At 39.8% G+C, this 144,179-nt stretch overlaps 1 protein-coding gene across 1 annotated transcript; it reads right to left on the reverse strand.

The window, feature by feature from the left end:
• Positions 1-16,443: 16,443 nt before the first annotated feature.
• RSPO3 (R-spondin 3) lies at positions 16,444-102,264 on the reverse strand. Its single transcript, XM_081094214.1, has 5 exons — positions 101,661-102,264; positions 67,433-67,624; positions 65,713-65,859; positions 60,746-60,943; positions 16,444-18,431 (listed from the first exon to the last, which is right to left on the reverse strand). The coding sequence occupies exons 1-5, from the start codon at positions 101,755-101,757 to the stop codon at positions 18,244-18,246; spliced, it is 822 nt and encodes a 273-aa protein (XP_080950340.1). The 5' UTR covers positions 101,758-102,264; the 3' UTR covers positions 16,444-18,243.
• Between the last annotated feature and the right edge of the window lie 41,915 nt (positions 102,265-144,179).

Below are 144,179 nucleotides of genomic sequence, written 5' to 3' on the forward strand. Positions count from 1 at the left end.
GGGCACATCCCCAGTAGCGGGTGTTCAGGAGGCAGCTGATCGATGTTTCTCTCTCATTGATGTTTCTAACTCTCTATCCCTCTCCCTTCCTCTCTGTAAAAAATCAACAAAATATATTTAAAAAAACGAGGAAAATGAAGCTCAGCTGAAATCAGAAAGAGGATGAGAGAATAAGATAAATTGAAGGCTCAAGAATTAGAGTTCTTAATGAGATTGAAGAACATTGTTTGTGTACCTATAGGTAGAGGGAGAAGAAAATTAAGGAGATTTAACAGAAAATTTAGAAAATCACTGCAGAGTGTGGTGATCCAGAAATTATAAATCCAGACCTGGAAGAATTCTGGATGTTGTATGGTTCAGGGTGTCCATATAGAGATACAAAGACAATGAGGTTGGAATATTGGAAATACTGTCTGCACAGACTTGGCAGTTATCCAAGATGTAGTAGAAATAATGGTGAAAATCTGACCTTATGCTTGATCTGCTCAAGTCTTTGAGAAGCATGCGGGAAGTAAGTAAGGAGTCAGAAAGAATTTGGCAGTGGCATGTGAGGATCAAGCATGACGATGCCAGATGTCTGAATTTTAAGAAGTTAAGGTTTAAAAACAGTGATAGAAAATCTCATTCTTTTGGGTCTTCTTCCTTCACGCACCTTCCTTGTATCCTCCATCATCCACCCCAAATTGTATTATTTCCTTGTTTAATCTGTGTTCCTTACAAGTCTGAATTATCCACTCCTTATTTTCATCTCTCCCTTCCCCACACCTAGAATCCAACATATTACCAAACCCTCTGTAAATTGAGCTCTCCATTTCCTTGCTTTAGCTGAAATTTAAATAATTCTGTCAAAGTCAGGAATGGACTGGAGAGAGGCATTGGTGTTTGATTAGCCAAAGGAATCTTCCCCCCTCCTGTGAAAATTCCACTTCATGGTCTGGGCCTCACTGGCCTCACATTTCCCCACAGAGCTCAGAGGTGAACTTGAGGGAACATGAGTAAACTGAAGAAATTCTAGCCCGGGCATCAGACACCCAGATTAGCTTGTTCCCAGGGCCTGACCTTGAGGTGGAAGTGGCAGCCTTCGGGGGAAGACAAGCTGTCCCCAGCACCATTGCTTCATTCACTCCTTTAGGCATCTGATCAGACTCAGCTCCTATTAAGCTTGTGGTCGACTAAAACATGTCTAAGAATTGATTCCCCCCACCCCCACGCCAGTGGCTATTAATTCCCTTGTTTTTTTGTAGTTTGTTGTATTTTAATGCTTTCTTAGCTTATTGATTTTGTCATTTTGGTCCTAGCCTATCGTTCCTATCTGTTTGGCTATTTTACAATTTTTATGTTCTCATCCCAAGTATCACTTATTTCTCTCAGCATTGTCTTTTTTTTTTTTTCAGTCTTAGATAAGCATGCTTTCTTTAGCTTCTTCTTAGCTATTGAGTGAAGTAACAGTACAGAATGAAGGACAAAGGCTTTGGTGAACTATTCTAAAACCTATAGTTTGGCATAGATCATTTTATCAACTTATCTGGGGTTGCTCAGCTAGATTTGAAGCTTCTTCTCTCAATCTTATTTATGAAAATATCCAGAGAAACTCTGTCAAACCCTTTGTTAAATTCAAGATACAGGCCCCACCGGTGTGGCTAGTGGTTGAGCGTGGATCTATGAACCAGGAGATCACGGTTTGATTCCCAGTCAGGGCACGTGCTCGGGTTGCAGGCTCCATCCCCAGTAGGGGGCGTGCAGGAGGCAGCTGATCAGTAATTCTCATCATTGATGTTTCTACCTCTCTCTCCCTTCCTCTCTCTGAAATCAATGAAAACATTTAAGAAATTTCAAAATATAGTTCATGAAGTTTTTCTAAATTATTACTTTAAAAAAATCTGTAAAATCCAAGCTCCCAAACCAAAGAAACATGGCAGGAAAATGTGATTTGCTAGGAGAGCCTGATGTCTAGAGCTGTGGTGATCCCAGGTGCTTGTATAGTCTCCTCTGACGGTGAAGTCTGGGCTTCTTGCTTCTACGTCAATAGCCTCCTATTTAGAATTTTGTCAGATAGAAATGCACAGCTTTATTGTAGTCTTCAGGCTCTGCATTTGTTCCTCAGGGCAGGTTCTGTTATTTAGGCAAAAAACCCCAAATATTTAGAAAATAAAATAATTCTTAAAAATGAACAGTTTTGAGGAAGCAAACATAATTGATGGCTTTCAGAAAAAGATGTATAATCTATATAAGAAAATTGCTTAATTTTCTGATCCTTTTATACCAAATTTTATGATTTAGAATTTGGCTGGAAAGCAAGTATTTCTCTTTTTATTATTTAGAAGGAACTGTGGAAATACATGATTTTTACTGGTTTTCTGAGTTTCTATCAGGCAGAAAGCTAGCATTCTATGTTTATCATTAGATCTATACTTGCAGGCATTACATTATGCCTCTGGTTTTAGATATCAAATAAGGTAATGAAGACTCTTTAGCCCAATTTTTACTAAATATGCTAAGCACAAGATGCTTCCTATCAGCAACTGAACACATTCATAAAACATCTAATTTTTAATTGAATAGCTGAACCCATGCCAATATGTGAAAGGCAGTTATAAATTGTAACAAAATATAATGGGTTTCATCAAACAGGATTGCATAGAGTGGGCTGCGGCTGCATGTATTTGAAAAAAGTAAAGCAAATATGGAGCAAAAAATTTATGTTTCATTTAAAATATACTTAGGTCTAAGTTTTTCTTAGTGAAATTTTTCTACGCAGTAGTGATAAGTTGACTTGAAGAGCTTTTCTTCTTGTCAGTGGTGCAAACATAATTTAATTGAGAAGAGATAACATATCTTTAATTGATAATATTGTTATACTCTAAATTAAATGTATGATTTTTATATTTTATTATAATTTATATTTTACATAGAAAAAAAACCTCTTTTTAATTTCATTTGTAACTAATTTATCAGGTAGCATACAAAAACATAAAAAATTAATATACAGGCAATATTCCCTAAAAGTTGAGGAATTGTGGTAGATTTTAAAGAGGGCAGTAATATAGATTAATTTGGGGTAGAAAAACAGAATAAGTTGAAATGACATTACCAAATGCATTTTTACAGAAGAAAAGACAGTCAAATAAAGAAGGAAAAATAATTATCTTGCTGAGAATCATGATGTGCTATGGAGATTCGAGAGAGAGTGGAAGTTGTTTTGGGAGAAACAGTTTATAATGGAAACACGGTTTAAATTGCTATTTGTCTACCGTGCTTAACACCATATCCTAGTATTTAGCTGCCTTTTAGTTTCATTATACGTTAGCACAATGCTACTCCTTGTGTGTTAAGCTGGCACATCTCTGTTTCTCCTTTGCTGTACAGGTTACGGTGCTCTGGCCTGATCTCTTCCTTCATAAAGACGACCCAAGCAAAGCAAACCTTGACCCTGTGTGGTTCTCTTTCTCATCCACTGAGAGAAGAAGCTTCTCTTTCGTGTTACTATGGTTGCATTACCCACATTCGGCACCTGCAATTCCCTACCTCCCCTCTGCCCTCAACACACTGAGATCCTCTTCGCAACTTTTTTGAAACAAGTTCTGAAGGATGACCACGTTGCCAAATCCTAGGAACATTTCTGTGTTCCCACTTTCTTTGTTCCTTAGTTATTTACCTCTCAGCTTGACTTTCTCCATTTTCCTCCGTGAATTCCCTTTTCTCCAGTTACTCTTTTTTGCTAAATGTGTTCAATCTTTTTTCTTTTCTTTTACTGCAGTGGTCTAGTTCCCCCAGGCCCACTGGCTCCGGCTCTCTGATTTATTTGTTAGATGATTATTCCTACCTTGATCGTCTCTGCATTTCATACGTTTCAATCAGGGACAGATCTATATTTCAGACTCCCATGAGTTCATCTCCATGGAGTGTCTCCCACATTTCAAAATCAACGAAGCAAACCTTGGTCTCAGGCTTGCCGTGGTCGACTTTTTGGTGGCGCCATGCTCTCCTCAGAATCGGCAAGACCAATGTGGGACTCGTGCCACTCATCCTTTTCCTCCTAATGGTCACCCCGCTTTGTGGCTACTACCTCCATGACCTCTGGTGTCAACGCCGTCCTCTCCTTCACCTTCTCTCCGCGTTCATTCAGGCTCTATTGATTTTGCCGTTGAGTAACATAACGTTATACCCATGTACTTAAAAATGCTGCTCCTCTGAGTCTCCTTCCCTTCACTCTTTCTTTTTAAATTAATCTTTATTGTTGAAAGTATTACAGATCTTCCCCCCCCCTCCCCCATTGACCTCTTTTCCTTCACTCTTTAAAATGTTCGTCCTTTCCTTGTCACCAAAGGCACCTTCGAGAGGCAGACAGAGTCATTTCATTGCCCGCCTTAAAACCTTTCACAGACTCACCACTGTTTTCAGGACAAAGTCCAAAGATGTCACATGGCATATAAGACCATTTGTCATCTGTTCCCTCTCCACACGCCTCCCAAATCTCTCACCATAAAACACAAAAGCTACTCAGAGTTCCTGAAACAGCATATGCTCTTTTATTTCAGACTTTCCGCTTGGACAGGGATGCCCTTGCTCCTCTCCTACTGGTTTCACTGGCCAAGAATTACTCATCCTTGAGGGATTCACCGCGTACCCTCTCCTGGCCATGCTCCTAAGGCTCAGATCTGGGCTCGTTCCTTTTGGACCCTACGCTACCAGGCATACACTTAGGTAAAACATGTGACTAGCACTTGGGTATCGTATGGGTTTCTTCCACTAGGGAGATTCAGAGATAAGGATTTTGTCTTCTGTATTTGTATCAACAGTATCCGGCATGTTGCCTGGCGAACAGTAGATAAATACTCATTGATTAAATTGAATATTACAGGAAGATTAATTATTGAGAGATATATGTGTTACATACCTCTGTGTGGATATATATGTGTTTGTATATATGTGTGTATATTATATACAAATATCTAAAACAAAGCATATGTAAGATCTGATAATGATAGCAACAATTTGCAGAGCATCCACCATGTGTCTGGCATGCCATATACTCTGTTACCTTTAATCCTCACAACTCTGTACAGTCTATAAGAATATATTCCTTCTAAACAAGAGGATACTGAGAACCAAAAACTTCTTTTTAGAAGATTGCACAATTAGTCAGTGGTGGAGGGATTTAAATGTTAAGTCCCGTGCCCTAAGCCTGTGCTCTTCCCATTAACTTGTACTCAATAAGGCAACCCCCGACTTAGTTCCCAGGGTTCTCCAGTGAGGCCTCCAGCTACTCATCCGGATTATTTCTTCTGATTGGGATTGTTTCACGATACAGTCAAATGGGGGTCTGTTTATTGGGAGAGAAACAGGAGCCAGGAGTCCAAGAATAGGGATTTCGGGGGGACTGACAAAGGGATTTGCATAAAGGTGACACAGTATATGGCATGCCAGACACATGGTGGACCCTCCCCTCATATTTTGCCTCCCTTTCTATGGAGTTCTGAAGTATCTATTTTTGGCTGAATATGTTTTATTTTATCATTTAGAACCTTGAAATATGAAAAGAAAATGTTCTTTTTGAAACTTGTAATATGAGTGAATTTTTTGTTGTTGGATGAATCTTTGTTGAAAGAGAGGAAATGATTAGTCATCAAATCTGAGGATGATACTTTTACATTTATTTCGACTTGTAGCCTAGGTAAATTTGACCTGCCTCCAACCTTTGTAATATTTCCAACCTTTGCAATATCCGATGAACATTTTAAATTTATAAATTAGAAGATTCTTCATGCAGCCTGGCTACAACTGGCATTTTGGTTAATCAGAAAAAGGAAAAAGGCCTAACCAATGGACACGGACAACGGGGGGGGGGGGGGGGGGGGGGGGCGAGGGCATGAGCGGGGGGGGGGGTAAAAGGTACACATATGTAACATCTTAATCAATAAAAAATATAAAAAAAAAAAGAAAAAGAAAAAAGAGAGAATGTAATGAAATCATTGTTATTTTCAAAAGAGAACCCTCTCCTTTTTTTTTTTTTTTTTTAAGGAAAATTGAGTTCCCCATTTTGCTTATACAGTTAGGCCACATGTGAGAAATGTAAAAAATATGTGAAATGAGGAGTAGACTGTTAGCCGATGAGACTGTATCTCAGATCACATCTCAGCAGTTTTCCACTGCCCAAAACTACTCCCTATGAAAAAAACTAATTTTTAATTTTTTAAATTCCCATCCAAGGCCATGCTTATCAATTTTAGAGGAAGAGGAAGGGAGGGAGGGAGGGAGGGAGAGAAACATTGATCAGTTGCCTCCCATACTCGCCCTGACCAGGGATGGAACACAAAACCTAGGTATGTACCCTGAACAACTGAACCACAACCTTTTTGGTGTACAGGATGATGCTCCAACCAACTGAGACACCTGGCCAGGGCAATAAGTACACTTTTAAAAAAGCACTTATATGGAATTAAACATCTTTACCTACTTAATCTGACTAGATAAGAAATAATTTATTAGCTCATTACTAATGATCAGGTTTGTTTCATTAAAAAACCCCACAAAATTTATAAACTGGGAGCAGGAAATAACTGAAAGGATATAAGTTTGGAATAATGTAGCTGATTGTTATCATTATTTACTATACATTAAGCATAAAGATTTTTTACTCACAAGTGACTTAAGTTTCTACTGCTGTTGTTTCTTTGGCATTGGACATACAATGCTTACTATGTTACCTACCAAAATTTTACGAGAGTATTACATAGAATAAGCAAAGTGACTCCTAGGCTAGTAGCTCTGTCACAGTTTTCTAGGAGACTCAAGCATTCCGTGTAATTATTTTGCACAGGAAGAGAGCCTGACCATTTGCTGCAGGCTCTCTATAAATATTAATTGAATGTGATCACTACACACAAGTTGGTTGCATGAGAAGCACAGAAAACATAGACCTGTTGCTTGTAATTGCAATGAGCAATAACAATTACATGCAATAATTACTATAATATTCCCTTACACTGGAAGTGTTGTGCAACTCCTAGTACATCACACCGGAGAGTTTAGTTTCCCAAGGCAAAAAGAAGGCAGTTTATCATCTACCAGTATTAATAATAATTAGAGCTAAATATGAACCGTTTTCATACCTAGATGAAGGGGCGTAGTAACAATGTGTATTCTCCTAGTTTCAAATACATAGTAGCAAACAAGAGCATGAAAACAATGAGAGTAGCCAATTTGTGAAAAGACATTAGGTACAGTCTTATATTCTTTGGGATTTTAAAGTAAAATCAGAACATCTTTGGCTTGTGTTTGGTTAATAACGGAAAGCATTTCCTAAATTTTAAAAAATGAAATTCCTGCTTTGTTCACGGAACGAAGAAAAGTTAGCACTCTCTCTCATCCCACCCCATCCAAAGCGTTGCCTCCAGATGTTATTTCGTATTTATTTTGCAATGTTTATTATGACAGTCCGAGCTGTTTATGTTTTAAAGATACATTGGTCAGTTTATTTATAGAGAGACAGCTTCTTGAAATGAAGACAGTTTACTTTGGGCGTGTGGGTTCAGGCGGCACAGCGCTGCAAAGGGTGCGCCTGGTTTTCTCCAGCGAGTTAGTTCTCTGTCATGTCTTTCATTATGAGGACCTTGTTTTTCTTTGTTTTCTCTTTCTTTTTCTTCTAATCCTGTAAGGTTTTACAGGGCTTATCCTGTGAGGAAGGGCTGAGCTCCCGGAGCTGTTCATCTGATAAGAAATGAAAGAAACAGGGCCGAAAGGGTGACTGAGCCCGGGGGCATTTGCTCACAAAACCCGGAGCCTGTGGAAGGCGGGAGGAGATGCTCACAGGCCCCCAGGACAGACAGCGCTTGGTTTTGTTCTGAGAGAATCGCTGGTACTTCTCAAACCAGGCTGAGTCTTCGCTAGGGGACCAGGGACCGTGTTTGTGCGTAGGGCTCGATGAAGGTTCTGGAAGCCATGGGTACTGAAAGGTGCTGTTATCCCTTTCCTTTACGTTTACACAATAAAACCGTATTAAACTGTGAAGCCAGGATGAGAAAGTTCACACAGTTGGCAGTTTCCTCACTGTGACTGCTTCAGTGCCACTTAGTCATATGGAATAGCATTTTTCGTTTTCAAAATTATTTTGGAATATAATGACCTTCCTTCCCCCGCCCCCCCCCCCCCCCCCCCGGCCCCAATAAATTGTTTAGCCTTACCTCTGCTTTTCTCGAGTCCCCTCAGAAGGTGCTTTGTCTTTCTAGGGGGACACCCAGCACTGAGTCTGGGGGAGTGCAGGCAGTGGAGGCAGGCATTGCAAAATGGAAGCAGGGAGTGCAGAGCGGTGACGGCTGAGGAAGCCCTGAGGACAGCTTTGCCCTAGGCGGTGGCGGTGGCGTCCTTAGAAACGCAGCGCCTTCCTTGGAAGCCTCTTTTTGCAAATTAGAATATCTGAGGGATTCCACGTGTAACTATCTTCTCCTACTTCAGTGTTATTTTTCTCTCCACACCGAAAGAAGCAGCCTGGGACTCAATCCGTTTTCTGAAGTGTCCTTCTCAGTCCACTTCTAAGGATTGAGTGCTGTACGGTGTTTCAAGTAGCTAACACAACAGCAAATAGGACAAAATGCTCTTTGTCTTTGAGGAGCTGAAACCATCTTCTACCTGGCTACATCTCCAACTGAAATGCTACGCAAAGGTATCTATTTTTTCAGTCTTTTGAGGCACTGCTTGGGTAGTAGGTCAAAAGCTTAGTTTTCCTACCTAGTTCAGTAGCCCAGTCATGATTGTTTTTAGAAATAAAGACATTGTTTTTTCTTCAAACTGATGATCAAATCGCTGTATCTCTTGACCAAGTTAGACTTCTGTATTTTCTCATTTTCTGTTATTTTTGGTATCAAAACATAAAATTATACAACTACAAAAACAATAGGTTTTCTTATCATTTTTGCAGAGTAGAAAACCTACCGTTTTCCATGGATGCCACAGTTGGTTCAGCAATCATAACGAACGCAAAGCCTGTAACCTCTCCCTAGAGACTTTATATACAATTTTAGGGAAAACATTTACATAGCCTATACATATGAAAATACTAAGTCTCATTGGGTAGGTTACGGACACATGGTTGCTAATTAGCTATACAATCAGAATGGCAGAATCTTTGGTTTCATTATTTAGTTAAATGACAGCTCATTAATGGATGATGTTATTGTCTAAATGTGTCCTCTCACCTCCAAGTCATAGGTTGAAAACCTAATGTCCAATCTGATGGTGGAAGAGGGTGAGACCTTTGGGAGGTACTTAGGCCGTGAAGATGGAGTCCTCAGATTTGGGAGTAGGGCACTCACAAAAGGGGCTCCAGAGAGCTTCCTAGCCCCTTCCACCAAGTAAGGACACAGCGAGAGGTGCCATCAATGAAGTAGAAAGTGAGCCCTCACTAGATACCAAATGTACCAGCACCTTGATCTTAATCTTCCAGCTTCCAGCGTGTTATCTATAAGCTACCCAGTTTCTGATATTTTATTCTAACAGCCGCAAATGGACTCAAATAGATAGGAAGTTCTTCTACTGATTGATTTCCTAGTCATTTCCCAAAGGGACTACATCAAACCTGAAACCAGTGATGCTTTTCTATAGTAATTTTACCTTTAAGTTTATTGATTTTTAATTATTCTTTGCTTGCCAATTTAGCCTGTATTCATTTATTATGTAATTGACTATTTGTTGTTCGGGGATGGAAGGGTGGAGGCAAGGAAACTGATTTTGGTCCTGAATTTCAAATTGGTTAGGCATGTAGGAATGCCTATTCCCCAACAATTTATTTTGATGATTATGAAAAGGATAATTTTCATAATAAATCTGGAAAGGCTGGAGACCTAGAACAGCATATTCAAATGATCTCTTCTTTTGTATAAATAAATAGCATTTTGAATTTGATTGGATCATATGGAAATACAAATTAAGCTGTATTCTCTTGACCCTTTCACATGTTGCATATTAAGCCCTGCTTTAAGAACTCTACAGTCAACAAGCGGAAATATTGGTTTACCACAATAATTCATACTCCCCCCCCCCCCCTACCCTAAAAACTCCCAACGTTTAAAAGGAGAGTAGAATGGCAATCAGGAAAGCTAGAATTCATTTGCATGAAAATGACTCACTTTCCTAAACTGACTCTGCTTGTCTCTGTCTTTTTTGGAATCATGAATTATTCTCACTGCTGGTTTGGATAAACGAAAATCAACTTTCCTGTAGCGTTTAATGTGTTCCTAAAGTGAGTCATAACCATTTTTTACAATGGGGAAAAAAAATCAGTAAGGGCAAATTTAGTGATAAATGGGACCTGCTTCTAAATAATTACCACATGAGGAAAATCCCTTCGATGTTAACTACCAAGTGTTTTTCTTTTCTCTAGTTTCCTTTTGTTTTATCACCCTACTACTTTAAGTGTAAATAGCATTTTCCCTTAGTTTTACATTAAAAGTAGGGGAACTTACTAAATTATTTCTTCTCCAACTTACTCCTAGATTAATTTCTAAATCATTAGGTAGTTTTGTCTCTGCTCAAATTAGCCAACTAAAGAACATAAACAAGCAAAGTACAGGACCGAAGCAAGGAAGAGGCCAGAGGCCAGACTGACATTGCCACCACGGAGGGCCTAAGGCCCCAGGCTAGAGCATGGCTCTTGTTTTTTGTTTTTTTTTTTTGTATAGCATTGTAGAGGAGAGGCAGTACATGGACCTGGTTGTCACTGACTCGCTGTAAAGCTGAAAGTAAGATGTCGCAATCCTTTTAGGGATCATAAGTTTTCTTTTCTTCCTTTTCTTTTTTTTTTAAACTTGGAGTTGGCTGAGCTATTGCAGAACTACCTCTTGGGAAGCTGGGCCCCACCAGGAGTGTGCATGACCTGGGGAGAGAGAGCATGTTTGTTAGTATCAACTGACTCAAAAATGTCTGTGGTATAGTATCAATATTTAGAGGAAGCTTATGTTACTGTCTTTGGGCACCGCAAAATTTATAAAGTGAAGTGGTGCTTCCTGCTCCACCATTGACTTAGTCCCAATGGCAGCAGCAACAGAAAAATACGCCGGTGGGAACGGCTGCATGCTGCATTCTCAAATATGTGCGTGCAGGAATTGGTGCCTCTGTTAACTCCTTCCAGGGAAGGACATGGATCATTTCCTCTGAGAATAAAGTCTCCAGTGAGTCAACGTGTGAGCAATGGCAAAAGGAGAGGAAATCTGTTGCTGTAGTTAGTAAATGGCTAGCAATAATAGTAGCTTATGTTTACTGTGCTTTACAATTCCAAGCACCTATAAATGCATTATATCATTTCAGATTTTATTATAAACATAGATGACTCTGTAAATGTTAATTATTCAATTGGTTGAAAAAAATGACTCTTGCTTAAAATCTATTTGTGATGAAAATTCTATAGGGATAATTCAATAATACATCAGTTAAAACTTAATTAGCAGAAAACATTGATAATTAAAATGATTACTCAGCTTTGTTTAAAAATATTTCTAATATACATTTTCTAATTCTCTGTTTTTAAAAGTAATACTTAGTCTTTGGTAGATGATTTAGTATCTTGGAATGTCTAAACATCATTTGAACAATATTTTCCATTTCACACACCTATCGATATGGAAGTGTAAGAATATTTTTCCAACTTTTTTTTATCAGATTGTTTTATGGTCATATAATTCTGTATTTTGAAATGACAGTATTACCAATTTTCCAGCTAATGGAATATTCCTACTGGTAGAGATGTTCTTTACAACTGTATTTTTATGAATAGAAGAAAAGTGGTTATTATTTTTTGCTTGTCTTCTTTTCCTTTCTTTCATTTTTTCTTTACCTGTTTAGATGATGGGTATGTTACTCCTTGAATTACCTGAGAGGCAGAATGGGCAAGAAAAGGTATGTGATGATTAAAATACTGATGTTGAATATCTGAAGGAGGTGAGAGAAAGTGAGGCATGTTTGAACGAAGTTGTTTAGGCAGTTCTGATAGAAAAGATTTGTTGATGTTTCTTCCTGCAGCAATACAATTCTGAACAGAGACTCAGGGAAAAGATGATAGTGCGGGAAAATATCCGGCTCACGCCGGAAGAGAACTGAATTGAGAGCCAGTCTGCAGTTACAAAGGTAAGAATAATACAGAACTCTTTCCAGGAGCCATACCTTTTGTCTCTTTCTGTCTGATTTTGGTCTTTTTCTGATGGCACATAAATCTCATTTCTCCTTTTTCCTCCAAGCACACTTGCCTTCTCCCATCCCATTCACTGCCCCACTAGCCAGCCCACAGGTCATCTGGAGCGCACACACACACACACACACTCAGTCACTTGTGGGTTAAGATTCAGAGGTGAGTATTATCCTGGGTTGAGAGCTCTGTGATTTGACTTTACAGTCTTCTCCTTCATGAAGTCTGGTTCAGATCATAGGAAAGTACTTCCATAATGTGTGTCATGGACATTGTTGGAACTAATCATAAATATGGTTTTAAGGAATATGATATAGGGAAGGAGTGTGGGCTTTGGAGTCATGAAGAGCTGGGAGTAACTTCCGTGCTCGCTGAATGCTAGCTGTGCGACTTTGGATATTTTTATGTGCCTCATTTTCCTCATGTTTAAAACAAGAATGTCAATAACTCTCTCAGTGGGCCTTTGTGATAATTACATAATATAACTTAGTCAATAGTAAGTGGCTAGCAGAAAAGAGATATAGACAATTTTTTGTTACTTTTTCTAGTAAATCTAGAACTATAATAAAAACAGTAATACATACTAAGTTAGTGAGATAAAGTATTATTGCTTGGAATGGGACAAATCTCATTTGATTTAACCACCAGCTTTATTTAACCTTATTATTGCAGAAGAAGATGGATTTATATTGGCTTCCAGATGATTCTATTTGTATTATAATTGAGAAAGAGTCTACTGGGTTCCTCTGCTATTAAAGTATATCCATGGGATCCTTGAAATTATTACACTTGCATGGATATTAACATGTATTACTAATCAAGAAATAAAATTAATTTCTATGTGTTACTTGTGGAAATAGTTATTGCTTTCCATTGGTATTTATATACTGTATAGTTATTATTATAATGAGTGATTAACCTTTTAGTTCTCAAAATAACCTTGCAAGATTGGCATTTCCGTTTCTTTTTTGAAATGGGGAATAGAAGCTCTGAGAGTCCACACAACTCTCCCAAAGTCACACAAGATATAACCAGTCAAATAACAGAAATGGGCTATTAACACGGGCTGTCTAATTTTAGCTACGGTGACTTTCCTACCTTCTTTTTCTCTCCCTTTGTGGGAATCCTCCTCTGTTCCTGGCATGAGCCATATTTATGTATTTCTTCTTTTCTTCTCAGTGTTATTCATGGCAATATTTAAAAACTGTTAGTGTAGATAACGTTTAATTTAATAACATCAGAGTAGTGGAATTTAATCTGTATACTTTGAGAGCCTACACGTTTCTAAGTGTAGAAAAGCAAGTTGGGAAACCCAAAGGACATGCTGTTAATAAGGACTAGTTAGGGCTATCACCTTGAACTAACAGAAGTGTCCCATCCTCCCCTAACTGGGACTAGAGAGGTCATCTCCAGCCTACCACTTCTATGATGTGTTTAAGAAATGGGGACCAAGAGCAGTAAGTGATTTGCCAGTGGTTAGCACCTGGGACTAGAACCTAAATCTGCTGATAGAACAGAGACCTCCCCTTAGTTATAAAGCAGAGTTTGGAGACCAGAGCAAGAGTGTGGATCAGACATAGACAGATTCTTGTTGCTTTACTCTCTCAATTCTCTTTGTGCCAAGAATTTACCAGCCATCTGTTACCATTAACAGCTTACCAGATCTTAGAGACAGAATCAGAGCAGAAAGTTAATGCCTTCTGTGACCAGAAGTTGATCACAAGTTTTTGCTCAAAGCTGAGTAGGCCGCTAGTATAAAGGTCATAACTATTCCATGTGCCTACAGATCTATTAAAGATGAATTGAGAATTGCAGTTAAAATTGATGCTACTTTTCTCTGCAGTTATATTTCACCCAATCTATATATATAAAAGCCTAAGTGACCGAACTACCAAACGACCGGTGGCTATGATGCACACTGACCGCCAGGGGGCAGACCCTCCATGCAGGAGCTGCCCCATGGTGGTCAGTGTGCTCCCACAGTGGAAGTGCTGCTCACCTGACCGACCTGTGGCCCACCAGCTGGGTGGCAGCCACTCACTCCCTCAGTAGTCCTGCAGGTCCAATCTCCAGAGAACGGGCCAGGCACCAACGGATTGGTGCCACTGGCACAATCCTGACAGCGCTACTGGCCTCCTGGAAGTTGGCCTCGGGCACCATGGTTGCTTCCCCTCCCTAGATGCTCCGCAAGGAAGAAATGATATAAAAGCGGCTGCCAGGTGGCTCCGGACAATCGGCGTGAACATCAGCGGAACAGAACCGGATATCAGGCTGTCAAGGGCATCCTACTGCCTGCCTGGAGAGCTGATTACGTCCTGGCCCCCTTCACACCCCTCGGGACTGGCGCCAGATGCAGGACTCATGGCTGGCGAGTGCTGCGAGCCTCTCTCCATCAGGACTGACTGGGTGCGAGCCCACGGCAGGCACAGCAGAGCCAGGATGAGCAGAAGTGGCAGGCAGCAGTGCCAGTGGCGTTGGACTGCTAGTTTTGGCTCAATCCCCACAGACCACGCTGAGGGATCCCATCGGTGCACGAATCCATGCACCAAGCCGCTAGTGTATAAATATTAATGTTAGTTTTTATTTCACTTTCCTTTGTAATACTCCTGCTTTTAAGTACTGCATCAAGGATTTAGATGGTGTGCCATTATCTGGAGGACTGCAGGGTAAAAGTCTTGTCAAAACATATGAGAAGACATGATAGCCACGTGCCACATTTTGGGGTCCTGGTTTATTTAACCCCTTCCCAGCACTGCAAATACAGGCATGGACTTTCCCAGTAATTGCTTATTGAAATAACGAAGACAAGGACAAACATAAATAGATACACAAAAATAATTTGGCCACTTATGCTTGACTAGATAAGATTGAGAACAAAGATGGTGTTTGAAACCAAGCAAAAATTCTAGAACAGGGGAATATACTTCCACCTATCCTAGCTCTGTAGGAACGGTTTTTGGTTATCCCTGGAAACATAAGTTGTAGTTGAAGATAGAATTATATTTATACATTGGGACTAGATCTACTTAGTTGAAATACTTTTCTCTCGTGGACAAAAAAAATCACCAGAGTAAGAAACAGGAATACATCATTCAAGTTGTTTGTATTTTGGAAGAGCAAAAGAGAAGTGGAAATGAAAGTAAGCCCATCAGTCCACATGATAGTGCAGTTGGTGGGGAAAGAGTGACCAGTGAGAGGCAGCCAGAAGCCCAGTTCATTGCAAATTCTTCAGAAAGCAGTGATCTCTGGGGGGCTAGGAAGCATGGTGGACAGAGCAGCTGTGCTGTTGGGGTCCAGCCCCAGCAGGTCCAGGGGTTCCCAAAGGTGTGGACGGAGTCGGCGAAGAAGGAAGGACACGGAGGCAGCGTTCAGGTGATCATCATAGCCGGGTTCTGTTTTTTTTCTCCTATTACATTTATACCATTTGATCCTATAAGCATGCCTCTATAATCACATCATGTTATGTTTTGGGTAACGTTCTACAGTTCCTTGTTTCTTATCTGACCTTTTTACCAGAAATCCTGTCTCTATCTAGTTCTGTTGATTTTAATCTAATCTAGGTTAATCTCTGTGTTCCATTACAAGAGCTATTCCAAGGTCACTGCTCTACTGATAGGCTACAAGGAAGTGACTGAAGGAGATTCTCCTACCCAGTAAAGGTTATGTCCTCCCAGCCTCGCTGCTTGCCTTCCCTGGGACTGCCCTGTGTCGGTGGATCTCCAGGGGTATAGGCTTTGGTGCTTTCCCTGGTGGGCAGACCCCTGGGGATGTGGGCCCAACAAGTCCCAAATTTATTGCCAACAGTCTTAGTCCAAGTCCTTCATAAGTAGTACATGGTATTTCTGTAACACTAGGGGGATTTGCTGATTTATTCTCTTCCTTAGTCCTGTTAACTCTGGGGAAAAATCCTCACCTGGGGAAACAACCTTTCTTGGGGAGGTCGTCCTGTTTAAAGCACATAGCGCTAAGAGGGGGAGCAAACACATGTCATATACGCCAGGTCCCTTGAAACATAAGCTGTGCAGATGTTTCTTCCCTGCAGCGACTTCCCTGCAGTGTCAAGCAGCAAGGGTGGTCCGGCTTCTGGCACTGTGCCTCCTTCCATTACAACAGGAAGGGTAAGGCGGGTCATAGGATTCTGTGCTGCACACTGCGGTGCCCCTTCCTGCCCTAGGCTGGCTGTGTCCTCTGTGAGGCCTTCAGCTAAGGTGACTTCTGTTATGCCCAGATTTCAAGATCCCCCAAGACAGACCACTAGGGAGCCGAGTCCGATGCAAAAGCATAGAGTCTTTTATTCAAGCCCGGGACTTGGTCCCCTCCCCCCCCCCCCCCCCCCCCGCCACCTCCATTACTGGATGTAAGAGAGAGCCCCGAGTCCCAAGGGAACAAAGACTTTATAGGGCTTGGGGTCGGGGGGTGGGGAGGGTGGGGGCACACTCTGACCACTGATTTGGCCGATTCCGGTTGGTTGAGTGAGGGCTGGGGGCTAGTGACGCAAGGGCAGGGTGCAGCTAGGGTCTGGTGGCTAGCATACTCTTGGCCTTGGGCTAGTTTCCCCTCTTTCCCATTGGCTGAGATAAGGGCAGGCTGAGTAACTGATACATTCAGCGGCTTTTTCTTGGAAGAGGGGATAAGGACACAGCTATCAGTCCTGTTCTGTCCTTTCAACTTCAATCCCCAAAAGAGGCCCAGAGACTGAGAAAATATGGAGAAGAAAAGGTCAAATGTCCACGATGCAGGAGAAACCAACATGCAAGAAAAGATGCGAATGTCTAAGCAATAAAGCAGTGCAATAATTTAGGAAGGCCTTTACATCTATAACCAGAATTTGTTGATTAAAATAAGAAAATAAATATAAATTGAATAAATATCTCCTAATGCCCTATAAATAAATCTCCATTGGCTCATGTCCAAAGATGGATTAAAAAAAAAAAAAAGCAAATGAAATGTAATATGTTCTGACTTACATAGGATGTAGAATTATCTTTTCTAATTCACGAGACTGTAAGAGAAACAACTTTTCAATAAAACAAAATGAACCAAACTTTAAAAACTATCAACAAATATATTTATTGTGGTGGCTTTCCCCTCTACTAGATACACCTTGTTAGAAAGTAGCATCCTTCTTAGTTCAGGTGGACCATTAAGCAGGTAATAAAATGGTTTCTCCCTCATTGAGAAAGAAAACACATAACTTTGCAAACATGTTATATTCTCCTTGCTCTAGTTTTTGTGTTCTATGAATCAGAATCTTCTAATAAGTATGATTTTGCTTTTGGAAGTAAGTTACAGGTACATGTTTACAGACTTATATAACCCAAGGGGTAGCAGAGGCTGAACCACACAGTGCTGACATAGACTGGAGGCCTGTTCCGGGGAATCACAACCCTTCACAGTTTTGGAAAGCACAAAAGTCATCTCCAACTCTATGGTTTCTTCCACATTTTGCTTTTCTCCAGTCCCAGACAGTATATTTAACTCTAGGTGCACTCTATTGCCGGACAGGACGAGGGCAATAGAACTGATCTTAATGTGGTGATAGTTCTTAGGATTCCAAATGCCAGGCCCTAGCATCGGAGCACTCTCTAGAATCTCCTGGACAGACAACACTGTCCTTGGAAAGATGTGTCTCTCCCCTGATCTCTTATTTGTTTTGAAGGGATACTGTGTCTTTGAATTTGCAGAACTATCTTTTCCTTCTTAAAATAATAGCTTGAAAAAATATTTTTTGTAATAGGGAAAAGATGTTGCTTTTCCAGATGTCATCATTAGGTTGTTAGAACTTATAGCCTATTGAGGATTATGTACAAACGTTCTTGTCTCTTAAAAATGTGCAGAAGCAAGTACGAAAACCACTCGAAAGCATCCCTTCTCTGGGCTCTGATGTTGGTAATTATGCTTGTGTGAAGATAAAACAACTGTTTGGAATGTTGTTTGGACCGAGCAGTAACTGACACATTGTCCGTTTGTGATCCTAATGGCTAGAGCACCTATCCTGGTGCTCCCCTGTCCTGGGCATCGGGTGGAGATAGCAGCATCACGAATCTACGACAATCTCATGGGACCCTCTAATGCACAGTGCTGACGGATACCGATTTCTGTTGTTTATCTTGGACCTTTCTCTTCTTCTGCTGCTGTTTATTTTCTCTTTGTTCTGGGGTTTCTCTGCTGGGTTCCAGACCTTTGTTATCAGGCACTGCATCCTTATTTTCTTCTTTATTAAGTTTTTTTCTTTTCCTCTCCCTTCCTTTTTTTCCTGAAATGAAAGGATACGCCTTTAAAAAATACATTCAATTATGTTCTATTTGGTTATTCTAAGTTTTTTAAAAAGAGTTGATTTTTTTCTTGGGTTGCATACTGTACTCATAGATGCCAAATATCTACTATTTAATCATTCACTCAACTACTCTTTCTTAAGTCCATATTATATTTCAAGCAATATAAACATGAAGCACATACAAAACATAATGAAGCAATTAGTAGATAATAGTTCTGAACTCTAGAGGATTTTTATTGTTATAAGTTTGGTAATATTTTACTTGATAGGTATTTATGGATATTTAATAGAAAGTTTGAAGATTTCTTGCCACATAAGAAATTTATCAGTGAGTATATATTATCTGGCTCCTATTAAGGCACTATTTTATATTCAAAAATTTCTAAGTAGCATTTACATATTTGCAATCTGTCAATATCTGCATGCCATCTACTAGAACTAATTTATATAACAAATAAGCAAGAAATAGTTCATGAAGAATATCAGGATAACTTTAACATGAATATTTGTATGTTGATCTTCATTTCCAGGGGCAGTGGTGACTATAATACCAATAACCCTATAGTAGAAGCCAAAAGGGCAGGGACATTGTGTATCATTCAATCAAGTGAGCCGATAATTATTGTATATTTATTGGCTTCCGTGGAGGTCTCTGACATTAAGCTGGGATTGAGGCAAAGATTTTATGTCAGGTTCACACCATGAGGCATTTTACAAGGTGGAATCAACATGACTTTAAAGCTTTTTATGTGGAAAGGCATATTGTGAGGTAGACTGGAGCTTGGGTAAAGAACTGAATTTCTGTTGGCATTGAAGAACGGCTGAACATTTTAGAAGAGAATAATATAATTAAAGTGCATGAGCCTGGCATAAAATAGGATCGATTGTTTTTATTTATTTCCAAATAGTGAATTAACTGGATGTTTTACTGCCATGTAAACATTTTACATATTCAGTCAACAATGTAAAATAATTTCTGAGAGCATGATTTTAGGAGCATCCATTAATACATAAATCCCAATGAGAAATTACTAATTCAATTATCATCGTAAATGAAAATTAGGAACCAACTATTCCTTGATGTAGAACAAATTCTGATAACTCATGTTCCCACCTACTAAGCCATGTAAAATTTGATATTAGTCTCTGTCTACAAAAAGCTACTTTAGACAAAGGTATTTTGGGGAACTTATTTGCATGAGAGAACCAAAATATTTTCATGTCCTGAAATAGGCTGCAAATATTGAATTCAGTGGTTTGGCTTTCCTTTCCTTGAGTTCTGGTTTCAGAATCCCAGGGAGCAATATTATTAATAGTGCATATGTGTACTCAGCCAATACAGTCTCCTTGGATTAATGATTTTATGCCACAACTCGCTTTGTCTGAGACTATATTTACAAAAGCTTCCAGTTACTTTATGAAAACCTGCCTTGTTAGGCTCAACGTAACACACCTCCAAATTCTGGACTGTAAAAGAACAGTTCATGGAAATGGGAATTCAGACCACTGTACAGAAAATATCAAATTGTTTTGGATATGTAAAGATGAACAAAAAGTATTGGAGTTGACTGTGAGGCCTGGTGCACTAATTCCATTCTTCTTTTCGCTTAAAAGAATACGTCTGGATTGATAAGACTCTGTGGAAGAAATCCATGTTTTGTTTTGTCTTGTTTTTTCCCCCATACTGGCTTTAAATACTACTCATTGGAAGTGTTGACTTGCATTTGGTAACTAAACAGAGAAAAATGAAGAGTAAATTTACCGTACTGAATATGTAGCATAGTTTAATTTTCAGAAAGCCTCACAAATTGAAAGAATGAAATGCTGGTTCTCATGGTATGTGCTTGGTTTTCAGAAGGACATGGCTACAGAGGTTAGATTACATAAGATTTCCATTTTGAGGAGCATTTTGGAGGTGTTCAAGTTCAACTCTAAAAAAATTGTCAGTGGAAATCATTCCAAAGTTTCATAAAAACTACTGACCCCAAACAAAATGTTACTTTTATGGAAATCATCCAAAAGTTCAGTGTTTGACGTTGTTCTCTTGATGATGGTCCAACATCTTACAGCTGTGATCCCAACCATAATGTTTTGAACACATAACTAATATATTGTTTTTTTCCTGGTCACAGATTGATTTATATGTTTTTTAGCCACTTGTGACAACATACTCAACTTACAGTGCATTTCTGCTTATTAGCAAACTGATATGATTATTTCTTAAGACAGGCAGAAACATTTTTGGAAGTAGCTTGTATTATAGTTTTATAATCCAGGGAAGAGCTATTTAGTCTGGGCGGTGAGTGAAAGGGGAGGCTGTAGTAAAGTAACAGGAAACTAGCACATTGTACATTGTTGTTGCCCAACAGAGAGCTATTGCACAATAGAAAAATGGGATTATTATTTTTTACAGGCCATGTGTTCGTGGTTGGAAACACTAACTACCCTTTTGCATAAATAATATATTTTCCTCTTGTCTAAGAAATAAAATAGAAATGCAGAAGAGTCGCTGTAGTCCATTAAAAATCATGTGCGATTTGGAAAATTTTGCAAGGTTTTCATTAGAGAGGCCTCCTTTTTCTCTTCTGGTGACTTTCCCTTGATGTGGTCAATAGTTATTTTTATATTTTGGGGGGTCATTTTGCAAACTAAGCATTCCAGTTATCACAATCTTACATGTATGTGTTTGTATTTTCATTCATTGATTATGGGTGTGTGTGTCATGCATGGGTGTGTGTGTCAGAATTGGGCTGTAGATGGTTCTTATGATTAAAAGAATGTTGATCTTCCCTTACTGTTCCAGCTAAAAGAGTGGTGTTTGGGTAGAAAACATCAAAAGGGAAATTTCCTTTAGTAATCAAGTACAATTTGAGCTCCTACAGGGAAGCACTATGGGGTCATGTTGTAGACCACTGTCTTTAGGGTCAGAATAACATGGTGCTCAAATTCTAGGCCTGCCACTACCTGTTGTTTGACTTTTGGCACTCACATTGTTGATATCTCTCAGAATTAATTGCCTGATATTTAAAATGTAGATAATCATTAATACTTGCTAAACTTTGTAAGGATTACACAAGATGCTTGCAAAGCACTTAGCATAGTGCCTGGCACACATTAATCACAGGAGAAGTGAAAGCGAATGTCATTAACTCATTCCACAAACATGAATTAAACCTTGACTCCATGCTAGAAATCGTGCTAAAACATGGAGATACAAGAGAGATAGGGAGACAGACACAATACTGAGAGTCACAAGCTAATACTGAAATAGAGGTATGCACAAGATCCTTTTGGGAGCACAGAAAGGAGAGCACTGAACTCTGCCAATGGAGATGGAGAAAGACTCCCCCGATGGGGTGATGTTGGAGCTGAGCCTTAAAGAATGAGTGAGCGCTTCCCAGGATGATGAGGGAAGAAGGTCTGAGGGGCAGAGTCAGCAGCATGAAGGCACGCAAGGGCATGGTGAATCTGGAAAACTGAAAGTAGCCTTCCTTGGTTTGATCATGGTTTATATATAGGATATTACCCAGAGAAACTGGAACGATATACAGGGCGTGATTGCCATATTGGGAGTTTGTCCTGAGGACCAGTGGTTCTGAAAACTGGGCAAGGGAAAGTATCAGAACCTGAGAGCAGGGCAGAGTTGCAGTGTTTCTGTGACTAGTTTAAAAGGCCAACAAGATGTTTTGAGATATAACTTTATTTCCTATTTCATAAATACTTCGTAAGTAGTAAGAATCCATACAGGAGTATAGGCAGTGACTGGTATTCAGACGATATAGCTACATATTATCTAAGATTTTGTTGCAAACCAGAACCACATAATTGAATAGGTGACTGACATTTTGGGGATTCTAAAATTAATGTTTCATTAATACAAAAATAGAGTCATTATGTAAGCACTTCCTAGGGCCTTTTGCAGACCAGGTTTCCAAGCATAGATGACTTTTAAAAACGCAGAGTTTTAGGCCTCACCCTTGGAGATTATGATCCAGTAGTTCTAATGATGGGTCCAGGAACCTATAGCTAACGACAGGTTCACCCCCATTCGATTCTGATGTGCAGCACATTTAAGAACCATAGCTGGAGATCAACAGATGGTCCAATTTTCTTTAATATATATGCTCAAAATTTATTTCACATCACATAATTTCTTATTTAATTTCTTATATATTTTCCCAATGGATAGCAAATATTTTTGGCTTATTGTTGCTACTAATATTTTAAAATATATTTTTATTGATTTCAGAGAGGAAGGGAGAGGGAGATAGAAACATCAACAATGAGAATCACCGACTGGCTGCCTCCTGCACACCCTACACTGGGAATTGAACCGGGGCCTCCTCGTTCATAGGTCAACACTCAACCACTCAGCCACGCCAGTCAGGCATGTTGTTACTAATTCTTAAGGCAGGTTTTCTGGTTAGGTACATTGGACATAGGTACCTAGATACAAAATAAACATTAGTTGCTAATTGTCTTTAGAAAACCTGTTCAAGTAGAAATATGAACTAGAAAGCATAAAGATGTAAAGGGAACAAAGAGAGAAGAAAATGATGAGTTATTTTTCCTAAGTTTTGTATTGCATATTTAAGTTCCAAATGAAAATGGAAACCATAGAAAATGCTCAATTACCCCTTTAAATGTAACAAGGTTATGCACAAAAAGGTTACTTCCATATAATCAAAAATAGAACTGATTCATTGAAAATTACTTAAAAATAAATATCAGCCCATGATTTTCTGGATAGAAACATCTGTCTTGTGAGTAGGTCTTTAGAAAAGCTACCGCTTAGTGAAATTCTTAAAAGACACCACTAAGGGGAGCCATTGAGCTTTAAGTAGGTTCGGCGGCAAGACAAACCTATTTTTTCTCAAAAAGCTAAAAATGTATCCCACACTCTATTCCGAGAACTAAATATCACTAAATTTAAAACTCAACCCAATTAAATAATTATCCCATTCAAATTTAAAATTTTGCTAGGCCTTTTGCTTTATTGGGTATGGAATAAAATTGTTGGACACCCATGGCTTTATACACTTCAAAAAAGGCACACATGGTGTGAAAATGCAGTTAATGTGATGATTTTTTAATGTAGAGTTGTACCGGATTTTTATGTATAGAGAATGAAAATTCCAACTTTTGTTCTTTTTAGTTAATTTTCAAAGGCAGGGGAATTGCTACATTATAACTACTTCAGCAAATATGATCTATTGTATAGATGATATACATTTAAAGGCATTTGAATTGTGGATTATATATAAACAGAAGGGCTTGACAATGGTGAAGAACATAGTTGAAAGTCAGCAAGGCTAATTCCTTCTCAGCTACATTATTACCAAATGGAACTGATTTGAGAAATGCATTCAAATCTTTTGTCTTTCGTTTGCATGTTTCTTTTAATAAAATAGAAATACTTATTTCCTGGCTATTATTTTAACCTAGAAATTTATAACAGCATGATGGAAAATTAAATAATAGATAACTTTAAAATGGGCACTTAATTTATCTAAATTGAAATGTAAAGCTACCTGAAAGTATCTACTCCATAATTTTAATACATGAATTAATTCAATTGCATTTCTATTTAACTTCCAAGATGTTTCTGACTAATTATTCACAGAGAAATAATTTGACACACCATTACACACTCTACTAGATGTTCTTAATTTGGGAAAATTACCTTCAACCCATTTTTGCAAAGTTGGTTGTGATCATTAAGACATATTAAGATGGAAATAGCATTTTGCCACCAATTGAAAAGAGCCAGTTTAAGAGATGCATTCTATTTGTGTCACATGCTTTGGGGAATTCTGAACTAAGACTGTCCTGATGTGAGACAATGTGAGTAAATTTTAGGAAGTGAAACGATAGACCCAAGCTTCTTAACATGCACTCAGGGTCCTTGCCTGGTGACATCCATTTCCATAGCCTCACACTGCTCTTCCTAGTGGCCCCTGCACGCCACTCACCACAACCCACAATATTTACTGGCCCCAGATATTTTATACATCACCCTGAAAATGCCTTCTTTATTGCTTGCTCTCACCCTGATCTTTTTCTACATGAGGTTATATATAATTCTATTTTCTTTGCTCCAAAAACTTCCCATTAGTAACCTGTTGCAATTTAATCAAGATGTGATGACTTGGAGAGCTGCTTTTAAAAATAGGAAGAGTAATGATAACAAACATTTAACGAATACTTATATGTATCAGGCATATTTCTAAGCAAGAGCACCGTGTCTACAATCTCTATTGTAACCCTCTTTAACAGGTGAGGAAAATGAGGGCTCTTAACCCCTGTACTCTTCTGCTCCCACATGATGTCTCCGCAGAGCACAGTGTGACATGGGGTCCTTGTTTTATTTCACACTGAAGCTACTGAGGAAAAAAAAGTGTCCAGGTGTGAATTTATTAAACGGATGTTTTATAAAAATTAAGGTGAAGAACATATTTACCCTCTTGAAATTTGAATTTTCTGAGCAGCGAGTCACCCATCAGAGTCTAATGGCATTTTGTGTCAGCACCATTCAGTTACCTCATTCTCTACTCTCTTCATTTTTTTTTTTTATTGCCACAAGTATATTTATTTTTCTGTATTTTCACCCTTCCCCAAACATGTAGAGGTAAGATACAATAGATATGTAATTTGAAATTATTTATATGGCATATCTAATTTACAAACTTTATTTTACATTTAAACTAGCACCATTACATTTTGAAATCCTAATAAAATTATCAGAGATTTTTATATTTTCTTACACGTAAGACAAAAAAGGAGAAAAAAAATACTGTATGACTTTCAAATGTAAAATTCCTCTGAGGTTTGAATGCAGTCCTATCGATTCATTTTACAGTAAACCTCCTAAATATCAATAATCACATTTAAAAAATCTATATTTCCATAATCTGGATTAGCATAATAAACTGTTTTTGCCAAATAAAATACTTTCCTTGTAAATTGATTATGTCAATAGGCCTTTATAGATTTTTTTTTCCCCTTTGGTTGTTCCAATAATTTCACTCCACACTAAAGACTAAGTCAGATGTCTTAACAGAAGTTTCCATAGCCTTATCATCCCAGGGAACTCCATTGCACCTCATTGCTCCTGCTGCCCAGGAATCTAGCCTGGACTCCTTGTGTTCAAATGGGACTTTAGAGTTTGAAAGAAACTGTTAAAGATATTGAATATTGCATACTAGAATGCCTTTCTTTTGGAAATTAGTAATAAAAGGATACTTAAAAGTGCAATGAGGAAAAGTGCCTAGAAATTTACTATTTGCAATATTTACAATGTACTCATTATAAAAGTAAAGGTTATTCTGTATTTCATTTTATAATATTTTTAAAAACATACAACATTACAATTTGTATTACATAACTATTTTAAGTTTAGTATTCTTAGTTACCGCTGTTTAAAAAAATTAGCTGTCAACGCTGCTACAATGTGCTATGAAAACAAAGTTTAGCCTGGCTAGCATGGCTCAGTCGTTGAACGTCAACCTATGAACCAGGAGGTCACGGTTCAGTTCCTGGTCAGGGCACATGCCCGGGTTGCAGGCTTGATCCCCAGTGTGGGGCGTGCAGGAGGGAGCCAATCAATGAGTCTCTCTCATCATTGATGTTTCTATTTCCTTCTTCCTCTCCCTTTCTCTCTGAAATCAATAAAAATATTTTTTAAAAAGTTTAGTATTCCTTTATGTAGACTTACTGTATTTCTCTTGGATCAACCACCTTTTGATGAAAAGTCCATTTGAAATTAGCCATTTCAGTGTTTTAGTTTTCAGTGCAAAATCTTTAATTTGACTTTGAAATTCCATCCACCACACTAGGCTAGATTACAAAACTCTCAGAAACCAAATCGCACACATTCATTTACATGTTGAAAATTTCTGGATCTAAGCACGTTCGTATAATGTGTTTGGAACTAGATCTTTGGTCTTAGGCAATTGTATCCATTGGATAAGCGTGTAAATATTCTGATTTTTAATTGTTGTCAAAGGGTGTGCTGATGGATTTCATCTATTGAATCCAGTCAAATTTTGTTTATTACTCTTGCCATAAAATTCATGACTCGTTTGTAAAATGAATATTACTGCTCCCTTAAGAAAAGATGACTCTCTCTATATTTTGATTGTCTTGTATACAGTTTATGAACTTATAATAAGGAAACTTCTGTGATACTGCTTATCTACATTTTGGACAGTTGTGTGGCTGGTTCATCTGTTTCAAAAACCATTGGGGCCTGCCTGTCAAGTGTTCTCCCTGAAATTTTGCGTTTAGCCCAGTCTTCTCAAAGCATGAATGACTATATTAAAATGGAAATGATGTGTTTATCTTTTTTGGAACTTATACTCTACCTTGTCCCTTCCTCACTGCCTGCCCTGACTCATGCTGGCTGCTACCTTATATCTCAAGGTGGAGAACATGTGTGAATAGATGAAATGTTTATGTCAAATATTTCTTTCATACCATCCTTTAAAAATCTACTTCAGTAATATAAATATTTTTAAAAAAACAGTTAAATAACCTCTTTGAAAAATCCTATCATACATATAGTGGCAAACTTAAAGTATGTAAGTAGCATCATGGATAGGTTTTTCTATGAAATTATTTTAAAGCAGAATACACAATTGTCAGTGATTTCTTTAAGAAGTCTGAAAAAACTGTTTAATATTTCATTATAATTGTTTTAAAAACTTTTCACACTCTTTGTGATAAATTAGTTTGCCTAATTTTGTGTCAATTTAAAATTAAATGTAACAACTTTATTTAATATATCACTAGTCAAATAAATTGAAAGTACTGCCTAAAGTATAGATTGCTTTGAAAATCTGAGTCTTAAAAGTATTTGTTTCCAGTGAATTTTTACTTTCTTACTCTAAATCTGACTTGAAAATCATTACCTCAGCCCTAATAGCACATATTAAAGTTAACATAACAAAGAATGCTTAAATTTATTAACTTACCAAATCCATTTACCTTAGAAAACACCCAACCTCACTTGTATCAATATTTGATTCTGAAAGTTAATGATATTGTTTGATTTTTTCTTTTGCTTCTTTACATTTTTCTTTCACTAGAGAGCACAGTGGTAGCTTTTTCTATGCAGAGCTTAGAATAACACCAGTATTTGAATTTTCCCCTTTTTTCTTTAGTTAGATATGGAGGCTCACAGTCAGTCTCTCATATTTGAAATGCATGTTATGGAATCTGTTTATGGTAAACATCCACCAGACGACCCTCATGTCCCCCCCCCCCTTTTTTTTTCCAAGAGAAAGAGACTCACTAAGCCAAAAGCACTGTCTTCATCTTTGATGAAATATAGCTTTCCAATTAACAGGAAAGTCCTTCATTTCAAAAGGCTGAACAGAATGCTACTTGAAAATTCATTCCAGCTGGTTAACTTGAAGAACTGAAAGAATTCCAAAGAAAGAATATTCTCTTGGCATTTATCATTTGATTTTCATTTGGATAAATTTCTGTTTGCTCCAAGAACTTGTCTCAGAATTTTGTTCTTCTGAGACAGAAAAAGAAGTGTTGATAGCCATGTTTGACTGTGCTATACTTCCTCCCTTACCCAAATTGTCTACTTGGTTGTATTGACAAGGAAGGGGTGGCCTCATACTTGATGACACATGTGCAGTGATTGATTATACAAGAAATGTTGATATTATTCTGATCTCTTTCATCATTTTATACACTCGTTGCCTCTGCTGTCTAATTCTCATTCTACCATAGCCCACTCTTCTTTGAAGCTTTTTTACTATTCTGTGCGGGGAGGGCGCGGGAGGAATGTAACTCTAATCAGGAATTACATCACAGGGAGAAAAACAAATTCCAAGTCTCTTACTGTGCACGACGCCATGATATTTTTAGTATAGATGCCACACACTTTTATATAGCTATAATTTCACATTTTCAGCTATTTATTGATTGCCTATGTCAAGCTAATATTTTTATGCAGCTTTATTACATTCTCAAATGTTTTCAATTTGTTTCAGTGTTATCTTATTTGTTACCAACTCTATCTCAAATTATGGATTTTTTTTAACTAGTTTGGAAAACAGGAAAACCTCACTTAACCTCTACTATATTATAATTTGTAAAAAATAAGTTTCATTCATAATATAAATAAGATCCTATGGAAGATAATGCAAACTTTAAGATACTTTTTCTCCCTCTCTCTTTGTTGCTGCAAATATCTGTTCTTAGTTAGAAATACTTTCCACATGCATTTTCATAACCAGCAAGATAGCTCCCTGTAATTATAGTGCTTCATCAATAGTGGTTGCCTAAACTTGAATGGAACACAACTGATTTAATTATTTTAACTTTTTTTGGCAGTTGAAAGTTTAATAATCTAGAAATATCAACCCTATCATTAAGCAAGATTAGTAATATTTTACTGTTTCTCATTTTACAGTTTTCACTGTGCTTTTTTAAAATTATTGTATTGGTGTGGGTTATTGTAGAGGAGAGTTGAGAGAATAGACACATGTGCAACAAATGTGTATGTATGTTTGTGTATGTCTATATAAATATTTATGAACATATTTATTTATAGGTCCCTTCCCACCACAGATGGAAATGTTCTATTTTCCTGATGGATTGAAAAATGTCAATTCAAAGACCAAGAGCCTGTTTTCTAATTGAATTTTCAATGTGTATGAAAGGATATTCAATGTATTTATGAGTCCTTCAGAAATTTGAGCCCTTAAAGCAAAGAGATTTTGCTAGCTTATATGACTTTTAACTTGTTCTTATCGAACATGTTTTTCCATTTGTTAAGGCATGCAGCTTCTCTATTTTTGTTCCTTGAAAACTTTCAAAATGTTGTGGGGGCAAACAGAACATGGTCCTCTAATAAGCATCTGATTAATGGAGAAGAAATCAAAGAATTACTTTTATTCTTTGGTCACTCAACCTTTTATAGGTGGATTTTCCCAACTGACATTCTCATTAGAGCCCCAATTTGCCTCCTCTTTCTTTGCTAACTCATTAATTTCCTTCCATGGTTTTGATTGGGTCCCTAAGTATATCGTAATGTATTATCTACTGAATTTTCATTTATATCCAGGCCCTTTTGCAAATTGTCAGGTGATATTAAACCATGTTCTTATTTTTTGTAATATTAGGAAGAGCAATGTAGTAATAACTTCATATATGATAAACTTGTCTTTATAGAATCTCAAAATTAATTTGGATTTCCTTTAAAAATATTAAAAGAGAAAAATACAACTCATAGGACAGGTTATTTTTGGGTGGAGTGGGTTCCTGGTTCATTTTGTGCACAGAGAACCTCAGAACTTATGAAACCCACGTACCTGATCAGCACTGATGGCATTGCTCTGGGCCGGCCCATGTGACTCAGTGGTTGAGCATCAACCTACGAACCAGGAGGTCATGTTTTGATTTCCGGTCAGGGCATATGCCCAGGTTTTGGGTTTGATCCCCCATGTGGGGCATGTAGGAGGCAGCCAATCAATGATTCTCTCTCATCATCGATGTTTCTCTCTCTCCCTCCCCCTTCCTCTCTTAAATAAACTCAATAAAAATTTTTTTTTTTAAAAGAAAGACCCCCCCCCCCACAAAGAAAGTGGTAGTTTTGCCTTTCTCTTTGGCAAGACCCTGTATATACTAGCTACCCAATAAATACTTGTTGAAGAAATTAAATGAAACATAAATAATGCTCTCCTTTCTTTATTTCATACCTGTCCTTCTATTGGAGGAAGAGTTGGGGAAGGACAGGCATAGTGAGAGAGGCTTTGGGTGTTATCCTCACATTTGCAAGTGTGCTGTGATTACGCAGTATTTCAAACAACTTGTCTTAATGACTCCCATTGTTATTATGGCGCCCTCAGCCAAATAGCCACTTCCTTTCCAATATCAGCTTCAAGTGGCTACAGCCCACTCCGCAGGACTTCATCATGGTCTCAGGGAAATAATTTTGACTTGCCATGTTGTAGAAGGTCATCTTTGGGACCAAACCAAAGGTGAACGAATAGATTGTTCTCAGATTGCTTCAAGAAGAGAGTTTAGAAAGTCCAGGTTGCAAGAGAGAGGTTACAGGGCATTCTACTCTTTTATTTTTAGAAGAAATTGTAATTCTAGATCAGTTTGGGGGATTTGAAGGCTCTAAAAGTTTCACTGAGGTGCAAACAGTGGCCTAACAAAATGTTTCTGAGACTGGAAAACAAGAGGTGGTCAGGGAGGGGCAGAAAGGGGAATGGAAGAGGAGAGGAAGGGATTTGGGATGATTGTAAAAAGTCTAATGATGTCAAATAACCTTTTCTTCCTTAAACTCCCTTTTATAACAGGAGTAAATGATGCTTTATCTGGTGGAGTTGGGGATTTAGTCTTCTTTTAAAATGATGAAATATGACCCTGGCTTCCCTTGGCCCAACTTGGGGCGTTTGAAGTGGCACCATAGTCTCAGGAGCCCGATTTCCCATTTTTGAATGGCTGTGGCTTTTGTTGTAATCTGTTGAATTTTGCTTTCAGTGGAATTCCACCAAAATGAAGGGCCCCTGGTTACTATGATGAAACATCTAATTTAAGAGGGTGTGGCAAGGGCAGAGATGGCATGTGTAATACAATTAATGGGGAGAGAAAATCCCAGAAAAGACTGAAGCAAAGGAGCTGAACTTTAAAGAAATTGTGATAATTCCTAAAGGAATGAACCCTGGCTTGATCAATCTCTATGGAAATGAATAATTATCGCTCCATTGAGTATTTAAGAATCAAATAAGATGGTCTTGGAAATTAAAAAAAAACTAAATACATTTTTAAAAAAGATTTAAAGAGATTGTTTTTGATAACTCATGTTTTTGGATTTTATTTTCTGAGCAAAGTGGATAATCTTCCTGTGTGCCTGAAGACCGCATTAAGGTAGAAGAAGGAATATTTGTGATCCATGACTTTATATAAGCTCTTCCCTTATTTCTAGGGAATTTTTAGGAAAGGGGGAAGTGGTCCGGAGGTGATTAAAAATACTGAGAATTAAAAATACTTAAGGAAATCATGAGAATTTCTAATTGGCAGTTCTGTCTCTGCTGTGCTGGGGTGGGGTGGGGTGGGGGTGGGGGTGGGGGTTGGGGCGAACAGGAAGGAGAATCCTTCTTTCTCCATTATGCCTTGGCCATTTGTTACCCAGCACATTTTGGGGCCCTGCAAACTGTTGGTATTTCTCAGCCGCAGAGGCCTTGAGGAGTTTAGCACATGTGTCTCCTGGCAGCCTTCCCTGGGTAGGAACAGGTCTGGGTGTGGGTATATTCATCTGCCCCAACGAAAATAATACCAGTGATTTCTAAAACACAATGAATATTTCAGAAATCCCTGAATGATCTAATACAGGGGTCCTCAAACTACAGCCCGCGGGCCACATGCAAATACAAATATTGTATTTGTTCCCATTTTGTTTTTTTACTTCAAAATAAGATATGTGCAGTGTGCATAGGAATTTGTTCATAGTTTTTTTTTTTTTAAACTATAGTCCCACCCTCCAATGGTCTGAGGGACAGTGAACTGGCCCCCTGTTTAAAAAGTTTGAGGACCCCTGATCTAATAGATGATTTTCACTGCTACTTTGCTACTTACAACACATGGTAAGCAGTTGTATTCTTTATGTGCTCTAATCTATTTAACATTTTTATGTGTATATGAACGCTTAACATATTTTACTGTACTAGTTAAATATTTTGAAAAGTACTCTTTGCTTATATACATCCTTTAAGCTCCTTTTTGAAGGTGATATCTCCATGAAGTCTTCCCCTGTCATTCTCTAACAGATTCTGAAGTTAGAAAGATCTGAGTCTTGGCTAAACCACTGGTTATTGTCTCTCCTTGGGGGTGGTTACATAAACTCGTAAGAACTCATTTAAAAAAAAATGTGTGCTTAAAAAATATGTGTGACATTAAATTAAATGTCAACAGTCTGAAATGGGTAACAGAAAACGTGCGTGTTAGACGTGGTTGTATTACTTAACAGCAACGTGACCTTCAGCGAAGCCCTTTCTGTGCTTTATTAACTGGGATGGGTGATTCCTGTTATTTCCACCGTGTGGGGTAGGGTGAGGAACAAATGATATATAAGGACTTAGAAAATGCAAAGAACTGATGATGACGATGGTCCCAAGGAAAACATAAAATAGTTGAGTGAAAAATGTCACTTTTGAAAATAGAACAGCTTTAATCTGACTGGGGTAAAATCTCAGGCGTACTTGCTTCCTTTAAGACTTTTGGTGAAAGAACTTAACGCACTCAAATCCATCTACTTTAGTAAGATTTTGAAAATTTCACCTCTTACACATCTCTAATGTATTATTCCCGTCTCTATCTCATTTAGTCCAAATGACAATCATCTCTAGATTTTTTGCAAAAAAACAGATCACACTTTTTGTTTGCTTCCTGTTGTTTTTCACCTTCCTGGTGGGTTACCTTCTAATAGTGCAGAGGGCTGGTCTGTTGTTCCTTTTGGACACACTGTCTCTCTTTTAAATATGTTTTTATTGATTTTTAGAGAGGAAAGAAGAGGGATAGAGGGACAGAAATGTCAATGAGAAAGAAAACATCATTGATCAGCTGCTTCCTGCACACCCCCTATCCGGGATGGAGTTCACAACCCCAGCGCATGCCCTGACTGGGAATGGAACCAAGGCTCTCTTGGCTCCAGGGTCGACGCTCAACCACTGAGCCACACCAGCCGGGCTGGTGTCTTCTTTTTAAATCTCTCCAGTGCCAGTTCTCCCACAATTCGGATAACATAGTTTAGAAGGCCCCTCAGAATCTGGCTCCAGCCTATTTTATAAAGCATTATCTCTCCCTAATATTTGTGCACGTGACATGTCTCACTATTATTTGATCACATCATGTGCTTCTTGCTTTTGTGCATGGTGCTGCTCAATGGAAAAATTCTACGTGGACTACAACAGGCAATAACAATTTACCTCCTCTGTTTCAGAACACCTTACATGCCCATTACTTTTTTTCAGCCATACGTATTTGTGTATCTTCCTTGTCATTTTCACTTCTAGCATTTAGCACAGTTCCTGATAACATAGCTGTTATTCAATACACAAAATTGAATGAGAGGATGAAAAGGCAGAATGCTGAATACCAGAATCATGCAAAGCACCGTGAGTGGTGATAACACAAGGTTTAAACAACAAAATAGTTTAATGACAATTTTACACATAAAAACACATTTTCCCCTCCTCCTCCTCCTCCTCCTCCTCCTCCTCCTCCTCCTCCTCCTCCTCCTCCTCCTCTTCCTCCTCCTCCTCTTTTTAAATCCTCACCCAAGGCTATTCTTCCATTGATTTTTAGATAGAGTGGAAGAGAGAGGGAAAGACAGAGAGAAATACCGATGTGAGGAAAACACATAGATTGGTTGCCTCCTGCACGCACCCCAACCAGGGCCCCAGTGGGGAGGAGCCTGCCACCAAGGTACATGCCCTTGACCAGAATCAAACAGGGGCCCTTCGGTCTGTAGGCCGACGCTCTATCCACTGAGTCAAATCGGCCAAGGCGAATAACACATTTTCTAGTTGGACATCAATTTATTCTCTGAGATTACTTTTCTTTTGTCACAATTGTAGTGCTTTGCTTCTTTATGCTGCTCTCAGTAAAGGAAGCTCTGCTTTTGGCGGTGATGTGATCCAGTAAATAAACTGCTCTATATGAGGCAGGGTGTCATGACATCACCCCAGCTGGGAGCAGTGAGGATACAAGGCTTACTCACAGCATCATCGCATCCAGCTTCCAATTTCTAGGCCTCAGTTTGTCCTCTGATTAATATGCACAACACACGCATGCACGCATTAGGGATGATAAATTTATTCATATTTTTCTACAGTTTGTTTATAAGAAAAATTAACTTTCCCTTTTAAATCTGTAAATGATGGGGGGAAACAGAGAGAGTAATGAAAGAACTGGGCAGACTTAGCTGAATCTGTCAACAATTTCTCATAGAAGAAATCATCAGCGTGAGCGTCCAGTTCATAAAAATGAGCAATGCCAGTTAATATTTGTCCTTGGCTTAGTGATCCTTCGCCTAGGGTCCATAAAGAGAAGAATATGATGTGAATTGGGGACTCTTCAAATGTCTAAGAAGCATGACCCATTTTTCTGGAAGAGTTCCACGGTAGGCAAACTAATAGCTTCTCAAAAAATGACAATGTCCTAATCCTGTGACTATCTTACTTTACATGACAAAGAGAATTAAGGTTGCAGATGAAATTCAAGTTGCTCCTCAGCTGACTCTGAGAGAGAGAGAGATTACCTGCGATTATCCAGGCGGGCTCAGTCTACTTCTAGAGTCCTTAAATGTGGAAGGGGAGGCAGAAGGGTCAGAGAGATGTTATGTGAACGGATTCCACCTGCCATTTGTGGCTTTGAAGACAGAGGGAGGGACCACGAGCCAAGGAATGTTGGCAGACTCTACAAGCTGGAAAAGGCAAGGAACTGGATTCTCCCCTGGAGCCTCCGGAAAGAAACAGTCCTGCAAACACCTTGATTTTAGCTTGATTAGGCCTGTGTTGGACTTCTGAACTATGGAACTATGACATGAAAATTATGTTTTAAGATACTACATTTTTTTTGTAATTTATAACAGCAATAGAGCACTAATACAAGCTCAAACCTTGTAATGGTTTTTTCATATTTCAGTTCATAAACATATGCCAAAAACAGTCTTGAAGACCAGTGTGCCAATGTTCAAATGCTCTATGTAACTGGAATAGGTCATCCTGGTTATGAAAAACACCTCACTTGTCTACACAGAATTTTGGAATATAAACACCTTCATTTCCTTTCTAGAAACTTTACTCCAGGACATTTGGAGAAATTAAATTTATTGGTGCAAAATAATAGATCAAAAGCAGCCAAAGTGTCATAAAGACCCACATTTTAATTTTTTAAGGTTCATAACTCTACTATTTACTCAATTTCTATGAGAACCAAATTTTTGCTTTGTTTTAAAAAAATGATCTGATTCATTATTAGCCAAATTTTGAAACAAGGTGTATCCACCCCCTCTTACTTGTAGATAATATGGTGGAGACGCTCTCAGTGTTAATTTGTGAACAAGAATTCCTATTAAGCAGATATTCATCTGGACTATATCATCTGCAAGATCAGCTTTGAGAGAAATGAGAGAATGTGAAAACGGAGATTCTTTGAGAATGAACGTATGCCTTTCTCCATGCGCCCATATCAGTGTGGTTACAGAACTTTGGGGAATTTATTCCAATGTTTTCTGTACTCTCGGTGTTCATTGCTTCAGTTCTTCCTATCAGAACCTCCCGAGGTCAGAAAGTTTTGCCCTTTTCAGAGACTTTTTTCAGCTGGTGAAGGCTTCTGGGCTAACCAGAAATCAAAATGGGATGCTGCATTATGTCAGAACTGCATGTTTAGTCTGCTTTCTTAGAAATAATCAAGAAAAGTTATATGTGAAAAGACACAGATGCTCCTTTCTCAGAAAGAGTTTCATTCTTTTGAAGTATAAAATGAGAAAGTCGAGTTGAAATCTAGAACAATATGTATTTTGTATACCTACATAGATTTTATTGATTTCATGTATGAAAGTTCACAAAATATGAACATCTTTTGGAAAATGCCTAAGATTATGTACCTATAGCATATATTTACATATATTACTACTACATTATATGTTATATGTAATACAAGGCAGTAAATGTTCATTATGTTGATGCTGACTCTTAGCCAGACTGTGCTTCTTTGAAAATTCCTAGGAGCTTGATATTTACTATTTATCCTGACTTATAACTGATCATAGTTGTAGCAAAGACTATATTGATGAGACTCCCAATTATTTTAGAAAAATCTTTGACACTAAGTTGCCCCAAATGTAATCATTTTATTTTTTAATTTCTATGATTATGTGAAAAAAGGCTTAAATGAAACCTGCTTTAAGAAATATATTCCATATAATGAACAACATAAACTGATGAGCAAAAATAGAACCAGAGTCACTGAAGCGTTGAAAAGACTGTCCAACCTATGAGGGAAGGTGGGGGGTGAGAGGGTAAGACATCAACCAAAGGACTTGTATGCATGCATATGAGCATAACAAATGGACACAGACTGGGGTCGGGGGGGGCACGTTCTGGGGGGTGGGGATGGCTGGGGAGAGATCAATGGGGGGAAAAAGGAGACATGCAATACTTTAAACAATAAAGAATTAAAAAATAAAAATAAAATCATAAAGTAAAAATATATATATTCCATTATGAATTTTGTAATTAAGAAGCTTATGTGTATATCTGAGAGCACCTTGAGTTGTCTGTGACATTTATAGTTGTTGTGTAGCCCAAATTATACAAAATATCTCTGCTTGTCAACTACAATATGATCTGTTTAAAAATATATAGAGTGGAATATAATTACTTAACATTTTGATAACTATAAAGACTCTCTCATAGGATGCATTGCCCTAGAAAGTCAGCTAAATAAATATCTATTAATATTCAATGAATGCCAGTTTCATTTCACACTTCATTTCTATTGCAGTAATGAGTCAAAGAAGGACTATATCCAACAGGTTATGAGACTAATAGTAGCATACTAAAATTTATTTCACCATTCTGTTTATTTTTTTTGGGGGGGGGGAAGGTAACAACAAAACCCCATTAACAAAAACAATACTTTAAGACCATCATTTGGCTCTCTCTGACTCCCTTCCCTGGACAGCACTTACAGTTGATTTTTGAGGAAAAACAAACACAGATAAAAAAAAAAAATTGACTTCTTGTGACTTTTTCTCAGTTCACATTAAAGTTTTTTTTTTCCCAATTCTTGTTTCACCACTTTAGTTGTTCACCCAGCTTTGTTTATTTGTTCCTATAGCTTGTGACATATGAAGTTCACACCCGATCACTGATTCTGATAGAATATAGAATTAAGTTCTTATGGCTGTACTAAATTCCACATACTACTGACACGGAACATTTGGTGCCAACCTCACATTGACTTCATGTTACATTTGCACTCATGTCTTCTTTCTGACAGGGCACTCTCTACCTTCAGCTACCTCAGGGGCAAACACGCAGCCCTGCCATCTGTATGACCAGCTGGGTTCAAGGAGGCAGAACCTCACAGTTGGCAGCAACCAGATGAATGTCTCTTCTGTGCAGCGGTGATAGAGTTCTCACTGGTGAGCATCTGATACAAAGTGGTAGCTTGAAAGGCTGGGGATTCGCATTTATGACACTTAAGCAGATTTTAGGCTCATTGGCTTATTCCCAAGAATTGGGTAACATGTTATAGTTTTTAATGATTTGTTGGTTATTTGTTATTCTTTTAAATTCCCAAAGAATGAGAAAAATATCCAGTGGGAACACTGACGTGAGCAATAGACTTAACAGTCACTTTCATAAGCCATCAGCCGTGGCACATCACATTAAAAACCCCAAAGGCAGGCCAATCTTGTGTCAAAGTTCTCCGCAGTCAGAGAAAGGCTCTCCCATTAAGGAAGGACCAAGTCCAAAAGAAGTCTTGCTTAGCCCTAGCTGGGTTGGTTCAGTGGATAGAGCCTCGGCTTGAGGACCAGAGGGTCCTGGGTTCAATTCTGGTCGAGGGCACATACCTTGGTTATAGGCTCCTCCCCAGCCCGGGCCCTGGTCGGACTTGTGCAGGAGGCAACCAATCTATGTGTTTCTCTCACATTGGTTTTTCTCTTTGTCTTTCCCTCTCTCTTCCTGAAAATCAATGGAAAAATATCCTTGGGCAAGGATCAACAACAACAACAACAAAGAAGTCTTGCTTAAAATATAAGGTTTGAGAATCTTAGTAAGTGGAGGAGGTGGGGGAGAGAAGGTAGTGTTTATTAGAGATAAAACTGTGCTGTCACAAGGAATCATAGGGATTATCACGAGCATACTAATTCAGCCATAAGACATTCATTTTTTCAACAGCTGTCACCTGAGTTAAATGAAGATGAGTTTTAACTTTTATTGTTTGAAGTTAAATAAATATGTTCACCCTGGAGTAGAATATTTCTTCTTTAAACTGCATCTTGAGGTTTTTTTCATTGTCCAAACTCTGGATTATCATAAATTCATTTAAAATTACTTTCTGGTGACTCCTAACATAAAGTACCTGCCACTCTCCCCCCCCCCACCCCCCACCCCGCCCCCAGAACTTAAAATACACTGTGCTCTTTTAAAAATGTATTCTTTTTATCTGTTTGACTGTATCAATAATAGTCAGAAAAAATAACTGACCAAACAAGTGGGGTTTTAGGACCCAAAGAAAATCATGGTAAGAAGTGATATTTTAGGTCTATTCACACAAAAAAAGGAAATTAAGTTCCTTGACATTGGAGCGCCAATCCCCTTTGTAAAAGGCTTGTACTTCAGCTTCCTTTTCTGCTTAGTCATTGCTTTAACTCCCACTCTGAGATTGATTGCATGACCCTTGGAGATGAGTGATCTTCCACTTACTCTCCGCCAATGCAATCTGGACAACCTCAGGGTTGGTGAGGCTCCTCTTGGGTGGTTTTCATTTGTTTTAAGAACATTAAAGTATCTCATAAATCTATATTTATTATATTGGTGAGTAATCTTCTGTAATTAAATATGAAATGCTGAAGACAATGTTAAGGTAACAGTGGGGTCACAAACCTCTTTTTATGGTGGTTTCATGGCTACAAAAATACTCTGGAATTTGCTTTTGCATTTATCTCTGCATCTGCTTAACATTACAAAACATCCAGCAGCATATCATTTTCAGACGGGCACTTCATAAGTGTTTTAAAATAATAGTGTGTGTTTTTTTATGATAGATACATAATGCTCATAATAAAACAATTTAAGATGAATCTTAGAATGTGGTTAACAATATCCTTATTCAATATAATGTGTTCTTGCTTACCAGTATTAGAAAATTTGGTGAACTAGTCTTAAAGAATACAGTCTTTAAGGATATCCAGATTTTGATACTAGCTCTATTCTTACTAGTTTTTAGACAGACCAGTAAAGAGATGAAGAAGTTGGGCTGAGTAATAAAAACAAATCGGCTATAAGCCCACAAATTTGGAACCTATGTTTGAGAAGGCGCTATGGTAAGTATGCTAAAATTGACCTTTGCAATATCATCAGGGAGAAGGATTTTTAAGTAGATTTAAAATTGAAACAAAGTTGTTTTTAGAGGTATTTTAAGTTATCCAAAAGTATAAAGTTTTCCAGCAATTTATATCATTTATGAAAAAAAGTGTTACCAGGCAATATTGTTTGAAAACTGAAACAGTCACCTAACCAATATGTACTTGGCACCTTAACCAAATGCAATTGAAGAAAGTAATAGGATTTGTATGTCTTTCTAATATATTCTATATTCTGTAATTCAGACTAGCAGAGCTCTTACTTCTTTGAATTTTCTGGGTTTCAATATTAAAAAAGATGCATTCTCCCACCCCCAACACAACAAAATCTAAACACTGCGCTTTTGGATTTTATCTTCAGAGAGGAACTGTATTTTCTAAGTTAGATAAACAAACAAAACAAAACAAGTGGCCATACCGGAAGCTAAGAGACATTAAGGGCCAAATATAGGAATAAAACTACACATCAATAAATATATACTGGGAAAATGTATAAGTTAGAGAACAAATAGATTCTAGGTCTAGAACATAAAGAGAATGATGAAGAGAGCATTGAGTGACTTCAGTAAAACTGGAAAAACCAACCTTTTTTTCCATATAAAATTAGAGGCCCAGTGCACGCATTCATGTACATTAAAAGAAAATTAATTAGAAGAAATATTTTAATATCGCTATTCATCCTTCCTCTATAATAGAAGTGTCAACCAAATTCACCATCAACAATAATAGATTGAAACACATGTGTGCGATTGGCACCAATGAGAGCTTTATATGTATCGTGCATGTGCAAGTCAACTTAGTCTTTTATAGATATAGAATAAACTTGCTTAATTAGACCTGCTTTCTGATGTAGCTAAACTTTTTCTAACCCAATGAAGCTCCCCAACTTCTCTTTCAGGTAATTGTCAGCAACACAGCAGTAAATATCAACACGAAGCAGATTATTATTATAGATCACGCAGGGAGAACAAAGGGTAAAATATTTCATTGGAGCAGTGTTTGACTATATTCTGTGCAGTGAGAAAACGTGAAATCATTTTCAATGTCCACCATTTCTTACTTCTTTTCAGTCGGGTCAAGTTACTAAGCCATTTTCAGGCTAATGAAAAGAAAATAGGATTCCACTGAGTCTCCTATCTACCTACTGCAGGACTTCTGTGAGGATCAAATGAGATGAAGCACGAGAAAATGCTTCACAGACATTTGGTTAAAGTGTAAAATGTTTGCACCTGACTATAAAGCAAGTTGTGTTCCTGGGCTGAAGATACTGCAAGGAGGCTAGTAGTCGCTAGGGAGAGGAAGCTGGGCATTGCTACGTGATGTCATTACTGGGTGCCCACAGCTACGGTTTCCAGGCTGGGCTGGGCTATGGGCCACATTTTGCTGCATGGGGTCTCGGCAGTGTTGGCTGTGATTTGGTGGGGTGTTGCTCTGGGGTGGTGGTTGGGCCTGTGTCCCATTTGAAGGAAGCCAAGTGTTGCTTTCTGGGCGCCAGGTCCGCAGTGCCGTTTCTCTGTGTGCATCACGGCAGCTCCTGCATTGAGCATCTGCCCCCTGGTGGTCAGTGCACATCATGGTGACAGCTCAGACGGTCGGACACTTAGCATATTAGCCTTTTATATATATATAGATGTGCTATAAAATCTATTCACTAGAAAGTTTTAAAATTGAATACATTTTCATGCATTTAAGTCAGAGATACAAATGTAAGAAGTTTAAGTGTTCCTCATGCACATGATTTTATGACAGGTTCAGAAAATTAAGGTGAAGCTGCCCAAAGATAGAAAGCTTCTCCATAAATCTAAACACTACTCCTGCCAGACATCCTGCAAAACTGGCTTAGGAAAATTTTACTGTGCACTTCAAATGGGAACCTATTGAATAACTGAGGATGAATACAAATGGGTCATGAAACAGTCTTTGTTTTTTTAAAAAAAGTGTTGGTGATTATATTCCCAGTTCGCTGACTCCATGGGTATTATTTTTAATTGCTGTGTGGTACAACATATTTACTTTTTGAGGAAGATGTTCCATTCTATCAGTCCTAGAGAATATGGTGGCAGTGAGGACAACCTGAACAGTGACACCGGATTTCTTAACATCCCACATGTCATTTGCTCTCTTCACACCTTTTGCTCTGTCCCTGATGGGAGCATATCCCCTATTCTAAAATGAGGCTAAATTTAGTGTTTGTAAAATGCACAGGCAATGCCAAAATGACAGCCACCAATTTTCTGTTTCCAATAGAACATCCTTGAATTTGGAAAAAAAAATAATTATGTTTCAAGTGGCTTTAGAAGGCTTAATCGACTACTAGTTGGTTTTACCACATCTTAATTCTAAAAATCTGTATATAATTTAAAGGAAACATATCCATGTGTTTCTGACTAACTTGCCATTAAGCTTATTTTGTGAGCTCAATTTCATGCCTAAAAAATATTTAAAAGCCTCTTTAAATTTTCAAGCCTTTGCTAAGAGCAAGGTATTGCAAACACACTGTTAGAAACAGGCTGGCCTTTGACATCCCAAACTAAAGGCTGTCAATAGGTATCTAATAATATTACTCCAGGAAATAGATGCTCCCATCTTCTTGAAAACAAATAGCCTCTGTTTGCCACCTTGGAGGGGCATGCTGTACATTTATAATGTCAGAAAGAAACTCGTATTCCGTGAGCAGTTTCCCTTGTTTCTCAGTTAGGATATTCGAGGAGGGATTTTGCACCGTTGCCTTAGCTGCATCTCCCGTGCCTTCAGCAGATGTCCACAGCGACTGAGAGCAGCATGTGATTTTTTCCATATAGCCGTGAGTTCCCAGAGAACAAACCCAAAGTCACGCTGCATCTGCTCCGTTCGCACACGCACACGCACATTGTGTGCTCTCTTGGAACCCCATCCACGTGCAGCTTGCTTCAGGCTTGGAAGCCTCTCGGGGCTGGAACTTCGCTCCATGTCTGGCGTAGCCGCTGGTGCACATGACGCTTAGGAGGCCATCTATACAGTACTTCATAAATCGAGTCGAAAAGCCGAGCCTTTGAAATACATCTTTTTTTTTTTTAGTGAATTTCATCTTTATGTTTTCAATGTTATTTTCTGGTAGTTGGAAGGGGCATTCATGTTCACGACCTCTTAAAAAGCCAAACAAGGCTCTTTATTGGGATCCATATCCAAAGACAACCCTGTGAAAACTGCACAAAGCACTTAGAGCCTGAAGGTCACTGACTGCATTGACCGACAGTGTGTCTGTTTGGACAGGGTGATGGCGGCGAACATAGCCACTTACCACACTGGAATATGATGTTGACAATTTGTGAAAAACCATTTGGCTTTAAAACAGCCTTGAAATTGGAGGAAAAAGGAGGTGTCATTGGCCAATTTGCTCACTGAGTTCAAGTTTGTTCTTTGAAGATCAGAATGGTTATTAAAATACAAAGAAAGACTTACAGCGGTTCTCAACCCGTGGGTCGTGACCCCTGTGGGGGTCGAACGACCCTTTCACAGGGGTCGCCTAAGACCATCGGAAAACACGTATATAATTACATATTGTTTTTGTGACTGATCACTATGCTTTAATTATGTTCAATTTGTAACAATGAAATTGGGGGTCACCACAACATGAGGAACTGTATTAAAGGGTCGCCACATTAGGAAGGTTGAGAACCACTGACTTAGCAGATTTGGTGGTAGGAAGAGAACATTCTCAACTTCATCAGCAACAACAATGACAATAACAAGAAATAATGGTGAATGCCAACCACATGTGTAGTGGGTATAATTAGAAAAGGTCAGACAAATAGAAATGAATGGTCATGTGGCAAAGTGTTGAAAGAAACAGCATGGGAAGAAGGCTGGACTAATAGACAAAAGACCCAGGTTCTAGTCCTGGTTACTCACACTCGATGCCTCAGTTTCCTCATTTTTAAAATGGAGTTGGTAACAGCAATGCCCAGATGCCCAGAATATTTAAAGGATTACACGAGATAAATATGCAACTTGCCACACTTTAGCCAAACCATATTTGGAAAGAATTGATGTCAATGGATATGGTTATTGACGTTGAGTAAGGACATACAACCCAAGCAAATTATTTTCCTGTCTTTTGGCTTTTTGTAAGATGATTTTGGGTCCCCTAGAAAACCATTTTTACTTCTTCAATAACTAGAAGTTACCATAATCTTCAACTTAATCATCTTATGAGGTTCCAAAAATAATACATCTATGTAACTAAACTACCGTGTCCTAACTCCTTAGTGTCCAGAGGTGAATAAATCCCCTTCCAGTTGTATACTATTTAGTGGGAATCCATGGAATGTTAAAATTTAAACCAACTCATGATTTGGGTACTATATTTTAAAATTTTCTGATTATAACAGCCATACATGCTTAACAGTTTAGTTTTAGACTGTGAGATCAATAGTTAAGAGCATATTAAAGATTCATAAGCCTCCTTTCTAGAGAAATCTAGGCTTGTAAAAGAGGCATTTTAATTTAAAGGGATAGATTTTCCTGGCAATCCCATGTTTAATATGATGAATTGAAAATACTTTTATGTTTCCTATGAAACTGTGGTGTTTGCAGTTCGAGGACTCTGGATCACATATTGGTGGTTTTATTATTTTCATTACTCCAAATACATATATTTAAGCCCTTTGGGTCTTAAACTAACTTATTTTTTTTAAATTTAGTATTGCACACACATTTTTAGTTAAGCAATAAACATCTGTCATCTGCCATTTATTAATATTAATTATAAATGGTCAGTGACTCATGGGATCCAAGTATAGCAGCTGAGATTTTTCTAAATCTGACCTCCTTAGAGTTTATATAAAAAGTGCTCAGAGCACTTCTCCTAAGCTCCTAGCCAAGTTAAGGCTGGTTTGCAGCATAGTATTTCAGATTATGCATTTAGCAATCAAAAAAGGAGACAGAAATCCTGAAAAAAAGCGTTGCGTCAGGTATTAGGTGGGACAAAATAACAATGAACAATGTTCTTCAAAATTACATGGTGTCATACACTAAACATAACTACAAGTTAAAGGTTATCTGTACAGTGTATGTATTAGAAATGTTACAAAATTTTGTGTCTCTTTTCCATAGAGTTGCTGCTACAGATGACAAGTGTTGAAGCGACATTTCCATAAATGAGTATAAGTGAATACAAATTTGAGGAGAAAACCGAGAAAGGAACAAAGCCCAGCACGTTAATGCATCCCCAGAGAACTAGTGTTCATAGCTCCTTCGTTCTTGTCACCCTGAACATCCCTCAGCTACAGCACAATATACACGATGACACCTGACAAAAACTCTGGATGATGCCTTAGGGGGCACACGGACACATCTCTTGAGATTCAAGCAATGTTGTTAAGAAAAACATATTGTACTTTACTGTAGTAAAGGGTTTACAGGAATATTAAGTTCAGGTCTTATCTGAATCTAATTGGGAAACATAAAAGAGATTTTATAAACCATCTTCTTTTTAAAAGATATGTTTTTATTGATTTTTTTGTTTTTAGGGAGAGAGAGGAAGGAAGATGGAGAAAGAGAGAGAAACATCTATCACACACCCCCTACTGGGGACTGAGCCCTTGAACGGGAATCAAACCTGGGGGCCTCTTGGTGCATGGGTTGACATTCAACCACTGAGCCACACTGGCTGGGCTAATCCATCTTCTTTAATGTTTTCATATAGAGTACTCTAGCTCAGAGCTATTGGTGAGTTAGGCCTTACTTTAATACAAGCACTTATATTTTTAAAATTATTTTGAAGTGCGGTAAAATGCACATAATATAAAACTTACCACTTTAATCACATGTAAGTGCATAAATCATCAGAATTAGGTACATTCACACTGTTGTGCAACCATCAGCACTATCCATCTCCTCAAATATTTTTGTCTCGCAAAACTGAAACTCTGTACCTATTAAATAAGTCCCAATTCCCTCCTCCCCTCAGCTTCTGGCAACCACTATTCTATTGTCTATCTCTAATGAATTTGACTACTCTATGTAACTCATATAACTGTAGTCATACAGCATTTGCCTTTTGGTGACTGGCTTAGCTCATTTAGCATCACATTTTTAGGGTTTATCCATGTTATAACATGTGACACATATTTTTTTTTTTCCTTTACAAAGCTGAATAATATTCCATAGCATATATACACATTTTGTTCCTTCATTTACCTAGATAAACAAATGTTCTCAATGGACACTTGGGTTGCATCCTCCTTTTGGCTATTGTTAATAATGCTGCTGTGAATGTGGGTATACAAATATCTTTTTGAGACCATTTTGCTTTCAATCATTTTGGGTATATTACTAGATGTGGAATTGGTGGATTATATGGTAATTATATTTTTAATTCTTTGCAGAAACATCGTGCTGTTTTCCACAGCGGCTCTACCATTATACATTCCCAACAATCATGCACAAAGGTTCCAATTTCTCCCCAACAACTTCTATTTTTACCTATTTTATATATTAGGCTCTGCATAAGATTTCAATAAAGAAAAGGGTTCTGCTACTAAAACTCATTTAAAAATGACTTTTCTAATCCACTCTTCTCATCTTGTAAGCATCTGTAGATAGCCCAGTAATGTATTACCAGGAGCAAAGCAAGACTCAGGTAATGCCCATTAAAAAGGCTGCTCTTGTCTCCATAAGAAATCTCTTGCCTGTCTTCTTTTCTGGTCTCCCTTTTTTGGTGCCCTTACCAGATCACCTTTTCAGGTAGAACTCTCTTCGCTTAAAGCTCAACCTGCTTTCCAGAATACCTGGCCCTACACCACAGGAGCAAACTCACTGAGAAAGACCTAGTTCTTTGAAGGGAGACAGTCTCTCTTCCATTGCAGCATCAAAGGGTTGCTTAAGCAGGTGGCTCCCTTCGCTGTTTAAAAATAGGGGTGAAAAGAAGGGATTCAAAGGAGGAGAAAGCCGCTAAAGTTAGCATGGTGATGCATTATTAAATATCTGTGCAGTTCCACAAATAGAATTAGCAACATAACCATACTTGTTAATGGAAGGTGATTAAACAATAGTACAGGAAATATTGTGTCCATAAAGCAGCATAATATCGTGGAAACTGCAATGCACCAGGATTGGGACAAGGTCACTTAGGCAAAGTCATTTTATCTCCTTAGGTATTGGTGTCATTTATTACCAAAAAAAAAAAAAACCCCAAAAAACAAACCAAAAAAACACACAAAATAGGGATGGGTGAACTATGCATCTGTAAGATCCCTTTTGACGCTCTCATTTTGATGTTTCATGTGTTGCTATTGCTATACAAGAAATATAAGATTAGTCCTAATACACATCTCCTCTTAATTACATTGGCAGAGGCAAAAAGATACAAGGCAAGATATCTTTTATGTATGGATCATCATATTTACACATAAAATTGCTTAATAGAAAAATTGGAAAAGCATATAAATAGCTATCCTATAGAAATCCAAGTAACTAATATATTATTAGCCTTACTGGTAGGCAGGAAAATGCCAGTAACAAAACAATAGGGTGCTATTGCTAATTCATCAGATTGGCAAGAGTTTAAAAACTGGTAACATCCAGTTCTGGCAAATATATAAGAAAGCAGGCAATTCTGATACACCACAAATGTGAACTGTCAAAACTTTTTTGGAAAGTAATCTGACAGAATACATTAATATTTAAAATGTGCATGTCCTTTTATTTATCCACCCAGTGTTTGGGACTCCATTTTATATTAAATCTCACAATTGCTGGATGCTTACCATGTGCCAGACACAAGTCAAAGAGTTTTATACACACGCAGCAACTCCTCACTACATAACTCCTCACAGTAACTGTTGTCATCCCCAGGAAAACAGGGCATGCAAAGGCCAGTCATTTGCTTAAATTCATAGAACTCGTTAAAAGCACCAGTGAGATTTAAAAACAGGTATGTGGTTCCAGAGCCTGTATTCTAAATACTATGCAATATCAACTCTTTTACCTCTGACAGAAAGTGACTGCATCAGCTTATGAACATTATAGAGACTTTTACTAGAGTAATAAGAACAAAGCCAGGAGAAAAGTTACCATCCAGGTTTGTCGTTATTGATACTAAAAATAATGCTTTCATAAAAACGAAACAAAGAAACGAACAGCTAGCCGGGGGGGTTGAACTGAGATGGCTCTGCCTTTCAAACGATTTCAGTACGTCTTTACTTCACCAAACTGATGCTGCAAGGATTAAACATGAAAACAAACAAACACAAACAAACAAACAAACAAAACACAAAAACACAAAAAGAAACAATGAGGCTACGAGCAGATAATTCTGTGAAAATTGAGGAAACCTGCAGGCATGGCAGGAAAAGATGACAAGGCAAGATCCACAGTAGGAAGAGGGACACACGGGCTGAGAGAAATTACACATAAAAACTCCCTTCTCCTGAACATTTCAAAGCAGAATTTGACACACTAAATGTGAATCCACCATAATTCTTGTGAAATACTTAGTAAACTGTATTTCAGTTATTGGAACAAACAAATTTGAAACAAAACCAAATTATTTTATGATTTTGGTGTTGCATGGAAAGCAGGTATGTGTTATATCAGATGTTTACAGTGAGTATTTACTATTCTAAGGGATATTTCACTATCACATGTCCATAGTCCATAAAAATAATTAGCAAATTAGCATTCTACTAATTACCTTATGGAAAACTCGGTTATTATTTCTGTAAATAGAGTAATAAGATTGAAATAAATCAGATGGTAATTGCTGATCCTTTGCAATTAATTAGATGTTAACTGCCGATTCTAAGTGTGCATACATGTCTATGTCTGTCTTATTTTTGGAATCAGCAATTATTCATATTTCCCAAGTGTGAATTTGGTATGTTGACATTTTCTTGCCAAAAAAATGTGACATTTTATAAAACGTCAGTAAAAAATAAGTGGCACTGTGCTTCTAAACTTCTAGATTTCATGTGATGCAAAACTAAAAGGAATATCTCATTTAAAATGCACGTGTTTTGCATTGAGATAGAAAATGTAATTGGACTCTGTTCAGAACCTCTTTCCTAAATCCGATTCTTAGCAAAAATAAGAAAAGCAGGCTTTTCCAGCAGAAACAACAAATAAACAAAACAACCCTTTACAAGGCAAATTTCTCAATTATGGCAGCCTGGGCTCACAGAGGCTAGAGTTATGACCGGGTGGTGTATACACAGTATAAACATCAGAGTTCAGTAATTAGGTTTGAGTTAATTTTAACGTTCCAGTGGCCGGGTTCATAATCAAGCAAAAGTTCATTACCCACACTGGTACATTTCACACGGAACACGCAGCAGCTAGAAATGGAAATGGACATGCCTTTACTTAAGCTTGCACAAATCAATCCCAGAAGCCACTCACATGAGCAGTGGTTATTTTCCTATTCATTTCAGAGCCAGTTTACTCACATAAAAATGTTTCTAGCAAACCACAGAAATCAGGGGGAAAACACACAGATTAAAACCTCATTAGCATTAAGCTAGACAGGCCTCTCTAGTCTAATATAGATGGAGAAAACTTTAGTTATTCCTCCTCACTTAAATGTTTTTCCATGTATAATATAGGGTAGGATTACGTTATAAAAAAGTATAAGCTTCTGTGTTTTGTAAAATTTGAATTTTTTTTTTTTAGAAGGTCATTTTTTGCAACTGCTGTTTGTCAGCCTAGCCCCCTTGTTTCTACAAAGGCTTGCCACTCAAAGTGGCCCATCTGTTCCTTGCTTATAATAATGGGCATGCAATACAGGCAGACCAATCACACTAGCGCAGTCCTCCTGCCTCAGTGATTCCTTCAAGGGTGGACATGTGATTCCAACAGAGTCCATTTGAATCCATTCATGAGATTGGGTGAGTGAACACTGAAAGAGAGAGAGAACCATTCTTTTGGATTGAGAGCAATGTGGATGTAGACTTAGGGCTGCCTAGAGCCGGCTTTCCCCTGAGTTTAGGGGAAGAGCTCTCTGCAGCAGGAAGAAGCAGGCCAATAAACAATGAGAAACAGAGGCAGGATGAGTTGAAATGGTGAGAAAGAGCCAAGTGATATTGTTTAAGCCCTCAGAGCAAGCGGTGCCTAAAGCCAATAGTTTGCTTTTGGTTTAAGGTAATTTGAAATCTGTCATTTTCAACTAAAATGTCTGATGAATACAAAGGGGGGTTAATGGTGAGCTTCGTGAAAAGGGGTTATCAATGGGGGATAAGTACTGATATGTTGTTTCTCTGTTCAAGCAATAATTACATGTATTTGAAAAGAAAACTAAAAGACAAATAAAAATTCTAAAAACAAGCACCTGGCCGGTGTGGCTAAGGAGTAGAGTGTCGATCTATGAACCAAGGAGGTCACAGTTGAATTCCCAGTCAGAACGAATGCCAGGTTGCCAGCTAGCTCAACAGGGTTAGGGGGTGGGGGGGAGGGGGGGCAGGGGGAAGGGTTCAGAAAAAAGGCAGCTGATCAATGATTGCCTCTCATTGTTGATGTTTATATCTCTCTCTCCTCCCTTCCTCTCTGAAATCAATAAAAATATATTTTAAAAAATTATTAAAAAAAAAGCATTTCCATTTAGGACATGAAAAGTGAGGTGCTGTAGACAACAGTTAAAAGGAGTAGGACTCTCTTACTTCTAAAGTACTGTTTCTTCCTTTCTAAAAATACACTCCATGTTCATGAAGTTGTTGTGTAAGAGATTATTTCTATTGTATTTTCCAATTTGTAAAGGGCAGAAGAGGAATCTATAATAATAAAAGCATAAATATCAGACCAGACATCCTTCCAGACGTCCTTCCAGGCGAAGCCGGGATTGCAAGGGAAGCCCGGGTCCTGGATGCCTGCGAGCTGCTGGAGGGAAGCCTGGGTCCCGGGTGCCAGAGGAAAGCCGGTGCCGGCAGCCGGGGGAAGGAAGGCCTACTCTTGCACAAATTTCATGCATCGGGCCTCTAGTAATAAATAAAAGGCCAGGCCACGATACCTTCATACACTTCACAAATAGCTACTAAAGCACCAGTCATGTGCTAGACACTCTTAGGTGTCTAGGATATCAAATGAGCAAAAGAGGCAAACAAAAACAAAGTCTCTGCCACTCTGAATCTTATATTTCAGATGTTGGCGTTGTGGTTTATGTCAGTCCATGGTCACGAGCATCGATGATTGGCGCACTTGTAACATATACCTGTGTGGATCATTTTTATCTTCGCAGTTTGCTCCAGGAGGAGCTGAGGTCTTCATTAGAGTTTGCTAAGACATTTACAAAAACATTTGTTTATGCTGGCAAAAATGAAATGTCTCTGTATACTTTCTGTTTTGGTCTCGAGGTGAATATATGTATTTTGTGTGTGTGTGTGTGTGTGTGTGTGTGTGTGTGACCACCATGTTGATGTACTGATGTACGTTTTCAAGATGGTTAAGTAGGGTTAAAGATACAGCTTGTGGCTGTGGAACAGAGCTGAGTTAACGGGCTCTTCGGAGAAATGACCCCAAGACCTTGGCTTCCTTTGCAGCCTGTTCTAGCCAGCTGAGATCCCTGCCAATTAGGAGGGTTCCCTAGAGAGAGGCTGGGAGAGCATCAGCATAAATTTAAATTTTGGACCCCCAAGTATAGTTTCCAAAAGGGCCTTCTTGTCCTTTGCTAATTACAAAGTAAACATTTCTCCAGCAAAAAGACACTTCCTCCTTTCATGCGCCTGTCCTCTTTCCTACCTCCCTAACACAGTCACTCCTTGAAACCGCTGCTGTTGCTGAAACCTCTTTGGCAGAGAAGACAGCACACATTTGAAGGCACAAAAGAATGATTCTTTCCATAGATCATTATCGTGTTCTCCTTTTATCTACTCCAGCAACTTCTTCACAGGAGCGTTACAGACCAACTGTGCAGATTGGTACGGCCTGGCAAAAAAGGACTGGACACCTTGTCCTTAGGCCTCCCAAGAGGTGTGACCAGACAAACGCAACCAGGTTACAATTAAATTCTGTGATGTCACTGAAGCAAACACATTCTCAAACTTGTTTACGTTAAAATATATTTAGCACCACAAACGGAAATGAACACTCAAATGGTGTAATCCTTACACATTGCTGTCAAAGCAGACCCCACATAGAATGAGGTATATTTTTTACTGATGGACTAATCCAAACATAAAATTTCTAACACAGTGTCTGGCACCAATAGGCTATTATTATTAACATGGACAGAATGGGTATAAACAGCAAATTCGTCAAAACCTCTTAATCTACCATGTTTCTGTTCTTTTCCACATGTATTTCTCTTTCCATCTAACCTTCAATTCAGTCCCTTCTACCGTTTGTTTATTTTCACTACACACACACACACACACACACACACACACACCCCTTCCCTTCTCATTATGTGTTCATTGTTTTATTATTTTATTATTATTTTTTTACCTTTTTAATGAATGTATTGGGGTGATATTGGCTAATAAAATTACATAGGTTTCATGCCCTAACCGGTTTGGCTCAGTGGATAGAGCTTCGGCCTGCGGACTCAAGGGTCCCAGGTTCGATTCCGGTCAAAGGCATGTACCTTGGTGGCAGGCACATACCCAGTAGGGAGTGTGAAGGAGGCAACTCATCAATGTTTCTCTCTCATCGATGTTTCCAACTCTCTATCCCTCTCCCTTCCTCCCTGTAAAAAAACCAATAAAATATATTTAAAAAATAAAAATAATAAAATTACATAGGTTTCAGCTGTACAATTCTACAGTACATCATCTGTACATTGTATTGTGTGTTCACCACCCCAAGTCAAGTCTCTTGCATTGCATTTATCCCCCCAGACCCTCTTCAAGAGGAACGGTTTTTCCTCTCCCTTTTTAAACCTTGTAGAACCCCTAGCCACTTTGATCATGATAGAAACATAGTCCACATTCCTTCCTCAGCCAGCCAACCACATGAGAGAGAGCCCAGAGGGAACTGCACAGGTTATAATTAAATTCTGTGATATCACTTCAGCTTCAATTGCTCATTCACATTTATTGTTATTGTTGTTTTGAGCCTCTAGGTTTTGGGATCATTTGTTATACAGCAAAGGCTCACTGAACTTCACTTCACGCACAGAATCTAAACAGTGGCAAAATCATTGTTTGCTCAGGGGCTGAAGAATGCTTTGTGTACTACAGCTACTATTGTATTTAATAAACTGACCCACATGTGTTACGTCAAAAAACATTAGAAATTTATAAACATCACAAAAAATATTTTGTCTGGATAAATTATGATAAAGATGGTTTTAGAATAGGGCTTCTGAGGTACATATCAACACAACAGAGAGAACTATAAATGATTATTCTGTCACCATAGCAAGGAACGGACCGCATGGATAATGGTAACACGAGTATTTCCCACCATAAATTTTGACCACCGTGAATGATGTCCACCAAATCTTAGGTAGCCTACAAAAAATGGGGTAATATGAATTCGGTAGCCTATCTAATAATAGACAAATAGGGTAATTAACCGTACCTCCGACATGCTTCCCATTGGCTAATCAGGGCGATATGCAAATTAACTGCCAACCAAGATGGCGGACGGCAGCCAGACAGCTGAAGCGAACATGAGGCTTGCTTGCTCCAGTGATGGAGGAAGCCAAGGTTCCCCACCTGCCGCTGCAGGCCTCTGAGCTGCACTCTAAGAAACAATGTTGCAATTATAGAAGCTAAACAATCCCCAGAAACCTGCTTTCAGCCAGCTGGGCCTCAGAGCTGGAGCTGTAATAGTGTTTCAAGTATAGAAGCCAAACAAACCCAAATACCTGCTTTCAGCAGCCGAGGTCTCAGAGCTGGAGCCGAGCCTCAGAACTAAAGCTGGCTCTCAGCTCCAGTGGCTGCCATAGAAGGTAAATAAATCCCAGAATAAAAAAGAAAAAGAAAAAAAGGAGAGGTTGGGAGCTTCAGTCGCTCGCCAGCCTGAAAACAGCCATCATCCCCTCATCCAGGCTGGCCAGGCACCCCAGTGGGACCCCCACCCTGATCCAGGACACCCTTCAGGGCAAACCAGGCAGCCCCCACCCGTGCACCAGGCCTCTATCCTATATAGTAAAAGCGTAATATGCAAACTGACCCTAACAGCAGAAAGACTGGGAATGACTGGTCACTATGACACACACTGACCACCAGGGGGAAGACGCTCAATGCAGGAGGTTCCCTCTGGTGGTCAGTGAGCTCCCACATGGAGGAGCTCTGCTCAGCCACAAGCCAGGCTGATGGCTGCCAGTACAGCGGTGGTGGTGGGAGCCTCTCCTGCCTCCTCAGCAGCGCTAAGGATGTCCGACTGCAGTTTAGGCCTGCTCCCCGCTGGCAAGTGGACATCCCCCGAGGGCTGTCGGGCTGCCAGAGGGATGTCTGATTGCCATCTTAGGCCCAATCCCATGGGGAGCAGGCCTAAGTCAGCAAGTGGTCATCCCCTGAGGGGTCCCAGACTGCGAGAGGGCACAGGCCGGGCTGAGGGACCCCTACCCCGAGTGCACAAATTTTTGTGCACCGGGCCTCTAGTTCATTATAAAGAGATAACTGATGGTGGAATTTTTTAAAATGTTATAGTACCTAGGGTTGCAAGGCATGAAACAAAAAGTTTCTTATTTTTAGCTGAGTTTTTTCTTTAAGATTGACACAATTAAGAACATACAAGGGGATTGCAAAGTAGCCTTTAGGAGGAGGTACATACGTTTATATTAGGGCACATCTCTCTGAGAGCAAAAGGTGTTATTTACTGCAAGAGACTACCTTTCTTGGAGGTTTTAACATAGCTGAACATTTTCATGTGACACTGAAATATTTTGAATTAAAATAACATTAATTTTTTAATAAAATTGGTTTATTATTTTTATAGTAACTTGTGTGTGTGGGGGGGGGGAGGGGGCGGGATTTCCCTGCTGTTCTACCATCTCGTCCTTATTACCAAAGCTTCAGAGCATGTGCAGGTTTTTGTTGGTGGCAACAGGCCCTCCCCAGAATCTGAACAAACCCCTTGGGGTAGGAACTGACTAGAACCTAAGGAGGGATATCAAAGACAGATTGTTGAGTTTCTCCTCCTTGTCACCAGCAGATAATTTTTGTTGTGTAGGGCTGTCCTGTGCATGTAGGGTATTTAGCAGCATCCCAGACTTTACCATTACATGCTGATAGCATTCCCTTCCTCCAGGTTGTGATCATCAGAAATGTCCCCTCGGGAGCAAAATCATGCAGGTTGAGGACCACAATCTCTAATGCCATTATCGTCTCAGCTCTGCACTTTTTCACATGTTCTCTGACGTATGGCAAAGAGCTAGTCCACCGATTGGGTGTAGGGAGGAGTAGACAGGGCCCACCCTCCAGTGCTTAAACAGGACGAGCCACCGGCCAGCTGGTCTTCCTCCATGGAGCACAGGTGGGGAGAGGACATCATGCACATACTCTAAGCCAGTTGGCCTCCTGCAATTTTGAGCTAACCAATCCATTGATTGGGATTTTGAAAACTGTTCAGAAAATATTGGCTAAATATACTGTTTTGAATTTGAAAAAAATATTTAATATAAATACTTCTTGTAGAAAACGCAACCATTCACCACTGGAATCATTGTTATAAAGCTTTTAGGAAGAAAACTAATAAACTGAGGAGGATACCTAGGAACCAAGCAGACTCACTTTTTCTTTGCTTGATTTTTTTAAAAACTGTTTTGGCTGCAATTTTAAATATAGTGCTCATGATAAACACAATGCATATAAAATAGTGGTATTTGAAGTAGTAATAGCGATTTATAAGTTAACATATAACACGTTTCTTTTGTGTAAAACCTATTAGATTTTGCTACGTTACCTTTAATTTGGGAAACGCACATAAGGCAACCTGCAATATGTTCAAATAATGCAATAATCCCCACACTGTTTCTTCCCTGGAAATGTCTCTGGATATTTTATTTATTCTTGTTTTAATGGATTCCTGTTCTCTCTCTCTGGTGGGAAGGATGGTGTTTCTTTTTGACACCAAGAAAGTAGAAGCAACCCTATTTCTTCTGTGACTTACTCTTCTCCTCCATTTCTATCATGCATTGCATGCAATGAATTAGTATGCTCTCCATGCAATTAGGCAAGGAACAAAATTTCTTTCATTCTTTTCTAATTGCCTGAAAACCCCATATCTATAGGAAATTTCTTCAGTCAGTTAAAGGATGTGCAAATTAATAAAGATGTTTGGTGTTCTTATGCCCACCCCTACATATACACAAAAATTATCCTTTTGCCTCAAATATAGGCACACGTATATTGCATTGTCCTGTTTCACTTCCCTTTATCTATCTAAGATGGTTACACCAAGTAAATCAAAGGAGTCAATAAGTATAAGTTGACAACCATTGAAAGTGCATCTTCTCCTTATTTATTTCTATCTATATATATAAAAGCCCAGCAACCAGAACAGCAGAACAACCAGAACAACCAGAATGACTGGTGGCTATGGTGCACACTGCGGCAGCCAACCAGCCTCATCTGGGCCCAAACAGGCTCCCCATTCCTGGCCAACCCAGCCCCCAATCGGTCCCTAACAACCAAATTGGGAGTGGGGCCAGCTGACCAACCACCCATAGGCCCTCTCCCCCGCTGGCCCGGCCCAATGGTTCCCCATTGGAGCAGGCCAGATAGACCCCACCCATGCACAAATTCATGCACTGGGTCTCTAGTTTTAATATATTGTTTTAATGCATATATGATAGTCTATATGTGTTAGACTTTATAATCTCTTAAAATATGTTATATATCTTTGACATTTTAGATATATAATTTAATTGAGATAGCTCAAGCTAGAAACTATTGCAATGGTTATAACTTATTAAAGCTGGTAATGATGGAAAAGTTAAAGGTAGCATGTCAGGTAAAGGAAAATAATCTTAAAGGGTACAAACAAAAAAGTACATCAGATAAAAATTCAGATTTGGGGCTAGAGATATTACATTTTCCTTCATAGATTCATTTACTATGACCATTTTAAGCATGAGAAAAATATTAGTAAAGAAAAATGTGTATGTGTGTATTATTCACAAACAATTTTTCAAATATATATGTATATGCATCTCACAACTAGAATAATCCATCCTGTTACTGAAACCTAGTTCCTTCTATTCAGTCTCTTTGTGTGCATTTTGAAAAGTCATTTCTGGATCTTATCATTCTTCCCTGGAGACCTTGCCTTTGGCAATCATGGCCCAACAGAAAAATCCTGAACACATGCTCCACACCTTTTCCAAAAATGGCTTATCTACCTCTGTCTATTGTTAACCTCTTAGGTGGGGATGATAGATGTAAGTTTAAATTCAAGATTTTCAGGCTAAATTTATTTTAAAGAGTCTTATCTATTAGCTTACTCCCCAGAAATGCTCCAGTCATGAATTGAAAAGATCTTCTTTTATGAATCTATAAGCATTTAAGAGTGGTAGGAGAAATCATGTCTTTATCACTTTATTGTGTTTATTCTCTACACTAATAAAAGACAAATATGCTAACTGACCATACCTTTGCTATGCCCACCAGCCAATCAGAAGAGTACGCGAATTAACCAAACAAAGATGGCTGTTAAATTTCATACTGTAGGTGGGGCGGAACAGCGCAATCCGCCCCCCCACCCGCCGCCATCTGGGACTCCTGTGTGTGACCCGGGGTGGCGGGGCGGGGTGGTGCCATAGGCCGCTCGTCCCACCGCCATCCGAGCCTGCCATCTGCGACCCGTGGAGGCAGGACAGGCACCGCAGGATCGGGCCTGCCATTTGCCACCTGGGGAGCGGCCCAAGCCAGCAGGTGGTTATCTCCTGAGAGGTCCCAGACTGTAAGAGGACACAGGTCGGCTGAGGGACACTCCCCACTCCGGCCAGTGCACAAATTTTTGTGCACTGGGCCTCTAGTATATATATATATATCTATATATATATATATAATCTCAGAGCCTAAGTGAGAGTACTCTGGGTAATATTATTTTGATGTGGTATAGTGGTCTACCTAGAGTTCATAAAGACTTTTCTATTTGGTTTCTCCATGTTCAATAGGATATTTGATAAGTTACCATTAAAACAATATAAGATAAATGTTAGATTAGAGAAGTAATGAATTAAGAAATAACTTGTTTCCTTTCTATCTTAAACTTTTAGGCTATTGAGAAAAATATTTGACAGACATAAAAAGATGTATGAAGATTAATAAAATTGGAACTGAATCTGGTATTTAATCCCACATGCTATCCATATTTCCTACTTGGTTGTTTGTGCATTATGAAATTTGAAAAGTAATAAACACATACATTTTTATGGTTGTATAAAGTTCCTCTGTAATATGAAATGTTACCATATACTATCAGAGGGAAGAAAAAAAGATCAGAAAAGAAACTTTTAAGCCAAGCTTATAGCACAGGTTACCATTTTTAAACTTCTTGTGACATTATTTGTCTTATCCATTCTTAGTTTTAAAGACTGACATTTTTAATGTTAATGTTTTAAGTCAACTGCCAGAAAAATATATTAGAAGACCACATTCTCAAGTAAAGAAATAAAATGCAATTAGTACCATAATTTACTTTTTCTATTAGATAAGATTTTTTTTTCACTTATATTTGAAAAGACAAGTATACTAAATACTTATTAGCAGTGTAGAATCTTTGTGGAAAGCCTAGTATGAGTGAAGACCACTTGTAAGTCATTAAATTTCAAGAAAATTTAGTAAACATAAGTAAATGTACAGCTATGGGAGCTTAACAACAAGTAGAGTGATGAAATATTTGATTTCCAAATTCAACTTTTAAAATCTAAGATGTTTTAAATTAATTGGTAACTAATGCCAGAAAGACCTTTTTCACTAGCCAACTTTCATTCCTTAAACCTAATTTTAATCAAAACCTAATTTTAATCTTACAAATTTGCAAAAGCTTGAAGATCCCGTTAAAATAATTCATGTCTTCAATAATTTTATCATATTAACTACTTGATTACTAATGACAACAATAGCTTTATACATTATGATGATTGCTGGTGCATTTGGGATAGTGAAAGACATTGCAAAGTACACGTGACCCAAGTTCTGCCTTAGATGAGCAATATTCAGGTTTGCTCAGCACCCTTCTCTGTGTTCCCATTGGACTTGTTCACACACATATAATCTTCCCTAATATAGGATATTGTGATTATCTGTTTAAACATCTTAACCCTCCGTAGGATTCTGAGTGAACCTTCAGGATAGAAATTTTACCCTATTCAGTTGTAAATCTCCAGGGCTTAAAATTGTGTATGGCCATAAAGTAAAAATTCAATAAAATGATCTCGAATGAATGAATGAATGAATGAAATAAGAAATAAGTTCAATTACAGAGGCAGCTAAACTATTTTTAATTGACACTTAATTGAGGGATGATTTAATGACTTACCAGATAACTACCAATCTATATATATAAAAGCCCAAGCGACCATTAGGACTGAACAACCCAACAACTGGTCTACTGATCACTAGGACGCACACTGATCACCAGGGGGCAGACGCTCAATGCAGGAGCTGCCTCCTGGTGGTCAGTGAGCTCCCACAATGGGAGTGCTGCTCAGCTGACAGACCTGTCCCTGCGGCCCACCAGCCCGGCAGCAGCCACTCACTCCCTCAGTCGTCCTGCAGGTCCAATCTCCCAAGAACAGGCCAGGCACCGACAGACTGGCGCCACCGGCAAGATCCGACAGCATCCGTGGCCTCCAACACCATGGCTACTTTCCCTTTCTAGATGCTCCGCAAGGAAGAAAGACATAAAAGCAGCCTGACAACCGGCATGAATGTCAACGGGAGGGATCTGGATCCCAGGTTGGCAAAGGCATCCCACTGCCCGCCTGGAGGGTGGATTGGGTCCTGGCTCCCCTCCGCCCCCCTGTGGATGGTGCCAGATGCAGGGCTCATGGCTGGTGAGTGCAAGCCTCTCCCAATCAGGACTGACTGGGCATGAGCCTGTGGCAGGCACAGGGGGCCAGGATGAGCGGGAGTGGCAGGCAGGAGTGTCAGGTGGCATTGAACTGCCAATTTGGCCCAATCCTCCAGGCCACAATGAGGGACCCCACCCATGCATGAATTTATACATGAATTTATACATCGGGCCTCTAGTAGTTATATAAAGCTATGTAACATACTGGTAGACACTGGTGCTGAAGACATTAGTGAGGAAGATGAAAAAAATTAAACTTTAAAGGCCAATATGTATTTAATCACCTTAAAACATCATATGAAATGGTATACTTCTCCTTGGTAGTCGTAAGACTTCAGAAGAAGCTCTGACACAGAGTTATTGAACACTGATCATTAAGATTCTGTAATCTGTTATATAAAGTTAGCGGACTATGAATAAAATCTGGAGGGTAACATGTCATTAAAGTTGGTATTATATTTATAAAATATGGCTTGGTCTTTACCTCAAATGTAAAGTCAATATTAAAAACATATATACATTTAGCTCGGTTGGGGTGGCTCAGTGGTTGAGCGTCAGTCCATGAACCAGGAGGTCAGGGTTCCATTCCCGGTCAAGGCACATGCCCAGATTTCAGGCTCAATCCCCAACAGGAGGCAGCCGATCGACGTTTCTCTCTCATAGATGTTTCTAGCTCTCTATCTCTCTCCCTCCCTCTCTCTAAAATCAATAAAAAAATATTTTTAAAAAACATATATTTAAATATTTTAGAAATCCTAAGTAATCTTGAAACTATGTTAGCTAGAAAAGCTTACATCCTAACTGTACTTCTTTGGTTTGGAGGCAACGAACAAAGGAATATGTTTATTTTCTGGTGTCTCTTCACCATGATCTTATACCGCATGGTATTATACCTTGTGGTTATGAGGCTCCCCAAAATTTTCTAGGCAGCAGGCAGGTGGAGTAGAAGAAAGAGAATCTATGCCTCCTCCTAAATAGGCCTAAATTCCCATGATGCAGCCTTCTTCATCAGGACTCAGTGAGCCATACCTCTATAGCAGTTTATAGTTCTGCCATCAGCTCCATGTTAAAAAAAAAATACACATCTATATTCTGTAATTTACAGCCCACACTTTCTTTGGTTAGTACACATCTGAGGGCTTTAGAGATGTATGGTAATACTAAATGTGTCCTAAGAAATAAAGTGAAATTTCCATCAAATTATGAAGATGCAAACAAGCATTTCTTTTAGTACCTCGTTCTCCCTTCTGACACTTCTTTCTTTGCACTGTACACTTTCTCGTCTCACTGGTCGGGGGACACAGGTTACCCTTCGCTGATGGATGCTGTGTGATTTCTCGGACCCGGGTTTCAGTCCCTCTTTTGAAGCCACATGTTTTCCCCTTCTTCGTGCATGGACTCCAAGCACTCCACTCACTGGCCTCACAGTGCACTGCAACAGAACAGCGGAAACAGCGTCAGCTGGCGCACAAATATTCCCACGATTGTTAAATAAACAAAAAGGTTTGCTGCCATCAATACATGCCCAAACTCTGAGCAGAAATCCTTCAGAACAGAGTTGGGCAAGATGACAAAGATAGAACAAAGAGCAAGGGGGAGGCAGGAATAGACTGTTTTCAGTTTTTTAGTACACATATTACCAGGTAAATTCATTCTTGCATTAGGTTTTCTGTTCACTTTAGATTTGATTAACCAGCAACTAATACAATTACTCATAATTAGCCAGTGTTTTACAAGTTCTGAGTACTGGGCAATTATTGATTGATCCTGATCATAACTTGATAGAATAGTCATTCTTATGCATTCGAGGATTCTCAAACAGTAGCGAATAACAGAATCCCCAGGAGGGCTAACACAGAATTCTGGACCCCACCCCATGTTTCTGATTCAGCTGTCTGGGATGGGGCCTGAGAATTTGCATTTCTAACAATACATGCAATACTGATTTGCAAGTACTGAGAACTCACTTTGAGAACTTCTGTGCTACATAGAGAACGGTAAAGCGAAAAATGAACCTGGGTCCTTAGCCTACAATCCACTACCTGTTCTACTTCATTGCTCTTGAGTATTTAAATATTATTATTTATTAATGGTCTAGAGCAGGGGTCCTCAAACTACGGCCCGCGGGCCACATGCGGCCCGCTAAAAGCATTTATCCGGCCCGCTGGGTGTTTTTGTCGCCGCTGCCTGTTGCTGAATTTGTTCATAGTTTTTTTTTTAAACTATAGCCCGGCCCTCCAACGGTCTGAGGGACAGTAAACTGGCCCCCTGTTTAAAAAGTTTGAGGACCCCTGGTCTAGAGGCCCAGTGCATGAATTCGTGCACGGGTGGGGTCCAGCCGGCCTGGCCTCAATCAGCAGATTGGGGCCAGGCTTGTTGGGAGGAGGAGATAGCAGAAGGTTGGCTGGCCAGCCCCACCCGATTGGTGTGGGGGGGCTGATTGGGGGCAGAGCTGTGGGGCAGGGGCCGTGGCCGATCAGGGAGTGGGGCCATGGGAGGTTGACCTCTGGCCCTGCCCCCTGATCTGGCTTTTTATATATATAGATATGGTTCAGGCATGGAGACATCTATTCTAAGTGAATTCTGGGTCAATTTCAGCTGATAGACTGCTTCTAAAATTAACTTGAGTGATTCCTAAGATCAACTGATGTACTTTCTCTAAACCTTTTTTTTTTTTTCATAGAGGTGTTCCTTTTTCTGTATGTATTAATCTCTTCCTTTCAATCATGCCTTTTCAAGGTCAGACTTTTGCATTTCTAATGAAAATAAATATCTGCAAGGTGCTATTCTTATATTTATGTCTATGAAACTTCCTAACTTACAATAACGGTAACAGCTTGCAACAGTAGCTCTTTCAGATGATATGACTCCCTTTCCACAAAAACAAGTTTCCAAAAAATTTTCTTACTGCTTTCCGATTTAAAGCATCCTTACTTTAAGACAGATGCTATATTTCATACATTCTCAAGAAAAAGAACCTAAATGTTTTAGAAATTTAAATCCATTTGCCATACATTTTCCACATGCTTTTTCGGTCACTTTCAGATATCGGAATGTAACACAGAGTTAAATGGAAATGACTAGATAAGCAAATTTAAGTTTCTATGAACTCAAGTGAACTTTATTGCACCACTTTCAAAATAGTCTTCATGCTCAGTTATACCATTATTAGAGCAACCAAGTCACTTAATGATACCATAACTCTTGCCAGTTAAGGAAATATCTTCCACCCCCATATTAATCACTAAAAAGCAGTGGATCTTGAACACAACAAATAAAAAGACCTCCAAGAAAGCACATGGAAAAATAAAAATCTAAGTTTATGAGCTATCACTCTGTCTACTATTCATTTAATACCAGAACTAAGAGGATGAACTGAGAAAAAAAATTACATGATGTGCAAGTGAACAGAACTTTGGTGCTTTGTCACAATGGCAAAGGTGGTCTAGGCAAATGTATACCCAGACTTCCGAAAAACGTTTTAAAAATTACAGCATAGCTAGCTGTGAGTCCTCCGTCAGGTGATGAATGATTCTAACAATGAAATTCTAGTAATGATATCGCTCTCATTCTTGCTGGCTAACTATGTGGTTCCACAGAGACCATAGCAAGGGTACGTTCTTGCTACTCACTCTTTGGAGCTGAATATCTTCCCCCTTTCACTACTTAAACAGCTTCCCGAGAGAAGCAATAAGGATGACAGAATGGAATGACAGTTCAGAAAGGAAGCAAATATCTGGAGTCCAAAGTAGAAGAAGTACATTCCCCTATAAATTTGGGGTCAGTGGATAGTTGTGCTTCATTGGACCTGCCAACCATGGTAATGGGTATGTTGGTAAGTCTTTTGACCCAGCTCCATATCAGGGTGGTGTTTTCTGTTTATGACCTTTCCTGTCAATTGAAAATCTGGGTAAGAAACAAGTCATATAGTGTAGATTTTAGCAAAGAGAGAAAACATTCTTTAACCTGTTGGGTGAACACTAGGGAGCCAGAGTCAAGGTCATCGTGACAGCACCGACAATAACTCACTTGTGTCCTTAGGATCATCATTTCAGCTCTCCGAGGCCTAGTTTTTATATTTGTTAAAGGAATAGGCTTTAATGGCCCTTTGTGATAATCAAGCAGGTCATCATTTTTCATGAAATTCTCGGGAAGCCCATGGGCCTGGCCTGCGTAGTGCTGGTAGGCTAGACACCACGTGATGGGAGACATCCCATAGGGAGCAGGCAACAAGAGCCAGCCCTGAACCAAAGCTGCTGATTTGTGCTACTAGTGTGTCCCAAGTCGTGTATACCTGTTCAGCGAACCAGATTCATGAAATGCCTTTTAGGCTGCTCACCCATATTCTAAATGATGGAATTTCTTTAATTTTATTGTGTTTAAGAAATAGTCTTGTCTTAATGGTAGTATAAATGGCCAGTCAGCTTTAAAGGCTAATCCAATAGCTCCAGGTGTTAAATGCTCTCTCTGATAAGAAAGCATTGATCTATTTAAAATAAATAGCCTTTTAAGGACTGAATGCTATACTTTCAGCAACTAAGAAAATCCAAACAGGTGCCCCGCCCCTTTCCCTGGGTGGAGAAATACTACAAACTCTTTGCAGCTCATCCTGTTTGAATATTCTACAGAATTGTTTCCTATCTTTTCTCACAGTTTGGAATTTATTACCTCTAGTCATCAACCCTTGGTACCTACAAATAGATAAAGCACCTTATTTCTAAGGTGGTGTGTGTGTGTGTGTGTGTGTGTGTGTGTGTATGTGTGTGCGTGCGTGCGCGCGCACGTGTATGTGTTTTATTGACTAGAGGGGGAAAAAGGCAAACTAAAATGAGTCATGAACTGTTTCGGGACTGTTGTTTTCCAGATGCTTCTGAAGTTATCTTAACAATATCATCCATCTATTTCACTCTGCCAAAAATTGTGCTTAGACAGAAGTGTTCCGCGTGGACCTGAAATGGTTAAACCCCATGTTAGGGTTATTACCCCAGCGCTTTAGATTCTAATGGATCGGACTGTGGGGACCCAGGGGGAGTCCTGCAGACGACTATCTTGTACGGAATGAGGAGGACATTTGTGTGCATGTGCCAACATCAGCGCAGCATCAAAGGTTCCTGCAGCTTTTGCCCAGGGGACTTGGAGATTTCGTACGCTGTTTTCCCATTTGGTGTAGCATCTGCTCCCCAAGTGTTCATCAAACTTGTAGCTGTAGTAGCTGCACAGCATTTAAAAGAAGGAAAATAGAGCCTGACAGTGATCTGTTATTTAGACAAACAACTTGTCTGAGGGACCTCCCCCCCGAGGAAACTCGGCCTGCAATTAATCAGACCCGGGGACTGTCTCCTCTGTCAGTTTGAGTAAGTCCAAAAATCTCTCCTCTTTTCTGAATACCTGCATAGCAGGACATTTCAGCAAGGCAGTGTGAAAGGAAAGGGTAAGAATTTTAACTGTATCAGCTCCAGTTCTCTAGGTGTTTGATCTACCCACTGAGCATGTTTTTCTCCCCTTGGAGAGTCACTTAGGTCACTGACTGAGATTAGACCTAGGTGTTTTGCCACGTTTTGCCCTAAGGTGGGAATTTAGTTCAAGGCCAATATATACACTGAGTGGCCAGATTATTATGACCGGCCAGATTATTATGACCACCCCATCAGTACTTCATTGACACTTCCAAAAATACTGAATATTGAAAACTTCCTAAGCAAATACTCTCAAGGTTTTATATTATTATTATTATTTGCATAACTAATTCACTTCATTGTACTGATGGGGTGGTCATAATAATCTGGCCAGTCATAATAATCTGGCCACTCACCGTGTGTGTGTGTGTATCTATCTATCTATCTATCTATCTATCTATCTATCTATCTATCATCTATCTATCTATCTATCTATCATCTATCTATCTATATATCACTATAAGTAAAACTTCATTAAAGAATGATACAAAGTAATGATAAGAATAGTTGAAACAGTTATTAACAGTCCCTAAGATATAATGGAGCTCCCATGGGATGTTAAATTGTTCTATAATACAGCTGGGAAAAGCTATGGAAACACAATTAAGATGGAAAGATGGAGAGAGCCTTGTAGAGACAGTCCCTCAGGTTCTTGTGAAATAGGACGACGAGAAGCATGTCCATGGAAACTGAATTGTCATCTAAGATGTTTCTCATCTTTTGAAATCATAGAGTTCCTCCTCACCAATACTGACGCACTCCATGGTGTGGTTGTTGGCTTCCAACCCTTCTGGACAATTGCCAAGGCACTTCCCAAGGTGTAAGTAAAACCCACTTTTACACTTTGTGCAGAAATTTTTGTTGAAACAAGTATCACAGTCAGCTTTGCACTCTGAAAGAGAAAGAAAAAGAGGAAAATTTTTTTATTATCTTGACTTAACTATTGTTGGTCCAGTTCTGTATGCTTACAACATAGGCACATGTGACTTTTATGTCAAACAAACATGTAGGGCTCAAAATTATTTTGCCAAACTAAAATAAGGACTCCCCCACAGTCATTTCGTTGATGTACATCAGTCACTGGTTTTAGAATCGTTGTACTGATTGCCTTAGAAAAAAGTTTTTGGCCGTAAGTCCACTGCCAAGAATGTTTATTAGAGCAAATATCTATTTATAATAAATAATAGTGAAATGTTTCATCAGAACTGTAATAAAACATACTAGGATATTGCCTTTGTGCTGATCTTGAAGTCCATTCATTCAAACAAGTACTTGATTGCCCAATATGTGCCAATCACTATTCTAGGTATTTATTGACAGCAGTGCACAAAAATGAGACAAGGCCCAGACTTCACAAAGTTACATTCAAGGAGAAGAGACACAATAAAAAAATAACAATAGTTGCCTCTTCTATGGTGATACTACAAGTCAGACACTGCTACCAGAATATTGCAATATTAAGTTATTTTATCCTTATAATACCTAATGGGGTGGCCCCTATTATGATTCCCATTTTACAGATAAGAAAACTGAGACACACAAGGTTGTGTAACTAGCCTAGGACCACAGAGCAGATTTGTTTGTAAAACCAGGCAGTCTGGTTCCAGAGTAATAAATGTTCTGGAAAAAATTAACAACAAAAGTAGGAAAAAGATATGAAAAATTACTGATAAAAGGAAGGGGTTGATTATTTTGATATGATGGTCATGAAATGCCTCTCTAAGAAGGTGACACATGAGTAGAATCTTGGGTATAAAGAGAGAACCAGCCAAACAAGGTGTGGGCAAAAGTGCTTTGCAAACTGCCAGCACAGTGAGTGTAGAACAGTAATTGCAAAAGCTTTGAGGTGGGAAGATCCTGTAAGAAGGCCAGTGAGGTTAGTGAAAGTGTTTGAGAGGTAGTCGTAGATGAGGTTGGAGAGGTAGGCAGGGCTACATGTGGTGTAGGATAGAGGAGTGATATTCCCTAATTTACATTTTAAACCATTACTTGGTCTACAGTGTGGAGAGTAGGTTTTTCAGCTGCAGATGAGAGGTGACGTGATATTTCCAACATTTATTGCCAACTGATAAATGTTTCAGTATCTATACTGGAATCCTTCCTGAAGTGAAAAATAGCTGAATTGATTCTTTAAGTCATTAAATATTTAGATTTTGTAAATATAATGGGAACTCAAATGGCATTGATGCTTGCACCGTTTTTCCATAGGTTCAATGATTTATACCTTAGGAATGAAACAATGAAAAAGAGAAAAAAACAACAACAACACAAAACTTGAGTGTTTTTTATAAGTGGTGAAAATTGTCCTGCCCTGAGGGTGAAGTCCAAGTAGGATTTAGCCTAATTAATCAGGTAAAATATTATCATTTACTTAACACTGAATATCACAAATATTCTAGAGGCCATTTCATATCTGGAAAGTCCCCATGGATGAGATAAAAACATAATTTTGTGTAGGCACTTACTTGTACACTTATTTATATCTGGATATCGAGTTCCATAATATCCACTTGGACATGAAGAGAGACACACTCCAATCTGCTTCATGCCAATTCTTTCCAGAACAAAAAATAGTCTGGGCTTACATGACAAACATCCATTGTAATCTGAACACGTTGCACAGCCTCCTTGGCAGCCTTGACTGACGTTAGGATGCACTGGAGGGCAAATGTAGAAAGACAAAAACAAAGGTTAAATTGTAAATATAGAAGCTCAATGACATTCTCTGGGTACATTTTCTTTCATTAGCTTTCAATTTGGTGGTAAGGGGTGAATGAGTTGGGATTTCCCGCCCCCCCCCCCTCTTTTTTCTGCTCTACTATTTCCTTTTAATACATACATTGTTCCTGATTTAAAAGTTCTTAAAATTTGAGCATTTGAAATAGAAGACTATATTGCCTCATAGATGTATATGAAAATATCCAAGTGAACCACCACCCTGGCCAATTGGAGATGGTAATTTTGTGCACATTCATTGAAATCAATACGCATTAGTTTTGCTTTTCATTTCTGTGGTGGATGATAAGCACGTCTCTAATTTCTTCAAGCAAGGATGACAACAGAGACTGGGGCTTAACTTGAGCAAGGACACTGTGTTCTAGGGTATCTTTTTTCAGCTATGGTTTGTCCGGGTACACAATTTTACTCTTTGATCCAATGCCAATTGATTCTAAAACTATGTAGCTATTTGGGCGCCCTACCTCCCAATGCTTTCCCAAAATATTTCCTCTCACATGAATTTAATGTTTATCAGTTCACATTGATAAAAAGGTGAAATTATGATGTTTAGTTTACCAGTACTTCCACGTGAATCATATGTGAGTACTTGCCATAATTTATGTTCAACATTTTATCCATTGGGAGAGAAGTCTTATAGTTTTTGCACCCTCATCTGTCATTTACTCAAGGGAATTATTTACTTGGTAAGGACATAACCAGTCCATACTAAGGACTACTTCTACACATATCCCTGAGAATTCCAAGGTTTCCAAGAGTCACTTATTTGTGTGGTAAGACTATTCATTAACCAATCTGAACAAATATAAACCAACGTTTGGAAGAGTCATGTTTACTTGAAATCCTCACAACTTTAAACCTTACAACTAACTAGTCATCAACGCCTATGTGCAAGCTGATGGAAAACTGCTAACTAAGGTGAATCTCTCATCTAGCAGGTGTTTGGGATGACTTCTTCCCCTAACGCATTCTCTATTTAAATGCACTATTAATAGCCTTATTGTCCTTTCAGGAGTCCAGAAGGGCAAAATCCTGACCATTATGAGAAGCAAAGGTTGGTACATAAGTGTGTAAAGCAAGCATGTCAAACTCGCAGCCTGTGGGCCACATTGGACCACAAGGAATATTTTTGTGGCCCAACCAATATAAATAAGAAATGTTTTAATAAAAATTTTGTAACTTAATTTTTACAATATCCTGTTACACATAATCCTATATATTAAAGAGCTAATATGCTCATTAGACCAGATGGTGAAATGACCTTCCAGAACGACCAGTGGGCAGGGCCGCGGGGCTTCAGGGCCACGAGGCAGCCGGGGTTGGGAGGGCTGAGCCCTTTGCACGAATTTTGCGCATTGGGCCTCTAATTATTAATAATGAACTTCAACGTTCGCTAATGACTGATTACTATAATGTTGCATTCATTTCCCTTATGTGCAGGCGCACCATTTCTCTCCACTAATACTAGCAGTGAATATTTTAGCAGCCGATGGCCACGTCATTAGTCTTGGACTGACTTGTTTGGTGTGCGCAACAGGAAATATTTTGCTTTCGGAGAACAAGAAAAATAGGTTTATTTGCATTATGCTTCTTAATTTGTGCAGTTATTCAGTGTCTGGTAAGTTAATGTTTAAGAAACAATATTAATGTTTATTAAAATATTCTATTATTTTATGTTAATGATTACTCATTTATTTCAGCCCTTTGTATTCAGCATGTCTCTATTGAAATAAACCCATGTTTCTATGAAAATTGAAGTTTTTGTTTTTTTGCGGCCCACATAAACTTAAACCTTGTTTATTTGGCCCTTGTTAGCCTTTGAGTTTGACACGCTTGGTGTAAAGGCATCCCCATGTATTTCCGACTCTTCTGTTGGTGGTGGGAGGGATAGGCTCTGATGGACCATGCCTTTCTTGAGTCTGTTTCACAGTGACGTTTGATTATTGCTAAGTTCTTTACCACAAAAGCAAATCCCACCAGGCTGACTGAGAAGGGGCACCCATGAGCCCGCTCAGCCTTCCCACAGGGTGCACGGGTTAGCTACAGAGAGGCCACTCAGTTGACCAGCATCCTCTGCCTGGAGGGAACCATCCCTGAATCAGCCACAGGAACCACAAGCAGCTCTTTCTCATTCCAAGATGTTTTGTAAATAAACTGAGGAAACGTGTGGGGGAAGGGAAGTCTGCTTTTCCTGTACTTGCTCCTCTGTGGGGTGGGGTGGACATAGAAAGTGGCACAGGAGGTTTAGGCATTATAGGGCCTGGGGGACTTGTAAGTGAAGACTGCTTTCTAAGTAACAGGGTAATTTTTCATGCCAGTAACTCGGCATTGGAGACTTACAGAAAATGTGTACACATTTTAAGCGGGAAAAGACCCTAAAGTGAAGAGAGCTCCGTGTGTTCTGAGTCTACTGACTCAGTTGAAGAAATAAGAGATGTAGATAAAAAATAAAACCCGTGAAACCGTTTCCTAAAAACTCTACAGAAAAATGGACCTCAGGAACTCAGTTGGAAAGAAAATCATTCCAGCCCAGGGCACTGAGCGACTCTGAGCTTACATGGAGATGGCTTGGATTGGTCCTCACCAATCTGTCCCTGTCTCTGAAACGCAGCTGCTCAAAGGAGACACAATAGACTCTTGAGCACCTTGAAATGTTGATCTATTATAATGTAACTTTAAAGGAATCAACCATGAAAATAAACACGACTCACATGTTCAGAGCCTCAAAAAACGTTAAAATAAATTTCATTTAAAAAACTGAGTTTTGGATGTTTGGAAACTTCTCCAGGAGAGAGCTGTATGGGTCCCACAATTGGTAACAGTTTGCACCCAAATTATGAGGGTGCACAATTCCCTCATTAAAACTTTTACTGATTAATAAGCACAGTCGACTCACACACTGTGCTACTATCACTCTCTTTGCTTTTTAAACACATATTTCATTTGTAGCCAAAAAATTTTAACAAAATACCTTTTTGAAAAAGTAAAGACATGACTGTCTTAACTAGCAAAGAAAATTCTTGTTTGTTTGTTCTTAATCAGGGCGTTTTGAATATGGGCAGGTACAATTTGAAAGCAAACTTTATTGTTTCAGGAAGGTTTAAGTATTATGTTGTGGGAAGTGAGAAGAATTGAGACTATGAAGTTCATATTCTAAGATTCTAGATTTTTTTTTACAGTTGAGTAGCATAGTGATTGCTTTCTTCAAAGCTGGATAAAGATCACTCAAATTATACAGTCGGTCTTACACAACAGGACACAAATTTCTCAAACTTCATCGTAAGGCAAGAGTTTTTACTTTTTATATGGAAACCACAGAAAACTTTGGTCTGGATTGACTGTAACAACCCTTTCAGCCTTAAAATCTCATGATCCTAAGACAGAAAATAGAATTCCGCCTTGTCATGCTTCTTCTTTGTTCTATTTTAATAATAACGCCATTTTGCATTTCCAAATCACTTTTTCAAACAATGTTTTTGTACTATTATTTTATATAACAATGGAGGTGTTGTTGGTGGGTAGGCTTCATAGACTATCTAATGTTCATACTTAATGTTAGAAAAGGAGCTGAAGGTATCAATATGGAAGTGGCCATGGTGGGACTGGAGGAGGGAACACCACAATGACCACATCAAGGAGGAGACTGGCATGAGTTCAATGCAACTGATGCTTAAGCAGTGGTGAATGGAAGCATGAGGAATATCAAGGAGATTGGAAGCACAGGGTAGATCTAGATTATGAAACCCTTTGTGGGCCAAGGTACTTATTCTGTGGATAAGGAGAATTTCAATCTGGTGAATGATACAATCACATTTATATGAGAAAAGTGATTTTCCCTGAAAGCATGGCAGGCATGGAAACTAGGAGTCTAAGGTAAAAGACTGATGATAGCTTAAAATCTAGCAGGGGCAATGGAATGTGGTGAGGGAGAGATGCATATTTCCAAGGACATTTTGGAGGTAAAGTCAATTAAATATGGTGACCAACAGAATGTGGACTGAATAAGAAAGAGGATTTGAGAAGGTGTGTTTTGAGTTCCAGCCAGTGACTAGAAAGGAAAGTATGGCTGGAGGAGTAAAAAGCCTTCAGTTGGAGGTTTGGAGCAAGGTACATAGAACAAAAAGGTCTACAAATATAAACATGGCTTGGGATCATTGATTTTGCAGGTTTTATAAGATATACAGAAAGCAATGTTCAATAGATTTTGTTTTATTGGGTGGTAGTTGCTTGAGATGTACCTGTGAGTCTCTGGTGGTAGCTTCTTAATTAGAGAAGACATATTGAAAGGGGAGGTGCTGAAGGATGGCAAAGGAAGCAAATAGAGCCCCAGATAAGGGATATTTTGTAAAAGAAAAGGGATCTATCAGCTAATTTAAATAATACTTTGTATGTCCGTACCACTTTTGCTTCCAAAGAAAGTCTAAATAACTGTGGCAACTGCTGTTTGTAATGGTAGGAGCTACACCAATTATTTGTTTTGAAACCCAAAACTAGAATTCAAAGAAATGTTGTAAGCTACTGAATAAATAGTGAGTTTAGATCAAAAGTTAGAACCTAGATCTTTGATATCTCATACCAATCTCTGTCTATATAAGTAAACTTTAGATGTGAGTAATTATAAGTGGAAAAAATGGGCAGAATTCACAGGAATTTTAAAATGGGAACTTCTGACTACAGATGTGCCAAATACCTGGTAAAATGAGTGTCTGTCCCCAAAACTGGGAAAGAGGAAAGTATTTTCCTTAACTTGCATATGAAGGTGAAGTATGAAAAGAGTATATATTAATGCATAACAAACACATTTTCAGTGTCTGAACTTTCGATACTCTGAGTAACTTCAGTTTTTTTCCCATCTGATAAGATTTCCTACTATTTTCTCTATTTAATACTCTTGTGATGCATGACTAATGCAACACTTCCTAAAGGCTATTGGCACGTGTGGTAATTCACTTTTTTGATAAAATATCCATAACACAGAGCTTTAAACTGTATTAGAGCATTTGGTAAATACACAATGTTTAGGTAATTTCAATGTTTATGATCTACCAAACCAATGGCAGCATTGGAATCAATGCTCTGTTTCTGTAACAGTTGAAGTGAAAGCCTCAAGGGTTTGCTTTATTTTAATCTCTTCCTAAAGCCTAACTGCAAATGTACTAACATCTACTGCAAATCGCTCTGTGGAAGAGATCCATTATTGCATGCTGCCAATGGCCTCCGATGGCCATTTATGTGTGGCTAGAACATTTCCAGAAGTACGAAATTTAATAAACGTTAGGCTTATAAAAGTACGTTTGACTAAGTTTAAAAGAAAAGCTAAAAACATGAAATTAAATTGTTGATTTTATAATTCAGATAATGGAAAATTAGTAAATTAGATAAAACTTACTTTTAAGGAAGAAGGAGGAGGAGAAGAAGGAGGAGAAAGATAAGGAGAAGGAGGAGGAGGAGGAGGAGGAGAAGAAGAAGGAGAAGAAGAAGAAGAAGAAGAAGAAGAAGAAGAAGAAGAAGAAGAAGAAGAAGAAGAAGAAGAAACAATAATACACAAAGTTACTTTAAAGTATTCTCGCCTTCACAGTATTTACTGCCTACTCTCCTGTATGCAGTGGCCTTAACAGACAGGGTAGGAAGAGGAGACCAGTGAAACTCTATAATCAAAGTTATTTTTACATCTGTCCTTTCCTCCATGTCTTCTCCTTTTACAAGGACATTCACATTGACTGAAGGCTTTTGGAAGGCAGGGGTCTGGTCAGCCTTGATAATTTCTTCATAATTTTCTTCGATAAGCCCCGGCTGCTTATTGACTAGGTCTCAACAAATAATTTTTTATTACTGAATGGCTGAGGGTAATAAATTTTAAAAATAAGGCATTTGTGTTTTCTGCTTATTTTCTTAAAATACATTTTTATTTATTTCAGAGAGGAAGGGAGAGGGAGAGAGAGATAGAAACATCGATGATGAGAGAGAATCATTGATCAGCTGCATGTTGCACACCCCACACTGGAGACCGAGCCTGCAACCTGGGCATGTTCCCTGAGCAGGAATCAAACCTCGAACTCCTGGTTCATAGGTTGCTGCTCAATCACTGAACCACACTAGCAGGGCTATTTGTGTTTTTTAAATAATAAAGATGTCAAAGCAGTAAATATTTAACAAAAAGTATCTAAAGAAGCATTTGTGAGTTATGCCTATGAACATTTGGTAAAAAATCAAGTTTCAAATCACATACACTTTAAGGATGCTTAAATATGAAATACATTTTTCAAAATAAAATAATGAAAGCTTTTCTAAGTTCTTCAATTAGAGATTCACCTGGAGAAAATGTAGACTTTTTCTCTTGCTTAAGTTAGGATAGCACATTTCTATCATACTTTGGGGCTTGATTGTTGCAGAATCGTTTTTAAGTTTAATGTAATGTTATGGTTACAGAAAGAGATGTTTCATGATTCCTATGGAATTTTTGGCAATATTAACTTTAAGAAAAACATAATGTTAAAAATTTGAATTACTTGGCAGTCTCTTTCAAATTCTGAATCAACCCCAGAAGACATTGAGAGCCAATGTTTCTTATTTGCTCATAAGTTAAAGCATTCAAGCGGTACTGACAATGGCTATATCTCCACAGCTATTTGGGCAATTTGGGAGTATTAAGTATAAACAATATAATATCAAAAGCTGTTTGAATGAATATAATTGCTTATTGGCATATGATACTTCTTTACATTGTCAAACAATAATATCTGGATCTATCATAGTTCTTTATCATAATTTGTGGCTAATAATTCGTTGAAACCACCACATGTTTATATATACAAACATAAATGTTGTTACTTTTGAAATACTGTGTATCATCTAATGGCTTAAATGTATTTATATACCAATGTTTTAATCATTAAATTAATTAAAATTCACTTATGCTACTTAAGTATAGATATGTATGCATGTGTACATAAGTACATATATACATATATATGTATTCAGACAGAGGACACATACATGTTCTTTTTGGTTTTTTATTAAAATCAAGAGTGAAGACACTAATTGACCTGAAGCAGTTAGGATGATAGAATCAGCCACATCTTTTGTCCCAGTAAATCAACCTTGAATACTCGAAAGTTTGTGCCACACCAATGGTTTCACAAAATTCCTAACAGTCTCCGAGAGGAATGTGTCCACCGGTTCTGAATACAGCCCATTTAGGGCTCCACCGTTATTATGTGGGGAAACATACTGTTTTTAATGGAAACTATTTCTTTCAGAACTTGGAAAATCTTTCTCTTTCTCTTACTGAATAATAATTTCCTGAAGGGAGTCTAATATTTATATCCTATAAATACTTTAAATAAAACCACAGCAATGAAACAGACCTAACATTAGGTAGCACTTAGCTAGACTTTCCACTAAAATCAAGCCAGCTCAACATATTAAGAAAATGGCTAGCAAATGATGGCAGATATAGAATTCCTAAAATCTAAAATAGGATGACTATTTGGTAGCTAGATGCCAACTTAGTGGCTGATGGCTGTGCTTTGTGTATCCACAGACTAAAGAATCAGGACTAGAAACAAAAGATAGACTAAAGTGGGCATTGCACACACAATGTGGAGACTATGATTAAGGTTTTCAGCAAAAATTTCTGATAACTCACTATGTGCCCAACACTACTCAGGATGCAGAACATGCAGGACTGAACAAGTCATCTGGTTCCTTCCCTCATGACATTAATCGGCTAATAAGCAAATAAATAAATAATTGATGAAATATTGTGGAGTGGTGAAGGAAATAAACAGGTGGATAGGTCAGAGAGTAGCTCTGGGGAGCTATTTTAAATATGGTGGTCAGGGAAGGCCCCTTTGAGAAGGTTACTCTTTAGCTGAGACCAAGAGAATAAAAAGAAATCAGCCACGAACACTTGAGAAAGGTTATTACAGGTGAGCATCACGAAGTGCAAACATTTTAAGGCTTTGGGAAAGAACTGGCCTGAGGAGCATCCCAAGGGGAACCAATAAGACCACAGCGCTGAGAGTGGAATGAGATGAGGTTAGAAAAGAAGGTTAGAGCCTCGTGGACCAAAGTAAATAGCTGCTATTCTATACCAAGTGCATTTGGATTCTGTATTGCTAATATCAGAAGGAAAGGCAAGAACACATTTTGTCTGATATGTTTATTCATTTTAATTTTTGTTAGATTTATGATACTAGTACATGGAACAGAACCAGCATCTTATATTCCATGAAAATATGTTCTCTTATTAATTTTTATATTAGAGGAGAATGTTCTAACTAGCCATAACTTGGGAATTTATGTTCAGATCATAATCTTTGAAGAGACTGTGCGTTGATCTACATGTTCTTTGCTCTTGGGAACACTTCATTTCTTCTTTGTTCCTCCCATCTCCTTCTAGCAGTAATTTTAGTTTGTCCTGGGGTTTTAAATTCACATTCCCTGTTACTGGAGTGTGTGTGTGAGTGGGGTCAGGGGGTGGGGAAAGGGGTGGCGGTGGTGAGGAGGAACAGGAAAGTTATGAAATATATAAGAGGTCATAAGAATGAATAAAGAGAGTAAGAAGTAAAACCCTTTGCAATCGTGTATACAATCTTTTTTTTTGTTATTTTTTCTGAATTCATGCCATTAGAGACACATATTAACACCGTCTAAATAATTTAGAATAACACTATAATTTCTCTTCTGATATAACCTTCCTTTTAGACTCTCAATATCATGTTCTTTTTTCCATTAAACAAGTTAATAACCTAAGGGCTAATTCCAAAGTTGATTCTTCAAAAGTATTGGAAACCATATTCGTTTTCCTATGACCTACCAGATAGCTAGAGTTGATTCTGTTGCTGAAACTGCAACAAAAAGCATTTGTAGAACCAAACATAGTGGGGTTTTTTTTCCTAACCACAAGTAGAAATTCTATCATAAAGTTAATGCACTCTGCCACGGGTGTAAAATGTAAGGCACTGAATCAGCATCCCAGCTGTTGCTAAGGGAGGGAAGGCTTCCCCTTCTCCAAGTGGCCATGTTCCCAAATGGAGGTGAATAGAGGACAAGAGGGTGTGGATAGGGGTGATGGAGACCCAGATTCTGTAGAGAGCCAGGACCTGTTGATGAGTTAGTGGGTGGTAATAACAGCATTTTTCATGAGACAGATCCAACAGTGTTCATCCAACAGTGGGAATCATTATGTGCTCTGGTCTGGCCGAGAGAGCCATTCCATTTTTTTTTTTTTTTTTGAGGAGAGAATTAATTAGAAATCAACATAAACAGAAAATGTGATAGTTGAATGGCAATGAATCTGCATGGGTGTGATTCTGTAACTACTAAGTTCACATTCTTGAATGAAACAAACTTCAGTTTGTGCTAAAAACAAACTCCACTTTGTTATATTATGAATAAACTTGGATCTTCTTGCCACATAGCATGCTAAAGTAGAATATCTGATGGCTGAAGTCTTAGCATAAGCAAACAGCAGGCAAGGGACTTGTGGTATTTTAACAGGCACAAGAAGATGTGCAAATAGTGGGTATACCATTAAATAAGTCCAGCTTTATGTGTCACATCTAAACTCCTGAGCTGAAAAATAAGTGGATTTTTCTACCAGATTTACAAAACTGCTGAGAGAACAGGAGGTGCTGACATGCACCTTCGTGGGTGTGATGCATTTTTTTGTCCTATGTGCACGCTCCCTGGATTGCCACCTTATTCGGAAATGGGCTCTGCACACTTCCCAGAGGAGCACAGGGACTGGGGGGTGGAGAACTGACTTTGGGCTTATACAGAGTTCTGACATTTACTAGCCGCAAAACCAAAATTTATCTCTTCACCCAGCTTTTCATTTAAACAATTAAATTATGCAACATCAAGACACTGTGCTTGGCCGAAACCGGTTTGGCTCAGTGGATAGAGCGTCGGCCTGCGGACTGAGAGGTCCCAGGTTCGATTCCGGTCAAGGGCATGTACCTGGGTTGCAGGCATATCCCCAGTGGGAGATGTGCAGGAGGCAGCTGATCGATGTTTCTCTCTCATCGATGTTTCTAACTCTCTATCTCTCTCCCTTCCTCTCTGTAAAAAAATCAATAAAATATATTTAAAAAAAAAAAAAAAAAAGACACTGTGCTTGTTAGTGAGCATCCAAAGCTGAATAAAACCAATAATCAGTGTCCAAGAGTTCAGGGCCTGATTATTTCCTTAGACAAAAGTTGCTTACCTCTCTGAGCCTAGGCCTCCTCATCTGTAACACGGGAATTATCTACTTGGTAGATACTAGTACTGGGACGGGAAGGGAAATTAAGTGAGATCATATGTAAGAGCCTAGACTTCTCACAGGCACTTAATACAATCACTAGGCATAAGAGATTTTGTTTTACCCAAGAAGTACCTTAAGCCATTTCTACTCATTAGAGGTAGCTGGGAGCTTTAGTCAATAATAACTCTGTCAGAAACCTCCAAGCAAGGAGGCTGGAGAGAGGACAGATGCTGGTGCTTCTTCGGACACAGGCGATCTGGGGAACTTCAGGGAACCAGGGACACTCTAAGAGTCATGGGTGGGGGGCTATATTTTAAGGACTGCAGACGCAGATTTTAATGGGTATCAATGGCACTCTCACACAAGAAGTCCTCTGGGACTCTACACTGAAGACCGAAAGTCGTAAGGCAAGCTATGGAAATAAGACCAGAATGGCATATAGCACCCGAAGGTCTATGCCAGTGGTTCTAAAACCTTACTGTGTGCAAAAATGACCTGGAGTAATTTTCATAATGCCAGCTGCGTTATAAGAAGTAACCCCGAGTGAATGTGAGGCAGGTGATACAAGTACCACATTGTGCGTGCCACATCACTGCCATATTCACAAATAAGTATTTATTCAGTGATTACTGGAAATACTCTTCTAGGGACTGAGAGACAAAATGTGGTCTCTGACCAAGAAGCCTACAATACAGTTAGTAATCTTTTTATATCCCAATGGCCACATCGACTAGAAATTTAGTGCAACAGAAATGAACAGGCAGGGGCAATTACTGATGGTTGAGGTATCTGAAGACTATGGAGGGCGTTTAGGAACAGTTACAAGACTTGAAATTAAAGAATAACTTAGACAAATGGAAAGACGGAAAGAGAGAGAATGTTATGATCAAAAGCAATTATGTAAAAGCATAAAGATGATTTAGGAGAATGGTGAACACAACTGTGGAGTTTAAAAGGATCTTAGAGCTCTTCCTTCTCTCTTAAATTTCAGATGAGTACACCGAGGTCCCTGTAGTTAATCAGCTTGCAGCTGATAGAGCCATAAGCCTTTGGAACTTCAGAGGGATTTAGTTCCAACATCTTCCCCGGAACAGTCTATTTAATAATGTCTAATCTGATGACATTTGGGTGCAGCCAATATAATTATCTTACAGCACCTCCTTATATTGAACGTTTTGAAATATCTTCCCATATTGAACATAAATCCGTCTTTCAGGAAGTCCTACTACCATAGAGACTCCAATACATTTTCTCTCTTTTCCTTAACATAGTTTGTCAAACGATATTTGGTGCTTTAGGAAAGGTAAAGACCTAGGAGTTCAAGTACGGCGAGAGGCTATGGACAAGGTAAAGGCAGTGTGGTAAATAGTATGTACAAGACATTGGCAGGAAGGAAACAGCTAACCACCTGGGCACCCCTACTTGGAAGACCTGAAATTTGACCTGGATTTTGAAAAATAAGGGGAAAGTGGGTGGGGGTTTGCATTTAACCTTCTGCGCAATTGGGAGGAACTGTTTACGGACAAGTTAGTGGCATGCTCTAATCTGGTTTCAAGATCTGATGGTGGAGAGAAGAAGCAGCAAAGGAGAGGCTACGCCTTGAGAGAGTCCCTGGGATGTGATGCTCTATACCAGACGTTGTTGTGAGCTGAATAAGGAGAGCATTGCTGGGATGGAAAGAGGGCATGGATTTTAAAGCTTTTCAAGAAGGAGGATAAACAGGATTTGAAAATCAGTTTTAAGTGGGCAAACAAAGGAGTAGTAAGCGTTGATGTGGTGGTTTCTAACTTGGGAAGCCAGGCACAAAATAATGTAATTAACGGAGAAAAGGAGATTTGGATATCAAACTAGAAGGAGAGTTGATATCTAAAGAAAGGGAGAAAAGCAGGTAAAAATTGAGAGAGGAAGAAAAGCAGATAAAAATGATTATTTTGAGGTCCTGGGGACTTGGACTTCTCTCATTTCCATTTTGTATAAAAAACACATAGCTCAGGACTAGGCACATTAACAGTTCATAATAAATCATAAAGAACAAATAAACCCCCTTTGTTTTATCTTAAAAAAAAAACACATATCAAAACTCCTCAAAACAAAAAATGAGGTTTATGAAGTTTGGGTGCCTTGACTGGGTGCCTTCAGCTAGCATTAGTGGCACTCTTTAGGGTTGGTTTTTTGTTTGTTTGTTTGTTTGCTTGACTGAAATGTAAAATTGATGGAGAGAAATAGGGGAGAAAAGACTAAGCAAAAACATATGAAGCCACTTAAGAAGTTTACTGTGAAGATAACAAGGCAACATCACTGCTTTGAAAGGTGATGAAATTTTAGGAAAAGTTGTTTGTGTGTTCAGAAAACACAAGAGTTCAGAAAACAAAGTCTCGGGGTAAGGGGGATGCTTTCAGCCATCCTACCTGAGCATACACGAATTAAGATATGGAATCTAAGGGTTTTACCAAAGCCAAAGAGAGCTAGAACGGAGTAGCTAAGCTTCATTCCTTAAAGCAGCCACATTCCCTCATGTTTTCCATTGTCTGAGCTCACTCCCCAGTGTTGAGTTCTGGCTGAGTGGTCATTGTGGAGACAGGACCTGGAAAGTTAGTCATGAAAATTGCCCAAAGTAGGAGTAGAGACACCTGACAGTAATTTCTCTCATTTTCTGTCTTCCCCACAGGATAAAACAAATTTTCCTGCAACCCATTATAAATGATCATTCTCCATGGAGACTACAGAGCCAAAGCCTTTTGTTACAAAAAGATCCAACATGGCTCATTTTCCATCATAACCCTATCAGCATGTTGCCTTGGACACTCTGCCTCACCAAAATCTCACCAGTCAATTTTAATTAGGGAGCTTATTCGAGGATCTTAATTCAAAAATAATGATTACAGACAATGATATTACAAAATGAGAAATTTTTTTCTTAATCATTTTACAAAATAATGTATCACTATGAGTCTCTTTTTATAAATTATTTTTAGCTTATTAGTACTATTAGGAGAGCCAAGAACTTAAAATTTTATTCTTAGATTTGAAAACATTTTTGTTCATTCTCTAAAATAGCTTATCTGGCACCCTCTCCTCTCCTTCCCCCTGTGATGGGCTCACAATTAGGTATTCCAATGGGAAAGGACCTTAAAGATCCACCAATTCACCTGTCAGCCAGTAAAAATAACATCACCTGAACAAAGATCTCCCCTACTCTACATGCCTTTAATGGCAAACCCAAAGAAATTAAACCAATAGTAGGAACTTCACAGGAGATAAATGGGATAGTGGCAATGCAGGGAAGGCCATGGGCTTCTAGTAAAAAACAAATAAACAAACAAAAACCCAAATATTCAGTGCCTTCGGCCGTTCCAATCTGTCTCTTGCTTCAACAGTGTTTGGACGGAATAGACCCAGGGACACTCCTTCTTCCAGCCTCCAGCCTCTCTCCTGCCTCTTATCAGTCGCCACCTTCAGGACCACCTCCGGGACCAGCCGACACCCCGGGCTTCTTCCTACCTTAACTACTTATTGCCAAACAACCATGAGCTCCCAAATTCATTAGAATTATTCCACTCATGTGAAGGCTGTGCTCAACCGCCTGGCCAGCCTGCCTCTGTGGGCCTCCCACACCTACCTCTCTCTGGGCTTCTATTTCCACCAACAACGTGGCTCTTGAGGGCGGGGCCGCTTCTTCCACGAGTTGGCGGAGAAGAAGACGAGGGCACTGAGTGTCTCTTAAAGATGTAAAACCAGCGCGGTGGCCGCATTCTCTTCCAGGACGTGCTAAAGCCTCCCCACGGTGAGTCGGCAAAACTCAGGGTGCCATGGAAGCCGCCCTGGCCTTGGAGAGGACCCTGAACCAGGCCCTTGTGGAGCTGCAGGCCCTTGTGGAGCTGTCTGCCCTGGGTTCTGCCTGCGCAAACACTCAGCTCTGGGACTTCCTGCAGAACCACTTCCGGGGAGAGGAGGTGAAACTCATCAAGGAGATGGGTAACACCTGTCTCACCTCCACAGGCTGCCAGCCTCCAGGGTGGGCTGGGGAGTATCCTTTCGAAAGGCTCGCCCTCAAGCACCTTTGGAGCCCAGAGGCCTTTGAGGGGCCCCTCTGCATTCCCCTGGTGTCTGGCTTTTGCCTGAGCCTCTGCCAGAAACTACTAGCCAATCTTTTAACCACCCTGAAGCCCTCTCCCATGCATTGGACCAAATGAAACAATAAAGCTTTTCGCAGCAAAAAAGCAAGAAAACAAAACAAAACAAAAAAACAAATATTCCCCTATAATAGAAACTTGAGGCTGAATTCTGCCACTTACTAGTTTTGTGATACTATACGTGTCACTTAGTGTCTTTGAGCTTTATCTGTAAAATTGAGAATGGTAAAACTTGTTCTACACATTTCACAAGGGTATTGAAAAAATAAAATATATAAAAACATAATGATATATTATCTAATCTAATAAAATAGAAACATGCAAATTGACTGCACCTCTGCTATGCCCCAAGCCATGCCCACCAGCCAATCAGAACAACTATATGCAAATTAACCCAACCAAGATGGCGGGCAGGCAGCCACAGAGCTGGAGCAAGCAGGAGGCTTGGTTTCCCCGGTGATGGAGGAAGCCAAGCTTCCTGCCTGCCCTGGCCGGCTGTGGCCTCCGCTCAAGGCAACAAAGTTTCAATTATAGAAGATAAATAAATCCCAGATACTTGCTTCCAGCCAGCCTTCACTGGGAGCTTGGGTGGCTGGGGGCCGTGGCTAGCCTGCAAACAGACATCAACCCCTCACCCAGGATGGCCACACCCTCATGGGGTGAGGGTTCCTGTTGGGGGCCTTGGCCAGTCTGAAAACAGCCATCAGCCCCTCACCCAGGCTGGCCAGGCACCCCAGTGGGGACCCCCACCCTGAAGGGGCTGTGGCCAGCCTGCAAACAGCCATCAGCCACTCACCCAGGCTGGCCAGGCACCTCAGCGGGACCCCCACCCTGATCCAGGACACCCTTCAGGGCAAACCAGCCAGCCCCCACCCATGCACCAGGCCTCTATCCTATATAATAAAAGGGTAATATGCAAATTGACCCTAACAGCAGAATGACTGGGAATGACTGGTCACTATGACACACACTGACCACCAGGGGGCAGACGCTCAATACAGGAGCTGCCCCCTGGTGGTCAGTGCGCTCCCACAGGGGGAGCTCTGCTCAGACACAAGCCAGGCTGACGGCTGCCAGTTCAGCGGTGGTGGTGGGAGCCTCTCCCACCTCCTCAGCAGCACTAAGGATGTCCAACTGCAGCTTAGGCCTGCTTCCCACTGGCAAGTGGACATCCCCCGAGGGCTCCCGGGCTGCCAGAGGGATGTCTGACTGACAGCTTAGGCCCAATCCCCCGGGGAGCAGGCCTAAGCCAATGGGTGGTCATCCCCCGAGGGGTCCCAGACTGCGAGAAGGCACAGGCCAGGCTGAGGGACCCCCCCGAATGCACAAATTTTTGTGTACTGGGCCTCTAGTTTTTAACAATGAGCATAATTATATCTCACCAACTCAGTGCCAGATTTGAACCTAATCATTTGTATTTGATGAGAGTATGGGTAACTGTTTTTTTGTTTTGTTTTGTTTTTATTGTGCCCTAACATGCATCATGTTCTTTTGGGTAATAGGTTATAGTAACTTTTTAAGATTTGGATCTCATAGAGTAAGGAAATTAAGAGACTGTGAAATAAATCTTCATCAGTGGACAGATAATTCTCTTTGAAATGAGCATTGATTAAATAAGAGGTCAGATTGCCAGAAGACCCACAGGTCACTTCTCTGGAATGCTGGTCCTGAACCATTCATTTGTTCTGTGGTGCCCAGTGTGGCAGAATGGCCACAGGAGTTGTTTCTACTCTTTGCTCCACTACAAAGTGGTGACTTCAATCAAGTAACTTCTCTGGATCTCTTTTTTCCTCTAACATAATATGAGAGGATCATGCTGTATGCGTTATTCCCCAACATCTTACTATGAAAACACGTTGAACACCTAATCCACATGCGTTCTTTCTCTAATATTTTCTACTCACTATGTGCCACCATCCAGTTATTAAAGCCAGAAATTTAGGAGCCTCCTCACCCCCATCTCCAACCACCCTTTCCTAGGGACTCTCCCTCCTTAATTAACAGCGCTAAACTTCCATTTCCTACCAGGACTAATGCTACCATAGAGTGACCTTTAAAAAACAATAGCTATGATCTAATCAGGCTCCTGCTTTAAAAACAGTTTAAAGGCTTCTCATTGCACTTCGCAAGTAACCACGTCTGTCAATGGGCCTGGTTTACTCTCTCACCCTCACTTTTTGTCTAAGGAACCACTAGCAGTTCACTCTGCGCTGCAGACAGAGAACTCTCCACGTTTAACCCTCCTCTGGCTTTCTCCTTTAGGAGTCTTATTGAAAAGCAGGGTGTAATGGGGAAAGCAGTGCTTTAGGTCAGAAGATCTGGGTATTCACTTAGTTCCATCATGTCTGCCTACGTCATTTTGATCTGTTCCTTGGGTGATCTGAGCCTCCGTTTCTTCATTTATAAAATAGTGATCAATGTATCATGAGATTGTTGTAAGGGTTACCTGAGCTGGCACATAAAAATACCTGATGCTTACCTTTCTTTACTCAAAACCCTTCACAAGTTAGCAACAATATATAGAAAAGAACAGGATCATGTTATTTTCAAAACGCTGAAGTCTGGCAACTGACATCTTGAAAGCTATCAATTGATGTTAGGAAAGGCCATCAACAGACTTCCATAAGAAATTCAAATAACTTGTTGATATGTGTTTGCCAAATTGGTGCTTTAAGTAGATGGGAGTGTATGGTCCATGTAGTGGTCAAGGGTTTAGCATAAAAGAACGAACTCAAGGACACAGACAACAGTGTGGTGATTGTGGGGGTCGGGTGGAGGTGGAAGAAGAGATTATAGGGGGGATAAATGGTAATGGAAAAAAATAAAGAAAAAAAAGATTTGAAAGTGCTTGGGAGAGATGGACAAAAAATGCACTATTTTTAAACATAAAATATTTTAATGTTTGTTTGGTGAAAGTAATTCCACTTAATGAACTAGTGTAAAAGATCAACTTTAGAAATTAGTCAATGTGCTAAAAATGGAAATTAGCTCAGCCAAACTATGCCACTCCATTACAAGCTTTACCTAACAATGCCAACTACGTTTACAGTGCGCATAGCATACTTCCTATGATTGTCACAAACGTCATGCTAACTGATGACTCCGGTTCACTGGTCATAAATTTTCAGACAAGAAAATACTGGGAGGTCCAATAAATTCCAGTGTTTCCAGTCGATCTTCCTTCCACCTTCCGGCTTCATCCCCAGACTGTCTGGCATCTTTGTTTTCCAGAGAATAATCGGGTGTGCATTAGTCTCATTTGTAAACTAATTAATTTTTGAATTCTATTTAAACAAGTCTTGAAAAATGTTATACAGCTTTTAAAGAGTATCTAACCGTTTTACTTTTTCTTGAGCCAAATATCTAATTCTGGCTCCTTATTTTCTTTCCTGAACCACTGTGACACGTTACAAGGATAGGTTTCATGAGTGTTTTGCTCACTTTTGTAATCCCAGCACATACTACATGTTCAATAAACAGCTGTTGAATGAACACATTTATGTTGTTTTAATTAGGGCTACATTTAGTTTCCATTTTTCCTAAGACTTTTCCCCTCAATGGAACTTACTTTTCACTTGTAAGCTTCCTGAAGACTTACATGAGACTACAAAGAGAAACTTATGCTTTTTAATTCAAGTCCTAACTCCAACTTCTTGAACTGTTGACAACTACCTAAGGTTAGGGCAAGCTACAAGAAGGAAAAGGAAAAGCTCTTTGATCTTACTGTGGGGGGGAAGGGGGGGCCTTTAAGATCAGTCTCCTTTCAAGTAAATAAAAGATTTTAGTCCCGTTTTATAGTGGATGCAACTGAACCACAGACTAAATGATTTGTCTAAATCATATAGCAGAGTATTAATTAGAAATCAATTCACCTGCCTCCTACAGGGAGATTTCTTTATAGTCCAAATTCCAGAAGACCTAGATTCTAAAAAGGCAATTAGAAAGGCGTTATTCTCCTGCCATGACGTTTATGAAGTTTCCCTTTCATCCCCCTTAAATCTTTTTTTATTTTCTTTGCTGAATCATGAACAAATACAGGACTCAGGTGGGATTCAACTGGAGACTCGGCGGTGAATGATTGTCATTGTATATTTGAAGCAGAAGTAAAATCCCATTATAGATATTTTAACCTCTTTAGTGTGACAATGATAACTAAAGGATGCACACCTGTTCTAGTCCAGAATCACAGCAATCATTAATACTGTAGAGTTAAGTAGGAATTCTGTCAGTGGAGTCTCTGATGCTTTAAATCACTTAGCCGTACGATCCCCTAGTATAGAATAAGCAGCGTAAAAACGTCAAGCACACTGAAAAACACACAAGTGAAACACGGTGAGCTTCTAGCCCTTGACACTGGAGAAGCAGCCTATTTTTTTTTTAATACATTTTATTGATTTTTTACAGAGAGGAAGGGAGAGGGATAGAGAGTTAGAAACATCGATGAGAGAAAAACATCAATCAGCTGCCTCCTGCACATCCCCCACTAGGTATGCGCCTGCAACCAAGATACATGCCCTTGACCGGAATCGAACCTGGGACACTTGAGTCTAAAGGCCGATGCTCTATCCACTGAGCCAAACTGGTTAGGGCAAAGCAGCCTATTTTAATAAATGACATTTGATATTAGCATTAGAGCTCAGCCATCATCTCTTTTAATGGTTCTTGAATAAGGAGATAAAAACCAGACTTTACATCACATAGGATCTCAGATATATTACCTCATTTGGTGGGAATATGGAGAGATAGCTATGAACTGCATTTGAAATGCATGGTAATAAAAAGATCTGTAATTGCTTCTCACCATTTTTTGTTTTTGTTTTGTTTTGTTTTGTTTGCTTTTTATTGACTTCAGAGAGGAAAGGAGAGGGAGAGAGAGATAGAAACACCAATGATGAGAGAGCATCATTGATCAGCTGCCTCCCTCCTGGGGCCTGCAACCCGGGCATGTGCCCTGACCAGGAATCGAACCGTGACCTCCTGATTCATAGATTGATACTCAACCACTGAACCACACTGGCCAGACTCTTCTAGCCGTTTTTAAACCACTACAACGCCAGGAGCAAACTTATGCTATTTGCAATTTAAAGAAACTCATTCCCCCTACATTCTGTGCACATTAAAACATGTCAGCTCTGTAGCGGTAACTTAAAATACTATCGTGCAGTTCAAATTACATGCAGTTCAATGTAATTCTTGTCTTGATTCTTTCCCCCTTAGTCTTTTTTTCAGTGTACAGCATGGAATCTGTGCATCAGAGAGCATAAGGCCTGCTGTTGCAAACATTAGTAAGAGCTATCATTTATGAACCGTTACTTACACGTTGTTTAATCTCTAATGGAAGGATTTCTCTAAATATTTATACCAGAACAGTTGTCAGAATGAATTCTGCAAAATTGCTGGCATACTCCCAGGAGCAGGGGGCTGGTGTGTGTGTGAGGGGAGGGGAGATGGCTGGTCCCTGGTCATATCATATTGAGCAGCAACAGAATTTTAGGGAGCAGCTTGCTGGAATATCAAGGATTTGCATGAACAAAAAGGTACTTCAGTGTGAGGACCAGTTCAAGGAAAGTATCTGAACAGCCACTTTCGTTTATTGCTCTTATAAAAATGACTCTCCAATTTCCTCAGGTTTAAAGGGATCATTTAGGCTTCAGAGACCTAGTAAATAAATTGTCGCTGAGGAAAGAAGCCTGTTGAAGAAGTGTGAATGAGCACCGAACGCATTCTGTGCAGTGGTCCTCAAGGTGCTCAGGAGACAGAAATACCTTGTTCCTTCCATGAGCTGCGGAGGGAGAGTCAGCCTGCAAGAGTGGGAAAGGAGAGGGCTGAAATCTGCCAAGATAAAGGCAACAGTGTTTTAGAAATTAGCTGGGCTATCTGTGTGTTTGTTTTTTCTTTGGAAGATTCTAAAATTACCACTGTTCAATTCGTCTGAGTAGTGGTTTAGAATTTGGGGAGTGGACGAGGAAGTGAGTTTGGGCTAGGAAGGGTGGAGAAAATATCCTGCCCTGGAAAATCTTGGCAATTTTCATTTGAAATGTGTTATTTGATGAATGATAGCACTTCTGCCCCACAGCCAGTGATTTAAGTAGTTTGGTTAAAAAGTATTACATAAAGTTTCCTGGGATTGTAAACTCTCCACGTATAGTGCGGGCAATATATTAAGTTCAGGGGCAAATCGTTTACAATGAATTCCTGCAATGTGAGATGTCCACATGGGTGCTGAAAATGATAGCGGTAACCTAAAATGGGTTGGAGCGCCTGAAACTCCCCTTTATTCTTTCAGAAATTAGGTATTATTGAGGGATGGGCATGGAATGCCCACAAGTATGAAAACACACATGAGTCAGGGCTGGGTCCTGGCTCAGTGCCGAGTGGATGGCACATGCTATTGACTGTGCTAGGGACCAGGATGCATCCACCTGGTCCTGCCGTAAGCCTACCTGGCTTCCAAGGGAATCCCACTGATCTGCGTTAAAGGGTTGGATCTAGCCTGGCAGCTGTATCTCAGTGGTTGAGCATTGACCCAGTACCCAGAGGCCACCAGTTCGATTCCAGTTCAGGGCACATACTAAGGCTGCGGGCTCGATCCCCTGTGGGGGTGTGCAGGAGGCAGCCGATTGACGATGGTTCTGTCTCATCAATATTTCTATCTCTCTATCCCTCTCCCTTCCTCTCTCTCTAAAAAATATCAATAAAAACATTTTCTAAAAAAAGATTGGATCAACATCAAGCGCTAGACAAACTGGAAAGTTGGATGGACGGCTTAGAAATGTGCTATAGGAAAGAGAGACTGTCTCTTTTAAATTGCATTGGTCTTTGTGGAGGGGGCTGAGTTTCCATTTTGGAGATGGCATGAAATGAGTGGGCGAATTGAGGGCAGAGGGGCTGATGACACCACCTTTGGGCTTTATTTCTTGTTACCAAAAAGTAGTGAGGTTCTTTTAGACTTAGATCAACAAATTGGTCATAGCTTGGAAAGCAAGACTGAGTTCTGTAAAAAACAAATACTTAGCTGCTCATTTATGTGCTCATTTAGTTTATGGCCAAGCAGCATTTGCCTATATCTTTTGTATTTCAAGGCAGAAACTACATGCCATCAAAAGGTAGTGAAATAAGTAAACACAGGTAGCATTTGCTGCTACATGTCCAAAAATTAGGATTCTTCTATTCTTAGATTATCTCACGGTCAAACTCAAGACCAAAGAAAATCAAACATTTCCATTAGATTGGGAATATATTGACAGCAGGTCATTATAATTCTTTGGTGTGCACAAGGTCATGGTTTATTTTCCAGTATTACCTGGAGATTTCCAGTTGCTAGAGAAAGCTGGCCAGAAAGTGAATCTGACTGCCTGCCTGTCAGTGGATTTAAAATAAGCAGTATCACCTATCCACATGCTTAAAAAGATCTAGTAGTCTAAGGCAGTGAGTTTCAACCTTTTCACCTCATGGAACACATAAACTAATTATTAAAATTCTTTAGCACACCAAATATATATATATATATATATATATATATATATAATTTTTCAGTATGATAAAAAAAACTAGGTGTCATTTTGATTCACTTACATCAGAGGGCTATTGTGTTGGCTGCTGTCATTTTTTAAATTTGACAATGCAAGGGAAAAGAGGTTAGTGCCCCTGACTAAATAGTCAGGTATTGCATGTTTTAAAAATTCTTGTGGCACACCAGTGTGCCTCTTGTAGCACACTGGTTGAAAATCGCTGGGCTAAGGTCATAGGAGTACTGAAATATGCTGAAGTCATCCTGAGTCATAAAGGAATGTGAAACTTACCACATTAACAATATGATCAGTGGGAGATCTGTGTCCTTGTTCCATTGAAAATCCATCACATGAAGTGACAGAGTCTCTATTTTGGGTACTTGAGGCAATGCCAATAATTTTAAAGGCAAACTTTCACTTAGGTTATTAAGTATATTTATGCTAACTTAATATTTGCCTGTAGAAAGATTTAAAATTAGAGCATTGCTTAGTTATTGATCATTTCTACTTAGTTCCTTGTGGTACCATGTTTCAGCATGGTATTCTTTTCAGTATAAGAAATCGTAAGTTTATTGTTGGCCTTTTCCTAGCTCTAGAGATTTTAGAATTCCAGTCCTGGTGTATTATACTACTATGTTATTTCCAAGGGTTAATTCAGTAATACTATATGTACATTGACCTTAGGATGTTTATAAGAGTCCCTTCCCTTCCCTTTCCATCCTAATCAGACACCTCTTTTACAAAGACAACTAAATTCCTTGGGTTCTTTTTATCTACTCAGGAAGGGAGGGGGAGAACTTGGAATGATGACAGCAGGAGTTCTGTATGTGTGTTTGTACTCAAGCAGGCAGACAAGGTGGTTTATATGGTGATGGTGACATGAACTGTGTATGGATACCAGTGGCATATTTCCATCTCTTGCGTGCTTAGGGTGAATAACCTATTGAAGGGAAAAAAAAATTGGTGGAAAGCATTGTTTTCTGGTACATTTTCTGCTCCTTATAACTCATGATTGTTCCCAATCCTCAGGGACAAGTAACTAGGTCTGACCACGTAGCAATGGCTCAAGTGTGCTGTGATGACCCTCCTCCTGAGGAGCCTGGCTTTCCTCAATCTAATTACTTTTGGCAAGTGTGGTTATTGGGATTTGGCCTGGTGACTCACTAGAACCCAAATTCTCCCAACAAGCCCCTTTAACAAGCAAAATTAAGTTTGACAGGAAGCCTAGACTTCCACATCACTATCCATGGAGCTTTCTCTGGTTTGTGACAAGGTTTGAAAATCCTTCCTAGACTAGAAAAAATAATAAACAAGATTTAATGAAGATAACCACCCAACGAAGAGCACATTAGGAGAGAAAAAATCAGTAAGTTCATGAATAAACAACCTACTACAAAACTTAACCCATTAAGATAGACTTAAAACTGTTACTTATAGTAGTTTTACAATCACCAGTAGTCAATTTAAAGTTGGTCAGGGATTGTAGAAACTATTAAACAATGGGATGTTTATTTATTATTAGGCAGTTCTCTAACCATTACATTTTCCTAAAAACAAAGAGGACTCTAGGGTACATGACCAGTCAGCAGGTATGACATAAAAACATTTGCTTATTAAGTAGCTTTGAAAACCCTTTGTGGTATGGCTGATACCCCATCTTTTATCCTATTTACTGCCTCACTCACCCATGGTACATAAAGTTCAGCAGCAAGCACACTCAGCCCAGATTACACCTCCCCCAGCAGCTGTATTCTTACTCAATGAAGTCCATATCTGTTCAACTCACTACGGTGCCCTACTGTGTGCCTTGGCTCTCTTTTCTTGGACTCTTTGGCTGAGACAATTTTCTATCAGCTGGTCTTGTCTGCGCTAGGCAGTGTCACAAATTTAACATTACTCTATTGATAAACAATATGGGACTATCTAACTGCTTTATATTTTAAACTATTACCTGTTCAAATGACATATATCTCATTTCTTATCACACTACGTATAGGCTTTTTCATCTATCTAACCCTCATGAATGGGCACTGTTTTCAACAGTTGCTCAGCAGTGATAGCCATTCTCAAATTAAGGATCCAACAGGACTATTTTTAAAAACATATATGTCCAGGCCCCAGCCCCACATTTGGTTGCTCCATGTAGTCTGGCATTGATTTGTCTTTTTTTTTAAAAAGATCCCCAGGTGATTTTCATTTGAAATCAGGATTGAAAATTACTGTACAAAGGCCCATAAAACAAAAATTCAGAGTGGAGGTTACGGTTAATGCTTATGGTAAAAGTAATATAAATAACAGATTTTATGAAGCACCATAAAGATAACTTTTCTGGATAACAAAAGCTAGTCAGTGAAATATCTATTGTGGTTGTAAATTACATAGACAGATTTTGATATTTAACTGAAAAATTATAGACTGTACCCACATCCTCATGCCTAAGTTAATCTTATCTTGGACATCCACACCGTAGATGGGAAGAATAATCTCAGAGCATTTCATATAAACTGTGCTAGCCTATTGTCCTAATGAAAAAAAAAATCAGCAACTTTTTATGTTTAAAATCATTAATAGGGCAGGTTTCAAGAAAGAGAGGAGAGGGTAAAGAAGAGAAAGAGCTATGGGAGAGAATATCAGAATACCAGAAGCAAACTCTATAGTAAATGTTTGAAAAAATTTGCGGTTTGTCAAATGAGGAGGAAGAAATAATGAGCAAAGGGTGAGTAAGGGAAAGAAAAAGTAAGGTGAGGTTTGAGAAAATGCTTCCATGATTGCTTCCATACCAATCCCAAGAGCTGAGGCGATGAGAAGAAATCCGGGGAGCACTTGGGCTTTAGAGTCAGCTGGGCTGGAATCCCAGGTCCACTACATCTTCATTGACTGATCTGGAGCAACTAACATGGGACATTGGCACCTTCCTTACAGGGTGAGTGTGAGGACTAAATGAGATAATATTTGCAAAAAAAAACATCAAGTTCAGGGTCGGGCCCTCACAGATAGTTAGAACACAGCAGCTATTTAAGTAATAGCCATTATCACAGCACTCGTTTCAAAAAGTAAATATAAATGTATTCTATGCAGATAAAATGTATATTACAGTGGCTCTGAGAACTAGAAAGCTATAGCTTGCTATGAAGCATTTACACACACTTTGGCACAACATTTTTCTTCTTTCTTCTCAGCAAAATGTGACTGATACGCCTCTCCTGACATGACAGCCTTTGTGGAGATGACTGTGTTCATATCTGTGAGGCCCTTTTGCATGAGTGGAGAACATAGTAATGAGAAACTAGCTGTTCTTTTTCTTACCAGCTTATCAAGCATATGTTAAGAAAACAGTGTTCTAAAACAAGCAGCTCACAAATTCTGTTATTTTATATTGTGTGGTGGTGGTTTGTGTTATGTGGTTATAAAATGGGGGCTGCTTTACCACTTACTCTCAGGAATGTGCTTTGTATCGGGGTATAATTATAAATATGCTTACCAGCTAGTTTTCTGAGGACAATTTTTGGGAGTGAATAGAGTGCATTGCATGATTGTGTATTCATTTGAGAAATGGGTTTTAAGGTAACTGAATCCAATCCCATGCTCATGCCAAGGTCTCAGAAGAGAACTATGAGAATAGACAGACTAGGAAATATAACCTGCTTCTGATACCGAAGGTTCAAAGTGACTAGGAGAGGAAAGAGAGGGTGTGGAGTGGAGTGGTTACTAGGGCTGGACAATTACTCGGTGGGGATGCTGCAGCGGTAATCCACACACTGTGTGTATGGGCTGGATTCCTTCCAGTTTCATCCCACCCCGAGATGCTCTTATTTTAAGAGAGTGCACTTTGTAGAGAAATGTACTTGGACAGAGAATTGCACTGTTTTGAGTAGATGCTAGATCTAAATGGAATATTTTCAAAAAATCATGTTTACATCTTAAGAAAACTCGTCTTTCTTTACCATAAAGTTTTTCAAGTTTCCTATGATCTGTATCAAAGCAATATAGTCTCACATTTAATGAGACTTCCAAGTATGATCTTCAGTTCAAAGATTTGGCAAGTTCAAATTGCAGCTCACGATACCAGTGACCAGTCTCATATAATACAGAGAGTCCCATATGTAAAAATGAGAAGCCATAGTTGAGAATAATATATTAGACTCTTTAAAACAAATGCATTAGTGTAATAAATCATATTTTGAAGCTACCAATAAGGGTGAGTCTTAATGTCAGCACTGCAAACACTTTTCATAAATGCACCATTTGATTTTGTCTCGAGCATTCAACTATACCCTTTATGTGAGTGACTCCAAAATATTTATCTTCAGCCCCTGACACTCTCTGAAACTTTAATTTGGAGTTACTAAATGTTCAACTGGCCCTCAAGAAAGGTAACTCAAAAGAAAAATAAGTTTCTTACCACATATGCTTTTCCTACCTTCCCATCGATTGTTTTTCCATTCACACAGACCTGACTGAGTCTTTATACTCCAAAGTTTAGCGCCAAATATGGTCCACTTCCTTTTTCCCTTAATATCCAACTTGTTTCCAAGACCTATGGATTTGTTCATAATATAAATTATGTGCTCTCTTGCTCAATCAGGAATGGTCATAGCACAGGGCCTTACTACCCTAAACCTGGGCCATTTAATTGCCACTTTCATCCCAGCACAGGCCCCTTCTGAAAGTCTGCCATTATAGGGAACTTCTAAAGCTTCTCTTAAGTTATGTTCCAAACCAGATCCCTATGACTATGAGCCAAAGGACAAGATGGACCTCCTGGAGACTGAGTACACTGATTGGTGCCATGGCTAATGTTTTCAGGCACTAGAAATTGTGAAGGGTGGGAAATATCATAATTAATTCATTATGGACTTTGATAAATTACTTATTAACTAATGTTTATATGATTCATTTACTTGTAGTAAATGAATATTTATATTTGCTTTTATTCTTAATCTTTATCTACTAAACTTAGTTGAATAAGACAGCTAAGTTTTTAAAACTATTTAACTCCCTAGTCTTGACTTATGCTTCTCATACCCAAAGACGAAAAGTTGAAGAGACTATAGGAATCACTTAGATCTAATTTTTTTAAAATATAATTTTTATTGATTTCAAAGGGGATGAGAGAGGGAGAGAGAGACAGAAACATCAATGATGAGAGAGAGTCACTGATTGGCTGCCTCCTGCACGCCCACACTGGGGATCGAGCCTGCAATCCAGGCATGTGCCCTGACCGGGAATTAAACTTTGACCTCCTGACCTCCTGGTTCATAAGTCGATGTTCAACCACTGAGCCCACGCCAGCCGGGCTAGATATAAATTTTTAACCACCATCTAATTTCACAGGTGAGGAACTGTAACTTAGTGTGGTAACCTTGACTAGGTTATCCAGATGTTAGGAGCAGTGCTGGGTCTAGTCTGGTCTAGTTCTCAGTCTAGTTTTCCTCACATACACTGAGGACTCTCCTCAATGGCTTCTTAGGCCTCCGTCTCTACCATAAACTTGTGATGCTTGCTATTCATCAAATTCTTAAAGGTCAGATGGAACTTTAATAAGGTAGAGTTTTGAATACTGGATTAGATTCTTGCATGAGGTATAAAGGCAGTTAAAAGCTCTAAAAGATATATTTAATTGGGCAATCATATCCTTTAGTACCAGTTTTCTTTGAGAAAATTCCAGAAAAATGTTAGTGACAGCAGATGGTAACTTGGTTCCTTGTCAAGATTACAAATAAGGCAGAAATGCTCTCATCAGAGAAGAGGCACCTGTAACCATATTTTTAAAAATAAAATTTTGAAATTATTCAAATGTTTCACATGTAAAAAGAATTCAGGTAATTTGCTCAAAAGTTTCATATTGTTGAAACACCTTTGGAGCATAAAATGGGATTACTTAGCACTCAATGGCACTGAGACAGTAAGCATTTTAGGCACTGCCACAATTCTTGAGAGTGGAACATCCTATTCTTTTCAATATTGCTGGATGAGTACTTAAACAGAATGTTAGCAGTATTCCTTAATGGGAAGGTCTGATGGGTAGAATTAAATAAATAGAAAAAATGGGCAGTATCTTCTACAGATGTATATTTTATACTAGGGGCCCGGTGCACAAAATTTGTGCACGGGGGTGGGAAGGGGTCCTCTGCCCAGTCTGCACCCTCTCGCAATCTGGGACCATTGGCTTCTAACTGCTCGCCTGCCTGCCTGATAGCCCCTAACCACTTGCCTGCCTATCTGATCACCCATAACCACTCTGCCTGTCTGCTGGATCACCCCTAACTGCTCGCCTGCCTGCCTGATCGCACCTAACCGCCTCTGTCTTGGCCCCCACCGCGCGGCTTCGTCCATGTTGTTTGGCTGTCCAGTCTAATTAGTGTATTTTGCTTTTATTGTTATAGATTCTATATAATTTTGTTAAGGTATAATTGCAAAGTGTTTTAAATTTACTAGGTTGTCCATCAGATGGTAAATTTTAAGATAAGCTGATAATTTTCAACCTTAAAAAATTTTTTTCACAATTCCACATTATTCCTCAAAATCAAAAGCAAGGCAAAAAAAACCACCCCACTATGTAATTTATGATTCAACACTTTTTCAAATGGTCATTCTCAAAAGAATGTGAGTGTACAAGGCACTGTTCAGAGAAGAAATAGTCCTAACCAAGTAAAACATATAATTTCAACACACTGTCTTGCATGATCCTTACCATGCTCTCAAACTGAATGATGTTTTTCTAACGGTAACCAAAGTTGATTCTTACATTTCATGAAACATAATACCCTCTCTGATGGCATTTCAAGAATTCACTACTTGGAAAAGGATTTTGGGGTGGGCGAAAGGGGAGTGAATAGTAAGGAAGTGGGAAGAGAAGTTAGCACAATGTGCAAAATGAAGCATTTGAATAGAGATAAAGAGGGAAAAGATGATTGAATAAATCACTATAGGTAGTATAGTTTTATTTTTGATAGTTCATTCTAATAACGGTAGAAGGATAATTTGATCTTAACTCTACATGGGGTCTGGCAACTTCACATAGTATTCTATCAACATTACATAGAATTAGAGCACTATTACATTAAAAAAGATTTAACCATTTATATTTTAGACTTTTAGTAGCAATTTAAAGATATCTGTTCAGATTCAAATAGTTTAAAGTGAGCCCAGCCGGCATTGCTCAGTGGTTGAGCGTCAACCTCTGAACTAGGAGGTCAAGGTTCTATTCCTGGTCAGGGCATATGCCCAGTTGCGGGCTTGATCCTAGTGCAGGGCATGCAGGAGGCAGCAAATTAATGATTCTCTCTCATCACCAATGTTTCTATCTCTCTCCCCCTCTCCAAAATCAATAAAAACATATCTTAAAAAATAGTCTAAAATGATCAGATGACTAATAAATTTGTTTTGTAGTAGTGTGGCAAGGGTCTCTCCATAATAACTTGAAAATCAATTTTAACTACATGTTGTAATTTCCATTCATAGCATTCTGGGGATCTAATTTGTAGAATATTAAATGCCAGGGAAATATTTAATGTAAATGAGTTAGCAAAACTTACCTACTTACAAATTGAAATACTGTTCATATTTCATGCTTAAAGTAATATAGACGTGATGACATTAAATCAATTTCACACTCATTCTTATATTCTCAATTATTTTATGTAGAATAACTTGGGACTAAAAAGACAATGTTTAAAAATTATCACCCTTAATGTTCTTGGTAAAATCCTTCTGTTAAACTATAAAATAATTAATTTAATAGTTTAAATAATTATAAAATAATCTGATAGTCTAATGATGATTAAACTAGAATTCACAAAACTAAAAGTCTTTTGCATATATTTAGATGTCATTACTAAGAGTTTGAATTTGTGATTCACACAGATAGCACATGATATGTTGCAGAATATACCTTCTCCAGCAAATTTTACTCAAGTCGCCATCTATTAAATTTCTCTTAACAACAAGGTAGACTGTTAACAAAAGTAGACAGGTGAGAAAATGTATTGTAGCCAATATCCAAACCATACCTTCATTTAAAAGTAATATTACAAAATTCAGAACAAAATAAAAGATTTTCCCACCTTATTGTTAACTTGTTATTTTCCAAGACTAGAGTGTAATCACCAAGAGTGCATCAGAATCTCAAAGAATGGCTCGACATCTGAAACAATGTCATGAGCAATAACCAGTATATTCCAATGAACCCGTTTTTATTTTATTACCATTAAAATATTCCCTTTGTATTCTTACTCCTTTATTTAAAACACCTTTATGAAAGATCCAAAAGCTTTATAGATTGTGCAATGGATACTTTGTAATTATTATGCATACAATGGCTTTTCAAATCTTGCATTTATCTGAAATCTAAAAAATTAAAATCCAATTAGTACATGGCATTACAAAAAAGAATACTACAGTGGCAACTGATGTTTCTAACAGTAGTCTTCTGGCATAATATGATCCTGCAATTACTTCTGAATAACCAAATAATATTATATTATATTTAACAAGCTTCACTATTATTACTCGTTAGTTAATCCTTTGACATTGGTCATTAATGTATAATACATACAAATATCATTTCCAAAACTTCCAGTCAAGCAGAACAGCATATTCTCCAAACATACTGGATAAATGATGGTCTAGAGACCATAAGATTACTTAGCATGCCTGACGCCTTCTCTCACACATGAATCAGCATATCATATAAATAGCAGGGGACAAGCTTCACTTACTAACTGTATAATTTTGTATAGCTTACTTAGCCTCTGTTTCTTGGGTTCAATCTCTGTGAAATGAGAATATTAATGCCCGCCTCTTTAGATCAAGTGGCTATTTAGAAGCTCAAATGAATAATTCAAGTGAAAATGTGGAGCAATAGTAAGGTATTGTGGTTATTATCATGGCAAATTTGACTATTAATTTTATTAGCAGATAACCTGGAATTCAGAAGCTGACTGTACTAGGTTGCAAAGGCTGAGTTGGAGAGAAATTAAAAGTTGAGTTTCAGGTTCTTGATTGAGCATCCTAATGCTTATCTCTGAAAACATTGCTACCTGGGAATTTTTAAGTAACAATTGCATTGTTACTTAAAATAAATTCAATTTAGTCATCTCTAGGAACTGGATATGAATCCAAATAGGTGAAAACGTTATTGTGTATTTATCAACCCATAATTCAATATAGTATATATTTAAAAGTTCTGTGTGAAATGTCTCTTTTCTGAGGAAACAATATCATTAGTTTGCAACAACATAGAGAGAAGGGTGTAGCAGTTGTGTGGGGGACGGAGGGAAATGCCTGATATGGCTTCATTTGCTATATCTGAGGATTAACCATGGTTCCTTCAACTTGACATTTAACACTACAAATGAATATCTTTTTGTGCAAGACACTTTCTACTAAAATATTCAAAAGATCGTAAGTTCTTACTTCAATTTTCTCTCATGTCTTAAGAGTTTAAGGAAGTGAAGCTATTTAACTACAGTCTAGAAGGGACACTCTGAAACATTCACTGGAGTTGTCTCTTTGAAAAACAGGAGAGACCACTTTCTAAAATCCCTTTGACTGTTACCTTATTTTTCATTACAGAAAACCTTTCCTAGTCCTTGAGAAAAGTCTCCATGTGTTTCTTTCAGAGATTTTTAAAGAAATGAATATGTGCACCTGCAATTTGGCCTTGAGTTTCTGGACATTTAACAAAGACCTCTCCTTCCCCACCACCCCTTCCCCATTCTCCAAAACAAAACAACAACAACAACAAACCCATTACTGCACCTGCCAAGAGAGTCTGGCGTGTCTCCTCGGAGGACGCAAGGGGTCGCCCCTCTCCCAGGATTGCACCAGCCAACCCGGCCGCCAAAGCAGACTGCAGGGCGAAGGAGCATCCCCTGCTCTGGGAGCTCTCTCCAGGCCCCACTCCCACAGAATAATTGGAATTTCATCCCAGTCCCACCCACTCCCTCTCTCATCCCGCTACACAACCAGAGGGCGCCTTTGACTCGGCCTGGAGATGATTAAGGCAGAGAAGCAGTTTGCCTTTTGACTCCGCGATTCCTCCAGGTCCTAGCCTAGAGGTGCGCTCTCTGGGCAGCCTCCCAGGGCAGCGTCCCGCACCGCTGTCCTCGCTCAGGGAGGCGGGAACGGCCGGCCGGCCAACTTTCTTTACTGTCTCTTCCTTCAGACACAGGGGCTCCGGCACTGCCATCGGAGACACTTGACACACCGACACTCGAGTCCCGGTCCCCACCCAGCCAGTGAGCGGCTTCTAGCCCCGTGGGTCCTCAGTGGGGTGGAGGGAGTGGACTGTGAGCTCCAGGTGGGCGCCGGCTGGAAGGGGGATTAGCAACTAGGAGGCTGTGCTGGTGCCCGGCATGGGCATCCTTCTTCCCATGGACCTGTGACTCAGATCCCCAGCTGGACACGCAAGAAGAGGGGAGGAGCGGGGAGGGGGCGCAGGCGCGAGCGCAATGCTTGAGTGAAAGGATGGCTGGAGGAGTGAGGAGGAAGAGAAACCACCCAGGAGCCAAGAATAATAAATCGGATGCCCTGACACGTTTAGCTTAACTTAGGTCCTCCTGCCCCCTGCCACGCGATCCGAGAGGCAGTGAGGCCGGGCCGGAGCCCCTGGAGCTCGGGCCCCGCCACGTTTCTAAAAGGCAGTTTTCAGGTGAATCAAACCTTGTCTGCTGGAGGCCAGAGGCACAAAGGCAGCTTTCAGGGGACCCTCCCGTCCAGGGGTAGGGCAGGGGCGAGCAGCGGCGGGGAAGCGATGACTAAATCTCCATCTCACACAAGCCTGTGCTGTGTCCTCCGCGTGGCGCCCGCGCCGGTCCCGAGGAGCTGGGGGGCTTTCCACGCGCGATCAGGAGCCGCCCAACGTCGTTGCCTCCCACGCCCAGGAGGTCCGAAGGGCCAAGGCAATAGCATCACCCTCTGTGCCCCCAAGGGCTCCGGGCAGTTTCTCCCTCCCTCTCCCCAGCAGCGCCCCCCACACTAAAGCCAGGGTAGACCCCCCCGCCAACCCCGCTCTGCTGTCCTCCAAGGGACTGCCGCCCCAGGCACGGACGTTCGAGCGACCGGCGCGCCGGGCTACCCAGGGGCAGGGAGAGGTGACATTCCCGGGTTTGTGCCCTCATCTCAGGAGGGCACTGCTTTCACACAGACCGACCTGGATCGAGGGTGCTCCGGGGGTGCCCGTTTCATCCCAGCGGGGACACGGTCTAAAGAAGCGCCCACAAGCCAACCTTCCAAGTCACGGAGTCAGGGTCAGAGACGGCGAGGAGGCGAGCTTGACTCTTTAGGGGGCACCCCACCCCCTGTACCTGTCTGCCCGCTAGAAAGGGGACCGGCTTGAAAGAGCCTGAGATGTTCACGTGTGACAGGCCAGGCTGAACCTGGAAACCGGCTCTGCACGGCGGTGCTGGGGTCCCCACAGCCCGGGGACTGGGGCCGCGAGCGGCCCCGAAGCGCGCGGACACGCGGACCCTGCGCGCCTCTCCAGCCTCGGGCTCCACTCGCGTGTGGTGAGGGCAAGTGGCCGCGCAGACGTCCGCCCCCTCGCCCCCCGCTGCCCTGCGGGCTCTCAGCAGCCGATCGCCACCGGAGAGCCCAGCCAGGTCTCCCCACGCGGGGCGGCGACGCGAGGGGACCGGGCGCCAGGGCGAGCGCGCACCGCCCCTCGCGTCTCCTCGGGGGGCAGGGGCGTCCCTGGGATTCGGGGTCCCCGTCCGAGTCTCGAAAGGAAAGCGCGAATCCCTAGAGCTGGTCAAAGGAAAGACCCGACTTCTCCGCGAACCTGAAGTTCCCGGGGGCGGGAGAGCCCTGGGCCCCCGGGATGCCCGGCTGCGGCTCGCGCGTGTCTGCGGGTCACGGGGGGATGCGGGGAGGAAGGAGTGAGAGACGCCGTCCCTCCCGGAGCCGGAACGGTTACCTCCGTCGGAGGCGTGGGGCGCAGGGCGGGAGGACCGCCGCGCCGGGTGCCGGGTGCCGGGTGCCGGCTCCGCACCGGCCGGGCGACCGACAGGTGAACGCGGCGGGAGGGAGGGAGCAAAGGCGGAAAAGACCCCGCACTTACTTCTTCGCTGGCGCCTTCCCCGGGAGGCGTTTTGGCTGCCGATGTATTCCATAAAGTTCAAAATGATAAAAAACCAAGAAATCAGTCGCAAGTGCATAGTAACCCAGTACTGTTTCCCTTCTCGTCCTCCTTTTTCTTTTGATTGGCAATTATGCTGAGTGTTTTAGGAAGATGTGTAGGTGTTAGGCGTACAGAGAGCGGCGGACAGCTTCTCCACTCGGATCCGATGGGCGTGCTGGGTTGGCCAGCGGAGCGGGGCGGGTGGAGAGGGAAACCAACTATTGTACTTTCAAGTGGTCCGAGCCCTGGACCGCGGCGGCTCCGCGAGGGTGGCTGTCAACGCCGAGGGTTCCGGGAGCAGCGAGCGGCCTCGCCGGGGCTGCCGCAGGTAGCATGGTGCGCGGCGGCGGCGGCCGCGGGCGGGATCCGAGCGGGCGGGCGGGCGGCGGCGGCGGCGGCCCCGGGGGCTCAGAGGTGGCGGAGGCAGAGGCGGAGGCCCCGGGAGCGTCGGGGAGCGAGCGCCGTCGGCACCGCGGCCATGGCCAAGGGACGGTGGAGAGACCCCGCGCTGCTTCTGCCTTTCGCGAGCAGGAGCCGCTCCAGTGGGGCTGGGCTGCCAGGAGAACCCCAGAGGGGAGGAGGGAGGGAGGGAGGGAGGGAAGGAGGGAGAGAGGGAGGGAGGGAAAGACGGGGCGAGGGAAGGGGAGGGGGCATGGCTGCGGGGGGCGGGGGGAGCTCGGGGGCGGGGAAGGAAACTGCTGGAGCAACAACCCTGAGCGACCTCAATAACTTTCAATTTCAAGAGGGAAAGAGGGAGCTGGAAAAGTACAGGCGTTGCGCTTTGGCAGAGGGACGGGAAGAGGCGCCTAAGGGGTCCCGGGTGTGCGGCGGAGCATCTCCGGGCGCTGCAAAGAAGGCGGGAGCACGCGAGCCGGGGCAGCCGGGGAGGCGCTGCGTGCGAAGCAGAGCCCTCCAAAGGGCAGCTTTCGCGGGGAGAGGCGGGCGCGCGGCCCGGGAGTGTTGAGGCCGAAGGTCCAGGAGGCGAGAGACCCCCCGCGCCCGACTCCCGCGTCCCGCCGGTCTCGGTCTCCGAGGTCAAGGCTGGGCGCACCCAGCTCGCGCGGGCCGAGCGCTCTGCACCGGGCGCCCGCACCCCCAGCGCGGCGCGCAGTGACGGGGCTCTGGGCAGCTCGCCCCTTGACCGCTTGGCAGATTGCTGGAGGGTTTCTGGCTGCGGACAACTTCCCAGTTTTTTGTTTGTTTGTTTTGTTTTTAACGCCTCTCCTCTGTTGCTTTCCTCCCTTCCTCTCAGTAAAAGTAGCTGCAGCGAGGCGCGGGGCGGGTGGTCCGGGGAAGCTCGGCGGCTGCGGGAGGTCGCGCTGCCGCGGGCTACCTGACCGGAGCGGGTAGGACCCAGAGGTGCGTGCGCTCGGGACGGGCCCTTTGGAAATTCAATTAGCGGCGGTTTTCTTCCAAACTGAGCCTGGCCGCGCGCGGCCCTGGACGGTTCCTCCTCCCCCAAGCAGTTCCCTCGTAGTCACTTGCCCTCGCCGGGCGCTCTCTCACCCCCAGTCTCCCAATCTTCCGGAGCAGATCTGCTGTGCCATTTGGTGTCTCATCTGGGGGACTGGGTGTGACATTTGAAAAGGTTTCTCCTGGTATTGGGGGAGGAGAGGGGGGTCTACTACTTCCTTCTGTTCCCAGCGGAGGTAGGGACCCCAGGACAGCGGAAAATGAGGTTCCTGGGTGGCCGGGGGCGGGTGAGCCCGGGGCTAGCCCTTCGGAGTGGAGTACACCCTGGCTGTCATTAGTCAGCGGTAAGCTTCCCACCTCCTTTCCGCGGTAGCACAAGTTGATGGGCTTCCAGTAGTTACTGAAGAAGCATTTAGTTGAAAGTCACAAGACCCCAAAGGGATTTTAATACAGACCTGTCCTATGATTGTAATGGACTATCTGCAGGACCACACTGTTTAGCATTACAGGGTTACACAGCCCCAAACCTCTGGGAGGTCACTTTAAAAAGATCCTTGATTCATAGACACCTTGGAAATATTTATGCCCAATAATTTAGGTTTAGAAAATAGCTGAAGCCTTGGGGGAAAGCAAGGAAGATTTGTGTTCCTTTTTCTTTCCTCCGCTTGTGACCCCCAGTACTAGGCTGCCTTCAACTTACGTGTTGATAAATGAGAGGAGAAAAAAAAGATTATTGCCCCTATCCACCCCATTTTGCAAGCTTGCAATGCTTCACATTGTTGTAAGTCTCTGAGGTCTTTAGTGGTGTAGCTGTTAAACATCCCAAAAGTGAGGGTTGGGGAGATGAAATGGCCTGGATACAAAAGGAGAGAATCATAAAATGTGAATTCCTGCCAAGTTGCTAAAAATTAGAACCTGAGAGACTGGCCTTTCCATGCTAATTCCTTAATTAAATATAATTTCTTACTTTGCACACTTGTGTTGGAATTTCAAAGGTAGGAATAGTTTTCTTTAGGCTGTATTTTATGAGGAAGACAACCACCACAACAATCCTATCAAGATTATGATTTTTGGCTTATTTTTTAAGGTTTCCCATTTGAATATTTCTCTTTCTGGGGTGGAACTGCATTTTCTGTGCAACACACACACACACACACACACACACTCACAAGCACACACACATTCTCCTCCTTTTTCTGTTACATAATATCCACTTGCAAATGACTGAGTGTATCACTTAGAACCAGAAAAGTTACAAATAACAGGGCAATTCCAATAAAGATTCTCCATAAAAAAAAAATAAGCTACTTTATTTTTCTGTGCCGGTCACACTCAGCTTTGCCTTCCTTCTCACTTAATACCGCAGATCCTGAATATCTGTACCATAAAATGTGGGGGATTTAAAGGCTGTGGGAGGCTCCCTTTGAAAAGGACTCCAGAGAAGGCCGTTCTAATCCAGGATACTTGAACCGGATGGGATGAGATTGCAAAAGGGATGTAAAAAAGCAATTTGGTGAACAACCTCAGGGAAATAAACATGAAGGAAGACATTTACTTTTCACTGTGCGTGGTGCAGACACATGTTAGTGTGGAAGGGAACGGGAATGGCAGTCTAAATAAATAAACAAGCGAAGTGAGAAGCTGTAGCTCTTGAGCCATCCCAGGAAAGAAGCACTAGAGGCAGTGGGCAGGAAAAGCTTGTCAAGGAAGAGTGCTGGTCGGAGGAAACATAAGGAAAACATTAAATAAACGGCGAGCGTATTCTTTCTCTCTTGACGCTATGCTTTAGAACTTTTCCCTGATCCATGTTAGCGTACTATTAAATGTGTGTTTACTTGCCTGGCTCAGTCTCCCATTCCCTTAACTGTCCTAGCAGCTTATGGAAAGCATGCCCTGGCTTATTTTGTACAACATAGTACCCCCTCCCATTTTTTTTTTTTAAATCAAGAAAGCAACACTCACAGAAGCCTGGGGCTGCCAATGATTTCCAGGGCCCAAGCCTAAGAAGCAAGTTAAAAACCATAGGCTCAGCATAGAAGTCAACATTGTTATTTTTCTCCAGAAAACTCTCAAGTTCCAAGGGGCTTGGATAACCAGGAGTTTAAGAGATTGGAGCTAGAAGAATAGAATCGTTTTGGACAATGATATGGGGATTAAACACATCCAGAGTAGTTCGTGAAACTTCTCATCTCTCCTTTACCACCTCCCCCACCAGGCAGTGACAAACAGTAACAAGTTATTTTTGTCCTTTGCAGCAGTGGCACTGGAAGAAGAGAAAATGATTGTCATATTGTTGCATCCATACTGCAAGTATGTGTAAGGGGGTGTGCTCCAGAAAGGGAGAGCAAGCCCCACAGTTTGGAATGGGATAGAACTAGTAGTGATGAGAGATGTTTGGCAAAGTTTGGGCTGACATCAGTCATTATACTACAGAACTGACATGCAGATCCTGAACATGCTCAGCTCTCCAGTTACTCAGATCTGGAGGCATCCGAGTTAAGTCAAACAGGGTGCTGGTGGCGGGTCTGTGTAACTAAAGCAGTTAGAAGTCATCTCTGAAACATAGAGCAGGCAGCAGTATTTGAAAGCCGTCGAAATTAGTAGAGGAAGGACAACTGCTATTTGCAGAGAGAGAAATCAAGGAGACAGAATTATTATAGCAATTTAAAAAAATGATTAAGTGATTACATATCATTAAGAAAATGAGAAAATTAGGACTCATGATAGATTACTTTCTGTCAACAAGGAAGTATCTTCTTTCTCCCAGATGAAGTTATGGGACACTTATAAAGTTGTGGTGCGCACTGCCTGGTGTGCCTATTTTAAATAACTTCTGTCACCAATCAATGAATTGCTGGGCTCATTTAAAAAGCGAATACCCTATCATATTTACTATCAAAAGTTAATATCTCAGAAACTTTTGTCTGATTATAGATCTTTAATATAAAGTTCTGTGCTGCATTAAGAAAGGGCCTAGTGTAGCAATCTAGGGATCAAGTTGAGTCCTTATTCTGTATTTGTTGTTGTATTTCAGATTTCTTCATCTGAAAAATGAAGGAATTCAACTAAATGGTCTCCAAATTCCCTTTTAGCTCTGAAAGTACTGGCAATATATTCAATAAAGAAAGATAGACTTGTAATTGCAAATGTCAAAGCTATTTCTAGCTATGTGACATCACAGCTTTCACTTACGGAATTGTGTTTAATTGAATAGGTTCAGACTTAGAAATCTGCTCACAAAATCGTTGATTTTGTAGAAATGTCTAACCCATGAAAGGAATCCTAGATGATTCTGCCTCAACAAAATAGGTCCAGAACTACTTTAATCTTTTTAGATGTCTTTAGGCTTGGCCAAGGAAGAGCAAATTTTTAATCTCAGATTCTGGGCAGACACCTAGAGAAAGTAGGGAAAATGCTTTTGTACCCCTGGAGGTACCACTCAATCTCCATTTGTTATCAGGAATCATAGGTGAGTAAGGAACATGGATTTGATTGAGTGAGAACTTCTTTCATTCTGTGTTATTCCTTTCTTTTTCTGATCTATATCTTTGGATGAGGATTGATATCCATCTTTCTTTTGTCCTGGGAAACTCTTCAGAAAATCAATAGTGAAGCTTGAGTGGCTGCGGTCACAGCTGTGGGTTGAAGGATTACTAACAAAGACACAAAAACACTGTATAAGATGCAGAGTGCAAAGCTAGATGAGGGATAATTCTAATGAGTAATTCTTTTGCAGTTGCTTTTGTATGGGTTATTTCATTTTTTTAAAAAAATATGTTTTATTGATTTTTTACAGAGCGGAAGGGAGAGAGACAGAGAGTTAGAAACATCAATCAGCTGCCTCCTGCACACCTCCTACTGGGGATGTGCCCGCAACCCAGGTACATGCCCTTGACCGGGATCAAACCTGGGACCTTTCAGTCCGCAGGGCGACGCTCTATCCACTGAGCCAAACCAGCTTCGGCGTATGGGTTATTTCAAAACAACCTTGAAACACATTGCTTCACAGATGAGACAACTGAAGCCAGAAAGATCAAGTCACTTGCCTGAGCTTATGTAGAAACGATTACCTAGCTCTCAACCAGGTTTCAATAACACTGCTGTCCTGCCTCTTTAGATTCAGAGCAAGGTTGTGGGCTAAACCAAAGTGAGTAACTAAAATCAGAATGGCAAGGAGCAGAGTAAAGTTCATGTTCAAAATTGTAATCAGGCACCAGAAACAAGGTGCAGTGCAGTAAGGATACAGCAGCAGCAAAAGATGCCAGTGATTTTAAGGCTGGTTTGACTAAGTCACTTTTTGCTTATTTATTTATTCCTGCTAGGTCTCAAACCAGTCATGCACAACAGATAGGTGAGTAAGGGCACCTTATTGGATAGTGAAAAGTGGCCGGTAAGGTAAATTTGTCACCATCTATTTATCCCACAAATGTTTGTTGATGGTGCCTACTATGGGTGATTCCAGGCTAGACAAAGAAGCAGGGCTTCTATCTAAGAGAATAATATTAAAGAAAGGTCATTATAGGTTGTATTGGTGCTGTGGTTAAAAGCAATGTTATAGCCCTAGCTGGTTTTGCTCAGTGAATAGAGCAACATAAGCATGTTGTTCACATAAGCATGAACTTAATATATATATATATATATATATATATATATATATATATATATATATATATATGGCAATGTTACATTTTGTGACAGAAAAAAAAATGGCATGAAGAGGCACATAAGTTCATGCTCAACGATAAGCTTAGGAAACATCCTCTTCAGAGCAGCTGTATTTAAAAACACACACACACCTCTCTTCAACGCTATACTTACCTATCATTTATGGTTTACGTTTGTTACTACTGATGCATTTGAGTAGCCACCTTGGGTCAGCTAGTTACTTATTTCAACAATAAGTGCACATGTGGCACATACCATGCTAAGCTCTAGAGCAGTGGTTCTCAACCTTCCTAATGCCGCGACCCTTTAAATACAGTTCCTCATGTTGTGGTGACCCCCAACTATAAAATTATTTTCGTTGCTACTTCATAACTGTCATTTTGCTACTGTTATGAATCATAATGTAAATATCTGATATGCAGGATGTATTTTCATTGTTACAAGTTGAACGTAATTAAAGCATAGTGATTAATCACAAAAACAATATGTAATTATATATGTGTTTTCCGATGGTCTTAGGCGACCCCTGTGAAAGGGTCATTCGACCCCCCAGAGGGGTCGCGACCCACAGGTTGAGAACCGCTGCTCTAGCGTGAGCTAACTATGGAGACAGGGCCGTGCCCTCAGTGAGGGAGGAAGGCAGGCACACCGACCATTAAAGCTTCCACAGATAAATGCTACGTGCCAGGGGCCGTGTGGTGTGTTCTCGGAAGAGGAAGGAGGAACAATGCGTGGCTGGGCAGGGTGGAGATAAACTCTGCGTCTAAGATGCACAGCTTGTAAAGGACTGATGGTGAGTTTCAATGTAGATAAGGAGGGATTTCTGCCTCTGCCTTAGACTGGTCCTGATCCAGAGGTGGAAGGATAAGCTCTCCTATCTTGTTCTGTGGGGCCAGTGGTCACGGTTGTCTGACTGCTAGAGGGAGGCAGCCGTGCTCCAGGAGTGGGATCAGGCCGCCTCCTCCTCCAGGGATTCATGTGGCCGGGTATGGACCATGTGGGAGTGTTGTTAATGGCTGATACGTGCGGGGCTGTCCATGTAGGTTAATGATTTGAGCAATTTACTATAGCTACATGGTGGGTAGATTCCTCTCGTGTGAGAAAATGATGTTTTATTCCTCCTCTTTTCTACAAGTAACCAAGGAAATGAGGGTTGGACTTCCTAGGCTGCGCTCACTCTCCTAGCCCACGTTCCTCCTCCACCCTTCCCCACGCATCCTAGGATTCCTTTAAACATGTTCTCCCCAGACTGCGCTTTGTGCACCCAGCCTTACCGAAAAGTGCCCTGCTGTGTCTCAACCACCTGGCTGCGTAGCCCTCCCCATATCAGAAGCTCCCTACTCTGGAACCTAACCTTCATTAGTGATAAAGAGTTAGCTTCGCCGAAACAGGTTTGGCTCAGTGGATGGAGCGTCGGCTTGCAGACTGAGGGGTCCCGGGTTCGATTCCGGTCAAGGGCATGTACCTGGGTTGCGGGCACCTCCCCGGTGGGAGATGTGCGGGAGGCGGCTGATCGATGTTTCTCTCTCATCGATGTTTCTAACTCTCTATCTCTCTCCCTTCCTCTCTGTAAAAAAATCAATAAAATATATTTAAAAAAAAAAAAGAGTTAGCTTCGTTCTGCCCTTCCCTCCTTCTTCTTTCCCTCCATAAAGTCATTTCTTTCCTAGAAATATATTTTGATTTTACATTGTCCTAAGGGCATGCCCCAGATGTAGGGAATTTTAAGCCATTTTGAGGAACAGGAGAGGTTCTGGTTGCCTGGTGGTGCTGACATTTGGATTCTGGCCTGTTTGCCACCTTTCCCAATTTGGCAGGTGGCATTCTATATTTGTAGGTAAAATTGCAAAGGACTTTCTTCCCAGGGAGCTTCTGTCTATTATGTATGGCTATAAAACAACCCTCCCTCCGCCCCAAACGTAAGGCTTAAAATGTCAACTGTTTATGGGAGCTCATAGTTTTTGTTTTATTTTGTTTATTTATTTATTTATTTATTTATTTGACTGGTTGTTCTCTTGGTCTTCCCTCATATGGTCATATGGGTGGGCCACTCATATACTCCATTCAGCTATCAGGTCACTGGGTCTGGACTCAACTGAGATGGCAGAGCAGGCAGGCCTCTCCCCTCAGGTGTTTATTCATGCCCTGAGAATGGAGCTCTCTGGGTTCTGATGCATGAAAGTGGACACTGAAGGAGCCTTTGGAAGTCCTACAGTGTTAATTCCTAGTACATTCTGTTGGTCAAGCAAGGTACAGGGCCATACCAGTTTCCAGGTTTTACTCAATAGACTCTATCTTTTGATATGAGGAGCCGCAGAAAATTGTTGGGAATTTTTAACCCACTGCATAAAGTCAAGCTTTTGAACCCCTTAGGCACTCAGAAGACGAACACTGAATTGAAACAAGAAAGCAATGGAAGCTTGGAACAGACTGTTAAACCTCAGAGGGAAGGCAGGGGAGGATGGGTGGGTGAGAAGAGATCAACCAAAGAACTTGGATGCTTATCTGCATAACCCATAGACACAGACAATAGGGTGATGAAGGCCTAGGGTGGGGGGCAGGCTAGAAGAGGTCAATGGGGAAGAAAGGGGGGCATAAGTAATACTTGCAAGAATAAAGATTTTTAAAAAGAGAGACAAAAGCTATACTGAAGTTTACCATATACCCTCTCTGTAAAGAGTGTTCTTGAACGCTTCTAGATTATTTTTTCCTCTGATTGAGTTTCAAGTAAAGTCTTGAGGCCTCAGAATATTAAACCAGTACAAAGCTCCAAGCCACTTTGGGGTGAAGTTTTGTCTGTAAGTCCATAAGTAGAAAGCCATTATGGTTTGTAACTCATTGAGAAAAATGGTTGGGGCATTCTGATCTTAGGGGAAGAAGTCACAAGGGCTTCCATTATATAGAGGTAACTTCAGCCTCTGATTCCCACCCCTTCTTCTTTCTTGTCTTCAGAGCTAGGTTAGCATTACTTAAGATTTGTGAATGCAACAAAGAAGGCTCCTCATTAAAAAGAACCACTGTGCAGAAGCCTTCTTGCTGGGAGGCCATCTTTTTTTCACTAAAATTGATAGAAGAACATCATTGTAGCTTACAGGAATGTGAAGTCACTATCTTACTAAATCTCAAAATACCAAGATTTAATAAAATAGATTCAATCAGTTTGCCCTACAAAATAGATTACCTTAAGGGTTTAAGAAAGGAGGCAGGTAAACTGGTAGATTTCTGCCTTGGTGTTAATTCAGTCTCTGATTTATGTAAAAATGATACATAAATTTTGCATGATTTTATGGTGAATTTTCATTATTTGTGATCGTAAGAACCAATACTTTACTTAGTAACATTGTAAGTTATACAAAATATGGTATCTTTCATGTTTTTATTAAAAATATATGATATAATAAGTTAGAAATTCAAGACCAGACTGACTACTAATAAATAAATAATAGATAATTAATAACTTCTAATAGATAAGTAATACTACTTTTAATCATCACAATTATAAATTTATTTTAAATGCTGTTACTCCCATGAAAGTGAATAATGAACAATTACTTTAATTAGATTGTTTCCTTCTTAACAGATCCCTGGTATTTTGTAAGGGGAGAAGGTCTGACCTATACCAGACATTTTGAAATGTGAGTATGTTAGAGACTTGTGTATAATGAGGATGCTGAGTAACTCTGGGAAGTGGAGAAGTGAGGGCAGAGATAGAAGCTGCAAGAAAAAGCAGCAGCAGAAGAGGAGGTGTGAGTGTTTCAATGATGAACTTAATTTTCTAGGGATTGCCCTGTGAAGCATAAATAAAAATTTAAGTTAGACACCCCATTTTTGGTATCCCTACAATATTGGAGTAGGTTGTATAAGAAATTACATAATAGGTTGTTATAAAAAGTAATTGAAAATTCCCTGACATAGATTCACCTGAGATTTGGCATGTCTTATGAGAAAAATAAGAAAAATTATCCAGAAAATGCATTTGAAGGCTGAAAGTAGATGAGTATATATATTCCTAAGCACAAAAAGGTGAGGCAAAATATATTGTACCCATTTTCTCTTCAACCATTTTCTTTTTAAAATTGAAATTGCTGCTATTATTGATACTTGTTCCTGAGAATTGTATGAAAGGATTATTTTTCTGGCATGACAGACTTCTAAATACTTTGACAGGGAAACCCTCAGTGACAACATAAATATTTTTCATTAAACACTAGTACTTGTGCTACATTTTCATTTAAAAACTGCCCCAGTAATGAAAAACATTTTGTTTAAATTATAGCCCTGATGTTTAATATTCTACATTGCTTAATTTGAAGATAACAGTTTTGAAAATGTTAAGCAGATGCATTTTTCATTCCCTGAATATTGTTGCCCTACAGTTACTCTATACATTGAAGCAAGGCCATTTATTATTTGAGGGTAAGGACAGATATCACTTAGACCATAATTTTATTGTCCTTCTTTGAGCCTCAAAACTGCCTTTTTCGAATCCCTCGTTAGTAATAGTCTTACCATGGATTTGTTGAGAGACAAATTTCTCAACTCCAAAATTTTCCTTTATATACACAAGCAAAGTTGGCAGTCTAAATATAGAGTTCCACTGAAAGTTACAGTGTAATGAGGAACCAGGACGTAACAGATAGCCTTGTCAGAGGAAGAAGACGTAGAGAACCCTTCTGGAACTGGAGGGAAGATAGTGGGAGAGTAGGATAAATAAGTCGTAGTCTAGTTTCCTCTGCATAGTTCATCATCCATGTCCCTTTGCATATCGTAGGGGTAGAACTATGGTGGATATCTAGGGTCTTGTGTAAAGTGTCTATAAGGAAATTATATTAAAAGGTCAAGGATGAACTAACATTTCTCCTTGTATTGGTGGGACCTAATATAATAGTTTACGGGCAGATTTGCTTGGGGGCCAGAGACATCTGTACAGAGCTCAAATATGGGTGAAAGTGACCGTAGGGATTTTCCCTGTCATTCTGGCCCTGGCATGGCCTTATGTGGTAGCCATGGGGTGTTTTAGCAAATAGTCTCTCTCTTCACTCTTTCTGGACACCTGTAGAGATTCCGTTTCCATGCCCCTCCCTCGCTTTAAATTTAGCATAGAATATATAAAACAAAAGAAATAAGCAGAAGTGACACTAAGTCACTGCAAGACAAAAGCTTTAAGGGCCAGGGACAGGTTTACAATATTCTCTTTCTGGAGTTGTGATGATATGGAAGCACATGGGAAAAGGAATCCTTTATTAGTCTAGGTCCCTGTGGGACTCTGGTGAACAGCCCCCTCGCTGTTCACCCACTGCTGACTGTGCTGGACATACAGTCTGAGTGGGAAACACAACTTGGCAGTTGATGGGCTACTGAGACTTCCCCAAGTCAGGTTCTCATTGCATCAGTCAGCATAGTCCTAGCATCTATATATATAAAACCCTAATATGCAAATAGACTGAACAGCGGAACAACTGAACAAAGGAACAACCAAACAACTGAACAACTGGTCATTATGACATGCGCTGACCACCAGGGGGTGCATGTAGAACATGGTGGGCGTCGGCAGCAGGCGGCAGAGTGCAGAACATGGCGGATGTGGGCCATGGTGGGATGGTGGAGCAGGTGAGCGGGGATGCTAGACCAAGGCAGGGCACCGGTTGCTGTCACTAGGGCGAGCCTCTGGTGGTTACTGAAAATTCTTTGCTCCCACGCCCTGTGGTCCTGCCTGGCGCTTGCACCTGCTGCTGGTGCCAGACCCACTGCTTGTGCCGGGTGCTGGCCCTGATTGCTCAGCGCTGTTAGCAGATGCAAGCAGTGGCTGCCAGTCCCAATCACCCCTCAGGGATTCTCCACCTTGCCCCTGCTCCTGAAGGGTGATCGAGGCAGCAGCCGCCTCACACCTGCTGATGGTGTCAACTCTGCTTGCACCCGCTGCTGGTGTCGGCCCCAATTGTTCTGCGCCATCAGCAGGTGCAAGCAGGGCCGGTGCTGTTAGCACATGGGAATGGTGGCTGCAGGAGTGGGACTACTGGCAGACAGGGGACTGGGGGCCAGGCCAGGGCATGGAGGATGGGCCAAGACCCATCCCTGTGCTCACTGCAGCCTCATGGCCCACAGTTACTTTCAAGGTGCACGAATTTGTGCACTGGGCCCCTAAGTCCTGTATAATAAAAGCCTGATATGCTAAGTGTCCTACCAGTCACTATGATGCACACTGATCACCAGGGGGCAGATGCTCCAACCGGTAGGTCAGCTTGCTGCTGGGGTCCACTGATCGGGACTGAGTGAGATGGGCTGGACACGCCCTGGTACCCTCCTGCAGTTTCTCCCCAGCCAGCCAACCTCCTGTGGTCCCTGCCTGGCCCTGATTGTGCACTGGTGGGGTCCCTCGGCCTGTCCTGCACCCTCTTACAATCCAAGACCCCTTGGGGGATGTCAGAGAGTTGGTTTTGGCCCGATCTTCACAGACCAGGCTGAGGGACCCCACCAGTGCTCTAAACTGTGCACCAGGCCTCTAGTATGTATATATATATATATATATATATATATATATATATATATATCAAGATATGTGTTCAGAAGGGGAACAGAACACACTAGGGAATAAGAATAGCTAATTTTCATCAAAATAGCAAAGAGGGACGTAATAGATAACTTACAGGGTAAGAGTCAATAAATCCTTATTGATAATGAGCAAGATTGATTAAAAAAAAATGGAGCCACAGAATCCTTTGGAATAAGATATATTTGCTGTTGTTAAATTGATAAGTATTTAAAAGTTAAACACAAGAATGGATTATTTTATTTTATGTTTATTGTTAAAGAATGATGACCTTTAATACCAAATTGAAGCACATATATTTTAGAGAACTTGAAAGGTTTGGTATTTCATCTCATCTCTCATGCTCGGAAAATATTTCCATCAGCGTGCCACAACTCCCTCCCGCAGAAATCCATGTTATCAATGTGACTGTGGCACTCCGAATCACCAGGTCCAGGATCCTCCACACGCAGGGCCCTATGCTGTCATTGCCAGGTGATGGGAACAGGAGGAAAATAGGGAAACCTGTTTGCCACGTGAACTTGAGATAGAAGAACATTTAAAGCACTCTTGAGAGAAAGAAGTGTATACTGTTTGTAAAAACCTTTGGGTGGTGGTAGTGGCAGGGGGTGAGGGAGTTCCAATCTTCTTTTGCAAGCTTTTAAAAATGCAGAACAAATTTTTGATTGGATTGTTTATCTTCCTTTTGTTAAGTTGTATGGGTTCACTGTAAATGTTGGAGATTAAACCATTATCGGAGATAACGTTGGCAAATATGTTCTCCCATGCAGTGGGCTTTCTTGTTGTTTTGTTGTTGGTTTCTTTTGCTGTGCAGAAGCTTTTTATTTTGATGTAGTCCCATGTGTTTATTTTCTCCTTATTTTCCATTGTCCTAGGAGCTGTATCAGTGAATATATTGCTATGAAAAATGTCTGCTATTTTGCTGCCTATGGCTTCTTCTTATATTTTTATGGTTTCTCATCAAATAGACACTTTTTGAAAGAGGACATTCAGAAAGCCAAGAGACATACGAAACATGCTCAAAGTCACTAATCATCCGAGAGATGCAAATCAAAACAAAAATGAGGTACCACCTCACACCCATCAGAATGGCTATCATCAACAAATCAACAAACAACAAATGCTGGAGAGGATGCGGAGAAAAAGGAACCCTCCTTCACTGCTGGTGGGAATGCAGACTGGTGCAGCCATTGTGGAAAACAGTATGGGTTTCCTCAAAAATTTGAAAATGGAACTGCCATTTGACTCAGTAATACCACTTCTAGGACTATATCCCAAGAAAACAGAAACACCTATCAGAAAGGATATATGCACCCCCATGTTCATAGCAGCACAATTTACAATAGCTAAGATTTGGAAACAGCCTAAATGCCCATCAGAAGATGAGTGGATTAGAAAACTGTGGTACATCTACATGATGGAATACTACGCTGCTATAAAAAAGAAGGAATTCTTACCATTTGCAATAGCATGGATGGACCTGGAGAACATTATGCTAAGTGAAATAAGCCAGTCAGTGAAAGAAAAATACCACATGACCACTCATTTATGGATAATAAAGAACATTATAAACTGATGAACAAAAATAGATACAGAGGCAGAGAAGCATCGAACAGACTGTCAAATTACAGCGGGAAGGCTAGGGAGGGTAGTGGGGCGGGGGGTGGAAGAGATCAACTGAAGGACTTGTATGCATGCATATATAAGCATAACCAATGGGTGCAAGACACTGGGGGCGGGGGGGAGGGTGAAGGCATGTGCCTGGGGTAAGGGAGGTCAAGGGAAGGTCAATGGGGGGAAAAAGGAGACATATGTACTACTGTTTGTAATAGTTTAAACAATAAAATAAAACTTAAATACAGAACAAAAACCATTTCCCTCGAATAGCAATATATGCCAGCCTAAGGATTCTGTACTGAATGAACTTTTCAACAGCAAATTGGAATCTTTGTCTGAAAACTGGTAAAGCTTTGATTCTTAATGAAATTTCTAGCTTAATTTAAATTACAAAATTCATAGAATTCTAGAACTAGAAGGACTCTTAGAGGTCATTTAATATATATTATTTTATTTTGTAGTTGAGTAAGCTGAGACCTGAAAGATTAAATTGCTTGCCGGAGCCCATACTGGCAAAGCTGAGACTAAAACTCAATCCCTCTCATTTCTAGGATACTGGTGACTACACCAGGATTCTGAATGCTGTTTCATTCAGCATCCATCATTTCATCAGACATGCTACTTTTAACAATCTGTATCTTTTGTTTCATAGCAATGGAGTCTGAGAACAGCTCATTCAGTCACCAGTTTAATTTATTCATTCACTCACTTCCAGTTAACATTCCTTTACTACTTTCTCTGGGCATTGTCTTTGATCCTCATTACCATTTTCAAATGAAGAAACCTTTATATAGTTTGAAATAATTATTAATTTATTCATTTCTTTGTGTTAAACACTTTATGTTTTTTTCATTGACTTGCATATACTTGTGTTTGCAAAGTCTAGGCTAGGGTCAGGTGAATTCTGAGTATACTAGAAATATACTAATGTTTCTGCATTTATTTTCTTAACTGAAGCCCATATTTGTTTTTATAATAGAGAATTTGAATATGAATTTGCCATAGAACTGGCCATAGTTTCTTTTCCCAGTCATTCTTAAGGACAAAAATTATAACCTGCTGAAATAAATAAAAATTCATTCCATGTATTACCCTATACTTATACTATTATAATTTATTCATTTATTTTCAAATTGCTGCAATGTATAAAAATTTCTTGGATTCTGCTTTCACACTGCCAATTGGTGAGAGTGCTGACTCTACTAAGTGGGCAATAGGCATATGTTTATTAAATGTGTGAGAGTAACACCAAATGAAGGACACAGGTCTTCAGAAGCTCATAATTTAGTCATGAAAAGATATAAAGAGATGTATCAACAATGGAAATGTTATGCTGTGTATACTTTCTTATCCCTAGAATAAGGTTACTCTGTAGACTATAGAGAAATGAGCAGAACTAAGTCAGTACAGCTAAGGTACCAGTCTTTGAAGACTTGAATGTTAAGCCAGATTTTGAAGCAAATTTGATGGAGACATAGAGAAAGGGCAGGACAGGTGTTGAAGTGATTACTGTTCAAAGGAAACACCTAGGCTCAAATTTTTCCCTCTTTCCTTTGAGACCAACTGAATGACTCATTCTGTGCATATGCCCCTTCAGAATGTTCAGATCTGCATTCAAAAGCAATTCCTGAGAGCTCCCGTCCCAGGCTCCATGCAAGGCACCATGGCATGTTGTCAGTTCATTCACCTATTAGTTCGTTCATCTAGGTAAGTTAGCAGTTTATTCTCAACCTTCTCTTCTATACTATTTATCCTACTCACCACTGGAATCTGATATACATATGTAAATAATATGTGTGTGGCTCCAGTCCCGAAGATATCAGTTAAACTGGCCTTGTTGCTCACATGGCATCCTCAGAGCAGTAGCCCTGAGATCATCTTAGAACAGTGGTTCTCAACCTTCTGGCCCTTTAAATACAGTTCCTCATGTTGTGACCCAACCATAAAATTATTTTCGTTGCTACTTCATAACTGTAATGTTGCTACTGTTATGAATTGTAATGTAAATATCTGATATGCAGGATGGTCTTAGGCGACCCCTGTGAAAGGGTCGTTCGACCGCCAAAGGGGTCGCGACCCACAGGTTGAGAACCGCTGCCTTAGAAATACAGAAACTAGGGCCCCACCCTTGGCCTGATGAATCACAATCTACTGAATCATCCTAAACATTCTCCTAGGACAGGTGATTTGTATGCACAGGAAAGTTTGAGAGGCTGCTTCAAGGATATACTAATCATTTGAAGGAGCTTAGAAAAGTACCCGTGAATAGCCTCTATTTGAACACAATGAAATCAGAATCTCTGGTGTTTGGGCGTCTGTGATTTAAACAGAAGGTTCTAGTGTGAACACAGTGCCCTACTCTTTCCCAAATGTACCAAAAGATAAGAATCACTTACAGCCCTTGTTAACAAAATGGATTCCAGTCTAGGTTTAGAACCTCCCAAATGAGAAATTAATTTCCAGGGGAGACACCTACTCATCAGCATATTCAACAAGCATCTCAGATGCCATTTGTTAACTAGGAAATCTAGGAAACATTGCTAATCCTACGATGTCCCAGTCCTTTCAGCTGGTGACCCTGGGGGAGCTAATTTTTGACTCTGTTCCTATATCCTTTTACCAGGAAGCACTGTCCCTATATCCTTTTACCCTCTTGGTGTGGACTCACAGAGCAGGGAGGGAAACATGGAAAAGAGAAAATACAGGATGAGATATAGGTTTAAAATGCCTGATAAGGTGAGAGCTGAGGTGGGGCTCAAATCAACCTGCACTCCTTTATCTTTATCAACACCCAGTGCTGCACCTGGATCCCTGAATGATTCTCAACAATTCTAAACCTTTGTTCTTGAAAGGCTGTTCCCGAAAGGGAACATTTGAGAGAAGATAACCAAAGATTTTAGAAGAAGAGAGATAACAAATCAGATTAGTTAAAGAATCAGTCCTAGGATTCAATATGAAAGGAATGAGGGGGTATTCTTCAGGGTTCGGGAAGGGGAAGCTATCCTTTGGATCCTTTTACTCTTATTTAATTCCCAGATTGAGGAATACTGGTTTCAAAAATGTGTAATCTCTTTATTGATAAATGTGATACAAATTGCAGCAACACATTTCCAATACGGGTGTGGATGACACTTATTGCATCTGTTCAATATATCTGCTATCATGACAAAGAACTTCAGGTTGGTTTAATAGATTAATTCTTTGTAAAATTATGTTAGGTGTTATTCAAGACCTTGCATTGATTTATAGAATTGTTTGTACTTTTATCTGTTATATTTCACAGTAGGAAATCACCATGCATTCTACACATCTACATATAGAAATATGTGGAGCACGCTGCTGGGTGCTAAGGATAAAAAAAATAAAATTAAAGGATGCAGCCCTGCCTCCGTGGGGGTGGGTCAGAACTTGGCCACACGAAAAATAAACAACAGTGGAGCAAAGCACGCATTGAGAGCGAAATGGGAGGTTCAGACGGTAACACTGAAGAGTCTGAGCTCTGTTTGCCTTTGGGAATTGTGCTCTGGGCTGTCCCTCTGAAAGGTGCCCATGTGAACGAGGAGACGGTTTTTTCTATTCCATCATCTATTCTCACTTATGTCTTTAACAATGATTTGACTTCTCTGAACATTCCTTAGCTGAATGCAAACGCTTCCTGGATTTCCCCTGGTACTTTATAGACACAATCAATTATCTTATCAAGTGTGAGTACCTAGGAAAATTACAAGACCCTGAGATAATTAGTCTTTGTAAAATGGACCCACACTGGACATTTGGCAGAACACTATTGTCCTGCCTCCTCATTCTAGCAAGGAGATGTGATTTCCCAACAAAGGCAGAGAAGTTGCGAAACAGCCCGACTTTGCCACAGTTAGTAATTAATGAGGTGCTAAAGTGCCAGAGCAGAGATTCCCAGATGCAGGGTGTGACTCAAAGGGATAAGAAGCACCCAGAATTTCAAACAAAAGTGTCACTTAAATAAACGGAAAGTCAAGTGAGTCTAGTCTGGGGAATGGGAAGTGGTCTATTGACATCAGGAGCCATCCCACAGCTGTGTAATACAATATACGTAGTAAGGGTTACTCACTACATTTTGCAATTTGTGATAAGTTGGAATTTTCCTTCTCAATCCTGCAGAAAGTGAGCAATAGTCTACTTTACACTCAACGAAGTCAAAATGAACTCTTAATGCACCATAGTGTTCAAATAAATAACCAATCTGTTACAGGTTCCCACCAGCATGACTTACTTCTGGCTCTTTAATTTATATTAGTCAATGAAGTTAATTATTAATATTAGCAAGGGAGCAGCAGTACTTTACTAATCAGCTAATAGCTGGGACCTAAAGCCTAAGGCGAGCTTTCTTTACTGGGAGGGGCATTATTGAAAGAGAATGACATAAGGGGCCATTTTGGACCATGAGCGCTGTCTAAAATGGAATGTGTTTTTCTCAGAGTAGAATTCTTGCATACATTCAGATGAGTGTTAAGATATTGTCAAATAAGATTTATGGTTTCTTCTTCCATATTATTTCCAAGTTTCTATATATACAGTTTTTAAATTTTGAGGTGGTAGGTGCTGAAATAACACTGTAATAGTGTCTACCTAACATGGACTAGCAAAAGCTCACTAACAGAGTTCACTAAAATATATATCACATCCATAACTAAATTTATGTATATATACACTTATAAAGTATATATATATACACGCAGCATATATATACACACACACTCTATATAAACTTTATATATATACATATACATATATGTGTGTGTATATATATATATATATATATATATATATATATATACATATATATATATATACACACACACACACACACTTTATATACGTTCCCTGGTAGAATGGGAAAGAACAAAAAAAGACCTGATGCGATTTGATTATCTTAGCATGTGCATTATTCCTATGAAGGATCATACATACTCCTATTATTATTGATGTATGGTACTTAATGCTCCAGTGACCTTGAGAAAATTTTTATGTTGAATAAGTCTTCCTGAGCTTGAGAATGCAAAACATGTGGAAGAAATCTCTTTAATATATTCAAATGTTAAGATTTTAGGAGAATGAAGCGAGTCCCTAATTTTCCTTTTTGCAATATGGAGCTAATACATGCATATCTTGCCATAAAGGAGCATATCACATGAATGTACGTTCATATATGTGAAAAGCTGAAACTGATTTGGTTAGTGAACGTTAAGTTGTAGAAATGAAGGCTTCGTGATAGGTTTATTTTATTTGATAGCACTTATCAAATGCTAACTCATTAAAAAACAGCACCTATGAATTTGGAATTTTAGTACTCGAATTCACAAAGCCAATTTTTAAGGACTTGACTTTAGAGATATAATATCCATAGGTGAATGAGTTAGAGATGTAACTTTGTGGTTTACTCAACAGAAACATTTCAGCTCTGTTCACTAAGGAAGTTAAGACAGACTGAATTGATTTTGCTTCTTTTTCTTCTTCTTCTTCTTCTTTTTTTTTTTAAGAGAAAACTTGGAAATTTTGTGGGGGATGGGGAGTATGGTAGCAAGTACTTTCCATGTTTCAAAATGTGTATTAAAAAAGAATTCACCAACTCAAGTTTTTTCCACCAACATACTCTAGAGGGAGTCAAATCTAAGAAAGTTATGTTTAATGCATTTCAACCGCTGTTAGTTCTTTTTTAGAAACTCCTTTCCTTGGTGACAATGTTGTTTTGACCCGCTCAATAAGGGCCCAGTGCAGGATTTGGTTAGAACCTGCAGCTAATGATGCCAAAGTAGAAACTGAGTCTCTGTGTGAACCAATTAATATCTTTCAGAGAAAATATCCCTCTCTCGGTCACAGATTACTCTGGCTTGCCTGTGAACCAATGCATATTTTGGCATGAATAGGGAGAGAGTGAGAGGTAATGTGTGGAGTGATAGAGTATTTATGGACCAGGGGAAATCCTTCCTCTGATACTGGAATAATAAACTTTGAGACAGGTCTCAATGCTGCCATTTATTAGCTTTATGAAGTTGGAAATGTCATTTATCCTCTTTAAAATTCAGTTTTTCAATTCTTCTAAAATAGAGGGTTGAGCTAGAAGGTCCCAGAACTAAATTTCATGATATTAGTTCAATAGAAGATAGTTTATGGTTTGTATAAAGTGTGTCTTGAAAATCTGAATATGAGCCACTAGCTCCTACAAAACCATGGAAGTGTAGCATTTTAGTTTCTAATATACTTGTACCCTCACTAAACATACACATTGGACTACATGTCTTCCCCCAGAAACTGCTTGGGCTTTCCCACATTTGCTCCTCTTATTGAACTATTTCTTTCACTTGGAATTTCTTCTGCTTCTATCAACAATTACAGAAATCTTAAGTTTTTTCAAGGCCTGACTCAGCGGGTGTGTGCTCCATGGAAAACTACCTCTTCTCTCCCAACACTATGGAAATGATTTCTCCTGCCTCTGAACTTTCCTGGCATTTTGCTAATATTTTTTTTGGGGGGGGCGGGGGGATGAGGGGGAGCATTATTTTCTGCCTTGCATTAGAGTTCTTTTCTGGTCATGTCTTACCTCCTCAACAATTTTCGAGCTCCTTGAGCATAGGGATCAAGTGATGTAAACTTTGCATTCTTTATTTTAAGCAAACTGGTTTCCTCATAGGCGATATGTTCCACAAAAAATTGCTGACAGATGAATAAAAGAAAACGATTGAAAAATAACCTAGTTTTTAAAAACGTATTTAAGGAGGCATGGAGTCTATTTTAGTATCCCCCATTGCAGATCTGCAGGCTTCATGTTGAATGCTGAGGCAGCTTCTGTGTTTGTGAGGATGTAGTTTCAGGAAGTTTTTTTTTTCACTTTAAGAATCAAGGCAGGAAAAAATATTTTATATTTCTTTTCCTTTTGTACTTTGCATATTTATTTCTAAGAAACCATACAACTTTGGTTGTGTTCTCTGGCAAATATAAATTGGTATCTACTCAAAACAGATTTTGAGTGGATGTTTTTCAAGATTTGTATAACATTTTCAACACAGTTAGTCTCTTGAAGATGTAGCCGTTGGAGGCGAGGAGTAGCCAGAATTTTTCTCATCAGATACCAATTTATTTCCATATCACAACAAGAGCAAATCTCCAGAGAGGGCTGAACTGGAGTTAAAAATTCTTACATTTTGTACAGGTGCGTATGAGGAATTTGCTTCACAGTTTCTTAGTTTTTGTTGTAACTTTGATTTCTGTTATCATGCCTTCTTCTAATCTGCCTACCTTCATTTCTACATTTTATTTCTTACAGCCCACAGTTAAAACAGCATAGGTGCCCAGTACACATTTTTTTAAAAATATATTTTATTGATTTTTTACAGAGAGGAAGGGAGAGAGATAGAGAGTCAGAAACATCGGTGAGAGAGAATCATCGATCAGCTGCCTCCTGCACATCTCCCACTGGGGATATGCCCGCAACCCAGGCACATGCCCCCGACCGGAATCGAACCTGGGACCTCTCAGTCCGCAGGCCAACGCTCCATCCACTGAGCCAAACCGGTTTCGGCCCAGTACACATTTTATTATTTTATTTGCTTTAATTTTTACTGCTTCCTTTCCTTAACCAGGGCATGGAATTTTATCTAGGAGAAAGAGTGCCATACATGGAATTTATTTATTTCATTGTTTTATTTATAGTTACTTACCCTTTCGGTGGCCCTTTTTCATCCTGTATTTTAACTTTTCTGTATTTCTTTCTTCAAGTGGCTGCCATTTCATTCCTATTGGGTACCTGCTTACACTCCATTGGTAGTTGCAAAGGCATAATCCCTAATAATGCAATCTCAAGTCGTGGGGTTGAGATTTTTTGGACTGGAGGACTTTGTGCATCATCATGTCCTTCACTTTATCATGCCATGAAAATATGCAGCTCTACCAGTGGATACGGGCAGTTTCAGCCAATGTTGAATCTCTCTTCCACTGAAGTGTAGCCTCTCCACTTCTCAGCTCAGTTCAGAGTGAAGGCAGAGCTTTAGATAGGCTGTTTAATTTCTCTGTCCCCCTACTTTTTTGTGCCTCCTCTGGACTGCTGTGATGACTAGAGGGAGAAGACATTATTCCCACCTAAAAATATACCTGAAATTATAATCTTTAAAAAGTATATATATTTTTATTTCAGAGAGGAAGGGAAAGGGGGGGGGAGAGAGAGAGAAAGAGAGAGAGAGAGAGAGAGAGAGAGAGAGAGAGAGAGAGAGATCAATGATGAGAGAGAGAGAATCATTGATTGGTCGCCTCCTGCATATCCCACACTGCCCTGACTGGGAATCGAATCATGACCTCCTGGTTCATAGGTTGAGCCACACCAGCTGGGCCTGCAATTTTAGTCTTAATGGTGATACAGCAGAGTAGGGTCATAGACCAATCACAAAGTCAGAAAGTGTCAAAAGGCTGATGTTAAAAGCCAGATAGAAATATGGTGTTAGAGAGAGAGATAAATGTCATCGGCAAGGATAAGCTCTGGTAGGAGTTCATGGTGGCCTGGTAATTTAACTCTGTCTATTGGATTTGTGTTCTGTTCAAGAGCTGTTTTTGGAGTTCCATTAATCTGAGCAGTGTGGAGTGTGCAATATCTAACAGAAACATAGACAGAAAATGCTTTGCAATAATTTATCTTCCAGGTTAATTTCTCAGGTCTTCATAGTAGAATAAAGATGTTTTCATATAGAATCAAACTACTGATGTGACAGAAATCAAAATACATTTTTATCCTTTACAATAAAACTCTGAACAGAATTTCATAGTAGAGATAATGAGCATTATCTATTATTTTGAGCCTTTATTTCTGTATCTTCTTTGGTAATTTTTTTCAGAGTTTGAGATGTGTCTTTAAATTTTAGAGGGAACTTTTGAGCATTAAAGCCATTGTGACTCTACAAAGAAGCAGCTGGTTTACAATGCGCCCTTATAATATGGTTGGTATCATTCTTTTCTCTTGGCTTCAGAGCCAACTTCAGTTTCAGGCTGGCTCTTTGTGATATTGATAACGACGTAAGTGGTGGTAAAGTATAACATATGCCAATATTAATAAAGTGGACATACATTTTATGAGGTTATCATAGAATTGACCAACTTTCAGTATTTCAGGATCCTTCCTCCCTCCCTCCCTCCCTCCCTCCCTCCCTTCCTTCCTTCCTTCCTTCCCTCCTTCCTTCCTTCCTTCCTTCCTTCCTTCCTTCCTTCCTTCCTTCCTTCCTTCCTTCCTTCCTTCTTGTTGTTTCTTTGTTTCTTGTTCTTTTAATGGCTGGGAAGTGTGAGTTAACTGATAAATTGATGTGATTATGTTTACAGAGCTCAAATATTTTTTGAAATTCCTAAAATAATAACTGATAATGCCAATTCTTAAATATCTTGGAATAAAGACACTAATGCCATAAATTTTCAGAATCTAGAGCTGAACACATCATAGCTATTATGTTTCTTTACCAAGACATATAAGGCTAGTGACACGATCATTCCTTGGGAGCCCGGCCAGTGATTGAGCATTAACCCATGAACCACGAGGTCACAGTTTGATTCCCAGTCAGGGCACATGTCCGGGTTGTAGGTTGATCACCAGTAGGGGGCATGCAGGAGGCAGCCAATCAATGATTCTCATTCTCTTCCTTCCTCTCTGAAATCAATTATATATATGTAAAATCATTTTTTTTGGGGGGGGATGTTAGTGCCAGAAGAGTAGTTTCCATAGTAACCTGTGGCTACTTATAGCCATGAGGAGGTTTCTAGCAGGCGTTTTTTTTTGTTTGTTTGTTAATCCTCATCCGATGATATTTTCCATTGATTGTTAGGGAGAGTGGAAGACAGAGGGAAAGACAGAGAGAAACATTGATATAAGAGAAACACATTGATTGGTTGCCTCCTGCACAAGCCCCAACCAGGGCCTGGGCTGGGGAGTAACAACAAAGGTACATGCAACAAAGGTACATGCCCTTGACTGGAATCGAACACGGGATCCTTTGGTCCACAGGCCGATGCTCTATCCACTGAGCCAAACCAACTAGGGCTCTGGTAGGCTTTGCTGTTTTTATCTTTTTTTAAAAAAATATGTTTTATTGATTTTTTTATGAAGAAGAAGGGAGAGGGATAGAGAGTTAGAAACATCGATGGGAGAGAAACATCGATCAGCTGCCTCCTGTATACCTCCCACTGGGGATGTGCCTGCAACCAAGGTACATGCCCTTGACCGGAATCGAACCTGGGACCCTTCAGTTTGCAGCCTGACGCTCCATCCACTGAGCCAAACCAGTCAGGGCTATCTTTTATTCTTTATATTTTGTATGTTTCTGTGTGCAGTTCATATCAAGGATATAAATAAAGGAAGAGAAAAATTAATGCAAACATCTTTCTTCTTAACTGCACCATTTTCCTAATGATTAATGGTAGACTTTGAAGGCATATGCACATTTCTATAGTGCAATAATTCTCTTAAACATTTAGATATGACTTTGGAAAACCCACCAAAGGTCCTTGAACTAGAGAGGAAAAAAGATTAGGTTTTACTTACAACAATGCAGAAAAATACAAAAAAGATTTGGAGAGAAAATAGCTATGTTGGGGCAGAAGCACAGAAATGAAGAACTCATCTTGGGAGAACCAAGATGGCGGCATAGGTAAACACCGGAGTTTGCTGCCTCAAACAACCACTTCAAAAATACAACTGAAAGACGGAACGGACATCACCCAGAACCACAGGAAAGCTGGCTGAGGGGAAATTCTTCAACTAGAAGGAAAGAGAACAGCATACTGAGGCTCAGAGGAGGCGCAGTGCGGAAAATTCAAAGGTGCGGAGGTGCGTGCGGAGCGGGCTGGCGGCTGAGGGCGCGGTTGTCGTTTTCAATCGGGAGGGAGGCTCAGGCCCTGAGCTCCAGTTCTGGGTGAGTCTCTAGGGATCCAGACTCAAACAGGAGAAGCGGGACTGTCTGGCATTGGTCAGAACGCGAGGGCAGCTTTCTCTCCGAGGTTTGCAGTGGTTGCTGGGACTCTGAGAGGCAGAGCCTCTGGGGATGGGACTGAGAGCAGCCATAACTGCTCCCTCCGCCTGCCCTGTTTGATCCCTGTGCCCCGCCCCGCCCAAGCCCTGCACAGAGCCATTTGCCGGATATCCTCAGGCAAAGGCTAGATTAGCACCTCCCTAGAGGACAGAAGTTTTCCCACTGAAGACACAGCTGATTCTCACAGCCAGTTGGCCTGGAGGTCAAATCCCCCCAGTATCAACTACAACAATCAAGGCTTAACTACAACAAGACTGCGCACAAAGACCACTAGGGGGTGCACCAAGAAAGCATAAAAAATGCGAAGACAAAGAAACAGGACAAAATTGTCCATGGAGGATATAGAGTTCAGAACCACACTTTTAAGGGCTCTCAAGAACTGTCTAGAAGCCGCCAATAAACTTAATGAGATCTACAAGAAATCTAATGAGACCCTCGATGCTATGATAAAGAACCAACTAGAAACTAAGCATACACCGACTGAAATAAAGAATACTATACAGACTCCCAACAGCAGACCAGAGGGGCACAAGAATCAAGTCAAAGATTTGAAATGCGAAGAAGCAAAAAACACCCAACCGGAAAAGCAAAATGAAAAAAGAATCCAAAAATACGAAGATAGTGTAAGGAGTCTCTGGGACAGCTTCAAGTGTACCAACATCAGAATTATAGGGGTGCCAGAAGATGAGAGAGAGCAAGATATTGAAAACCTATTTGAAGAAATACTGACAGAAAACTTCCCCTACCTGGTGAAAGAAATAGACTTACAACTCCAGGAAGCGCAGAGAACCCTAAACAAAAGGACTCCAAAGAGGACCACACCAAGACACATCATAATTAAAATGCCAAGAGCAAAAGACAAAGAGAGAATCTTAAAAGCAGCAAGAGAAAGAAACTCGGTTACCTACAAGGGAATACCCATACGACTGTCAGCTGATTTCTCAACAGAAACTTTGCAGGCCAGGAGGGAGTGGCAAGAAATATTCAAAGTGATGAATACCAAGAACCTACAACCAAGATTACTTTATCCAGCAAAGCTATCATTCAGAATTGAAGGTCAGATAAAGAGCTTCACAGATAAGGAAAAGCTAAAGGAGTTCATCACCACCAAACCAGTATTATATGAAATGCTGAAAGGTATCCTTTAAGAAGAGGAAGAAGAAGAAAAAGGTAAAGATACAAATTATGAACAACAAATATGCATCTATCAACAAGTGAATCTAAGAATCAAGTGAATGAATAATCTGATGAACAGAATGAACTGTTGATTATAATAGAATCAGGGACATAGAAAGGGAATGGACTGACTATTCTTGGGTGGGGAAAGGGGTGTGGGAGATGCGGGAAGAGACTGGACAAAAATCGTGCACCTATGGATGAGGACAGTGGGTGGGGAGTGAGGGCGGAGGGTGGGGTGGGAACTGGAAGGAGGGGAGTTTTGGGGGCAAAAAAAGAGGAACAATGTACTAATCTGAACAATAAAGATTTAATTATAAAAAAAAAGAAATGCCGCCTGGGAATACCGGGTGCTGTAGGCTTAAAAAAAAAAAAAAAAAAAGAAAAGAAATGAAGAACTCATCTTAATCATAACTCTTAAAAATCTTATCTGAATCATTACTAGTGATTTCTCTTGTAGCCTTTATACCTCTGTTTAGTTTTGTGCCAAGATTTTTAAAAATACTTTAAAAAAGAAAAGTAAATCTCTAAACAGAGCTTAAAGATTCACATTCTTCCACTTTTCATCTGCCCAACCAACTAAAACAATCTCAATGCCACTGTTGTTTCCATGATTTAGAAAAATGATACTTTTTTCCCATTCTAGAAAACAATGAAATAGCGTCATAGTTTTACTACTATGGATAACTCAGATGCCATTAAAAATAATTTAATGAAGCATTTAGATTCAAACTTCCAAATTGCTCAACTCTGACCATCAGATTTCACCCACAAACTCTAAGAACATTTATATATTCATGCATGCATTTTGGGGATCTTTTTTTCTACTTATAGCTGCAAATGTGTTGCATTAAATGAAGGTAATATCTTAGTTTGTGCACTGCAAGGTCTCAGCATTGTCGAGTAGTACTTTCCCAAAATATTTGGATATTAATCTGTTTGATCGCTTTAATGCTATGCATCCTTTTCTCCTAACAGAGTAGTTAACCATTTAACATCATTTAAATGTTTATTTCTTTTTTAGTATTTTGTTGTATGCTTTCTGATTGTTGTGCTTCTTTGGAGTCTCTTTTTATTTCTTTTATGAACAATATTTTTGTTTTTACTTGTTGAGGAATTTGGAAAGTCAGCATTTCATTTTTAATCCGACTAGTAGTTTACTGGTCGAATTAAAATAATTTTAAAACAATTTCATTTCATTATTTACCTTATTATTGAAGGTAAACTACCTATTAATAACTTTTATTTGTTTAGATATCCTTTTTTATTTCTACAATTGGTGTGTTTACATAATTTAATATACCCATGATGGACTAAACATTCATGCACCTTTACACATTCACTTGGCCCCAGCTGCTTCGTGGGATCATGGCCACTTGCTCAGTGGAGATCTCTGGCCATCACACTCTGGAGTTATCTCATCCCCAAATATCACTTGCTGTCTCAGGTTCCCCTGGCAGGAACTTGGGCTTTATTTCACCTGATGAAGGGAGATCTGCAGCAGCATCTAATCCAGGCTCAACTCAACTAAGTGCATGACAATGCTGTCTCTTCCTGCTGGTTCTGCATTCAGCTGAGCAGTATATAATGGGCATGAGATCTGTCTTTCTCCAAGGCTCAAGCGAGGCCACAAACCAGAAATTTGTTGGGGCCACAATTCTCACCATATGTGATTTTCTCCATATTTCCTGGGTGTTAAGAAGGAAGTAGGGGGGTTGGTTACACTGACACATTTTGGAGGCTTTCTGATTAGCAGACCTTTGGTCCTGTCCAAAACGTCCACAGAGACATTTGGTTCACACCAAAAGGTCTTTGTTATCTGACCCTGTCCAAGCCACCCACGGAGATATTTGGTCAACAGTGACCCATCTACCTCACCCCATGTGCCATTACCAGCTAGGCTACTGAGGCAAGAAGAGTTATTATTAGCAATACAATCACAACACAGTTATTTGACCAATAAAATATGATAGTATTTTTTAGATATTACACCTGTAAACTGAAAGTATAAATAAACATTATGGACGATTTGACCGCAGGGAGGTTTTCTTAAGTGTAGATTTGACATTTGGTAGATTTTGACATTTGACATTTGGTAGAGTTCTTAGTTGCAGCTTGTCTATGGCCTAATATGTCCATGTAATAATTCTCCTGTGTGCAATGACAGAGGTGGCTGGCATAAGGGTGAATTCCAACAATAAATAAAGCAGACTAACGCTGTTGGATGGCAGTAGAATGGATTTTCAACACCCATATTATCTCTATCCTGGCCATGCTCTCTGAAACTTTCCTTGGATTACTTTTCTTTCTGTAATTTTTTAGAAGAGGCAACTTATGATGGCAGCGAATTTACAAGAAGGCGAGAGTGATATAGCAGCTCCTTTACACAGGCAGAAAAGAGTGCAAGTCCAAGTGCTGGATGCACCACTGAGGAATGGGGATTCTAATGGTTATAGGAAAACCAGTTACTATTGTTATTGTTTTAATCCAGGCTAGTTTTTATATTTCTAAAACTTTATAATTTAATAAAAATGAATTTTACTTCACTTTCAACTTTGCAAAAACATAGTCACAATTTATATATATTATATATATAATATATATTAAATTTATATATATAAAATAATTTATATATATATAAAATAATATATATGTATATGTATAAAACATTTATAAAATATCTTTTATTCTGATAGGTCAAATCACTTAATAAATATGGCAAGTTAAACCAACTACCAACCTAAATATTTTTGTTGGAGTGGCAATGTGTGTTTGCTTCTGTGATGGTCTGTTTCCAAAGATAACTGCCCACTTTAGCTTCCTTTAGGGCAGGGATTTTGTTTTGTTCCTCATTTTGTATTCTGTGCTTATTAAAATGCTTTAAATATAGTAGGTGATCAATCACTTTTGCTGCATAAATAGCATAGCGTGAAAAATTATAAACTAAAAGGAAAATTGCAGTTTAAAATGTAAATTCGAGGGAAAAGAACTTCCATTGACAGAAATAAGAGACCTGCTTACCCAGGGCCCGGTTACGCAGTTCCGAAAAAACCCAAACCGTGAATTCCAGTGTGTAGTTATTGAAATAAACAATTCCTCGTTTTTTTGGGACACCAAGTAGAATAAGCATGTAAATCTGATTTTGGCCAATTTGGTGTGGCCAGAAAGAAAGCTCGATTCATAACATAGATTAGTTCGGGTGGGTTCATTATTTCCCATCATCTCTGAAACCTCTCAGTACTTTTGTGCCCATTGAATTCCCCTCCCCTTTTTAAAAAATTTTTTTTTAGCAATATTGCTGTTGCTTTTGAGTAGGAGGACTCTTGTTAGACCACAAACTTCCAGACTCAATTTTTGTATATCCTGATGAAAATTCTCAAATTTCCCTACTGAATGTAAACATCTGTGTGATGTGTTTAAACTGAAACTTACTCAGTGTTGCCAAGGGTTTGCTAAAGTGAAGAGAGGGATGCCTTTGTATTGATTGAGTTGTCTGGGACATTAAAGTGATAAAACAGAATAATCTAAGCTTTGGATATACTAGTATGGCTGCCTCAGGTCATGCGTGCACAGTCACCTCCGCCACTTTTGTTTCCATCCACCATGGACTTCTCTGGAATTTCCTGACCGTTTTATCTCTTTGTGTGACATTCAACCTAAGTCTCCTTTTTTAAATATATATTTTTATTGATTTCAGAGAGCAAGAGAGAGAGAAATAGCAATTATGAGAGAGAATCATTAATCAGCTGCCTCCTGCATGCCCTCTACTGGGGATCAAGTTCACAACCCCAGGCATCTGCCCTGACTGGGAATCAAATTGTGACCTCCTGGTTCATAGGTTTATGCTCAACCACTGAGCCACAGTGGCCAGGCTTAAGTCTCATTTTGTTTCTTCTCTTATACTTACACTATGGTCCGGTGCACGAATTCATGCACATTGAAAGGAAATTAATTAGAAGAAATATTTTAATATTGCCATTCGCCCTTTCTCTATAATAGAAATGTCAACCAAATTCATGATTGACAATGACAGATGGAAACACATGTGTGCGATTGGTGCCAGCGAGAGGTTTATATGTATCATGCATGTGCGAGTCAACTTAGCCTATTATAGATATAGAATAAACTTGCTTAATTAGACCTGCTTTCTGATGTAGCCAAACATTTTCCAGCCCAGTGAAGCTCCCCAATTTCTCTTTCAGGTAATTGTCAGTAACACAGCAGTAAATATCAACACGAAGCAGATTATTATTATAGATCACGCAGGGAGAACAAAGGGTAAGATATTTAATTGCAGCAGTGTTTGACTATATTCTGCGCAGTGAGACAACCTGAAGTCATTTTCAAGGTCCACCATTTCTTACTTCTTTTCAGTCAGGTCAAGTTTCTAAGGTTTCAACATCTCCATTTTCCAGCTAATGAGAAGAAAATAGGATTCCACTGAGTCTCCTATCTACCTACTCCAGGACTTCTGTGAGGATTGAATGAGATGAGACATGGGAAAACACTTCACAGGCATTTGGTTTAAGTGTAAAATGTTTGCACCTGGCTATAAAGCAAGTTGTGTTCCTGGGCTGAAGAAACTCCAAGGAGCCTAGTCGCTAGGGAGAAGAGGGTGTTGCTACATGACATCATTACCCTGTGCCCACAGTGACTGTTTCTGGGCTGGGCTGTGGGCCGCATTTTGTGCCATGGCAGCGTTGGCTGCGATTTGGTGGGGTGTTGCTCTGGGTGGTGGCAGGGCCTGTGTTCCACTTGGGGGAAACTGAGTGTTGCTTTATGGGCACTAGATCTGAGGCGCCATTTCTCTGTCAATGGCCAGTATGCGTCATAGCAGCTCCTGCATTGAGCTGCCCCCTAGTGGTCAGTGTGCATCATAGTGACTGGTTGGAGGGACACTTAGCATATTAGCCTTTTATATATATAGATATTAGGAGCCTTCATCCGCTCTGCCTGCATCTTTCTCAAACTATATTTTAGGATGACTGCTCTAATCTGAATATAATGCCAAAATTAAAAAATGAATTAAGAATTCCAAGGTTGCTCTATAAAGAATACCATGTATATATATTTCATTTTTCTTACTGTTTTAATTAAAGGCTTTCAGTACTGACCTAGACAAATTAATTAAATATTATAGATGTGATAACTGAAAAAACTATGCAAATATAATTCAATTATAAATTATAACCATTTGAGATTTGCAAATGTGCTGAACATCCTGAGGCTATAAATAAAAATTAAGTACAAATTGGAGCAGAGATTAAGATAACTGAGGTGAAAGTCAAAGTCAATGGGGAATAGGATATTTATTCTATCATTTAAGATAGAAATAATGTACTCAATGTATCTATTGGTATCCATGTGTTTATTTTTAATAGGTATGTATAGGCTCCTTAAGTAAAGTTATATAAAGTCAATATTTTTGGTGTCTAAAATGTAATAGATAAACAATCATACAAAGTATATACAGTATTTTTGCCATCCTTTAATTATCCAAAGTCTGTGGTAAAGTACCACTTCTTACTTGGAGGTAATTAACAGAGATGAGTCTCTCTGAACATAGTTTTTTTTGTGTGTGTGTTTTTTTTTTACAAGTATGTTATTTTAAATTATTTTTTATCTTACTTGAGATTTTATACTCTTTGCAAACTAAAAAGTTATTTTGTCACAGTTTCATAGATCCTGGCAGAAGACACAAGACTCTTGCCTCAGGGCAAAATGATCAAATTAACAGCAATAGCAACAGCCAGAGGATCAGCATTTTCTTGCACTGTTTCCCCACACCCCAGTTCCCATGAGACAGTGCAATGAGAAGGTAATGCCTGTCCATGCAGAGGCTTGGTGTTAAAGGAGAGGGGTCTGAGATTAGGGAATCTGAATCCTTTATAATAGATAGTAGCCATAAACATACTTTTTATTATACAAGACAGTAGGCAAGCCTGCCCTTTGCTTTGGTGGGAAATGCTGTCTCTATTTTCCAAGGCTCTCTTTTATAAACATGCTTGAAAAGATAGCCTGGAAAAAATCACAGAAAGTGCCCCTGCTCACAAGATGTAGAAAAATGCTAGACCCAGGGAGAATTGTGTCTCTAAACAAAATTTGATAAAAACACGCCTCTCTTCTCCATATGATAAAGTTAAATTATTGATTGGTCTGAGAAGCCTATTATTTTTATTCTGCCTGAGCAGTGGTGCTATGGTGGCCTCATAAGGTCCACAACACCTTTGGAGGGTTTGACATTTATGTCATCTCTACTGGATAGCTGTAGTGGTAAGTATCCAGCCTAATTCTCCTTTAAGCTGACCGATCTACTTACCATCCAACACCTACAAAACAACAACAAGGTCCTGACGGCCTTACTTCCTTTGTTCACAGGCAGGATAGCAGTATCATAAACATTTTGCTAAATGCCACTTTCTCTGATTGCTGACCTCTTTAACTCCGGACTTGTTGCCTTATTTCCTGTCTATGTCTTTACATTTGTTTCTTGGATCTTCCGTTTAATGATATTCCTCTGATAGTGGCCAGTAATCTATGTGATAATAGTAGTGTGCATTCTTTGGTTTACATCTGCTGTTTAGTGCTCCACAAAACAAATCTGATCCTGTCAGGCCTCCTGGATTTTATCTCATGTTTCAGAACTGCCGGGGTCCAACCCCAGCGGGTCCAGGGGTCCCCAAAGGTGTGGACGGAGTCGGCGAAGAAGGAGTGACACGGAGGCAGCGTTCAGTTGATCATCATAGCCGGGTTCTCTTGTCAGGGTCTCCTGCCAAGTTCTGGTCTGGATCTCCAGCGAAGTTCTGGCTCGGATCTCCAGCCAGGTTCTGTGTCCATGGTCTCTTGCTAGGTTCTCCAGCCAGGTTCTCCAGATTCTCCAGCCAGGTTCTGTAGCCATGTTCCCTCGCTAGGTTCTCCAGCCAGGATCAGTCACCAGGTTCTAGTCAGGTTCTCTTGCCAATTTCTGTAGTCAGGTTCAGTCCAGGATCTTTTGCCATATTCTCTCCAGCGAAGTTCTTCTGTCTGTAGGTTCTGTGTAGGTGCTGTCTTCTTTCTGTCTCCTAAGTTCTGTGTCTTGCTGTCTTATTACATCTGTATTTATACCAGTTGATTCAATCCTATCAATCTCTATTACAAAGGTTAGGGTGTTTCTTATCTCCATTCCAGGGAGTAAAGATTATGTAGCTTAAGCATGATTGTTCATAGTTAAAGTGATTAATTACCCGCCTGGCACTTAGTTGAGGGGTTTTATTCCCTCCCTAACTTCAAGGAAAAATTCCTACCTGGGGAAACAACCTTTCTAGGAGAGGCATCCCCTCCCTGACTTCAGGGAAAAATTCCTACCTGGGGAAACAACCTTTCTCGGAGAGGTGACCTTGGTTAAAACACACAGCGCTAAGGGGAGCAAACATATTAAGAACAGTATGCTATATATGCCAGGTCCCTTGAAACAGCAAGGATGGACCGGCTCCCGGCAAATTCCCCCTTTTTTATTTTTTAAAAGCAGGCATTAAAAAGAAAAAAAAAAAAACAAACCCAAATGCTCTCTTGTATCTATTTTAAGAGTAGGATTGGCGCTTTCCGCTATTACCTGAGGCCTGATCTATCACCCCAGGGAGAGTTTGCCAATCCTGCACTTTCCCGGGGTGGAAAGGCTGCAGTGGGGTTAAGGATAAGGCTCCTTGGGCCTACCTTCTCCCATGCCATTACATTTACCTTTCCTTCCTCAGAAAAGCATGGACATATTTCTTGTATAAAACGTTCTGTCTGACTAGGAGTAACCTTAATTCCTCTGCTAGCAAGCATATGTGTTAAAAGATCAATACAGAGTCTTATTTCTTTAGACTCAGTATGGCACATCTTCTTAATGTAAAGATCAATACAGAGTCTTCTTTCTTTGGACTCAGTATGGCACATCTTCTCAATCTAAGTTCTGTACTATCCACCTTCTTACCCTATTTATCCTCTATAGGGGGGTCTGTAGCACCCTGGTGGAGTCCTATCCGTCCCGAGTGTGGGGGTTTTCAAGGGGGGGCTTACCTAGGGGAATCCTGTTCCAGGGGTTCCCAAAGGTGTGGACAGAGTCGGCGAAGACTATCCACCCTCTTCCTACGGTGGAGTCCTATCCATCCTGAGTGCGGGGGGACTTACCTAAGGGAACCCTGTTCGGGCGCCATATGCCGGGGTCCAACCCCAGCGGGTCCAGGGGTCCCCAAAGGTGTGGACGGAGTCGGCGAAGAAGGAGTGACACGGAGGCAGCGTTCAGTTGATCATCATAGCCGGGTTCTCTTGTCAGGGTCTCCTGCCAAGTTCTGGTCTGGATCTCCAGCGAAGTTCTGGCTCGGATCTCCAGCCAGGTTCTGTGTCCATGGTCTCTTGCTAGGTTCTCCAGCCAGGTTCTCCAGATTCTCCAGCCAGGTTCTGTAGCCATGTTCCCTCGCTAGGTTCTCCAGCCAGGTTCAGTCACCAGGTTCTAGTCAGGTTCTCTTGCCAATTTCTGTAGTCAGGTTCAGTCCAGGATCTTTTGCCATATTCTCTCCAGCGAAGTTCTTCTGTCTGTAGGTTCTGTGTAGGTGCTGTCTTCTTTCTGTCTCCTAAGTTCTGTGTCTTGCTGTCTTATTACATCTGTATTTATACCAGTTGATTCAATCCTATCAATCTCTATTACAAAGGTTAGGGTGTTTCTTATCTCCATTCCAGGGAGTAAAGATTATGTAGCTTAAGCATGATTGTTCATAGTTAAAGTGATTAATTACCCGCCTGGCACTTAGTTGAGGGGTTTTATTCCCTCCCTAACTTCAAGGAAAAATTCCTACCTGGGGAAACAACCTTTCTAGGAGAGGCATCCCCTCCCTGACTTCAGGGAAAAATTCCTACCTGGGGAAACAACCTTTCTCGGAGAGGTGACCTTGGTTAAAACACACAGCGCTAAGGGGAGCAAACATATTAAGAACAGTATGCTATATATGCCAGGTCCCTTGAAACAGCAAGGATGGACCGGCTCCCGGCACAGAACTAGCCCACTTTTCACCAGCTTTCTGAAAAGAAGCCAGACTACCCAAAGCATAAATACCCTCTGTAGGAGTCCCACCAGATGGCCATCAAGCTTTTACTTGATTTGTGTCTTCTAGGTTGACAGTGCAATAAAAAGAATCAAATAGCAATATAAGCCTGGGTGGCATATATAATATATATATTATTTATTTCAGAGAGAAAGGGAGAGGGAGAGAGAGATAGAAACATCAATGATGAGAGAGAATCATTGACTGACTTCCTCCTGCACACCCCACATTGGGGATGGAGCCCGAAACCCAGGCACGTATCCTGACTGGGAATTGAACCATGACCTCCTGGTTCATAGGTTGACATTCAACCACTGAACCACGACAGCCTGGCTGAGAGGTATATTTTGAAAATCATTACAATAAAGATTTAGATCTTGTTTTAAAACCTATTTCCATAAGGATCAGATATATATGCATCAAAAAAAGTTAGAGAATACATGATTTTCCCAAGACATGTAGAGTTGAATGCTGAGTGCTTCAAATATGATCTGGGATCTAGGAAGTAGGGTGTATGCCAGGGCTTCTGATTGAGATTGATATTTTGTAAGAAAAGACCACAGATATTTGAAAATATATAACCTTGAAATAATAAATATAATTTTACTACCTTATACAAAGTTTTGTGATGTTTAAGCCTGGGAAACGAAGGTCAATATTAATATCAGTATTAAATTTTATCAATCTATAGATCTTTGTTCTATCTTACCTTATGGTCTTGATCTAAAATATTCCTTATTTTAATTTTTTGATATTTTTAGTTTTTCATGTTATTTTAATTTGTGAATTAAAGCAATATATGAACAATTATAAAATCTTTATAGATTTTGTTCCTCTTTATTTAATTCACCTGAACTAGAATAATTTGAATTAAAACACGGCCTTTGCGCCTGGCTGGCATGGCTCAGTGGTTGAGCATTGACCTATGAACCAGGAGGTCAGGGTTTGATTCCTGGTCAGGGCACATGCCTAGGTTGCAGGCTCGATCAGACCCTAGTGTGGGGCCATGCAGGAGGAAGCTAATCAATGATTCTCTCTCATCATTGATGTTTCTATCTTTCTCTTCCTCTCCCTTCCTCTCTGAAAGCAATAAAAATATATTTAAAAAGCCCCAAAACATGGCCTTCGCTATATGTGCTGTAGACTCTACCTGCTATTACTTTCTCATCAGAGTGCAAGGAAGCTTTATTGTACTTAGAAATACTACCTGTGTTTGGCAACAAAGGAAACCCTGTGGATTGTTTGGAGGTCAGGAATTCATAGAACTATAGAATATATTAAATCTTTAAAGAAATTAAAACATTTTTCTGAAAGAAGGAGAAAACTGAGCGCCAAGGAAGTAAAAGCATCTAGATCAATGCCATACCATTAGCTAATGTCAAAGCCTGGATCTATGTCAAATTCAACATTTTCCCCACTATAACCTCCTGTGATTATTTTAGCTTGATATTGAAATCACAATTGAAGAATTAAAAAGTGAAAAGCCAATGCTACTTAACAAAAGATAGGATACTATTCTTAGGGAATGTAGAATTAATGCACACTGAATTACTTGGGGGAAAATTGAACTTATAACCAGTATAGAGAGACAGGCCATCAGGTTCAAAGGTGAATCAGAGATCTAAAATACAGGGTATTTTGTAAATAATAGCATTCGAAGTTATACAAATCAGATAAAGATAATCAAATCTCATACCACAGCACATAAATCGATTGCTCCAGAGATCCAGTGCCTCCTTCTCTTTCTCCCTCTCTCTCCCTTATGAAGTAATTTCTTGGCCCTTAAAACTGTTTTCACGATTGATTCAAAGTGTTGCTGCCAGAGTCCCATCCCATTTGGCAGAAGGAAGGGAACAAAGCGCCCAAGAGCTCCATTGCTTTCTACAAAGGATTTGACTCCCACTGTCTCTTTATTTCTTGGCTTTGGGCAATGACAGATTGCAGAATCAGATGTTGCACAGAAGTCTTGATAACAACCTAGAAAGATGACCATTGCTTGCTTGCTCTGTTGGGTTTCTTTTTTTTTTTTTTTTGCCACTGGAAAGGGAAGTTTACTATGTATGCTTCCAGGCCTTAAAGAAAGATTCTTATCTCCATTTTCACAGGTATCTAAGTCTCTCTGGCGGCAGCGCAACTGCCCCTCCAGAAGACCAGACTGCTATTTCTGTAGATCTACGAACTCTATCACAGGATAGCGCATCTTATTCACCCTGAGAATTCACTTGGCAACTCTTTGGTGCTTAAACCCAACGTGAAAATAAAAACCACTTTATGACAGCCTTGTAAATAATTGTCTAGGTATGTAAGACATGAAGCTCAGGGGAGTGTGCCCTCTGTAGCAGGAAGAACACAGCTCAGCTGCTTACTTACCAACTGGGCCATCCTAAGCAAGTCAGTCCTTGCTTCACTGTCCTCACCTACAAAATGCTTCAGAGCAATGTGTGAGAATCAGGTGGAAAGATGTGTGAAGTCTTTTCTAAACACCGTATAAGTCTATGCAAATGGAAGATACCACTGTTCCTATGTGAAGATTGTGAGAGGAAGAGAGAAAAGTGTTTCCATGATGAAAAATGTCAACTTAAATTTGTCTTCAAAGGTTTGTGTATTTAATGGTCTCAGCTCTAATATTGTGATTTGCATTTGTGATAAAGAGTCCTATTGTCTTTTCATCAGAGCATTCATCCTAGCTGTGGCAAGGGTTAGGTTGCGGTAAGTATGCAGATGGTGATGTTTACTAAAGCAGAATTTCCATTGTTAAGAGAGGTATCCAAGAAGAAGGCATTTTTCAAACCATAGTCCTGTGCAATATCATTAACTTGAAATTCTGTGGAATGCCTTGAAATGAAAGTGAGATACTAAGATAGGGTTCATGAGGCCTGGGTTTGAGTATTGCCTCTGACTTGCCCTGAATAACAAGGGTGATGATATGGATAATGTCGGTGATGATGAAGATGATAACATTAATAACAACAACTTTTATTGAGTAGTTACTCTGGGTCAGGCACTATGCTGAGTGTATGATGGACATTAAATATTTAATCATCTTAACTATTCTATCAGATAGGTATCATAATTACCCCCCATTTACAGATGAGGTGACTGAGAATCAGACCTAGAAACCATCATTGTTAAAAGCCAACTTTTACTCTTGACAGTCTCATTCTAAAGCCCATGAACTTACTGAATATTCTATATCCTTAATGTTTCTGGGTCTTATTTCATCTGCAAAATGCAAGGATTAGGGGTAGATTCTCAGGATATTTCTTCAAACATTTTGTAGGTATGATTTATTTTTAAAATTTTAATGCAGAATACAGAATTCCTAAAGCATGTTTTGGTATGATACACCTCTGGAACAAAAGAGGAAATGATATTATTTAATTTTAATATTATAAAAAAAATTTAAATTACCAATATAACTGGGAGGACAGTAATCTTTACTGACTGTCCAGTTTCTCATCTTTCACTCACTTACTAAGCATTCTTACTCTTACTAACTACCTTATATATCCTATGCCTCTTTCTCTCATACAAATAAACCAAAGTTGCTTAGCATTTCCATTATCAACTCTATATTTATGACTTCAGTATTTCTATTTTACACAAAATTTACATCCACTTTTCCAAGTATCTGAATGTGATTTTTTTAAAAAAGACTTTATCACCCTGGACAGTTTTCTCATTGGTTAGAGCATTGGCCCTCAGACCAAAAGGTTGTGGATTCTATTCCCGTCAAGGGCATGAACCTCTGTTGCAGGCTCAATCTCCAGTCCCCAAGTCAGGGTGCATGTGGGAGGCAACCCATTGACGTATCTCTCTCACATGGAAGTTTCTTTCTTCCCACCCCTCCCTCCCCTCCACTCTCTCCAAGCAACAAACAAACACACAAACAAACAAAAAAATACTTTATCATCTTGCCAGTTCTCCTTGTTCCTCACTTCTTTGGCTCCTGATTTCCTTAAACATTTCAAGTAATTTTTCCCCCTATATCACATTTCTATTCCTGACCCACCAACAATATGAAATCTTGGGTATCCTCTGGGAACATCTCACTTTATCAACAGGTCATCTACTCTGCCAGTTAATTCTGTCATCACAAAGCCCCTCCCTTTCCATTATCATAGCCAATATTCTAGCACAGATTGCTACAAATCATTTCTGAAATTTTACAGTTACTATTTGATTTGTTCTTCCTCTTTTGATTAATCTGCATAGTTTTGGCAAATAAAAATTCAGCTTTGACTTGCCTCCTTTTCCCTCAACTATTAGAACTTAAGAGTGCTTTCATATTGCCTACGAAAATAAATCCAAACGGATTTTCAAGATTGCAAGCAAAATCACTTGACCAAGTTACATATATATATATATATATATATATATATATATATATATATATATGTAACTTGACTTCACATTACTCCCAGTAAGTCTTCCCACTCCAACCAAGTTAGCCTTCTCCCTGTCAGCACTCTTTCTTCCATATACCAAACTCACAGGGACATTTGGGTCTTGAATTACATCATTTCCCCATCTAAAATCACCCAAACCATATTCCTGGCTCTTGGCAGTTTTCAATGCACTTCTATAGGCATTATTTCATTTTATCCTCTCTATAATCATCAGAGACAGGTAGGTATTAGTACTCTCCCTGTTTCTCAGATGAGAAACCTCAGGTTCAGAAAGATTAACTAGTTTGTTAGTATCACATGACCCCAGTGCACCCAAAGTCTTGTGATTGCAAAAACTGCTGTGTGTTGCTTCACAACACTTCTTAGAATGCTTCCCCATGCCTCCTTATCTTCTCAGTTATTATTCAAAACCAACTAAATTTTCTCTTTTCCAAGTTTCTTATGGTTACAAAAGCCCACAGAGAAGTCTTCTTAGATAACTAATTATACAATAGGTGTTTAATAAAATATTTACTATTTATTTCTGCCTTCTCAGTTATACCATAAATGGCTAGGGTAGCATCCCCTTTTTTTCTTCTTCTGAGGGCCTATTATAGTGCTTTGATACTCAAATTATTTTTGTAACTTGTGTTCTGTCTTTGTAGGTCAGAGTTTCCTATGCTTAACACCTCTGAAGCAAGTGTTCATCCATGTCTTCGATTATTATTTTTATTCATATTTTCAACAAAAATATCATCAGTATTTAAAAGAGGCATAGTTGAAAAGATGACTTTTTCCCCCACAGCAATTCAATAGTAAAATTAGCATAACTTAGATCAGTTGACTCAACAATGTTCAGTGTTTTTGTCCCTTGTCTAATGCTTTTAATTTTAATATGAAAAATATAACTTGACATTTCAAGCTCATTTTAGTTCTCAGTCATTAAATTTTTCTGAAAACAAGGTGTGGTTGCTCAATTTCCTATGAAAGTGAAGAAGATGTGTGTTAGCTAAATAAAAGTTAGTGTTATTCCACTGTGATTAACCCCAATATTGACAAACAGAAATTTCAATTGGCTATCTCATGTGACCTTAAATAATCTTTCTTAACTATCATAGTACTTTTACATTGTTAAATTCTCTCTACTTGGCTTGGACTTATTCATATGACACAATTATACACGACAAGCCAAAAGCAGAATATGAAGTGCATACTAACATTTCCTACTCTTTTTTGTGTAAAACAAATCTTAGGAAAAGCACTAAATGAAAAATTCTTTTACCCAATGCAAAAGTTATATTATACATATTATACAAATCTACTTAAGTGAAGTAGGTCCACATACATTACCCACATTTGAAGTACCTACCTGTAATTATCACTGACCTGCAGATTTGTCCAATTATATTTCCTAAGTGCTTATTCAATGCATAGATTATAAACCCTCAGATTAAAAAATATATATTACATATAATTACTTTGGGTGGAATAGAAAAGTCATATCTACTGGTAAGAAATGAAACCAGCTCTTAGCCATGTCTCTACAAGAGGTGTTTCCAAAATTATCTCACTCTCAGGTTATAAATTATTCAGATGGTTGGTTTCACTTACAGATTCTAATTAGTATGTTTGGGAAATGGTTCAGGCATTTATATTTTTAAAAATATCCTATAGATGATTCTTATGATGAGTCAACATTTTGAATTAAAATTTTGAGACTTGCTCAGGACTATTCTCTTTTAAGACCTTTTTTGAGGCTGTTTGCCTCTTGAGTGAGGATGTCTTGCTTCAAATGTGTCAGACATAGAAAACTGACCTGCAAAAAGAGAACAAAAATTATTTGAATATAAAAATCACTGCTGTAGGTACTCAGAATCCAAAAACAAGATGCTACTCTAGCCCCTGGCCTAACTCCATATTCTTTATGGAAACCAGCATTCTATTGAAATGAAATCATTTTAATTATTAACAACCTGAAAAAGCTATAATTTTTTAATTAACTAAGGATTGTTGAGCATATACTTAGGAAAATGGCTGTATTAGATTAACCAATATTTCCACCATTGGTAAGAAGTGGCCCTTGTCATTTAAGTGCTTATAATAGGAGGATAAGACAAGAATACAAAAAAGGGGAATTTAAAACATAATTTCATAAGAATGACACAATATTTTTAGAAAGAAGGGGTTTTTAATTTTAAATAGGATAGTCAGACAAGGGCTGGTTAAGGAGATGAAGCATTAGCCATGGGGTGGGGTGGAAGAGGGAGAAGCTAGGATCGTTCTCCAGGCCAGCATAAAATACTGAAGGGAGTGCTTACCCAGAGTACTCAGGAAAATAGAAGAGATTGGTGTGGTAAGAAGAGAGGGGATAAGGGACAGTACTCAGGGATGAGTACAGCTCAGAGATGAGCAGCAACGGGGCAAAGTGGGGCTTATTTGAACACTATGAATTTTGGATTTTACTCCAGGTGAGATGGAGCCATTGAAGCAAAAAGTATTTGATGTTTAGAGCAGAGAGTATTACTCTGGGTGCTCTTTTAGGAAAGGACTGT

Source organism: Myotis nattereri, assembly GCF_964212035.1.
Source record: "Myotis nattereri genome assembly, chromosome: 6".
Taxonomy (NCBI): domain Eukaryota; kingdom Metazoa; phylum Chordata; class Mammalia; order Chiroptera; family Vespertilionidae; genus Myotis; species Myotis nattereri.

Coding starts and splice junctions, on each gene's coding strand:
- RSPO3 (XM_081094214.1), bottom strand. CDS start 101,757: ATGCACTTGCGACTGATTTCTTGGTTTTTTATCATTTTGAACTTTATG. Junction 67,625..101,660: donor GGGAAGGCGCCAGCGAAGAA/GTAAGTGCGGGG, acceptor TTTGCCCTCCAG/TGCATCCTAACGTCAGTCAA. Junction 65,860..67,432: donor AGATATAAATAAGTGTACAA/GTAAGTGCCTAC, acceptor TTTCTCTTTCAG/AGTGCAAAGCTGACTGTGAT.